General features: G+C 50.4%; 5 protein-coding genes across 7 annotated transcripts; 3 read left to right on the top strand and 2 right to left on the bottom strand.

Annotated features, from left to right (window-relative positions):
• The first annotated feature begins 14,095 nt into the window (after positions 1-14,095).
• On the top strand, positions 14,096-16,766 carry OXTR (oxytocin receptor). Its single transcript, XM_088534612.1, has 2 exons — positions 14,096-15,026; positions 16,531-16,766. The coding sequence occupies exons 1-2, from the start codon at positions 14,096-14,098 to the stop codon at positions 16,761-16,763; spliced, it is 1,164 nt and encodes a 387-aa protein (XP_088390738.1). The 3' UTR covers positions 16,764-16,766.
• A 941-nt stretch (positions 16,767-17,707) lies between these two features.
• Positions 17,708-18,991, bottom strand: CAV3 (caveolin 3). The gene is made up of 2 exons (XM_088534640.1): positions 18,878-18,991; positions 17,708-18,049 (listed from the first exon to the last, which is right to left on the bottom strand). The coding sequence occupies exons 1-2, from the start codon at positions 18,989-18,991 to the stop codon at positions 17,708-17,710; spliced, it is 456 nt and encodes a 151-aa protein (XP_088390766.1).
• Positions 18,992-24,705: 5,714 nt separating this feature from the next.
• SSUH2 (ssu-2 homolog) lies at positions 24,706-28,912 on the top strand. The gene is made up of 12 exons (XM_088534639.1): positions 24,706-24,728; positions 25,327-25,421; positions 25,767-25,830; positions 26,520-26,649; positions 26,775-26,835; positions 26,913-27,031; positions 27,116-27,178; positions 27,449-27,543; positions 27,733-27,825; positions 28,395-28,500; positions 28,571-28,672; positions 28,754-28,912. The coding sequence occupies exons 1-12, from the start codon at positions 24,706-24,708 to the stop codon at positions 28,910-28,912; spliced, it is 1,110 nt and encodes a 369-aa protein (XP_088390765.1).
• Positions 28,913-30,819: 1,907 nt separating this feature from the next.
• On the bottom strand, positions 30,820-43,731 carry LMCD1 (LIM and cysteine rich domains 1). Its single transcript, XM_088534637.1, has 5 exons — positions 43,643-43,731; positions 41,423-41,678; positions 35,368-35,673; positions 31,283-31,498; positions 30,820-30,978 (listed from the first exon to the last, which is right to left on the bottom strand). The coding sequence occupies exons 1-5, from the start codon at positions 43,729-43,731 to the stop codon at positions 30,820-30,822; spliced, it is 1,026 nt and encodes a 341-aa protein (XP_088390763.1).
• Positions 43,732-74,187: 30,456 nt separating this feature from the next.
• Positions 74,188-138,900, top strand: SLMAP (sarcolemma associated protein). Of its 3 annotated transcripts, XM_088534622.1 has the most exons (23): positions 74,188-74,853; positions 100,776-100,923; positions 106,148-106,220; positions 107,086-107,122; positions 107,994-108,056; positions 109,306-109,401; positions 109,734-109,805; positions 110,636-110,776; positions 111,759-111,896; positions 112,628-112,796; positions 112,880-112,930; positions 113,499-113,549; positions 118,080-118,136; positions 120,611-120,691; positions 120,915-120,974; positions 123,874-123,996; positions 124,771-124,845; positions 128,541-128,861; positions 129,917-130,034; positions 131,294-131,465; positions 133,797-133,931; positions 137,232-137,321; positions 138,367-138,900. In XM_088534622.1, the coding sequence occupies exons 1-22, from the start codon at positions 74,656-74,658 to the stop codon at positions 137,313-137,315; spliced, it is 2,463 nt and encodes an 820-aa protein (XP_088390748.1). In that variant the 5' UTR covers positions 74,188-74,655; the 3' UTR covers positions 137,316-137,321; positions 138,367-138,900. The 3 variants fall into 3 exon arrangements, with proteins under 3 accessions (XP_088390748.1, XP_088390749.1, XP_088390751.1); XM_088534623.1 differs by lacking the exons at positions 113,499-113,549; positions 137,232-137,321; XM_088534625.1 differs by lacking the exons at positions 112,880-112,930; positions 113,499-113,549; positions 137,232-137,321.
• Positions 138,901-139,434: the final 534 nt, after the last annotated feature.

The raw sequence follows: 139,434 nt of genomic DNA, 5'->3' as shown, positions 1-139,434 counted from the left end.
TCCCAGCAGAGCTGCTGCTGCTGCAGGAAGGCCGGAGATCGGGTCCTCCCCGTGGCTTTGGGGCTGTGACAGAGACGGGCGGCCGCGAGGAAGGAGGACACGCTGGAAGGGAGCTCGGCCCCCGCTGCAGCGGCTGCGTGGCGCTTCCCAGCAGGCTTCCTTCCCAGGAAAACGGGGCTTTCCCGTGTTCCTCTCCTTGCGCCGCGCTTAACTGGGCGCATATATCTACTTTATAGATTCCTCTTTTGCCTAGAGGACAACGAGGACCTTTTTCTCCTGTTGATAAAATAAACAGGTCTGAGCTTGTAAATAGGAAAATCCTTTGTGGATTTTTTTTCCATTGCTGCATAACTTTGTGCTGGGATGAGAGGAGACTCTTCCCACGTAGCCACATCAGCGCCTCGTTAAGCGTGCAGTGATTTCCAGCGCCCCAGGGAAATGCCGAGCGCGGCGCGGTGACCTTCACATCCCTCCATGAGCCTCGCGCTAATCCAGAGATGCGAACGTGGCCTTCGTCACTCGGCTGGGACGGGACCCCGTTCGGCCTCCCCAGGAGGGGGTTTAGTCTCTCTGGTGACCTCCAGCCTCGCACAGCACAAACTCAGTTAGTGCCAGGGCGTTTGGGCGCTCTGTGTGTTAAATAATATTCTTTCTTAATGGAAAATAGATCAGGTAGGTAAGACTGTGGGGAAAAGTCCCAGATAAGTGTCAAAGGAACTAGAAATTCTGATTTCTTTTGAGTTACTCAGTTTTCTTCTTGGTTATCTCCAAAGCAGGAGTTGTCCCTGGGCTGGAAAGGTTGTGGCAGTTTCAAACTGCACCCACTGGTGAAACAACAATTTGATCCCTTCTGCTGAGGTCCGCTCAGCTGCTAGTGGGTTTTATCACGCTTTTCATCTCCAGCAGGGAGGATGTTCTCTCCTCTCTAGGTGCAATCCAGATCAATGCAGCTACCATCTTCTCATCTCTGGAAGAAGGTTTTTCTGTTTTGTTTTCTGCTTGTTGTTCGTGGTGGTGGTTCTTTGTTGTTGCTGTTTTAAATACCTTGCTGGAATAGCCCCGCAGTCAACAATTTATTTGCAATTCACGTTGGATCTTGACTCGCAAATGCAGGTGATTTATCTGAAGCCCAGCTCTGAACTGCGCTAGTCGAAATGAAAACAGAAGTCTCATTGCAGCATGTCTGATGTAAGCACACAGTGAGCAGAAGTGAGAGGATCCGGCATTCTAGGAGCGTTTCCAGAAGAGCAAACCATTTGTCTGCAGGGTATTTGTGCTGGAGAGGTGACTCATGTAAGTTGGCTCCATTTTGAACAAAATGATGGGCTTATAGCCCAATGCATAAATTCCACAGTCTCTGGTTTAGAAACTGCTGCATCAAAGTGCTCGTGATTCAGAACTGTAATGTTCATGTCAGGTCAGGTTTTGCAGACGAGGGAAGCAACATTTAGGAGATGTCTCTGCGGATACCTGCCTCGAGCCTGTTCATCCCCAAGAGGGATGCTCCTCATAGCGCTACAGTTTCTTTCATGAAGTTAGAGCTTTGGAATGATTGGGATTCTGATTTTCATCCTCACTGTGGCATTAACAATCTTGATCACAGCTGCATCCTAAGCTACGTTTTGCCATTCTTTAAGCCCGGTTATTCTGTTTCTGCTCAAGATACTCTTTTGCCTGCAGAGGGGCCATTGCTAGTGACGGCTCGTGCCAAGGAGCCGGTTCTGTCCTCGGGCTGCTGAGCCGCCTTCCCCGTCCTGTCCCCTCCAGGTGTCCGTGTGGGCTGTGACGTGGTGCCCGCGGCCCCGTCGCACATGGGCACCGCGTGGGTGTTTCGCCTCGTGCCCAGGAGAGCGGGCAGAGAGCTGGGGACCCGGGTCACGCGCACGGGAGCGGGCGCCGGTGCTGCGGGTCCGGCCTGCGCGCTCGGAGCAGGTCTCGGATCTGCGGGCGCTGCCGCGGGAGGGATGCAGGAGGGTCCCCGGGGGAGTTACGGGGGGTGGCGGGCGATGGACTGCAGGGAGATGGAGAGGAGCAAAAAGCGGCAGCCCAGACGGTGAGCAGTCAGCTGCGGGCAGTCTGCGCATCTCCACGGTGCTTCGGTCTCCTTACAGGATGGAGAAGCTCTTTCCACCTGGATTCCTTGGCTGCCCTCTCCCGCACGGTTCTTCCACACGGAGCTAGCTCCAGTGTTTCCGTATGGGCCTCTCTAGGCAGCTGCCCGCCTCGCGCCAGCGCTCGGCCTTGCGGAGCCCCCGTGGCCCCGGTCTGTCCCGGGCAGCGGCTCCGCTCGGGGCACCTCTCTTGGCAGGGGTAGAGCCCCGAGCAGAGCCCTCCTTGCCAGGTCTGCGCCTTGGGTTTGGCCATCGGTGCGGGAGATGTTCCCACCTGGCAGCATCTGCTTTAACTCACATCCCTGTTTCTCTCCAGCTGACAGCAGCTCTCCGTAGCAAATTGTGCCCTGGAGAGTTGACAAATGTTCCTTGTGTCACTCCCAGCCATAGCAGCTCATCCCGGTTAACCGTTCGGGTCCTTCCACAAGCTGATCTGGTGCCTTTTCTCTTTCCCCTCGGCACCAGAGACCTCGAGCACGTTCCTGCCCCAGGTTGGGAATTGCTGCTCGGTGTGCTCGTTAAGCAGGGTGTTTGGGGCAAGTCTGTCACGGAGCTCCCACAGCGAGCGGAGCCCTGGGCTGCCTTTGCCGCCACTTCTGGCCTCGGGTGCAGGTCGCGGCTGCGGCGCTCCGTGCGTGCCAGGACTCACTCGGCGTCCCGACGGGACCGGAGTGCGCGGCGGGCGAGAGCGACGCTCCGTGTGCGGATGGGGCCCTGCCGGCTCCTCCGCGCACGTCCAGAGCAACCGAGGGCGGCAGCCGGCCGGGCTCCTCCAGCCGCTGCAGGTGCCGGGGTGGTTGTGCGTGGTTGTGCTCTTTCTCTCTATTCCTCTTGGTGTTTTTGCTCTCCCTGATGGATGATGATCCACCTGCATCTTTGCCAGATAAAAAAATTAGGAGTTCAAAGCAGATTTTTCAAGGAAATCCAGGCGTGAATGTGAATTCCAACCATCAGGGCTGGGCCTTGGCAAGTTCAGGGTAGCAGGAAAGCAGGCAGAGGTGCCAGGAGGGGAGTTTTGTTGTTGTAAAGAAGTGCTCCCTTCCCCCAGCGCTATTGAAGCATGTGCTGAAACTGCAGACATTATCAAAATGTTTGCTTTTCCACAGAATTTAACGTGATGTGTTTAATGGACTATACAGACCTCCTGAGGTCTCTGGAGACCTGATCGATCCTGGTGACTCCACTCCAGAAGTGTCTGTCCAAGGCTGAACCAGGTCTCGCACAGGATGTGAGAGCATCCTATAAAGGGTGATTCTCACTTGTATTGCTGCAAAGTCAGAGCCAAGAGCGCAGGGAGCAATGGACGTTACAGGGACATGAGTCAGTTTTCCTCTCCAATATCCAGTCAATTAAAGAGGCTGCTGAAGTGACATGTGCACGCGGGGGAAAAGGCAGCTTTTATAGCAGCATGAGCGATGCATTTCAGCAAGAGAAATGCTCTCTGTTGCCCTTTTCAAACCATGTTGCTATCGCTTGATAGGCTTCTTGCAACAGTGCCTCTAAGTCAGGACTCCTGCTTCCAAATGTTTTGCCTTTATTCTGCTGGGGTTATCTCAGGTTATACCCCTTATCTAGGGTCCTGCCCTTGAATCCTTTCGGCTGGAAGTGGACGTGCTCCTGCCAGGAGGTGCTGTGAGCACCGTGTTTCAGCCGGAGTGTTTCAGCTCGTGGCAGCAGGGACATGTGGCAGGAAGGGGCTCCGGGCAGGGCTGCAGCGCGGGCACAGCCGCGTCCTGGTCACGCAGGGGACGGGGCTGCAGGTCCCGGCCGCGCTCCGGACACAGCCGCGTCCTGGTCACGCAGGGGACGGGGCTGCAGGTCCCGGCCGCCGTCCTGGGGGCACAGGGAACGGGCTGCAGGTCCCGGCTGCTGTCCTGGTCACGCAGGGGACGGGGCTGCAGGTCCCGGCCGCGCTCCGGCCGCTCTCGCTGCGCTCGGTGGGACCTGCCGGCGGTTCGGCCGGGTCCGGGCGCGCTCAGCGCTGGCACCCGTCTCGTGCCCCGCTGGCAGCAGCGCTGCAGCCAGCTGCGCTTCCCTGGTGTGTTTTCTCCTGATAGCCTGGTCCCAAAACAATGATTTTTTTCAGTCAAAATGATTTCTCTCTTAAAGAGCCAGTCAGTCAGCCTGCAGAAATTCCCAGTTCGGAGGTCGAGGCTGGACCCCTGGGTGTCCAAATACTGCGGGGTTAAGGAGGGAGCACTGGAAATCAGCTCTAATAGGAGCTTCCAGCCTCCTTCGGAGCCAACTGACCCCAAGCTGCTTTGGGTTTTAGGATGGTACAGTAAAGATCAACAAGAATGATACAGTAAAGATTAACATAAATAAACCTTTTGCTTCCTGATGTAATTTTGACTCGGAGCAGAGATCCCGGAGAGTACATCTTGTTTCCGACTGCAATGAAGCGTTGGAGCCATTGGAAGCCGCATGGAGAATCGGAGCGGCTGCCGCGCGCCCCGTTCCCAAGCCGCAGCCTGGGGAGGCGGGGGCAGCGCGAGGCCGAGGCTGCTCCTGCTCCCGGGACGCGGCTGGCCCGGGGCTCCCAGCGCCCTGCGGCTCACGAGCTCGGGAGCCGCCGCTTCAACGTAATGAAGCAATTACTTGGTGTAATCGGAGAGGAATGGGGTGGTTATGACAATGGCTCGAGGGCAAAAACTGAAGTAAAATAATCACACAGACGATAAAATGCCCTGTGGCCACTTCATGCAATGCAACTTCTGGGCATCTCCCGCAGTGCCCGGGGGTTAGTGGTCTGTTAGTTTTCTGGTGATACAGGGAATTTCTCCCTGATGGCTTTTCTGACGGCAAGAAGGTCATTGGAAGCAAAAGGCATCGTCACAAACACGGCAGAGCAGCCGCTTTCTAGGAACAGACTCCTGCCGTGGTGGGAAACCCACGGTCCCGCGGCCCAGGAAAGTGGGTCAAAATGTTCCAGCGGAGACGGGGAACGCGCGCCGCGGCCGCCGCGCTCTGCGCGCCTGGGAGAGCGGCGGGATCTGCTATTGCTTTTGGCCTCCGGGAATGTTACTGTTTGGGAGGAAATAACAAGGAATCTGCTGCTGTTTTGCCCCAGCTTCCCGAGCGGAACATATGCTTGCAATTGCAGAGATGTGCTAAAGTTACAAGTGTTTTTCTAGAAGGTCTTATTTTGAATTGGGCTACACAGACTGTCAAAATTTTCCCGTCTTTGTTTTGATGTTCTGTGTCAGAAATAATGGAACAGCAGCTGTGCTGGGTAGATGCACTCGAGTCTGAACGAGAAGAAAAATCACTTCGTTTTCTGAAAAATCGGCATAGGGTTGGGTGATTTGGAAATTTTCCATCTCAACTTTTATTGCTAGCAAAATTGGGTTTCCAGTTAAGGAATCCAAAAAGGATTTGTTTTCCTCAAGTCTTTTTCATTTTTTTCATTGCCTTTTCAACTCTCATGCCTCCTGTTTTGGAGATTCACCTTTTTTAAGACAAAAAGACAGTATTTTCTGTGTGAAAAGTATATTTTGATGTTAAAAAGGGCTTTTCAACAAATGAAATGACAACCCGGATTTGCCGTGCGGCCGGATTGTGGTTTCCATCGGCGTGGGCAGGCTCTGCAGCGCGGGCCGCTTGGAGACGGCTCCGGTGGCCACGCGGCCCCGTCCCCGGCTCTGCACGAGCCGCCTCCAGCCACTCGGCCCCGGCTCCGGGTCCCGCTGCCTCCACGCGTGAGCACAGCGGGTGCCGCCGGGCCGGGCTGGACGCCGGCGCGGTCACCGTGGAGGTGGCCCCGCGCCCCGGGGCTGCTGCCCGCGCGTCCTGCGGGGCAGGAGCTGCTGGGAACGCTCCGCTCCGCCTGCCCCGTCCTGCTGGTGCCGCGGGGCCCCGGGAAGTGCCGCTGCCCTTGGGGAAAGGCCGGCAGCGCTCCCGATTCCCCGTGGGATGCGTCTCGCTCCCCATTCCCTGTGGGATGCGTCTCGCTCCCCATTCCCTGTGGGATGCGTCTCGCTCCCCATTCCCCGCGGGATGCGTCTCGCTCCCCATTCCCTGTGGGATGCATCTCGCTCCCGATTCCCCACGGGATGTGTCTTGCTCCTGATTCCCCACGGGATGCGTCTCGCTCCCCATTCCCCGCGGGATGCCTCTTGGAAGGCCTTGGCAGGGCGGCAGGGCCGCACGCGGTGGCGGTGGCGCAAGGCTCGTGCGCGTCGCGGCCCATGGGTGACCAACCGCGCGTCGTCCCCTCTGCTCTGGGAAGCCTCCCAGGGACCAGACTTGCACCTAGGGGCATTAGTTAATGAACGAGCTGATTAATTTCCCTTCTCCTTGATAGTAGGTGACAAATCACCTCTTGCTTCTCTGCTTTGCTCATTCCTTCCTGCTTTTGCCTGTTCAGGGCCGGTTCACGTCCATGAGGAGTTCGTTGCCAGCTCGGGTCGCTGGGGGCAGCCCCACACCAGTGCTGAGACCACGGGCGGGTGTCACACTGCGGTGTGTCCAGGTGCACAGCCAATAATCAGCGTTATAGCAGGTTTCGTTTGTTTGCAGTAATTCTGCATAAGTGGGAATCAAGCAGCTTATGCGAAGTCTCTGCGTGGGGGCTCTGCAGAAGCCCCGCGGTTGCCCTGCGCCCTCGTGCTGGCGCTCGGCGTGACGGACGTGATGGGGGCGCTTGGAGCGCGCCCGGGGGCTCGAGTCTCCCCCGGCCATCGGAGCCGCTGCTGAAATCCCGGACAAGGATCACGGCGGCCATGGGCGCGCGGCGCGTTGCACAACCCCTGCCCTGTGCCAACACATCGTTAAATAGAAATATTGGATCAGCAGAAATACTCAGTGAGAGAATAGGATTTTTTTGAGTCCCTCCCTCTCTTTGTAAAGCTGCTACTTAACCTTTGGTTTTAAAACAGTATGGGTAAAAAGCAACCCATGGTGCTGCCTCTGCCATGGGATCTTGCATTTTGCTGTTTTCAGTGCAATTAAATGAGTGAAATGCCCAAAGGTGCCTGCAGGTACTGATGTTTCATAGGAAGATTTCAATACACGCAGCCTTGTGAAACAGGGATAAGTTTGTAGCAGATTTGCTATCATCTGTTCTCAAATATATGACAACCAAATGATTAATTTTCTTACATGTGTAAAACACAAAATGATTAAGATGAGAAGAATCCACCCCACAGAGCGTGCTGCAGCAGTGGCAGCAACTCGGAGCTGTGGCGGTGCCGGCGGCAGAAGTTTCCCACAAACGTGGCTCAGGCCAGGGATATTTTGTGAAGAGGAAGGGTGAAAAGGCAAAGAGTTAGGAACAAAAATCCAAACTATCTTGTTTGATGCTTTATCCGCGCGGCTGGCAGGGAAACGGGCCGGGGTTTGGGCCGGTCTCATGTCTCCCTCCCTGTTCTCCCGCTTTCCTCCCTCAGGAGGAGGGTGCCCCGGGGTCCCTGCCTGGCTGAGCTGCGGCCCTGGCCCTGCACCGCTCGTCTCTTCGGTAGCTGCAGCGGCTCCAGCTCGGGACACGGCCCCTGCAAACCGGCCTGTTGGTGCTCGGACCTGCCCAGCCCGTGGGCTTTCGCTGCTGGTGATGCTGCTGCTAAGTGAAAACATTTTCATTTCAGGCTGGCCGAAAGCCATTTTTTTTAGTATATGCTTTTGGCAAATTACAAAAATCATTTGCTTTTCTTTTGGCCTTGGGTTAAATGGACATATTCTGTTCAAATTTCAATATCGTATTTAATTTTTATTGCAAGTGTTTTTCATATCCATAATGTTTTTAAGTACGGAGCGTGTCCAAGGTTTCCCCAGGGCAGGGCTGGGTGCTGGAAGGCCGAGCGCAGCGTTCGTGCCCCGTGCGCGCGGGGCCTCCTTCGCGCCGCGCTCCTTGGCTGGGCGCTGCGAGCGCTGCCGGCTCCGTGCGCATCCCGCCCTCCAAGGCGCTGCGTCCGCGCCGCCACCGGGACGGTGCTGGGGGACGGGGCCCAGGGCTGCGGAGGGGCCCAGCGCGGGAGAGGGAGCGCGGAGCGCGAGGAGCACGGTGAGCGCGATGGAAGAGCCGCGCGCTTCCCCGGCAGCACTTCCACAATGATCCTGAGGGTCTCTTCGGCTGCAGGGATGCTGTGATTCCGTAGCAGAGGGCTGTGCAGCCGGAGCACGCAGCCCACGAGCGCTTCCAGACGTCAAAGCAGAGGTTCCTCCTGCGGCCGCGCGTGGGGCCCGTGCGGTGCCGGGGATCTGGGGAGGGCGCCGCTGGCTGCACCGCTCCGGACCGGTGTCGAGCCCGGCCTGGCCGAGCCCTGCTCCGGTGCTCCGGGTAGCGCGGCCCCGTGCCCAGGGAGGTGCCTGGAGCTCCAGGCTCGCACAGGGCTGCAATGGGGACGTGCTGTGCGGTGCCACCGGCACGGGCAGGACGGGAGCTCTGCAACGTTGGCTCTCGGGGCAGCGGAGACGGCACCTGCAGCGGCAGCTCGGCCTGAGCATCCGAGTTCCTTCCAAGCCCGGCTCGTTGGAACGTAAGGAGAGGCTGAGAGGGCCGAGGAACAAGCGCCGTGGGGCGGCGGGGTGAGTCCTGCCGGGCGGCTGCACCTGGGAGCGGAGACAGATGTTCAACATCTGTCCAGGAATGCAGCAGTAAACTCTACTGATGAACCCGAGTTGCACAGCAGGGCCCTTTATGGGAAAATAACCGATATTTTGGAATCTCAGGCTCTCACCCCTGTGCAGGAATTAAGCTAAATCGTTGCTGTTGCCTGCTGCACAAATGCACGGGCCGCCCTTCTCCGAGCAGAGGGAGGTAAAGAGCGGTTTTCTCTGCAGCCTCACGCTCCTCCTGTGCTCACCTGGCAGAGCAGAGCGGTCGTCGCCAGCGCCCCAGGGACGGGACCAGACTGCAAAGTGATTCGGACAAATTGGTGACTTGGCGCAGCACCAGCCGCCCCCGATTCAATAAAGAGAAGGACAAATGGCTCACCCGAGGGAGGAGAAGGTAAACACATCACACAGGGGTGGAATAACCGGCGAGGCAGAAAGGCTCATGCCAGCTTCATTTTATGGGGAGAAGCTTGCTGCCTTTTTTAGTTGCCCCCCCGACATAAGCACACATATAAACACACCTGCATAGATAAACCCAGATATATGCATGCTTATATACAGATGCACACAAATATATAAGTACACACAAATAGATCCAATTATCCTGAGGACTGCAGTCCTCTTCATCCTAGTCAGCTAAGATTTTATTGAAGCAATTATGCCTAATTGATTTGGTTTCCTTTACATACAGTTCTATATAAATACTTACACACATGGATATTTAATCAACACACGCACATCCATATTTCGTTTTCGTCCTGGCTCCCCGGCCCTTCCTGAGCTGCGGTGCTCGAGCACAGGCCCCTTTCCGTGGGCAGACACCATTGGTATGCACGGCGGGGCGCCCGCCGCACGGGCCAGCGCCGCACACAGCGCCGGGAGTGATTCATGCCTGCATACACGGGGATAGTTAGTTAATAACTGAAGTGCCAGTAGATGATGCTGAAAAATATATCACACTACCTCGGTTTTGCAGGCCCCATAAAGCTTGTTATTACTGCAAATGCCTTTTTCTGATTGCCATTCATCAGGTCCTAACACCTTTTGTCCTTTCCCTCTGCTTCAAACCGATTCGGATTTTGCCTCGTGTTTTCAGATTTCGTTGTTTGGTCAGGGAGCAGTAGGTGGTTTGACTTGGTGCAGGAGTTATTGTTAAAAGGATGCTTATTTCACGTGTGTGAATGTACAGCTGCTACCGTGTCAGTAAATTCAAGTGACAAAGGGCAAATCGGGATGAAAGCAAAAGCAGTTTCAAGTGTTATTGTGGGGAGGCCGGACACGTGTGGCTGCACTTGGCCCGGACCTTGGCACGCTTCCCTCCCGGACGGCCTCGGACACAGCACGGATGAGCACGCGGCCCTGGCAGCCCTGGGCTTGTTGTGTCTCTCCTGCAGGAACCGGGTATTCGTGATAGCAGGGGATTAACCCGTGCAGACGTTTAGGGGACACAAAGATGCCCGTATTGGTTTCTCTGTCCTTAGCATGTTCCCGAGAGCGGTACCCCACGTGCTGGGCATCTCAGTGTCCCCAGCGACTGCGCCAGAGCTGGGGCTCCTGCAACTCCCTGCAGGAGCTGGGCAAGGGAGCAGCCCAGGATGGAGCAGCGGCCGGGACAGCCCGGCTCTCCCGCGCGGGATACAGGCAGAGCCGGGAGCTGGGAGGGACCAGCTGCTCCTTCCGCAGGGCACGGCCTGGGCTTGACGTCCTGCCAGGCCTCTCGTGTCATGGGGGCCGTAAAAACGGCATTAGACAGAGCAACTGGAAAAAAAGTTATTTCAGATGCATCAGTGAAATGAAATTAAATTAAATTTAGCTTCATGTAACTTTTGTGCTTTTGGTTATTCCAAAGTGTGTATTTTTAAAACAGGAATATTTCCAGCTCCTCAGCATCGCAGGGTTTTGAATCTGGAAGGACTTGGGGGTGACTCAGGAAACCTCTTGGCCCTGGGGCGGGTGATGGGCCCCGCTGGGGCCCTTGTGCCCTCCTTGCGTGGCCGGGTTTGCAGGGCTGCACAGGGTCCCGTGCCCTCCTTGCCGTGCACGGCTGCTCTGCAGGGTCTGCACAGGCCCTGTGCCCTCCTTGCCATGCAGGGCTGCTCTGCAGGGCTGCACAGGCCCTGTGCCCTCCTTGCCGTGCCTGGCCGCTCTGCAGGGTCTGCACAGGCCCCGTGCCCTCCTTGCCGTGCCCGGCCGCTCTGCAGGGTCTGCACAGGCCCCGTGCCCTCCTTGCCGTGCCCGGCCGCTCTGCAGGGTCTGCACGGGCTCCGTGCCCTCCTTGCCATGCCCGGCCGCTCTGCAGGGTCTGTGCAGGCCCCGTGCCCTCCTTGCCGTGCAGGGCTGCTCTGCAGGGTCTGCACAGGCCCCGTGCCCTCCTTGCCATGCACGGCTGCTCTGCAGGGTCTGTGCAGGCCCCGTGCCCTCCTTGCCATGCCCGGCCGCTCTGCAGGGTCTGCACGGGCCCTGTGCCCTCCTTGCCGCGCACGGCTGCTCTGCAGGGTCTGCATGGGCTCCGTGCCCTCCTTGCCATGCAGGGCTGCTCTGCAGGGTCTGCACAGGCCCCGTGCCCTCCTTGCCGTGCCCGGCTGCTCTGCAGGGTCTCCACGGGCTCCGTGCCCTCCTTGCCGTGCCTGGCCGCTCTGCAGGGCCGCCCGAGGCCGCCGTGGGTGCCGGGCTCTGCAGGCCGCGCGCCGCCGTGAGCTGGCGGGATCCGCTCTGCGGCTCCCGGGTTGGCTCTCAGCTCTGCATTTCCTCTTCAGGAGCCGTGTCTGCATCTTCTCTGTTTGCTAAAACAAACACGGCACCTGCCAAGGCGCGATGGCTGCTGCCCGGCTGCGGATGGGAAATGCAGGAAAGAGCTGCCCGGGGCGCAGAGAGGCAGGCGCCAAAACCCGTGTGATTTCAGGCTCGGAGCAGCTCAGGAGAGGAGGGGACCTGCTTCTGTGCATGGAGATGCCCTAGACCTGGATTCCTCGGTACAGTGTTGTGTCTAAGGAGATTGGAACACTTCTGCTCTCTCCTCCCTGGCAAAACCCTGGGAGCTCTCGGTGGTGCTTCCACAGAGTCAGTCCAGCTGCAAACCACGGAACACGCGTGTGCCCCCAAGCCCTAGGAAGGGGACGTGGCGGCGGTCAGCCCTCCTGCACACCAGCGCAGCAGCCGTGTCCTGCGCCGTCAGCCCCGCTGGCCCCTCAGGGCAGTGTGGGTGCTCAGACCTGCTCCCCATGCTCTCAGCATGAGCGCCTGCAGGAGGTCACCTCCGTGTCCCCTCTGTGCCTCTGCCACCCTTGCTGGTCCATAAGCACGTGGCAGGCAGCCTGGCAGGGCACTCGCTGCTGGCTCGTACGCACTGGGCAGGTAAGTCCGGATGCAGGAACGGGCAGGAATGGAGCTGTGTCCTGGACTGTTCTTGCCCCAGCACATCAGGGGAGGACGGCTCTGCAGAAACAGCCACACTGACTTGATCTCCCTTCCCATCCCGCTGTCTTCCATCAATGCCTCCTGACCCACATCTCGAACCTCCTCGCCATCCGGGTTCCTTTCCATCTCTTTCTGGTTTTGTGTTATCCATCCGGGACAGGGACAGAGCTGGCCCAGCGCTGGGGCAGGATCAGGCTCTCTCCATGCCCTGCACCCACCAGAGGAGCACACAGGAGCGATGGGGCTGTAGCCCATGAGCTCAATGTCGAATCTCTCTTTGGCTTCCCTGGAGCCAGCATTTCTCCCAAGGTCATTTCCTCCTCGAGAACGCTCCCGAAAAGGGCAGAGCCATGGAAAAAGAGCATTGCACGTGGTGAGCTGTTGTCCTCGGCGATTCCCACAGCCACTTTATTGCCTAAAGGAAGAGGAACATGAACCCTGTAGGGAAGAACTTGCCAAAGTATTTAACATTTCTACATATTGCATTGAGCTAAAGGTTCTCAAAAATCCTTATTTTTAAAAATAACCGCTGAAATGTTTATTCAAGGCCTAATGTGAGGCTAAGTGGAGTTGGCGACGTGCTTGTCAGGGAAAAAGCTGCAGAGGGGATTGAGTACCGGTGTGCTGAATTTGGCTCGGAGTTAAGCAAGCGCCGAAGTTGGAGGGGCTGGAGCTGGGTTAACGGGCCGGGCCGGGCGGCTGCCGGCGCCGCCAGCAGCAGCTCAGCGCCCGCACCAGGCTGCTCCGCAAGCCCGGAGCTGCAGCGGTCCCGAGCCGGGGAAGAGCAGCCCTTCAGACGCGCGTGCTGAGCAAGCAGCGCCCTGGCAAGCGCTGCACATCAACCACCTTCTTCTTTTTTTCCTTTTTTTTTTTTTTTTTTTCCTTGTCTTTCTCTCATAGAAAGGCTGTATTAACTCTCAGAGAAGAAATCCCTCCCCGAGGACCCCCCGCGCTGGCGGCGCTGCCGGAGCAGGAGGTGGAGGCGCCGCGAGCCCAGCCCGGGCTCGGCGGGGCCGGGGCCGCAGCCCCGCGGGGTGAGCGCGGGCCGGGGGCTGCGGGCGCCGCGTCCCGCGGGGGGCCGGGGGCTGCGGGAGCCGCCCGCGCAGCCCCGCGCAGCCCCGCGCAGCCCCCGCGCAGCCCCGCGCAGCCCCCGCGCAGCCGCCGCCTCCCCGCGCAGCCCCGCGCAGCCCCGCGCAGCCCCGCGCAGCCGCCGCCTCTCCGCGCAGCCCCCGCGCAGCCCCGCGCAGCCCCGCGCAGCCCCGCGCAGCCGCCGCCTCTCCGCGCAGCCCCGCGCAGCGGCCGCCGGCGCCGCCCGCGCTGCGGCTCCCCCGCGGCTGCGGAGCGGGACGCGGCTCCCGCGGCGGGGGCTGCGCGGGGCTGCGCGGGGCGCGGAGGCGGCGGCGGGACGGGGCGGCCGCTCGGCTCTTCCCCTGCGGCTCCTTCTTTTCACCTAAAACTCCTTTTTTTTTTTTTTTTTTTTTTTTTTCCGTAACGCTTCTTTCTTCCTTTTATTTTTTTCCCTAAAGCTCCTTTTCCCTCCCCCCAGAGCTCCTTTCCTACCCCTCCCAACGCACCTTTTTTTTCCCTACTGCTCCTTCGTTTCCCCACTGCTCATTCTTTATCAATTATTTGTTTCCCTACCGCTCCTTCTTTTCCCCAGTGCTCATTCTTTATAATTTATTTATTTATTTATATTCATTTCCCTAATGCTCCTTCTTTCCCCCTAAGGCTCCTTCCGCGTTCTGTGCCTGCTGGGGGCTGGAGCCCGAGGAGACGTCAAGTGCCCTGGGAGGGGACAGGGTGGAGTTGCTGGCCCAGAGCGTTTCTGCCCGGGGGAGGAGGAGGACAGAGCCCTGGGGCTCATCCAGCCGGAGCAGAGGAAGCTCCCGGAGGAGAGGACAGCCCGGAGCGGGACGCTCTAGGGGCCGCGGCTGCTTTGCGAGGGGACTCGGCCATAGAGGATCTTTTGCTTGCCCCTTCTCTGCTCCAAAGCTCTACATGGGAAGCAGCTGGCCATGGATAAGCTGTACCTCGTGGGGAGCAACTTATGGACGATCAACAGCTCGCTGGGGAACGGCAGCCTGGTGCTGGAGAACCAGACGTCCAAGAGGAACAGCACCACCGACCCGCTGAAGAGGAACGAGGACATGGCCAAGGTGGAGGTGACGGTGCTCTGCCTCATCCTGTTCCTGGCCCTGAGCGGCAATCTCTGCGTGCTGCTGGCCATCCACACCACGCGGCAGAAGCACTCCCGCATGTACTACTTCATGAAGCACTTGAGCATTGCTGACCTGGTGGTGGCTGTCTTCCAGGTGCTGCCCCAGCTCATCTGGGACATCACCTTCAGGTTTTACGGGCCGGACTTCCTCTGCCGCCTGATCAAGTACCTGCAGGTGGTGGGGATGTTCGCGTCCACCTATATGCTCCTGCTGATGTCCCTGGACCGCTGCTTGGCCATCTGTCAGCCGCTGAGGTCTCTGCACAGGAGAGCTGACCGCGTCTCCGTCCTCCTCACCTGGCTGCTCTGCCTGCTGGTCAGCATCCCTCAGATCCACATATTTTCCCTGCGGGATGTGGGTAATGGGGTCTATGACTGCTGGGCAGACTTTATCCAGCCCTGGGGCCCCAAAGCCTACGTGACCTGGATCACGCTCATGGTGTACATCATCCCGGTGCTGATGCTGAGCATCTGCTACGGCCTCATCAGTTTCAAAATCTGGCAGAACGTGAAGCTCAAAACGGCTCATGGGCCCAGCATGAGCCTGAGCTCCAGCTCCCGCGGCGGGACAGCCTTTGCCAGGGTGAGCAGCATCCGGCTCATCTCCAAAGCCAAGATCCGGACAGTCAAAATGACCTTCATCATAGTGCTAGCTTTCGTAGTGTGCTGGACTCCCTTCTTCTTCGTGCAGATGTGGTCCGTGTGGGACACGAACGCGCCGCACGAAGGTACGTCCTCTCCTTCCCTGCCTGCAGGTCCGCACGGATCGCCCCGGGGAGCGCTCCCGGGGGTGCTCCGGTCTGCCCGGCTGCTGGCGGCACGCGCGGAGGCTGCACCGGGCAGCCCGGCGCTCTGCTCCGAATCAGGAGGGGCCGGGAGGGAGGAACGAGCCGGTCTTGGAGCTGGAGAAGCCCCCGGGCCACAGCGAGTCCCGTGTGGCGCCGGCTGCCCCGGCCCCGGGCGCTGCCCGCCGGGCTGCTCTCAGCTGCGCCCCGCGCTCCCTGCTCTGCCCTGCCTCGCTGCCCGCCGGGCTCCCCGCTGCCCTGCGCTCTGCCCGCCTCTGCTTCAGCGCTGCCCGCAGCGCCGCTCGCCAGGAACCTGCGGATTCACGGAAAGGCTTTTCCTAGAGCATGGGGCAGGGGGTCTGCTTTGCTGTTCTCTGTGCTCGGTGCCGGCTGCCCCTGTCCTCAGGCTGCAGGCAGGAAGGGGTGCTGCCCTGCTCGGTTTCACATACCTGGGGTGGACAAGCCTGTGTTGTACTGGGGAAGTTTGAAAGGAAAACTGCGCAGTTTGGAGGTGGGAAAGGGGAGACCCAGCATGCGGTGGGGCCGGGCTCCCGAGCAGTCCTCCGCAGGAGCGGTGCGTCCGGGCTCCTGCCGGCTCCGTAGCGAGCGCAGCCAGTGCTGGAGCGCGCCAGCCGATCGCTGCTGCTGGCTGCCGCAGTGCTCGTGTGCCAGCCGTGTCCTGCCCCGTGTGCTGGGCTGTGTCCTGCCCTGTGTGCTGGGCTGCCCCCTGCCCCGTGTGCTGGGCTGCCCCTGAGATGCATCTTGGCACCTCATCCTGCTCCTGGATTGCTTTCCTGAGGCTGATGCTCAGTGCGAATGGGTCCTGCCGGGCATCTCCATCTCGGGAATGAGCACGGGGTCTTGGAGCGCGTGGCCTCTCCTGCTGCCCAGTGCAGCGTGTGGGCCCAGAGCACCCCAGGCTGGCCACATGCTGCGGGGGGGGTTTGTGTCAGGCTGCTTTGCAGGACACCCCGGGGCTGCGGTGGCCGCGGTGCAGCCGGTTCCAGGCGCCGCCGTGGGCTCCAGTGCTGCCGCCGTGGGCTCCGGCGCTGCCCTGCGCTCGCATCCCCGCCGGCCTCCCGCTTCCCTGGCTGGGGCCAAGGGCCGAGCCAGCGAGGCTGGGGGCTTGGGAGCGCATCGGAGCCAGACACTGCCCAAGCCCGAGCTGCGTGTGAGCTGTAGTTAGTGACTTGGGAAACCAGGGATCGTTATTTGGGCTGCTTTTCTAGATTAAAAGCTTTAAGTGGATTTTTGCATAGACATTTTGGATGGAAAAGAACTTTTCTCTATTTAAAAAAAGAAAAAAGAAAAAGAAAGAGATAAGAGTGAGGAAAAGGGACAAACTGGACCGCACATCCTTGCTCTGCCCCTTGCAGGGGGACGGCAGGGCCGCGGTGCGGTCGGCGGGTGCTGGGGCCATGCACTAACGCGTCGTGCTCTCCCGCAGCGTCGCCCTTCATCATCGCCATGCTGCTGGCCAGCCTCAACAGCTGCTGCAACCCCTGGATCTACATGCTCTACACCGGGCACCTCTTCCACGACCTGGCGCGCCGCTGCCTCTGCTGCTCCGCGCGCTACCTCAAGGGCCGGCCCGCGTGCGAGCTGCCGGGCAGCCGCCGCAGCAACTCCTCGTCGCTGCCGCTGGGCTGCCGCGGCGCCGCGCAGCCGCCCGCGCCCTGAGCGCGCCGCCCCGGCGCGGGGCATCCCGTGGGAACAGTGCGTCCCTCCGTCCCATGGGAACAGCGCATCCATCCAGCCCATGGGGACAGAGCATCCATCCATCTGCAGGAACATTGCATCCATCCACCCAGTGGGGACGGAGCATCCATCCGTCCTGCGGGAACATTGCATCCATCCACCCCGTGGGGACGGAGCGTCCATCCATGTGCAGGAACATTGCATCCATCCACCCCGTGGGGACAGAGCATCCATCCATCCTGCAGGAACATTGCATCCATCCACCCCGTGGAGACGGCGCATCCATCTGCCCTACGAGGATGGCATATCCATCCAGCCCACAGGAGTGGCGCATCCTGCCCATGGGAACAGGGCACCCATCCATGCCATGGGGATGGTGCATCCATCCATCCCGCAGGAATGGCACATCCACCCTGTGGGGATGACCCCAGCGGTGCCACTTGGCCCGCACAGGCCGGGCTGGGGCAGCCTTGGCGGGAGCCGCGAACCTGGGGCCGTGACACTGCCTCGGCCAGCGCAGGAGGCACCCAGTGCTGCCACCCCGGAGCAAGGCCACGAGGAGCCACGTCGCTGCGGCGTCTGGGCTCAGGCTGTGAAATACTCCAAAAACAAAACTCCAAAAGATAATAAAATCCTATTATTGTTTTAATTATGTTTATTCCCACAAAAAGCTTAAAACCTGCTCGTGGCTGAGCACTCCTGGAGATGTTTTCTTTCCCGTAAGTATTTGTTGCTGCTGGAGCATTGCTGCAGGCGCAGGGCGGTGCAGGCGTTTGTGCCGTGTCCCCGCGGCCCGGCCCGGCCCGGGCTCAGTGCAGGCGCCGGGCCCGGCACTCCGTGCAGCGCCCGCTCTGTGCATGCACCGGGTGGGCACGCGGCGCTGGCCAGGCTGCGCGGCCGTCGCACCGGGCGCAGGGACGGCAGCTCTAGGGCTCCTTGCGCAGCGCCACGTTGATGCGGCTGCAGACGCGGGAGAGCGCCTCGAAGAGCGGGTCGCAGAAGGTGTGGATGCAGAGCGAGTAGATCCTGCTCACGCACTGGATCTCAATCAGGTAGCTCTTGATGCAGGGCACCACGGCCCAGATGTGGCAGAAGGAGATGAGGGCGAAGAGGAAGCCCCAGAGCACGGCCAGGGGGATGCCCAGCACCGCCGACAGCAGCCGGTAGCACCAGTACTTGCTCACGGTGAAGCTGGTGTAGCTGCTCTTCCAGACGCCGTCGAAGCTGTAGGTGCCCACGGGCTCGGCGATGACGTCCTCGAAGTCGACCTGCAGGAGCAGTGTGGCCGTGGGCAGGGTGCAGGTCGGCACCGCAGCGCGCGGTGCTGCCGGCCCCGGCGAGTGCAGCCAGCGCCGCCAGTGCAGCTGTGCGGGAAGGCGGCGCGCGGAGACCCGGCTGTCTCCCATGGCCTTTCGGTTCCTATATGATCCATGCGTTGGAGGCGGGCTGCAAGGAGAGGGACGCAGCCCTGCCGCCTCCTTACGGGGTGTTGCTGCTGCCGGCACTGCAAGAGCCTTGCAGAGCAGTAGCACAGGAAGCTCATTGGGACAGGGCTTGTTTTTAGGAAACGCACCAGCCCAGAGAAGAGCGGTTTGGGGCAGAACACACGTGCCGGTGCATTTATGTCACACTCCTCAGAAGACCCGTTTTGCTTCGAATTTGCAGCTCTATTATACGCTCTGTCAGTGTTGCCTCCCATTTGCATCCGTACTGCAGCGCGCCGGCAGCACGGCCTGCAGCGCGGGGCGATCCTGCCCCGCAGGAGCCCGTTCCTGCCCCCTTGCAGCGGGCACAGGGCACGTTCGGGGGGCTCTGCACAGGGGGTGCCGATAGCCAGGGGTGACGCACCCCTCCCGAGCGTGGCCCCGCTCCCAAGTGCACTGCTGCAAACGCAGCGCTGGTGACGTCGGGGCCTGCGCTCTGCCCTGGCGCCGCCGGAGCAGGGGGCCCCTGCAGCGGTGCCCGCCCGCAGCGAGCCCTGCCTTTCTCTCCGGGTTCCCTTTAACTGCACGGCACGGCCAGGCCGGGTTATTCCTGGCTGGCGCGCAGCGGGGCAGGACCGCGAGTGCAGGCGGCCGCGGCGCGCGGGCACCCACCTTCACCACGTCCTCGTTGATGTGCCGGGGGTCGCGGTTCACCAGGTCGATCTCCTTGGTGTGCTGGTCCTTGGCGAGGATCCGCTCCTCCAGGTCGCTCCGCTCCTCGGCCATGGCTGCCACCGGCCTCCGGCTCTGCCGGGGCGCCCGGACGCCTGGGCCCCGCAGCAGCTGCGGCGCATAGCTGCGCCCCCGCCCGTGGCACCGCTCCAGGCTAAAATTACCACGGACAGAGGGGCCCCGGTGTCCGGGGAGCCTGACGGCGGCTCACGGCGTGATCTGGCGCTCGTTGCCGCCGCTCCCTCTGTTCGAGGGATTTAGCGCTAGCGGCTTTTCTAAAAACCTCCCGCTGGAGCAGGCCTGTGCTGGCGTTTTCCTCCCAGCCTGAGGGAAAACAGCTCCTGTTGCCCCATAATCCTGGAAAACGGGAGCCCAGCACTGCCCCTTGTGCCAGGAGCGTTGGACCGAGCTGCCCTCCCCGGCTGCCGTCCTGCCCCGAGCAGGGAGGGAAGCGCCGCCGCGCGGGGATTGGGACAGGCGCTGGCACGCGGTGCTGGAGCGGGTGGCCGGCACCATGCACCATGTCCCCACAGGAGCCCTGCAGAGGGGCAGGGGACAGCACAGCCACCAAGGAGCCACCTCCGCCTGGGGACCGGCTTCCGCGCGGCTCCTGCACCAGGCGCCGATTCCTCTTGCTCTGCTGCCAGCACGCGGAGCGGAGCGGGAAGGAGCCTGAGCTCGAGGCTCGTGGAAGGACTCCGGCCTCCTGCTTCCTCGGCCTGTTCCCACTTCCCAGCCCCTGCCCATGCTCATCGTCCTCGCGTGCCCGCAAGGGCAGCGGTCACGGCGTTGCCCATTTCGAGGCAGTGGCACGAGCACATGCCCGTGGCTCCTGTTAGTCCCAGGAAAACTGCGTTCCCGGGAGCAGGGAGAGCAGGAAAGCGGTGCCGGTCGCTGCTTCGCGTCACAGCTCGGCTCCCGGCGCCTGGTCAGGGAGAGCGGCCTGGGAGCTCCCACCTGCTGCCACTGGCTGCTCCGCATGTGGGAAACCTGCCGGGCAACCTCTCCCTTCCCTGTGATGCTGCTCCTGGCCACGGCAGGCAGGGTTTGGAGCAGCCCCCTTTCCGCTCGCATTTCTACAGTGTTTTCATCTTGGCTCTCTTTTCCCTCCTGCACCAGCACTTACTAAATCCCTCTTGCTTTTCATCTCACAGAGGCCTCACTTGGCTCCTCCTTATCAAGCGGAGACTTTTCCTGATTTACGGCTGGCAACGCGAGTGCCGGGCAGCCCCGCAGGCAGCGTTAACTAGTTGCGGTGCTGCCGAGCGCAGCCACGGGCCAGGGCTGCCTCCGGGGCCCTCTGCCCAGGGGCTGGTTGTGGCTGCGGCGCCCTGGCCACGCTGGGAAATGGATGGGTCTGTGCATGTCTGCCCAGCGGGGCCTGGGGGCTGCTCCAAAGGCGCCTGGCGGGTGGCTCCAGTGCTCCCCAGGGGATAGCGGCCTTGGAAGGGCTGCTGGGGAGCTCCAGGGACTGCTGGGGGGTCGCTGCAATGGTCCCTGGTGGGATGGTGGTTGCTCCAATGGTCCCGGGTGGGATGGTGGCTGTTCCAGTGGTCCTGGGCAGGTGGGTGTGTTGCTGCAATGGTCTCTGGTGGGTTGGCAGTTGCTGCAATGGACTCCGGTGGGATGGTGGTTGCTCCAATGGTCCCGGGTGGGATGGTGGCTGTTCCAATGGTCCCGGTCAGGTGGGTGCATTGCTGCAGTCCTCCCTGTTGAGTTGGTGGTTGCTGCAATGGACCCCGATGGGTTGGCAGTTGCTGCAATGGACTCTGGTGGGTTGGCGGTTGCTGCAATGGACCCCGGTGGGTTGGCGGGTGGCCCCGGTGGTGCCGTGCTCGGTTGCCGCGGGGTGCGGGCTGCCTATGGGGACAGCGCGGTGCCTCCCCGGGGTGTCCCCGCGCCAGGAGGGCTCGTGCCGCTCGGTGAGCGCAGTGCGGAGCCGCTGCCGGGCAGCGCCGGGGCTGCAGAGGCTGCGTGGGAGCCCCGGGTGCTGTGGTGAACTGGGTGCCAGCCTCGCTGCGCGGTTTGCCCCAGACAGCCCCAAAATGGTCCATAAGGACCGTGGTCGGTGGGCAGACAGAGCAGCCGGTGCGCGGGGCACCCTGGTGCTCCCCTTAGTGGGACATGGTGCCCCGGGACCGCGTGGCCTCCCACATCCAACCGGGCCGGAGGCTGCTCCAGAGCAGCGGGAAGCAGCAGAGCCGCGTGGGGAGCAGGTCCCATGCCGAGTTCCTTGGACTTGCCAGCTTGGAGAGAAACCCTCGCAAGGGGCAGCACGTTGCTTCTGAGTGCTGCCTTCATGGAAAAGGAGCAATAGAAGAAAGGCCACCTTTATTTCCCCATTTTTGAGGGGTTTGTTCAGTGCCATATGTTTAATGTCACAGCTGCTTCCTGCTGTCCTCAACCGTCAGCGGCTCCAAACCAAGACCCGTGTGGGATGTTGGCACAAATGTGGCACCGCAAATAAAAGCAGCCTCTGTCTCTGCAAGCTCTGCGGTGCCCCCACGCAGGGCAGTGCCAGCCCTGGTGCTGTCCGTGCGTCCTGCTGCCCGTGGGCACCTCCACGTCTGTCCTCCAGCTCTTCCCAAGGTTTAGCGGCTTGACCCCTGCACAGGGTGACGCGGGCACAGGACCTGCCCTTCCCAGAGGGGAATCAGCACCAGCAAACGGCCTAGACACATCCCTGCTCATGCGATGCAGCCTGCGGTCCTGCTATTATTGTAGATTTGGAGCCCTTTCTTGGAAAAAGCCAAAATTAAGCATCCTTGGGACCCAGTGCTTTGGTGCAGAAGGGTAATATTTTCCAAGACTCTTTTCCCAGGCAAGTATAAATATGAACGTGAGTGTCCTGTGTGCTGGGGCCTGCTGTGCTGGGTGCAATGAGGCCGTGAGCACAGCGAGGCCGTGGGATCAGCGAGGCCGTGGGATCAGTGAGGCCGTGGGGACAGCGAGGCCGTGGGGACAGCGAGGCCGTGGGGACAGCGAGGCCGTCTGTGGTGCAGCATGACACGGAGCCTTATGGAAGTGCCAGCAAGGGTGGCCCTGCGCAGGGCGCATGGCCAGGGTGGCCTCACCTCGGGGCAGGGTGGTGACATGGGTGACCACAGGGGTCTCAGCGCCATCTTTGCAGTGCCGGGAGCCTCCAGGTTGTCACGGGAAGGTGGGAACCCCTGGTGGGAAGGTGTTCAGCAAGGGCAATGTGACACAGGACGGTGACGAGCCTCCTTCCTCGGGCCCTACCAGTCCCTCTGCCAAACAGGGTGCTGCGAGCACCGCACTTGCTCTTCCAGGTGGATATGAACGTGTGGAAGGGTGAGGAGCGGATCCCTGGGCAGCTCCCGGCCCCGCGGGCACCCGGGATGCTGCCCTGACGCGTAACTGGACTCCTCTTGTTGCTCCCAAAATAGCCGGGCCGCAGGTCTGGGCAGGGAGCGGCCTGCGAAGCCCCAGGAGAAGCTAAAAAGGAATCTGAACCACCAAAGCAGAGCCTGCCTGGAGCGCCGGCCCCGCGCTCCCAGCTCCCGTGCGAGTGAATCAGCGGGCCCGCGCGCCATCCGCAGCACGGCTCGCCTTTTATAGTAAAAACAAATATTGAAGGCGCTCGGGGCCAAATGCTGCGTTTTTTTGCCAGCCCGCGCGCTGCACCGTCCGCAGCGCCGCAGTGTGAGCGGGTCCCCGCGCCGCGAGCCGCCCGCCCCGTGGCACCCTGGGCACGGTGCTCCGGGCGCCGCACGCACCTGCCCGCAGCGCCCGCTCTTTCCCAAGAATGCAAATTCCTCCTAGGAAATGGGACGTGTGTGGAAAAGCATGTGCTAAGGAGAAGGGGTGTGATGATGCCCAGCCCAGAGCTGCTGATGCTCCATCGTGGAGCCGCGCTCATCCCTGGGGTGCCACGGAAAAGGCGCTTCCTGCCCCCAAGGCTGGAAATAAGGAGTTTTGGTGCTGCTGAGCTGCCCATCAGCAAAGCTCCTTGACCCTCCCTGCGCATTGAGGAGGGACCAGCAAGCCCATTGCTAACCCTGAGGCCTGGGGCCGGAGCGGTGGACGTGAGTGTCCGTCTGTCTCTGGGGGATTTGCTGTACGAGTCTCTGTCCCAGCCCCGTGATCAGTGGAAAAAGCAAACCTAGGCCTGAAGAAATGCGTCACTTAATTCTTTTTCCCAATGGCTTTTGCCATTATAAAATACTGTTACCAGTGGGAGTAAATCTTAACTTGATATCTTGGATATTTAGGAGTGAAGGAACATGGGGATGCAGGTCCTTAAACTGTCTTCCCATGGCAATACTAGTGCAAAAAATATGCGCTCCTACGAGCCAAAACTGGCCTGGCCTCATCCCAGGACACTGCTGGCTCCAGGACGGTGGGATCAGCGCAGCTGAAAGGGCTTTGGGCTCGGATGATCCAAAGCGGTGCCGCTCGGCACCAGCCGCGCGCCGGTGAGGGTGACTGCGGCTTTCCCGGCCCCTCGCGCGGCCGGGGCTCCGAGTGGCCGCACAGGACTGTGCTCTGGGGCTTGCCTGGTCCTTCGGAGCAGCCCCGCGCTGGGCAGCGCTGCGGGGGCTCCTGGGAACGCGCACGGAGCCGGGATGCGGAGCCGGGATGTGGAGCCGGGATGTGGAGCCGGCACCCGCGCCGGGCGCTTGCAGAGCCCAGAGCCGTGCACGGTGAAAGCACAAAAACCCTGGCCATAAAACACCCCAAAAGAGCCTCTGTAAGACCCAGTTAGACATAAATTGATCCTGGGGCCTCAGGAAAATGTCGTGCTTTTATCCGACTTGTCAATTTGGAGGAAGAGATGTGACAGGCTGAGCAATCTTTAAAGATGGATCTAAGCATTTATCTTTGTAATAGTCTTTACAATGGCCTTTACTTTTTAAAAAGCTTTTAAAATAGGCTCTTAAAGGCAGGTGAAAGAGAGACTCTTATAGAGCACCTAAATGAGTGGAGAACAGATGTGTCTGCAGGAGCTTTGAACGAAAAATTGGATCTTGGATAGTACAGATGTGCCAGTCTAAAATATTCTATCAAACCAGACGGACTCAGCTGGAATCTTGTTTTGGACTAATAAGGTGTGCGGGAGAGGGTAGGGGCTGAGCATAAGGATTTTCATACCATCAAAATATTTTAGTCTTCAATTTGGAAATGATTTTCCACTTCAAAATAAAGCGTTTTGCACGAGGTGTCACAAATAGCACCAAAGTGCTCAATGTCCTGTCTGCAATCGAAAGGTCTTGTTTGGGTACAGAAAGAGGCTGAATTTCCCAATTTCCAAATCCTCAGCGCATTTTGCAGAGCAGCCCCAGAGAACCAAGTTCAGCAGCACTTAGTGACCTCCATCCTCGTGCCACTCGTTGTCCCCAAACCGCGGGCAGAGCTGCGTCCCCCGCTTCTGCAAGAGGGCAGCTTGGATGCACTGCCGGGCAAGCCCTGCAGATGCGCAGGCAGAAGCGTTTCTGCATTTCTGCTCGTGGAAGCGCAGGGCAGGTCTGTGTCCTCTGTCACTTTTTCCAAGCTGTCTCGCAGCCGGAGCTCGGCGCATTCGGAGCACCGTGGCTGTGCGCGGCCGGGCAGCACCATCTAGCGCCCTATTTGCACGGGAGATGCTCTATGTCCCTCTCCTCTCCGTGGCTTCCCGCAAGCGAGACCCGGGCGCATTGCAGGAACCCCAAACGGCTGTGATGAAACAGCAGCCCGAGCTGCAACATCCGTGCGGGCTGGAAGCACCGACTGATGCAACTTCCCCGGCTGCAGCGGGCGCCGGGGCAGCCATGGAGCCGGGGCAGCCGGGCAGGTGAGCGCGGGGCCCGCGACGGGACAGCGAGCGGCTCCGGGGGCCTGGGGACGCGGGCGCTGCTGGCCACGGCTCATTGATCCCCCTTGGTGCTGCCGCCTGAGAGCCTCGTGGGGACAGCCCGGCGCTGGCCTCCCGGGCCAGGCTGGCGGCCCAGGGTTACTTCCCCTGGTCTATTGAAATGAAACAGGGCTTCTCTCCCCTGCTGCTTCTTGGTCACGGGACAGTCTTGCTTTTCCTGCTGCGGCGGGACGTGCCGAGGAAAAGCCCTTGCCGTATTGCCAGCAGCGGGCAGGCGGGGACTGGCTCGGTGCTCCTGAGTTTAGTCCTGGCAATCCTGCATGGAGGTTGCAGCCCAACGTGCAGCACCCGCTGCGCTTCCAGCCCTGCACGGATGTTGCAGCCCTGGCTGATGCTTCATCATGTTGGTTTCGGGTTCCTGAAACGCGCTTGTGCCCTGCTTGTGGGCACATTGATCCCCTCCCGTACTGTCTGCAAAGGTCCTAGCAACTTTTCTGTTGCAAATCCCTGGTTTATTCTAACTCTGCACTTTTGGGAGCATTTCTAGAGTCCCCCAGGCGGGACCCCTCTCTGGCAGAGATGTGGCTGCAGGCGCTGGTGCCTGGCACGGCGCGGAGCCCTCCGCTCCCCCTCTGGAGCTGGCACACGCTGGAGCGGGAAGCAGCCGGGCAGGTGACAGCGGCAGGCGGGATCGTGGGCGTCAGCGCGTGGCCCAGTGGGGCTGGAAGGGACGTGAGGGCAAGGGAGGAGTGTTGGGAGCGAGCGGCCGTGTCCCAGCTTGCTCGGCGTAGTGTCATTGCATCGTGACACTGCACCGTGACACTGCACCGTAGTCCTGCACTGTCGCGCTGCACCGTGGCACTGCACGGTGGTGCTGCACCGTGGCACACTGTGGCACAGCTCAGCACTGCACTGGGACACTGCACCGCGTCGTGCCACGGCATTCCCTGCAGCACTGCATGGCTTTGCACCACAGCATTGCACAGATGAGCAGGACAACTTGTGTCTCTTCCCTAGGAGACGCAAACATCCCTGCTGTGTTGCCCCCTTCAAACTACGGGACATTTCAAGGCGAGGAGAGGTAACATCTCCGACCTCCTGCTTTTAACCCCAGCAATGTGCAGGTCGCCATGCCCCAAGACGGGAGTTTTCCAGAGTTGGGCTGCAGGCCCGGGGTGATCAGGCAGCAGCTGGGAGCGGTGGGTGGCGGGGGGGATTTCAGGGGGTGAAGTTCGGCACTGGTGGGACGAGGCTGCGGGACAGGACCCCGGGACACCCCACGGAGCCAGCGCAGGGGGTGCCCTTAGCAATTCCCAAGCTTCATCCAGGTTTGCCAGGCGGGAATTCCTGGATCGCTCCAGCTCCGGAGGGTCGCTGGGAGCAGCAGCTGCGGCACCTCAGCAGGGCACCCGCCACCCACTCAGCACCTTGAGCTGCTCCTTTCCATTTTTTTTTCTTTTTTTTTAACTTCTGGTTAAAGCAACCTGTGAGATTAGCCAGGGTGACATGAAGGGTGATGAGCAAGTGTGAGCTGCTTAGTGACAACCTTGCAGCACCGGAGTGTCTCCAAGATGGGAAAGATGCGGGAAAGATACAAGGATGGAGCCTAGGAGGGAACCCTCCGCTTGGGCAGGCCCAAGAGAAGCCTGCAACCTGCCAGGGAGTCCTCAGCGGTGCTTTATTATTTCCCTCCTCCTTGTGATTAAGAAACGCCAGGAGGGCACGCCAGCCACACGTTCTTAACCTACCTGTGTTGGGTGCTTTTTGCAGCGTCTTGCACATTTCTGCGGAGGAAGCCAAGGCCGCCCTCGTGCAGTTCGCAGCCAGCAAGTGCTGCTACTCGACGGCCCCGGCGAAGCACATGGTGGTGCGGAGCGTGGCCGCGCTCAACACCTACCGGGTGAGGTGGCAGCGGCGGGTGCCACAGGGTGTCCCTGACCCTCTGTCACGAGCAATCGTGACGTGCACCGTGCAGCGCAGCGTGTTTTCAGCGCAGCGCGGTCGCTAACTCGGCTCCTGCTGCAGTATCGGCTGCACAGCTTCACGGAGAGCCGGCGCGCGCTGCCGGCCCGCCAGCCCTACCGCGGTAAGGAGCGCCCGGGCTCGTCCCCGCGCTGTCCCCTCTAGCCAGACGTCCCCGCCGCCAGCCCTGCTCTGCCCTAGGGGAGCCGGTGCCCGCGGCGGGCGCCCCGCCGGAGCCCTGGGATGTGGCTGTGGAGCCGCCGCCGCCGTTCGTGGCCTGCAAGATGCAGCTGCCCCTGCCGCGCAGCGAGACGGTGCAGGTGAGTCCTGCACCTGGGTGAGCACCGCGGCCGCGCTCCTGCGCACGGCAGCGGCCCTGAACGCTGCGTCGTCCTGGCTCTCAGGCCTGTCCCGATTGCTCCGGCTCCGGCCTCACTCCGTGCAGCACCTGCCAAGGCTCTGGAAAGGTGGGTGCTCCGAGGGCATCGCTCCTGGGCATGGCGCAGTGGGAAACACTACCCAGGGCAGATGCCTCCCGCCAGGAGATGATGGAGCACAGGGACACAAACCAACAGGTGCAATGTGAAAACTAGGGAGTACAGGGCCGCCCCAAACCTGCAAATCTCTTGAGATCTTTCCCTTACCGAGAGTTAAACCAGGCCCCACTGTATTCGAGGAAAGCAAGGTGGGGGTGCAGAGGAGCGGCACTTTGTCCTCTCCGTTTCCTCTGTGTGCAGACAACGTGCTGGTTCTGCGGGGGAAGCGGCAGGTACGAGGCCGAGGACGACTTTCCCAGCCACTGCTTGCACTGCAGCGGCTCGGGACGGATGAGGTGAGGATGGAGGAGGCGCCAGCCCCAGGCACAGGCAGCTGCCTGCACAGGCGCTGTGGGCTGCAGGACCCCGTGGGCTGCACGGCCCCGCGGGCTGCAGCGCCCCGCGGTCAGGCTGCAGCCGGGCAGCGCTGGAGCCCGTCCAGCTGCACGAGCCGCTGGGCTGGAGCTGCCGCCGCTGCCCCGCAGGTGCCGCTCCTGCCAGGGCCGGGCCCGGCGGCCCTGCGCCCGCTGCGACGCGCGGGGGCTGCTGCTCTGCCGCACCGAGCTCTGCGTGGCCTGGTGAGTCGGCCCCGCGCCGCGGAGCCCCCGTCCTGCGGAGCCCCCGTCCCGCGCAGCGCGGCCCCGGGCCGGGCACGGCGAGCACGGAGCGAGCGGAAAATACCGGGGGCGACACCAGCCCTGTGCTCAGGACGCACACCGGGGTGTCCGTGTGTCCTTGTGTCCACGTATCTGTGTATCCAGGTGTCCTGGTATGTGTGTGTCCGGGTGTCCCGGTAATGCACGGCTCTGCTTGGCAGCCCCACTTATGCTGCTCTCCTTTGCTTGGTGGGTTTGAACGTGGATGCGCAGAAATCTCTGCTTTGAATAGTAGCATTTCATGAAATTATTAATAGCGTAACTTGAAGAGAACCGTTGAGTTTATCTACTGATTAAACGGTCAGAAACTGCGGGCAGTGGAAGTTACTGCTCCCGGGACCTGGGATTTTGCACAGTAAGTCAAGGCCTGATCCTGCTCCAAAGGCATCGGCTGCTTTAAGGTCATGGATGTAGCTAGTATTTACCGCAGAGTTAGTGCCAAGCTGGCATTCCCGCTGGGAGCGAGGCGCTCCAGCTGCCCCTGCGCGCAGGGACACCCACGTGGAGGAGTTCGTGGCCGAGCCGAGCGCAGGGTTTCCCACGGCGCGACTGCGGGACGTCAGCGGGACGCGGCTGCTCCGCCACGAGGGGTGCACGGTAAGAGCCGCAGCGCCGTGCGGGCCGCGCGGTGCCGGCAGCGCCGAGCCCGCGTCGCTGCCCCTCGCAGGTGAGCGCGGCCGGCCTGCCCGCGGCCGTGGCGCGCGGCGCCCGCTGCTGCCTCGCGCAGCACCGCATGCTGCTCTCGCCCGAGACGCGCATCTGCAGGCAGGTGGGTGCCCGGCGCGCAGGGGGCTCCCGGCGGGCACACGGCACCGTGTGGAATGCCCCCTTTTCCCTCTTTCCCCACCAGGAGCAGACTGTGGAGCTCATCCCGCTCACGCGGGTGCAGTACGAGTGGAGGGACAGGGCGCACGTCTTCTACGTCTGCGGCAACGAGAGGCGCGTGCTCGCCGAGGAGTACCCGGGCGCGCGCTGCCGCTGCGGCCGCTGCTGCTGCCGCCTCCTGTGAGGAGGTGCCACCTCCGGGAACCCGGGGCAAGGGCCTCTGCTTTAAGGCTCTTTTATATTCTCGTATCTGTTGGATGGAGGAGGGAAGGGGAACCAGGGAAATCCGTCATGTCTCCATGAAGAACCTGAGCCCTCCTGTCAAGCCACACTGCACATCAGTTAATTCTTTGCTCTCCTTGGATTATCCATATATTCTTTCCCTATTTTTTTATTGCTGGATGTTGCCTACACGTGAGGCACAAAGACTCTGCTTTTAGCAGGGCAGCGGAAACAGGAACATTTCTTCATGCCTTTATACTCTGCTTGCATTAACGCTGTGGAGAAGGGGCAGGCTCAGTACAAAGCAGCTTGGCATTGACAGTGGGAGATTGACAAAAATGTTAAACCTCCTACTTTCCCTTTAAGGCTTTGCATTAAAATAGTGTATTCAATTTTGCTATTATTATTTCTTTGAATCCCGCATATGAAATGCTCATGCTCCACTTCTGCGGTAAGCGCTGGGAGGGCGACCAGCCTGCTCGTGTGCGGCTGCCACCGCATCAGCTTTGCAATGGACTGTGGCAGTTTGGAGAGCCTGGCGCTAACGCAGGCACAAACCCTTGTCCATTTCTAGGGACCTTTGCCAGGAGGCACCAATCCCGGTGGGTGTCACTGAGAGGGACAGGGCAGCGGGTGTTCCCGGAGGCTCCATCACCGGGTATCTCCGCAGCCGGGGCAGGAGCAGCAAGTGGCCGCGTCGCTCTGCTTGGTTTCCTCGTCCTGCTCCCTCTGCAGGTGCTGCGGCCCCAGCAGCTGCAACAAGGATGGACCCTTGCAGTAGCATTTGAAGCCTTTAAATGCATCTAGGATGATAAAACCATTGATTTATGTCAAAAAGAGCTTTGTTTAAAGCTATGACTTTTGAGTGCAACTGCGAGGAGCAATTCCGAGGCTGGAGCACCGCTGCTCCGCGCACCTGGCTGCTCTGCAGCCCTTCCCTGCAGGGCCGGCCCCGGCACTCGCGTCCACGGGCGCTAGATGGCAGCGAGGGCCGTGGCTGGGGCGAGCGGGACGAGGGAGACGGCGCCCTGGGTGCAGGGCTGGAGACGTTGCCCTCAGTGCAGGGCTGGAGAACCAGCTTGGAACGGAGCATCGCTCTTGCTGGGGCAGCCCCCTTAACGGCGCACAGGGAAAATGCTGGCGTTGTAGGTCAGGCCCAAAACCCAGCACAGCCCGGGCTAAAAAGCTGTTTTTCATAAAATTCCTGGTCAAAACTAGCTGAAGCAGAGGTCTGTGCTGCTTTAACCATTGCAGGATGTGCAGCAGCAGCGGGAACATGGGAACTCGCTCTGGAAGCAGGGCAGGAAGAGGCAAAGAGCCACACGGAGCGGCGCAGCCCGGGAGCTGCCCGCAACAAGGGTGCCGGGCACAGATCTACGGCTTGCTAAGGGTAAATCAAGTGCTTTGCACGCCCATCTTTATTGTACAGTTACGAAAGAAGAGAAACCAACAAGATGTAGCTATTTTATATCATTTGCTTTCAGAAAGTAATCATTTTAATCAAATTCTTTAAAACCACTGATTCAGTACAGTTGTCAGCATTGTACATGCAAACTTCCAGTACAGACTCAAAAAACCACCTGATTATTGGCCATCACCATAGGTTTAGTATAACAAAATTAATTGAGATGTGTTATTTCTACAAGGATATTGCAAGACCTTAAACATGAGAAGCCGAGAGGTTTGTTTTTTAAAAAACACACAACCCCAAAGCTCAAGCTTTGCACCCCAAAGCTGGAGCCCGCGCTGGTGGATGCAGCGTGCCCAGGGCAGCCGCTTGCAGGTGAACAGGCCGGCTCTGCAGCCGGAGAGCACGTTGTGCTGGACGGTCACGGCTCCTCCGCGGCGTCCCCCGGCCGCGGCGGGCGCTCAGGGCCGCGCGGGGCCGGCGCAGGCGGCGCACAGCGGCCCGGCTCGCTCCACGCGGGCGGGCTCGGCGGGCAGCGGCGCCTCGCAGCGCGCGCAGCCCCGGTGCGCCCGGTGCCACGCCAGCCCCGCCGCGCGCTCGAAGTCCTCCGAGAAGATGAGCTGCGGAGCAAGCAGAGCGCGTCAAGGCCGAGCGCGCCGCGGGCCCCGCAAACCCACCAGCTGCCGGGAGCGTGCAAACACACGGGATCGCTCGCGAGCCGCTCGGCCAGGGCCAAGGGCTGCAGGCGAGCCATAAAAGCGTCAGGGTTTAGCGTGCCGAGCTAGGTCCCCGTGCCCAGATAAGCGCGCAGGACGAGGTCACTGCTGCACTTCCCCATCGCAGGGCCCCACGCTCTGCCCTTCCCGGGAGCCGTGCGCCCTGCTGCCCGCGCAGGGCACGACGCAGCGCGCGGCCGGACCCTACCTCGTCGCAGCCGGCGCAGCGCGGCCGCAGGCTCTCGCAGTAGTGGCGCCCGCACCAGAGCGCTCCGCTCTTCCAGAAGTAGATGAGGTCGACGAGAGGCTCGGAGCACTTGCAGCACACGAAGCAGCCCGGGTGCCACTGCCGCGAGTAGCCGGCTCGGTCGGCGTAGACCACGGGGCAGTCGGGCGGCACCGGCTGCTTGCAGAGCTCGCAGCGCTGCAATGGAGAGCGCCCGTCAGCGTCTTGCGGTGCCCGACGTGCACCCCAAAGCCCTGACACTCCAGGTGTGCGCTGGATTTCTACTTTCTGGGCATCCCAACCAGGGCATCTTTGCAATGCAGCACTCCAACTGCGTGGCAGTGAGCAAAGGCACCAAGCAGCGTAGGCAACTTCGCTAAATAGTCTGTAGGCTCCTACTGTGCTCCTGCACACAGCACTGAGGAGGGCAGAGGACACGGAGCGATTCCAGGCAGCGCTGCCACAGCCTGCAGCTCGGCTGTTTGCACTGCGCTCCTTCGGGGGAGATCAGCTGGAGACAGCAAGACACACGTGCTGCAGCTCTGCCCGCCTGCAAGGGCACCGCGGCAGCTCAGGGAAAGGGCTGGGAAGCAGCTGCCGGCACAGCCGGGCTCGGGACGCGCCGGAGCGTCGCCGCGCTCACGGGCGCTGCCTCCAGCCAACACCTGCAGCAGGGCCGCGTATGGCGGGGGGGCATTTAAAAGTCACTGGTAAATACATTTAAGTTGTTAAGAAAGGAGGAGATGCCTGCATCCGAGTGCAGAAAAACACAGCACATCGAAGGCAGATATTTTGCGTAGAGATTAGGAACTTGGCCTTTTCCCTGTACATATTTTTAAATACAGGACAGATGTCACTCTGCAGACTTCAGCAGTCCCCTCCAGCAAAGCCCTGGGCTGCAAGGCTACATGTCTGCTAGCAACCCCTGAAGCAACCTGGCTAAAGCTTTCATAAAAGCAAGATGTGGCGTGGAAGCAATTCGTGTGTCATACGTGTTACCGTCTACGTCACTCTGCCCAACTACACCTTTCCCTGCCAACCTGGCCAGTGCAGAGAGTGCTCTGCATGATCCCAAGCTGGGAATTTACCACCTCCCACTCAGTGATTCCACTTCTAAACTATTTGTATTTGAGCTGACAAGTTTCTAGCAGGCAGATAGGGAAGTGATACAACAACAAGTTTACCAGACGATGCAAATAACAGCTTGTGAGCAGCAGAAGATCCCAGGGATGGAGGTGTCGAGGCAGACCAGCTGCCCCGCTCTGCCCTTGGAGCTTCTGCTGAGACGGGGCCAGGACCTCCCCACGGACCCCAGAGGACACAGTGACTCCTCGCTTAGTGTTTCACATGAGCATGGAAGGGGCTGTGTCTGCTCACACTGCTCCTTCCATTCCAAAGGGTTTCAAAGCACTCGTAAGATACACCTGAGAACTACACACGTGAACTAAGAAACTTCTGTTCTTCACAAAAGAAAACAAAAACGTGCAGTTCCAGGGCTCGGTCTGGACTGCTGGCAGAGCATTAGCCCTTTTACACCCACCTCGCTTCCTGCGCTGGCAGACCTGCAGCCGGGAGCCTTACACTCGCCGTATGGAACCGAGGGCTCATTTGGACCAGTTTGAGGAAGCAGCTCAGCCCACTGTGGAGAATCCTACCCGGGCTCTCGTACACTAACCTGGCACTTCCAGCCTCAGAGAAACCTTCAAGACGCATCCATCCCACTGCTACTTATCTCCCAAGATCTAAGTCAGGACAAACACTCGCAGCTTTCCAAGTCCCCACTCAAATTTCCTGCCAACAAGAACAGCTAAAAAACAACTTATTCCTCTTTCTCTTTATGGCAGTTATTCACAGGACTTTCACTGAGCATCAAAAGCATGCTATAATTTCCATTCCCCTACCATTTACCACAAAAAATAAAAAGCAGGTCCTCGAATTTAAGACTGCTCATGTTACTGCCTTGTGCAGGGAGATGAGTAGGACTTTATAGCACTGCTACCAGCAACTCTGCCAGGACGGATCCCTCCCATCCCCAGCCCAGCCACCTCCAGGCTCCTCTCGCCCTTGCTGCTCTCCTACAGCCCCAGCTTCCCCAGAAGCAGCTCCTGGGACCCAGCCTGGCCGCCCCTCGGCACTTACTAGATCTCTGGCCTCGATCCTTTGGGGACAACAGCTCATTGCGATCAACTGCTTTACCATTTGACCTGATCCCAACACCCAAGCTTGTAACTCCCCCAGACCTTACAGCTCTGGCAGGGTTAAAAGCTGTTTTCTGCTCGATGGAAACCAGGCAGCTAACAGAAGGTCAGACCTGCTACAGCTATGGGGCCTCTTCCTGCAGCAGAGGAAGCTTCCTAAGGTTGGTTGAGCTCTGATGCCTTCCCATGAAATCAAATATACGTTTTAGAAAAACATCAGGAATACAAAATATCAAGTATTGAATGAGTAAAACACTCATGAATACGGTAACGGGGAAGAAAGGGAACTTAGGACGTTTCAGCAAGGACAGCAGGGCTCCAAGGCTTGCAGCACTGCCCAGCCAGGAAGCAGCCCGCTGCATGCATGGTGCAGAACCTCCCTGCCGAGCAGCATCCTCCTGGAAACAAGGCTAGGGACACTCCAGATGGGAACAGCCACATGGCCAGGCCAGCCTGGAGCCTGGCAGGGCTCCCTCACTCTGCAGGGAGGCCCCTTGCTACGGCTTCCCTCAGCGATACCCAGCACCAGGCATAGCAACTACGGAAAGAGGCAGCTCTGCTGTCATCTTCCCATGACAGCCTTTTTCTTCCAGGATAGTTGTATGAACACCAGAAGGCCCTCTGCAAGCTTAGCATGTTTCACCTCCTGGGCCACAACCCTCTCCTCTCACTTCGACAGCACCAGCTTCTGCACAACGGATCGCATCACTGCGGATGCTCTTTTGTTGGAGGGAAAGGGGAGGTTTGTCTCTGCGCCCGCAGCGTCTCCCGCTCGCGCCGACCTCGGCTGTGCCGTGCGTTAGTCCCAGCGGGGCTCCTGCAGCTCCTCCTGGCCCTGAAGCCCTTCCACGCCTCGGCTAGTGCCTCTAGAAAAACAATGCTTTAAACTCTACGCAGAATAACATCACAGCTGTGTATTTATTTGGAAGCACAAACTTGTAGTCTAAATAAACTCTTATTGCTAAGATGACTTTAATTAACGAGCTTAATGGAAACCTTCCTTTTTTGGCTTTTTTTTTTTAAGCTTATACTTTGTCCAATTCAGTGTTTGGTTGCAATACTGAAAAGTTTTTGCTGTAACACTGGACTTCGAAAGTCAGATACATGTTAATAGAAAAGAACATAGTGGACGGGAGACATTACCCAATATGGAATGAAAATGGACTGCACTCAACGTGTTACAATCACAGCGTAGTAATGGCCAGAAAAATGTTGCTCAAAAACCCTCAGATGCCTTTTTCTTCCCCAGCTTTAAATCCTCTGCTGCATGATGCTCTCACAAGAGGCAGGATGAAACACTCACTCAACATATTTTATACTAAGCATCTGTTTAACAGTCACTACGGCCACTCCAGGCCCTTCTTCAGACTTGTGCTCTCCACACAGAGCCTGAAGGACGTTGGAGAACCTCATTGTTTCCCTACGGGAATGTTTTTATGTCCAGAGACAGGCATGACCTAAGCTCTCCAGAGCTACTAAAGTTTTTGGAGCACATTCTCAGCTTTGCATTAGACTGAGATGCAGTGCAGTTACTTGTGCTTTCTACTTGAACTTGTCTAGAAAGCTCATCTGAAAGCGCTCGCTAATTTATGAAGTGCGGTGTCTCACCCTGACTCCCTCATTTTCTCCTAATTGCCCTAGGACATAAAGCCTCATTTTCCATCATCGCCCAGAATCCAAGGTTCCTTGGGAGTCACTGCCCAGAACCCAAGGTTGCTTGGGCAGGGGTGGCTCTGAGGAGGAGGACACGCGCTTAGCTTGGTGTCTCGGCCCAGGTTTGCTGTGGAGGGAGGAGGAGGAGGGCAGAGGGGGAGCGAGGCAGGGCCTGGATGCAGGGGGACGCGAGGCAGGCGACGCGGTGACACTCACCCGCTGCGTGGCCGCGCCGTCCACGGCCCCGTTGGACGCGGGGGGCTGGCTCCGCTCGCCGTCCTCCTTGGCGCCGCCGCCCTGGCCGGGCAGCGCCACCTCGCCCACGCCGAGCGCCTCCGCCTTGTATCTCCTCACGAAGTCCTCCATGAGCGCGGCCTCGCCGGGCGCCAGCCCGCGGCACTGCGACGGGTCCTGGTCGTGCAGCGGGAGCTGCCGCAGCAGCTGCCGCCGCCGCCACGACGCGCCCTGCGTGCCCGCCACCGGCTGCATCTCCTTGGGGATCAGCTCCATGTACTGGATGGCCTAGGGCAGAGCAGGGCACACGGTTACTCAGGGCTCTCGCTCCGGCGCGGCTGTGACCTGCTCACGCTACATGTGTGGCAGGGAACACGTGTCCTTCCTGCCAGGCTGTCACCCATGCACGGAGCGGGCGGCAGGACGTCCCCAGGCGCTGCTCTGGGCTCAGGAAGGGGCTGCCTCCTCGCAGAACGGCGCGAGGGAGCACGGGCCGTGCGCACCCCAGGGAGCCGGGCTGCACGGGGCATCGCGGGGAGCCGGGCTGCTGCCTCGTGGGGCGGCGCGAGAGAGCGCGGGCCGCGCGCGCCCCAGGGAGCCGGGCTGCACGGGGCATCGCGGGGAGCGCACGGCCAGGAGCCGCGGGTGCAGAGCCCTCCCCGGCAGGCCAGGCAACGCATCGGTGACACCGGGCAGCTCCCACCACCCCAGCTGATCCCCCTCACTTCCAAATCCCCAGCACGCTCCCTTGCTGACAGCAAGGCACCTCAATTCCAGCTGATTACAGAACAAACCTGATGAAAAGGCCAGAAACCCACAGACACAAAACAGCCCCACACATGCATGAACACAGCCAAGAGACGCCACTTCCACCCTCGCCTGGATAAAAGGCCATAAGAACAGCCGCTTGTTTCCAGGGGAAGCAGCTCCTGAGGAAGCCGCTAGCCAGGGGGCCATGAGCCCGATGGCCCTCACGGCCAGGCTGGAGAAGGGCACTCATGCACCCCAGCCTGCTGGGCACAGCACTCTGCTGAGACGTCCAGAGCTGCTCAGGAGAAAAGGCTCCAATCCCACCTGCATCCCAGCTCTGCCCTTCACAGCTCACCAAAATCTTAATCCATGAAAAAGCAGCAGCCGGGTGACTGCTGAGTCTCCACCTCGAGACAGAGAACCACCAGCTTCACTGCACTGCTGATTTTGGAGTAAAGGGAAGGAATTTGGTCCTAGCTGCCTCGTAAGGTGAAAGGCAATACAACGAAACGGCCTGCAAAGCCAAGTCCCCGGGCCAACTGGCCAGCAGGCTCTACTCCGAAGGAAAAGGGCGATGTTGGCCCGGGTTGGCGCAGGCCGTGGTGACGTTCACAGGAGCACGGCGCCGGGGCGGTTAACTCCTGCTGGCGTGGAGCTGAAAGGAAAGGGAGTTTCCCACTCGAGGCATTTTTCCTATTGTAGTGTGAAGAGCTAAGGGGCAGCCAGTTGGCCCTTTGCCACGAAGCTTTAAAGACCAGCATCCAGCTGCACTAGATTTGTTTCTTACTGGGTCAGCACTTGCAAATTTAATTTTAATGGAATGGAGAAGTGATTAACTGTTAACTGCACATAGCCTCACTTGATGCAGCCTTTTAAATCCAAGGATGCTTGCATGGCATTCAGCACTGAAGAACCCGCTGTGCTTACATGAAACAAGGTCAGCTTCCTCTTCCAGTTCATTCAAGCAAAGAGTAATACTTCAGTGTGATTTAACAGAGCCAGGGCCGCTTTCTTGCTTCAGGGAGCACGCACTAACAGTGCTGCAAATTCTGGTGCTAGACAGCAGGACGCAGCCTTTCCACCACCGGGCGGGCTCGCGATTGATGCACGTGCTGATCTGCGTCTCGGTGGCTCAGCAGGAGCTGCGGGAGGGATCTGCCACCACGATGGGCTTCACGGGAGCCCAGACACTTCAGAGGAGCTACAGAGGCAAAAGAACCACCTCAAAGTTCACCCCAGGCCTCACATATCACCCTGCAAAACATTTGAGCTGGAAAGACAGAAGTCTGGGTGCTACCCAGTCCCGAGTGCTGCCTCGGGGCCCCGGGTGCTGCAGCGGCCACGGGCAGCGGGTCTCAACACAAGGAATTCCTCACCGCAAGGAATTCCTCACCGCAGCACGCGGCAGGGCTGCTGCACACCCACAGCAGGCCACGAGAGCAGCACAGGGCTGGCAAAGCACCCAAGACATCTTGTCCCGCGCCAGGGACAGACCCTATATTGTTAATTCAAATGAAACATAAAAGCCAAGTCGAGCCTTTCTCTAAAATAGAGCTGCACTGGTCAGAGGCAAGACTGGCCCAGGCACGCTGGGTGATTTTGCTCCTGGTCAGGGAATGCTGCCGTTATAATTGGCGATGTCATAAAACGTGGCTAGGGAATAGATCAGAGCGAACAAAGTTTAACCTGACACCAAAAGCTGCAGCGAGGGATAATAAAAAGCTGTTTTGTTTGCTGTTATAGCACATTATTACTTTTAAAGGCTTATGATGTTGCCTTAGCCCAAGTAATTTGGAGGAAGAGCATTCCAAGATTTTACCAGTGTTAACTGCTGCATTTCTCAGACATTTTATCAGCTGCTCTTTTCACTTCCCCAGGGACTTTGCTATTTACTTCATAACTTACCCAGGCCCTGCTTAATGAAAACAAGCCCCAAACTTCCTCCTATTATGGGACCATCCACTTCAGGACAATAAACCCCGGGTTTCTCTCGCCTTGGGAAGGAAGCCCCTGTAGGCGCCTGTGCACAGGCAGCTTTCTGGCACAAGTCCCTTTGGAGCCACCACGAGAACCACCAGCACTCACAGGTTTTCCTGGAATTCTGTCAAGTTCATCTGCAAGCCAGGAGTTATCTAGGTTGTCTTCAAAGTCCCTGAGCTTTTTCTCTTTTTCCCCCTTTTTTTGAGCTAAGCCATGCTGCTCCCAGCTCTTTCAGACATGACACCAGTTTACAGAAGCTCTCACGAAACATCCCTGTGGAGCCTCCTGGCCCCGAGCACTGCAGGAATCCCATTCCCCTGCTCTTTAGGGTGGGTTTCAGAGGTAGGAGCACAGCCACAGCCACGTTTGGCCTCCCGATGCCGGCAGCGAGGCATGGGCCCTGCCCCGAAGGTGCTGGCTCCGCTCGGCAGCTGCCTCTGGCTGTGAAAATCAAGCTCTGATAAGTCTGGAGCTGGGCAGGATGCTCAGGAAATCACATTAGGTTGGAAAAATGCCATTATTGTTCTCTCGAACCCTCAGCAAGTTGCCTAATTCCCCCTGGGACAAAAAGAAGGCAAACATTGGTTATACAGTGATTCCAGCTGTGCCACTTCTTACCAAAGGGAGGAAAAAAAAAGGAGGAAAAAGAAAAAAAGAGAGGAAAAAAAAGGAGAAAATGCTACCAGCAGCAGCACTATGATTAAACAGCCAGACAGGCAAACAAGCAGCAGTCGTGGTGCCCTGTTCAAGCACAGCAGCCTGTTCTAATGAGCACCTCGAGCTGCTCTTGCAGCTGCACAACTATTTCCAACAGGCTCCACAGGCCCCTTCCAGCCAACCTCTCCAACAGGGTGAAGGCAACTGAGTTACAGACTCATACCCAGTCTGTCACCCTGGTTTATAATTGCATGCAATTCCATTTTTTCCCTCTCCTCAATAATTCTTAAAAAAAAAATCTGGCTGCAATTTCAAACAGCCTTAAACTATTTGTTTAATTTGAAGAGCAAAAGCTGTCTGTTAATGACAGTGTAATATGTAATGTTTTTAGTACTGCAATAGAGTTTAAAAACCAGTTAAATACTTTCCCTCAAGAAGTCCTCCGCTGGCTGACTTATTTCCACACGCCTAAAAACACTTCCCTTCGTTCCCATGATTGCACTCCACGCTCGCCAAGAGGAAGGAACGTGGGGCAGGACGCCTGCTTGCTTTCCAGCCATCCCGCGGCGTGGAACGACAGCTATCTGCCCTTTCAAGCCTGAGGTCATTCTTATTTGGTCAAGACTGTTTAAGTTGTAAGAAAAACAAATCCCATCTCCAGTGGTGAGTCTGGGGGGGTTGCTCTGCCCGCAGCCTCGCACAGCGGAGATGAGAGGAATTAGCATCCACGGGCTGGAAGGCGCTTCCATGCATCCATGGGCGCTTCTCCTATGCTAGTCCAGCCTGGCTACGCTTTAGTGTGTGTTGTCCTAACATCTTTCCATTCTTCCCTGGGGAAGGAAGCCCCATAAAATTCAACCCTTGGGCAAAGAACTCCAGCTACTAAAAATCCATCGGAATGCTGGAACGATGGCATGGCAGCAGGGAGCTGGAGAAGCGACACGGCCGTGCGGCACGGGCTGTCCGCGCGTGTCACCGCCTGGCTCTGCAGCCCTGGGCACGGCCTCTGGTCACCTGTCCTGCACCCCGGGGCACGGGGCAGCCCCCGTGCACCCCGCTCTGCGCTGCGAGGAGCGGCCGGGCTGGCAGCACCCCCGGGACAGGTGCTCCACAATCCCTCTCGTTCCTGCGCCGTGACAACGAGCTGCAAACAGGCGGCCTGAGGTCAGCGCAGCGGCAGGTGGCCGTGCCCAGCCCTGGGCACGGATGTTTGCCATTGAAGCGATGCCTTTCCATGAAAAGGAAAAGCTCGAGGGGGAGAGACACCAGATAAGGCGCTCCAGGAGCCCAGGAGCACCACGAGCCCCGGGGGCTGCCCCGCCAGCCGTGCTGCCCAAACGTGGAGTGCAGGGCTCCGTGTGGCTGGGCCGTCACTTCCCTACCTGGGTTTGGCAAGCGCCAGGTAAGGAAACACCATCAGCGCCTGGAGCTGGCTCCAGGTAGATGCTGCTACAGCAAGTTAACCCAAGGGCCTGGCTTACACTGCATTCAGCAGGAAATCATTCTGCATTTGAGAGGGTTTAGAGCCATTTGGTGACTCGCCGAGGTAGAATCGCAGCAGTTAGACTCCTGGTTAGCAACAGGCACAGCAACTCAAGTTAAGTCTAACATTATTGCGGTTAACAGAAAAGCTGCTACATGATTACTTCTCCCTCATCATTAAAGCACATTTTCATAGCATTCAAACAGAATAATTTACAAACACAGCGCTCGATTCACATACTACTCTCCGCAATTGATTTTTGCTGCTTTTGGGAAAGGGACTCAAGTTTAATTTGCGGAAGTTCAGCTAAAAAATCCAGGTTTTGCTGGCAGTGTCACGGGTGATGCCTCCACCTCCGCTGGCCACGGAGACAGCCCCGCATGGGGATCCGCAGGGCACCGGCCTTCCAGCGGCAACCCCAACGTCTCTCACTCGTGGGGATGTCAAAGCCCCAAAGGACGACGCCTGCCCAGCTACAGTACAGCCCTCCATATAAACATAAGGAGCTAAAACTTTGCTAAACCACCCGGAAAGCTCCTTTCTGCCCTTCCTGCCAGCGGCTCCTCGTTCCTACAAGAGATGGGAACAGGTCTCCAAAGGGACACGCAGTGGGATCGGGCTCTGTGCTCCCCCGTCCAGGCCTGGGGCTGCAGCCTCTCCCCCTCCTCGATGCCTCCTCCGGGTGCGTTTGAGGAGAGCGCTCACAGGCAGCCCCAGACTCCGCGTTGCAAGGCCAGACGCCCCGCAGAGGCCCGCAGGAACCGCTTCCACACACGGTTTGGGTTTTGAGCACAGAAACGCCTCTGTGGGCTCTGCAGGCATTATGCAATTGGCAGGACAGCAGAGGTGGGTTCTCTGCTCAGCAATGTTTTTCTGGGCATGAACCGTACTGATGTGGTAAACTTTCTAGTTGTAAAACACATTAAGACTCCTCCTAGAAATGCAAACAAGCCCACAAGAACCCACTAGAGGCAACCAACCCCTCTCTCCTACCTATTTTGGTTATTTATGCGGTTTTCCCAAAATACTAAACATTATGTGCATTTTTGCTCTGTGAGGCAAACCATGTGTTTTACTATTTTTCACAGTAACTCTACTCCAAAGCTGAGTTATGATCCCCATCAAGCGACATTCCCCATCCACCAAACGCGCCGCGAGCCTCCTCACCAGCTTCTGGGTGAGCCCCGGCGGGGCCCACTCGTAGGTGATGGTGTCGAAGGTCGGGTCTTTGCGGGACACGATGGGGTTGGTGATGATCATGCGGTTCCTTTTGTAGATGCGGACGCCGTCCCCTCCCTTCACCCGGGCGGTGAGCGTCGCGTACTTGGAGTCTGACAACAGGCGGCCGATTTTCCGGTCGTCATCCACGTCGGAGCTCAGGCTGTGATCCTCCTGGCTGCACTTGCACCACTTGCATATTTTCCTGCGGGCGACAAGTGAGATCATCCTTTCGATATAAGCCGGCCCGCGGGAGGCACGTGGCCCTTTGAGGTTAAGGTTAAACGCAAACCGGGGTCGGACACAAGACAAAAGGCTTTTGTGGCACGGGCTGCATTCAGGAATCCAGCACCGTGTGCTCCAGAGGGATTCGCAGCCGTGTGGAATATAAAACCATAAAACCCTAAGTGCTATCCCGGCACAACGACAGCAGCGATGCTGATAAACCGCTCCTGCTGCAGGAGGCCCTGGGGTCCCGTCAACTTCTAAGTGATGCTCAGAGGGATTTTTAATCTCCCAACTTCACCACATCGTCTCCAGCTATAAAGTCTTAGCCTTTGCTGTTACTGCACTTTATACTCCATTAAAATAGAGACTTCTATAAGTGGAATTGATACCTAAATGTCTATTCAATTTATAATGGCTATAAAATAGAAAGGCAAGTCTATGAAGCCATATTCTGATCCCTATTCTGATGCACATCCAACTACTACAGCATGACTCTTGAATAAGGAGCATTCAAACTAGCCTCTAATGGAATTAAAAACCAGTACAAACTGAACCAAATGAGCTTTAAGGTTTGCATTGCCATGCAGCTTGGGCATTGAAATCAAGACCTCAAGGCCATATAAAACAAAATTAAGTGCCACAAGCAGCACAGTGTGCAGAGACTGCAGCACTCCCATGCCCAGAGGCCACAGTGGCAAGTGGCACAACTTGGGCAAACAGGGCCACAGAGCTCAAAGAAACGAATATGGGGCTTGCAAGATGATCTCAGAGGACATTAATTGTTCAGCTAATTACAGCTGGATGCAGCCCTTCTGCTCTGGAAGCCCCATTTGCTTTTGCTCATCGTTTTTCAGTTTGCCAGCAAGCAGAGCAGACCAGAAGTTCACTGTTCGGTTGGCTTTCATTGGCTACTTACATTAGCCACTATTTGCCTAAATTTGTGATGTTTCTTAATAGGAAAAATTGAAAAAGTTTTTCTGGCACAGTGCACATTAGTGCAAGCAGCCCCGAGCAGCGCAGCTAGCGGCACTGAGCTCCTGAAACAAGGTGCCTCTGTGCTCTACTTTCACCGGCTCTTCCAGCCGCACGGGGCAGCGACACCCCGGTCCCTGAGCCCAGGGCTGCTCCCCGCTCCGAGCGGCCCGGGACCAGCGGGGCTCTCGCACGGTGCCTTCCGCGGGCACCCCCGGAGGAGGCTCCAGCGGCGGCGGCTGCCGCGGGAGATGCCGGTGTCCCCGGGAAGCAGGGCCGCACGTGCAGCGAGGCACGGGGCTCAGCGCGCTGCAGAGCAAAGCGCATCCTCACGCCTCGGCCGCTGCGTCTTTCAGCAGGCAGCACTGGCAGAGCCGCTGCTCTTTGAACAAAAAGAGCCTGTCCAGAGAAAAGGAAAAAAATCCTGTTTTACCGGTCTTGGGTGCTGTGCGGTCTTGCAGGTTTGGGATCGCAGCCCGTTGCGTTGCGTGCACAGCGGGCAGCCTCTCCACAGGCATTAGAGCTGCCGGCTCCGAGCGGCACGGCGCAGCCTTACCCACTGCGACATTACGGAAACGGCCTGAGCGCCTCTCCCCACGTTCACTAAACAGACTCCAAACAGTAAAGAGGGGGAAAAAAAGCCCTTGGTACAGCCACCCTCACAGGTCCAGTCTCCTCAGTCTGTGCTGGCATGACCAGGGCCCTTTGCAGGCTCCGGGTTGGATCCATCCAGATCTCCCCCCTCCAAAGCAGCCATGAGCTGCCTCTGGCACTGCTGGGCACAGCCCCCTTCCCATCCCGGCCTGCATTCCTCACGGATGCTCCTCGCAGGAGGCGTCCGCACCAGTCTCGTGGAAAAGGGACATTCTGACGTGACACTGGGACCCGGCCCGCAGGGCAGCGCGGCGTTCCACCCCCTTCCACCCGCCGCCCTCCCGCCCTGCCCGGCGCCCCTCGTGCGGACGTTACCTCCAGGAGTGCGGCTCGAAGCCCGGGCACGTCCCCCGGCAGCGGGAGCAGGGCGCCCCTCGGCCCAGCGGCGGCTGCAGCCCCGACATCTGCAAGAGAGCAGGACACGGCTGGCACCGGCGCTCGCCCGGGAACGGGCTCCGCGGCCTGACCCCAGCACCGCCAGGGCAGGCTGCTGGCCTGTCCCAGATCCCCGCAATGATGGTTTTTACCCCAAAACGAGCCAGGCTGCATTTTGGGGGCAGAACGTGTCTCGCACCACGAGCAGCACTGGTTAAGGAGACCAGACACAGCAAACGGGTACCCAGGCCCTTTGCTCTGGGTAAACCAGCCTCAGCTTTGCTAGACACTGGGTTTGGTGCCTACTGCACCAGGACCCGGCCAGGCAGCAACGCTGGAAGGACACCGTGCAAGGCCAGGAGCGACTGCCACCGGTACCGGCCTCCCAGCTGGCTCACCAAGTTGCACCACAACACAAACCTCTTCACCTGCCTCTTGTGGCTAATGGAGAGAAAAATTCCTTCTTTGGCAGGTGCACTGAGGTCTGGGAGGACAGGATGAGTCTTTCTACAAACTCAGTGCTATGGATGGCTGCAAGTGCCTCCTCACTTGTGTAGATGCAAAACATCACACAGGGATTTTAAGTTGCCCTCAGGTTCCAGCTCTCCTCGCCCTCGCCTCCATGCACGACCTATGGATACTCCCAGCTCCAGCACCAACCATCTCGGAGCAGGAAAGACAAAAGCAAAATCACTGGAAGAGCCAAAAGCCTGGAGAATGAGCCCAAGCCTCCACACCATGGACAGGCCGCGTGTCGCTCACCCACGGAGGTCTCTGATGACATTCAAGCCCGCGTTCCACCAATTCCCAACAGAAGAGTTTATTTGGTGACATTTGGGTATAAAAAACAATTTACTTAGAAAATGTAGCACTGCAAATAAAAATGAAGCAGTTATAAACACATGGCTCTAGAACTGCAGAACCCGAACTACTGGCTTAAAAGCCCATGGTATGTAGGCCTTAATTAGCCTTTTTTCCTCCCAAACTTTCAGTCCACACACAGGACTGCTCATCCCCGGGGAGCAGGGCCCCCAGGACACAGGACGGGGCATTTCAGCTCCCTTCTCCCAGGACAGGGAGACAGGCCGTTCCAAGGCAGAGCTCGAGCCTGTGCGGCAGCAGCCCCCTTGCAGTGGGAAGGGGCCCAGGTCTCCCACATCGCCATCCCGGTTACGGCCCAAGGGCTTCCTCTTCCAGTAAAGGCGACCACAGGGACGTTTGTGGCTAGGGATAGAGCCCTCTCTGCAGCACCTCAGACGCAGAGTTTGGTGTTTCCTCATCCCCAGGCGCCCCCGCAGGGGCCGGCCCTTCTCACGTCCCTGCCACTGCAGGGCAGCGGGACAAGCAAGACCAGGACGTCGCTGCCCCTCGTTCTGAAGCTCTGCCGCAGAGCAGAGATGCCGACGTGCCCGACCACAGAGCGCAGCTCCAGAACCAACAGCGTTTTATTGACCGACCTTTTTACCAGCTCTGGTCTTAATGAGTCACACAGAAGCTGAGCAGCAGCAAGGGACCACGAGTGTTTATTTAAAATACAAACATCTGGATTAAATAATCTCATTTATAAAAGTTACATTGCGCAGCCCAAACAGGAAAGCAGCAGACAGCAAAGCGTGGTCAGCAGCGGCCCTGGAGCCGCGGACCAGACAGCTGGATGCTTCGGAGCTGCAGTGGGAGCTCCACAGTAAAACCCGAAACACTGGACGGCCTCCAGCCCCCGCTCCATATCAGAGTTTAAACCCAGGATTCGGCTTTATTGCTTGAGCTTTTCTTTTATTCTGCCTGTCCAAATATGACTTCTACTTCATGTTTGGGGCCCGGGTTTGACATTACCTTCTCCTTACTCAAGCTAACCACCATGGAGGCACCTACTAGGCCAGTGCTCGCCAGAACTCCGGAGTGCCAGGCCCCGAGCACAGGCCTGCGCTGCTCTCCCCTAGGCCACCTGGATGGTGCCCGAGCTTTCGGGGTCCCATGGGGCAGGGGAGCCGCTAGAGGAGCCAGAAGAGGAGCTAGAGGAGCCAGGAGACACGCGGTGCTGCCAGGGCCGCCCGCCCGCACCACGAGGCCCTTCCTGCCCCCGGCCTCGCGCAGGGTCCCCGGTGCCGGGCGGCCGGCGCGTTCCTGCTCGCCGGCGGCGCGGGGAGCCGCTCCGCGCTCCATCGCTGCGCAGGGCCAAGCACAACACGCGTCGCTGCCCGCTCCGCTTCCTGCCCACATATGGAACGGCTCCGCGCGGCTCCCGATTCGCACTTCGAATATGCATAAAAGGAGATTTTTTAAAAAAGAGATGCATAAGACACGGCAAAAAAAACAAGCCCAGCAAGATAATGTGAAACAAATGCTTGCTGACTATCTTAGACTCCACCTATGCCCAAGCCCATTTCAAAACACGCTATTAAAAGAGGAGATATAACAGAAGTGAAATGAGTTCAAAGAAATTTATAATGCCTTTAAAAAAATGCCTGTGTCAACAAACTGCTTGGAAGAAAAGCAAATTCTGCTCACCATGGCTGGAGATACAATGCGTTTTAAGATTTCTATTTTGGCTTTTTCTATGTTACAGCATTCTTGCCATTGAAAAAGAAAGCTGGTCTGTGCACAGGAAATTCTTAGCTAGGAAAATGACAGAAAATTGAGCCCATTCTACCCACAAAAACATTGCAGAACAATCCCAGGAATATGCCAGCTCCAGTGTTACACCATGGCCCATTACAATGGCCAAAGACGGGGCCATCCTAGACACCGGCAAGTTTAGGAAACAGCTGGAAAAGAGTCTGTTGACTAATGAAAAGAAAGGAGGAAGCAAACCCAAAGCACGGCTTCCCCTTGCGCTAGGGTTTGAAGCCCCGCTGGAGAGGGCGCAGCGAGGTTGAGGACAGACCCCTGCTCGGGCGCAGCCCTGGCAGCTCCTCCGCGCGCAGGCTGCAGTGCCGGGACGTTGGACACGGTAGCGCTCGGGCCAGCGTGGGACCCTCCAGCACAGCTTGCATTGGCATCGGACAGAGCTTCTGCAAGAGGAGGGTCCTCAAAGGCGCATGGAGCAGCCCCCATCTCCCACCCACATCCCTTGCAAACACCCCTACGGAAGCCTCCCCCCGCTCTCCTCCAACAGCGGTTTCCAGTGCCAAAACTCGGTGCTCCAGAGATACCTTCCGTATCCGCCAGGGTGGATGCTCCGGGGCAGCGAGTGCAGCTCTCCTGTGCCAAGCGGCCGCGCGCGCACTGCAAGCATGGGCCCAGGGACACTACTGCGCCCTTCCCAGGGCTCCGTCTCCGGGAACGGGTGCTTTCCACAGTTATGTAAGTGGCACCAAGCGGCTGCAGACCCCATCGGAGCTGTGGCTTTGTGCCCTGCGCACATCCTGCGGGCCCCGCCAGACGCACCGAGGCGCCGCCGCACGCGGACCAACGGGCAGAACCGCAGTGCAGGGAGGTGACGTTGCTGCTGCGACGCATCCAACCCCCTGCTCTGCACGGCTGCGGTACCGGCGCTGCAGCGGGGACACCAGCTGGCCCCGGGAGCCACTCCGTTCCAGTGTGTTAAAGACTTCTCAGCAAAAACGAAGTCAGCTCTGCTCTACAGAGCGGAGGAAGAGGGAAAACTGGTTCAGGAAAGCCCAACCTTCCCTCCTGCACCAAGTGGCTTCGCGCAGCCGGGCACAGAGCCCCGCGTGGCCGGAGCCCACAGCATCGCTGGCGGTCTTGGGGGCTCCACAAACAAAGTTTTCCGTGCTACTAAAATGCTCAGACTTTTTGCCTGCTCCTGTATTACAAGGAAAATCAGCGCTGACCTTCTCTACAAAAGGTTGTTTCTTTTTTGCACTTTTTTTTTTTTTTTTTTTTTGCTCGGCAAGGCCAAACTGTCTGAGTTGTGGTGCCTCACTGCACATAGCAAATATCAAAATAAACAGGCCACATTCACAGGTGTTGAACACATTTGCAAAAAGCTTCACTCCAATGGCCTCTTGTCCCAAGACTCTCAAGTCTGTTCATTTGCCTGGACAGCATTGAAAAGGCAAGTTTTATTCCAAGCTCTGGAGCACTGACATAAGCAGCAGCCATTGAAACGTTCTGATCATCCTACAACAGCCACTGAACAGACGTGGCTTCAAGCGAGCTACAGGATATCAGACTTGAAACAAGACACGTGGAAGACGTGGAAAGCAACGTGGTCTAGTAGGAACATGCCAGACTACTCCATAAACAATTTCCCAGGTTATGAGTAGAAAAGATGCAATGCAAATATAACAATGTAAAGGCACTTAGCAGCTGCACAGGGAGGGAAAACAAATGCGCACAGCCCGCTCTCCTTGCTGCAGAGGTTGCTTTACTCGAGGTCATTCCCAAATCCAGAGGCTGCGCTGCCCTTCGCAGCACCTGGGTTAACCTCTGCGTGCTGTCAGGACTCAGCTGTGATACTCTGCTTTCCTTTAAGGCCCTCCCCAAGCTCCAGAGACCTGGAGTGCGGTGCCAGAGCCGACCCGTGCCCAGCCGGGTTCACCCTCCTTCGCTGAGGAACCTGCTCCTGAGGAGGGAAGTGGTCTCGAATCAGCCCTTGCATCCAGGGAGGCTCAGGGCCTTCTCCCCTCCCTCCTGCTGCCAGGACCAGGCTGCTCCTCGCACCACCTCTCTGGCCACGCACGGGGCAAAGCCAAGGTGGACTTGGTAAGTTGATCTGATCCCCAGCAGAAGCCTGCTGCACGTCGGGAACCAGCAGCACAGAGCGGGGACCTGACAAAGCCACTCAAAAACAAGGTGGAAACGGGAAAGTGGAGCCGGCTCCAGCTGTGAAGTCATTCACTGGAACATGCAGATCCAGTACCAGATCCTTATCTGTCAGGGATTCAGCTCGAACATGCCCACCTGGAAGACTTTCAGTCCTCACTTCTCCTGCATATCCACCACAAGGATCAAAATTTAACCATAAAGAAAGGTAATGATTCTGCGTATGGAAAACAAATACCCTGCAAGAAACGGGCAGCTCCGCACAAGAGGGCTGCCATTGAGGTACTGACACCAGGGAGAGCAGCCTGGCATCCCGCTCCCGGGGCAGCGGCGCCGTTCCCCTGCGCCCGCCGGGAGGAACTGCACCATGGCACCAGGTCACCGATTGCTCCCGGCTTGGGCACAGGAGCGGAGCACAGGCACAAAGAGGTTATTGCAGCAAGCCTCAGCCTCGAGGCTTTGCTCTACATCAAACTGAAGCATAGTTTTGGCTGTACTTGTCTATCACCAGTTTGCTTTAAAGAACATCCCAGGTAGTAACTGCACTACCTTCACAGGGTCTTTCATTCCTGCTCCAATTTAGACGCTCAGTTTCAAAGGGTCAGGAACACAGGGGGACTGACAGTCTGTCCTGCTTGACAGACACTCCAGGTCACCACTCCTGCTGCAGATGGGAGGCAGGGATACATATCCCAAAGCAGGGCAAGAACTAGTAGGAGCTCCCATTCCTGCAGTGGTCCCAAGCACAGGGAGCCCAGAGGAACTCAAGACTGGAGCAAGACTCAGTCTTGGCAAGTTTGGCTAGTGCAGTTACTAACGGAAGCCTCTGCAAGCTCCACAGAACCCACATCTTCCAGAAGGCCATTTTATCTGTTGGGCACAAAGCAGGAGCTGACCCAGCTGGCTCCGACGTGGAGTGCACAACGGCTACAGGAGCGGGCACCGCATGGAGCGCCAGGACGGGCGCCAGGCTGGCGCTCCTGCCCAGGCAAAGAGCTTCTGGACCCCGACAGCACTCACTGCGCAGCACCTTATTTGGAGGCTGCGGACGGCCATGGAGATACGCAACTACCTCAAGGATGGTTTTTTCCCTCCTTTTTAGGAAGGGGCAGAAAAAGCTGGTTTCCAAAACCTCACTACAAGTTCACAGCAGCATTTCAGAGCCAAGGTCCTTGTTTCACCTTCCTCGGTGGGCAGGCTGCTCTCCCCCAGCACCGAGTCTGGTGAACGTTAACCCCCGGGGTGGCATCGAGAGGACTGTCACCCTGCCCTGGGCTCCAACGCGACCCGCTGAGCCGCAGCCAGCGCAGGGAGAGCCAAGGGGAGGCTGCGGGATGTCCCAGCCCTCGGGTGAGGATCCTCCAGCTGCAGCAGGGTGCTCAGCAGCACTTGAACGCTGAAAGTCCTTCAACAAAGACAGGAAAAGGAGCATGGTATTAACGTGCATGGGACTAGCCTGTTTAGCACAGTTGCTGGGAATATTATTGATAGGAATTAGTCTTCATTTAGATAATGTTTAATATAATAAAGAGGTAGGCTTGCAAAAGAAGCAGACTCAAACTTCCTTTAAAGATTTGCACATGGACTGAGCATTATTTGGAGACCTACATAAGGTAACAGTGCTCCAAATAGCTACAGTCAGCCTAGTGCATTCTATGTAGAAGGAGTATTCACTCTGGACTAACCAACTCATGACGTACGTTCTTATTCACACCTGCATTTCCCTAGTTCAATCTGAAAGATAGATGCTTAGAGAAAGGAGCTTCTGAGACACCTGCTTCCAACTAGAGATTTTTCCTAATTTGTGAATGGCTGCATCAATCTCAAGGTGTGACTGCTTGTTTGAATGAGTCCCTTTGCAATATGTATCAACATATAAAATGTTTGTATGAAAGACTCACAAAATGCAGTAACAATTGGCAAGGTGAAACTCCTGAAGACACGAGGCTGAGCCACCCTGAGACTCACCAGTCACAAGATAAAACTGAAGAAAATTTCAAAAACCTTTTTTTAATGTAATAGTTTACACTATTTCAAAAAAAAAATCAGTTAACAGCATTAAAAGCTTGGTCTAAATGTTCTAATAGGAAATGCAAAGAAATTCACACAGCCCCTGACTAGATATCCAAGTCAGTCATTATTTTGGTGCCTACAACCATGACCAAAGGTCCTTCTACTGCGTGGAAGAGCCATCCTGCTTATTCCTCTCCTGGGTGGCAGGAAACCTCCTTTCAAGAGTCTGGCCTCAAGCTTCTCCATCCACAATTTGGAGCAGTAATCCATTGCACTCAGCAGCCTCCTAGATAGTTCTCCAGCTTTCCAAAACCTTTCAGAAGGTGTCACCTGCTTCCCATTAAACCCACCTCTGAGCCTGGAGGGGGAGATGCCCCAAGGGGCAGCACTGCAGAGCTAAGTGTGGCGGAGAGCTCTGCAGATGCCCTCTCCAGCACCAGGCACCAGGGCTGCCGGGTCCCCCGAGCCCTGCGGGAGGATGGAGACACGGGCACCACGAGCGCGTGGACACATGCAGGGAGCTCACACTGCGCCCCGCGGCGCTCCTGGGGTTGGGCACTGCACGTGCCCTCCTCGTGAGGGGGGAAAAGCCTCTCCCAAGGCCCGTTCCTGAGGGAAGAGACAAGCCTTGATCCTAGCAGCGATACTGCCGGGTGCACAGTGCTCAGGAAAGTCACGTGAAGCCGCCACGGGCACCCGACAAGCAGGAGGGGGCCATTTTCAGAGCAGAAAATTCAGTGCTGCACAGGACAAGGAGTATCCTTCACTTTAGGAGGGGCCCTCAACAGTGTTTGCAGTGGAACAAGTTTATAAAAGTGTGACCAACAATGCCTGGCAATGGGAATATTCAATACAGAAACTTGCTACTGTGATCTTTGATTGACAGCAAAGAGTTCCGATTTTGGTTTTCATCAATAAAACATGTCTGTAAACATGACCTAGAAGTAACTTATTTCCCTACCCGATTCAGTAAGCAAGCACAGCTTCCCAAATTATCAAGCTGCCTTCCGCAAGTGTTTTTTTCCCCCCCATCTTTAACTTTGAATTCTCTCTATGGGATAAGTTAAAGTTGTCTGTGACAGAGGCAGCCTCATCTGGAAGCTGGAAGCACTAATTGATATTGCATTTTTCAAAGGAAAAGGTTTACTGCCTCTTATTTTGGCAACACACAAAGCCCAGCAAAAGGCGCTGATATCCGAGGAAACTGCTTCAACAGAGCTGCCAGATTTCAGCCTACAGGATGACAGAGATATAATAGCCCCAGAGCCCCTGCAAATATCTTGCTCTCCAAGAGCACATAGTTGGCAGGGTTCCCTCCGCCCGTAACAATGTGTGAATTAACGATAAGAAAAGGGCAAGCTTAAATAAGGTGAACAGATTTTTTCCCCACTAGCAGGAAAGGAAGGCTTCAGACACTTGGTCTAAATTATAAAAACAGGCTGTAGGGGTACAGAATGAATCATATAGGATTATATAAGAAACCACCCACATTTAATTAAGCAGTAGCTGTGCTAAGCTCCGGAGCGCTCGGGGAAGCATCTTGCCTTAATTGTCCCCTTGGGTTAATGAGCTCCGGTTGTTGCCTCCAGCAGGAAGGGCTGAGCTGCGAGCGGGGCCGGGCGCTCCCCAGCGCACAGCAACATCTCCCACGGCAGTAGCTGCTCCCAGCAGGTTTCGGCACCTCCTAAATCTTTCTGCAGCTCTGCTGTCCTCATTCTGCAGCCAAGGCGCCCGAGACACGAGGAGTTGAGAGATGTGCCCTTCGGGAAGGGGCACGTGCACAGAGCCCAGGACACTGCTCTGTCTGCTCGCCACGTCCTGCCCTGCTGCATCACGGGCTCAACCCCCGGCCACTGCCTTGGCCATGGGCTCTGGCCACGCTTACAAAAAATCCCCCAAAGCCCCCTGCACTGTGGAAAAATGCAAGAAATGTCCCAGACAGAAGTTTCAAAGGGAAAGTCTGTTAAATCAGCCACCCTCCAACAGCTAAAGTGAGCTCACGGCTGCCACAGCCATCTCGGGGCAGCAGCCTGTGTCCTGTCAGGGCACTCAACACAGTACTTTAAATAAGAAATTACTGCTACTTAGTGGCTATATCCTGATGATCTGGATTAAGACACACGGTTGGCAGGAGCTGCTTCCCCTCTGCAGGCTCCCTGTTTTAGTTGGCACTGCCGGGTGCTCTTTCACAGCATAATTGCGGAGCAGGCTCCGGAACGCAGGAGGGAACAAGGGCTTTTTGTTGCCTGGACCTTTGCAGGCTTGATACAACCTACTCTTACATAGAGGAAAATAAAGTTTTTGCTTTTGAGTGAAATTGCTCCAGGCAGCACATGAAGACAGATCTCGTTTTGTGGCCAGCAATGCCCACGATATGAACACAGGAGCCGAAGGGCTGTGCACCACGGATAGGGCTGCAGCAGCAAGGCCAGACGCTCCTGCTTTTCGGTAGACTTTGCTCTCACGCTCCTGCCGATAAGATGGAAACTGGTTTCCCCCAGGGACAGGCTCTTTCACAGAAATGCTGTCAGGAACGCTTGGACACAGGTTTGGCTAAGCCAGCCCCGGGAGAATTCCACCCACTGCCTTAGTCGGTTGTTCCAGACACTTCCAGCATGAGAACATGGAGCCGCATTTAGCTTCCCTTCCATGTGTGCAGTGGGAGCTGTCAGAAGTGACGAGTCAAGCCCAGCGAGGCCTCACCAGGACCAGGACCGTTCTGAGCAGACCTGGAGCAGGGCACAACGGATGGGACGGACACGGCAGAGCCGCGCTCAGGCCGGTCCTCCTCTCCCTGCCACATCTCCCATCCACACTCAAGCACCTAGAGCAGCCAAGAGCCACGCACGACCGCACTAGCAATAAACACCACTCCAGGCACTTCCCAGCACAAGAGCCGCACGTTGCTTCACTGCGGCAGCATTTCTGTAAACCACAACAAGAGGTTTAACATGTAACAGGCAGAAGCAAAACTTATGCAAAAGTGCACACTTCTGAGAAGTGTCTGAAGGATGTAGGACAGAGCACCCAGAATTAAGCATTGGCAGAGAAAGCCTTTGCATTTTTGTTATTTCCAACTGCTCATCAACAGTCCTCACCCCATTCCTTAGTATTTTTATGCTTAGTTTTGACTTGCAAGTAGTCACCCAACCCAGGCACTCCCAATGTTCCTACAGCCCATCTGGAGTTCACCTATCCCTTCCCCAAAACCATAGAAGGGCTTTCATTTTCCATGCCCCTTTCATCAAGTCGAAGATTAATTGCAGTACCAGTTTCTGCAATATTGCACCTAGTTAGTTAAGCATGAACAAACTACCCTGCCCTATCAGTCAGCAATCCTAAACCAAAGCTGGTATTAATTTCAATTTTAGCAACGTTTTTAAATGCACTTTGACCTTCCCTCTTGAGACAGAGGCAGAGGAGCTCTTCCCCCTTCTTTCAGCCTTTATCTTTATATGAAGGAACAGCTTTGAGCTGGGACATCCAAACATCTCTTTTCCTGGAGGGCTGAAATAAAAATATTGTTTCCCACTTTAAAAGAGACAAGACAAAAAGCTCAGCCCAAACAAACCCTCCAGACACTCCCTCCCTGCAGGAGGGGAGGATTTTGTAACTTGTAAACTGTAATTTATGGGAGTCGCTTTAGGTCCAAGTCCCAGGAGCAGCTCTTTAACCCCACGCTGCTCTCCGGCTCCATCGCTGCCGAGCCGGGCTCTGCACTACGAGCGCCAGGCAGGTTCCCAGCGGGGGAAGCTCCTGGGAAGAGGAGCTCCCAGCCCTGCGCAGGCACCGGCCTCTGCCCCGGGCACCGTGGCCAGCAGCAGCACCAGCCCTGGCCACCTGCTGGGGTGGCCCCTGCCTGGGAGCAGCCCGAGGTCTGAGCGGGCGGCAGCAACGCTGCCCGCGCCGCCACCGACAGCGTTTACCCCGATCAGCACCGCACATCTGGATGACTGATGAGCGCTCCGCTGCGCTTGCAGTGTTTACTATCCTCATCGCCGCCCGGGAGCGTTTGGGACGGAGCGGGGCTGTTGCAGCAGCTCTGCTGGGGACGGCTCGGAGGCACAAGCACCACCTGAGCGGTGGCGGCTGCTCCAGCGACGGGGCAGCTGCTCCTGGGGCTCCCTGGAGAGCCCCACACTGCAGCGGGGCAGGAGCAGCCTCCACACTGAGCTGTCCCGCGCACCCCGAGCGACCCACACGGCTTGTAGGGACACGGAGCAGCCGCGTCCCCCCCTTCGCTCCTCCAGGTCTCATAAGGCTTAAAATTTTGGACTCAAGAGTTCAGCTCCGAGCTGAGCAGCATTCCCTGCACAGCCGAGATGCCCCGTCACCCCAAGCTGAGCTGGTTTGTCACAGCAGCCCAGCTCTCCTCTGCCTTGCAGCACTGCAAATCCCACCCTGGGGAACCAAAGGACAGAAATAAGAGAAGAGAGGGGAAAAGATTAAAAAACCACCACAGTATTTGTATTGACAGAGCAAAACTTGACATTGGCTCCGAACAGTGCTTTTAGATTAGCTGGGTTGTTTTCTGCTCCAAAATAGTTCCCGACTGCGTCGGGCAGGAGCGGCAGACGAGCCCCGGTGCCGCTTGCCGCCCTTGCCCAGCTGGAAGGGCCCCAGGCAGCCGAGGTGCCGGCCCCCGCGCTGCACCCGCCGCTCAGCGCTCAGCCCGGGCGGCCCCTGGCCAAACGGCGCCTTCCTGCTCACACTGCTTCCATTTCCTCAGCAACGCCCCAGAACACGCTCGGCAACGCATCAGCGCTAATTAAGCCCAACAGTGATTGAAAAGTCAAGTTTGGGGCCTCGCAACAAGCCCTAATGAGTTCCAGACGTCGGGCGACGTGCTCAGACGGGCCGCACGGCGCTGCCAAGGCAAACAAGAGCCTCCGGCCTCGCACACCGTGCCCGGAGCCGGTGCCCTCCGCGCGCCAGGAAACGGAGGCGCCGTCTGCCATGGCGCCCGCTCCCTGGGCACGCACTGCTCAGACACGCTCCGGGCCCTGCGTTTTGCCCCCTTGTTTTTATTATGTCGCTCTTTCACTTCGGGAGCACAAACTAGCTGGGACCTTTACCCTAGTGCTGCGCGTGGGGCCAGCAAAGCAACGGGCAGTTTGCCAGGCCCCATATGGGCATGCGGGATCATGTCCTCGGCTCCACATTGCCAGGGCGAGCTGGGGCACTGCAATGCCAGCTCTGCAGGCACAGGGTCCTGCTCCCTTCCCCGGATTGCAGCGGGTCAGCAGGCAGCCGGGCTGGCAGCCCACACTGTGCCCAGCCACGGCAGAGCCAGCGCCCAGCTGGGCGCCAGGATGGGGTGACAGCCAAGGGACCCAAAGGTGACAGACACTCAAGCCATCTCCCAGCCACACAAGGACGGGGTCTCACGTAAGGTCATGAGCCACCTCTGCCCAGGCAGTCACTGCACGGGGCTCCATGCAGCAGGAGCTGCCCTTGCGGGCACCGCACCACGAGGGCGGCCGGCCACACGTGTCCCACACTCCGGGGACAGCGCCGGGCCGAGCCGGACACGCGGGGTCAGGACAAGCCCCCGAGGCGCCTCAAGGAGGGCGCTTCCCCAGAGCCTTCCCAAAGCCCCTAACGCCAGCGGGAGCAGCCCCAGGTGCACCGGGACACGCGTGTGCGGCGGGGCGGGAGGGCAGCGCCGCGGGCTCCTCCGCGTGGGGCGAAGCGCGGAGAAAGCGGCTCGCTGGGGCGCGGACCCGGCTCCACCCGCCTCGTCTCGTCTCGTCTCATCTCCCCGTGGCATGGCACGGCACGGCACGGCTCGGCTCGGCACCCGCGCAGCATCCGCGCAGTCCCCCGCGCGCGCACCCACCTCGCTCGCTCCCTGCGCGCGGCTACGCGGCGACTCCTGCGCGCCGCCCGCGCGGCCCTTTTCATTGGCGGCCGCGGCTCCCTGGGAGCCGCCGCCAGCCAATCCGCGCCGCGCCGCCAACTCTGCGGGCCAATGGCGCGCGGCGGGGCGGGGCCGGCCGGCGGGCGCGCACGTGTGCGCGGAGCGGCCCCCGCCCCGGTCGCGGAGCCTGGGAACGGGGAGGGGAGGAAAGGAAAGAAAAAGAAAAGGATTAGGAGGAAAGAAGATGGGAAGGGAAAAAAAGAGGAAGGCGCGTGGGAAGGAGAGCCGAGGGGCTGCCGCCCTCTCGCAGCCCCGCGCGGCCACGGCACAGGCTGCGGAGCGGGAACGCAGCGGTCCAAGAAGTGGGACCGGGCTGTGGGGCCTGGCAACACGGGGGTTGCCGGGAGGCTGCCTGGGCTCAGCCACGGGGATGGCTGTGTTTTTTTTTTTTTTTTTTTAGCAGTAGACAGTGTCTAAAAAGATGTTTTTCTTGTAATTTTTATACCTGCTCAATGTTGAGGAATGACCTTCGTGCTGCCGGTGGCTCCAGGGCCACGACAGGTTTGTGGCACCTCCCGGCTGCGCCAGGCACAAAGGCCCTTTGTGCGGGAGCCGGGACGCGGGCGCCGGTTCGTGCTGGCGCTCCGCGCTCTGCAGCTCTCCCTCCTCGCCCTGTGCAAACAGCAGGGCCGGAGACCTCCGCCCGCCGCGGCCAGGGCCACCACGAGCCAGCAGTGCGGAACCGGTGTCTGAAAGCAGTTCGTTAGGTACCCCCATATGCACAATTTTTAGAAGAGATATTTAAATATATTTGGCTGGAGGGGAGATTTTCAAAATATTCTGGGTCAAGAAGCAAACAAACACCCACCCCAAATGCTAGTGAGGAATTCAGGAGCGAGAAAATCCCTTTGGGAGAGTGTTAAGCTGACCCTGTGGAGGCCATTTGAGGCCAAGCCCAGGGAATGGCACAGGGATATTGCTTTTCAAACTGCTGGCATGGAGGGGGGCATTTGGCAGAAGAAGCATCTGAAATGGCGATGCAATGACATTATCCCGTTTTCCTGGTACACACACGCATGTGGAAAGCAGGGAAGGGTTAGGAGGGCTCCTTCAGCCCGGCCGGTGCAGACGGACACAGCGAGGGCTCTGCGAGCGCTTCCCGAAGGAGCCTGGCCCGTTCCCCTCCTACGCTGCCTCGCAGAGACGTATTTCGTCTGGACATGCAGAAAAATCAGTTGTTATTGATGACAATTTATGCTGCAGGGATGCTCTGCGGCTGTTTCTTCATGCAGAAGTGCGGGCTTAATTGGGAGTTTGTTTTTGCTTTTAAATGGCAGTTGTGGAGATGCGCACGCCACGCCGGGCGATCAGCCCTCCCCGGCGTAACAGACTTCTTCGCACGCAAACACTAGTTTACACAAGATGCAATTAGGCTGCTTCATTTCTTGCTACTCCAAGATGACAAAAACAAGTTCAGAAATACTCTAGATGCCTGTACCCACAACAAAAATATCTGGGACTGTTGGCCTTGGTGATCACACGAGCAGTTCTGGCCCCGTCACTGTTTGCAGGCAGGGAAGAGAGGCATCAAGGGCAGAGCCTTTCCCCCTTTCTACAGGCATCTCCAAAGCCCTAGAGAGCCCCATGGGGCTGGACAGCAGCCCGTGCTGCTTTCCAGGGTTGTGTTGTCTAGGTCTCTGGCGGGTTGAGGGCGGCACCAGGAGCGAGCGGCGCAGGAGGCCGTGCAGGGAACACGTTGCAGGAGCAGCAGTTCCCGCAGGAGCGGCGCTTCCCGCCAGGACAGGGAAGAGCTGCAGCCCGTCCCGAGGAGGCACCGCGTGGGGCGCGGGAAGGAGTCCAGAGCGAGCTGTCACTGACGGCCTCTGAGTAATGGGTCTGGGCTATACTTAGGTCCTTGCGAGGAAGAGACAGAATCATCCCGTGACTAAACACAGCTAAATCCCTGCCACTGCCATCTCCCATAAACTGATGACAAAGTGGCCAAGGGGAAAGATGCTCAGTTATCAGAAACGGAGCAGCAGGAGATTAGAGGCTTCCTGTTGACTCACGGGCACTTTCGGCAGGACGGAGCTTTCGTCTCCCTGCGGACGTGTCTGGCCGTGGCTTCCCCGGCTGCACCCGGGGCTCAGCCGGACTGCAGAGGCAGGAGCTCCTACCCCAGACAAATAGTTGCTAGCTGATATAATGGCAGTAAGAAACTGAAATTAGTAGTTGTTTCTTAACCAAGCAGAATTCCTTTCTTTCCCTGACAAGATGCTGCAAATTAAGCTAGACTTCCTGACTCCTTTAGGTTCGTTTTTACTGGTGTGTCAGGGTCAGGAGTTTACTAGAATTGCTGAGGACAGAGGAGGATAAAACATTAGGTCATCTGTGGAGAGCCAGCATTTCCTAGTGCATCATTCCCTGTGATTTAAAACGTCTTTAGCAATACACGATTCTCAGGTCAGATCTGTGCTTTCTAAGATGGATTTTGCAGGGTCTAACCCAGTAGAGTTTGCAGCTTTATTCCTGATTTGTATTCCTGCCTCTGCGATAGTGAAGAAGACGGTGAGCAATGTGAGTGCAGCTGCTGCAGCTCTCCGGCCCTTCCGAATTTTGGACGTGGAGAATTCAGCCTGTCCTCCCCGCGGCCCCCGAACGTGTTGAGCAGGTCCCGTGGGCAGCGGGGCCGCGGCTCGCAGAGCCGTCCCGCGCGGCCGGCGCAGCGGGGCCGCTGCCTTCAGCTGGCAAACACAGCTAGGAATGCAAGCCTTGCTGCAGCAGAGCGCTCCGCAGGGTGGGAAGGCAGCAATGACCAGAGAGAAGAGGTCTTCAGGTGGTGAAAAACGGGCACTGCTGTGTGCAATGAGAGCGAACTCCTCTGTCGCTACGCCGGGCGCACGTCCTGCGCAGCAGCAGCCTGGTAGCCACGCTTGAAACACTGCCCAGGACACGCCAAGCCCCTTGGCACGAAGGGGATGGGAGGGTTACGAGACCAAACCTGCACGGAGGAGGGCGAGAGGCTGGAAGGAGGAGGAGGAGGAGGAAGGCAGCGCCCGGAGGAGCGGAAAGAGGGTTCTCGAGGTTCTCTGAACCGCTCTGTCAGCCCCACATGGAGGAAAGGGCCAGCTTCCTACCTGGAATTTATGTGGAATTGTTTTGTTGTGAAGAAGTAAAATGCATCCCTGAAGAAACAGAAATGAAATCCTGGAGCTGCTGAAAATGAGCTTTCATATGCTAACCAGGGGCCTGATCCTTTGGGCTGGAAGATCTAATAAAACCCTTGCGTTGCAATCAATACTGCTCCTGGGCGAGTTCACACTCGTAATTTAGAAGAGCTCCGTGGCTCTTGCTCCTTGCTGATACAAGGGAAAATTTGGCGCAGAGACAATGGAAATGGTCAACGACTATAAATATTCTTGAATAAGTTCAGGTTACAGACAACACGTTGCAATGCGCTGGGCTGCTGCAGGTTGAGTGACACGGGGCCCGCGCGCAGCCCGTGACGTCTGCTGTGTCTGTGAGCTGCAAATGAAGCTGCTCACACTGCACGTGCAGGGGTTTCTTCAAACTGTACCACCGTGTCGTCTAGGAAGGAAATTTGTTATTACATTCTTGGCTAGTTCTCAATTTTGCTCTTTTGTACAAACATAAAGGGCTAAGTGAAGTAGAAAATACTGCTGCACAGCTGCTTTGGGTTACCTTTTTGCCCCCATTCCATGAACATAGTGATAAAAAGATTTGGTTGAAATCTTTGAAGAAGTTTGAAGAAATTTTCACTTCCTGTACTCTTAATTAGAGTAAAGCAATCAAAGGTAAATAAGACTGAAAAATAAGTAGAGGAAAATAATCAAAAAGGCAGAAAAATGGTAATTAAACCAGACGGCTCCTTTTCTATTGATTAACAAATAAAACAAGCCAATTCCTGTATGTGCTGATTTTACCCATAGTTATTTGTGAACAGATGTATTATTGCAGTGGAAAAAAATGCTGCATTTTCTACTTTAAGAGATATTTTGCGGCAACATATTATGTTTTTCACTGGTTGCGATCAAATGACTCATCTAGTTTATAGCCAAAAATAGATCAAGTAATGTAGATTAAAAAAATAAACCAGCAATACGTGTGGTTTTGAACGTAACTGTTGTGATATGGCTTTCCTAATTTGGCTATATTCAGGCAAGACTTTTTTTCCAAAGCTTTCCTCAGTTAGTTTCATCATCAAAAGATTATTTGTAGTGAGTAAAGCTCTTAAAATCATGGATCAGTCTGAGTCTCTGAACTCTGTAATCCTATCTGTAAAGTAAAAAATATATGTATATGGGGTTTAAGAAGAAAATTAATCTCCCTTTTCACCTTTTATTTTGAATCTTAAAGGCCTTTTTGTTTTTGGTTTTGGTCCTGGCGATGCAGGTCACACTAAACCGTGGATGGAGGTGCAGGAACGGGACACCAGGTCACCCTTCAAGGTGGCGGCACCTGCGCGTCCCCTGCCAGCGCCGCCCCTCCGCGCAGGGACACGGGTGGGGACGGAGCAGGAAGGGAGGACGCGGATCTGCAGCAGCAAAACTGCTGGGAAAGTGGTGGGAAAGTTTGGCCTGATCACACAGAATGCCCAGGAAGGGCGCTGGGGAGCAAAGGTCTGCGGTAGCTGTGAATGGGGCCGTGCGTCAGTGCCCGGGTTTGCATCTCACTGCCGGAGTTGCTCTATCTGCACGCTGGAATGCTGCAGCATTTAGTCCTTCCCTACCAGAAAGAGCAATGGTAGAGCTGCAAGAACATGGAAGCAACTAACACAATTTTGCAGATCATTGCAGTTAAAAATAAGCAAACTAGAACCAACCTTACCTGCTGCTACACTTTAGAGGTTGGCACTTGGTTTTATGGATTAAGCATGTGTCATTTGCACTTTCCTAAACACATCTTAAAAAAAAAAAAATTAAAGATTTCTGCACTAGCTAGAGTCTTAATTGAAAAAGAAACCCAGAAGCCTCTCCCTTACTCTCCACCTTACGCCTTCTTTTAGAGAAGAATTTAAGACTAGCTTCACATACAACCTGCACCATCACCTCACCTCTACAGCGGGCACAGGATGGAATCCTTCTCTCAGCATCATTCATGAACAAACACCAATTTTAATGCTCAAGCTGTGGTTGGTTTCCCAGTTCTTGCTGCTGTTGCCACTCACAGCACATAAGGCACCTCACTTACTGATTACCCGTGTAATCCTGCATGCTCTAGGGAGATCTCTGCTTTGGTGCAATAAAGTGTTTCCATTTAAATTGATATTATGATGCTCCAATAATTCCTTTTAAAAGGCTGTCGTATCACTTCAATTATTCATTCTGGAAGGGCACATTGTGGTTTGACAGTAGTTGTCCTGTTTTCTTAAATTAACGATATACTGCTTAACTGCTAGCATATTTTTAAGCTGCCATTTACTATAGTAATAAATATTAATCAACCTCTGAAAGAAGAAATGTGCCATTGTTGGAAGAAAGTAAAAGCAAACTTTGTGTTACCCTTAGCTGTCTAGTTTCTGCAGGGACACAAGAAAAATGGTGTTTATCATTTGGTATTTCAGTAGAAAAACACTAGGGTCTTTCTAAATCCATCTAGCTTAACTGCTTGTTCACAAGTTCAAAAAACAAGAAGGAATTTAAAAGAAAGCATTTATTTCCTTGGAGTTTAGCTAGAGTTTATCAAATGTTCTTGTAAGTTAAACCATGCACTGCTTAAAAATGAAAGGCATCTCTGTCCTGCGTGGGTTTTTTTGAGCGGTGCAGACAAAGTCACAAAGGTGATAGTGTCCGTTGTGTGTTCAAGTGATTGCAGGAGCAGCGAGGAGCAGCGGAGGTTTCCGCTCGCGCTCGAGGGGACAGCGTGCAAGGGGAGGGGAGCTGCCTATAGCCACGCGTTTACGCAGGCACGTTCAACAGCTCCACTAGAGTAAGCAAATAATATTTTTCCTTTTCTTTGATAGACCAAAGATAGGAAGCAAGCAAGCTCTGTAGAGAGAAGTAATATCTTTCTTAGACCCACTGATACAATTGAAAAATGTTGAGTGATAGAGTAATGATCTGATGAAATCTCTGGGTCCAAAAGCTTGTCTCCTTTCCAAGCACGTCAGGTCACCTAATAAAAGAGATTTCCCCTCATCTTACCCACATTTTGTCCAAATGAATTTGAAGGACAAGGAACTCAGCGTGACCTGTTTATAACAGCAGAAATTCTGTGTCCAAACGGCAGAGGTTGGATGTCTGCAATTCCAGTGCTGCACTGGGGCCACAAAATCCTCTTTGCCTTTGGAGAGATTTTTGCACTTCTCTTAGTATAAATCCCACCTATTAATTGATAATCTCCTTTTTAAATTAATGTTTAGTTGAAAAAGAACTAAGAGTTCAGACTGTAGCTGGAGATCTGACACACTGGAAGCTTTTCTTAGCCTTAAGGCTTAGTATTTCAGAGAGATCTACTCTAAGCACAAGGAGCAGGCCATTTTTCTCTTCTTTTAGTTCTGGTATGTAGCTGGGAACCAGCTTGCCAGAATAAATTTTCTCTTTTTTCAAGAGCCAACTGTCTGAGCCATTTTTGTAGTTCTCTGCACCTATGGACTTCTTGGGAGGGCATCTCTATAAAATTGGGAGCCCAAACCTTAACCGTGTGCCTATGCACATTTTCAGGCAGCTGAAATGCCTTTCACAGTCTGGCTCAAAAAACAGGAGCAAGTTAGGTTAGCAGCCCTTTTTTATCACTAACAGTAAATTCCCTTTCTTTTTCCCTTTCATTTCAGAGCAGATCACTCTTGTTCCGGTAACGCAGGGTAGGATTTATGGCTGTGATTTAGTAGGTATGAGTTACCTACTCCTGTCTCAAATACTTTGCCAGATGTCTGGCATTCAACCCCCCTGACATTACATGGACGTTCTGGGTATTTGCCTCCAATCATCCATTAGTTTTGTGTTAATCTTGTTTATTACCTCCTTGTTACTCTTTAAAAAATGTCAGCCCATTCATCTCATGGAGGCTCCCACTCAGATGTTGTCTACTAACTTGATTTAAGGTGCTGTAACTCTTTAGACCTGTCACTAGAAAATATGCCCTCTTGGCTGGCTGCGGCTTTGAGAAGTTCACAGTCTGAATCAGCTTCCAGATAGATGGATTATTAGAACACATCTCTGTCCGGAGAGTCGGGATGGGAGACAGGCGTATCTGGAAATAACGCTTCCCAATGAAAGCCTTAATGTTCTAAACAAGTTTGGCCCGCTGCCGTGGAGCTGTCCAAGGAGCAGGGTCGGATACGCTTCCCCCGGCCTCCTAACAGCAATGACCGAGATGCAGAAGGGTCATGAGGGTGAAACGGAACCTGGAACGTCACTGCAGTCAGCAGTCGTCAGGCACGGAGCGGCGGTCCCGTAAAATCCCGTAAAACCGCCCGGATGGGGCCTTGTGCAGCTCTAGTGCCTCTCCTTGTAGGGGGTTGGACCAGCTGGTCTCCAGAGGTCCCTTCTGCGGAAAACAGGAGCTCGTGTGGCGCTCCCCAGCCCGCAGCTCCGGGGAGGACGGTGCCCGCGGGCGCGCGGGGCAGGACGGCCGCGCGGCTCCGACCCGCGCGCGGAGGGAGCGTCGGCGCCGGCACTGCCAGCGGGTCCCGCCGGGGCACTGGGGTTCTGGGCACGCGGGGGGAGATTATTGTGGGAAGCGGCACTGAAACCTGGAACTGGGAATAAACTCCAGAGGGAAAGGATGCTTCATAATTTTAAAAGATAAAGCTATTTCCGTTCTCTGATTCAGTCTTGGAAACATCTCTCTCCCAGGAAATGAATATAAATGAGAAATATACTCAAGTCAAAATCCAAATCATACTTGTATGTTAATATTTTAATTCTGTGAAGTAGGCTTAGTAACATAAACAATGCCACAATGTTGAGCTCATGATGTACGAAATAGAAAGTCTCCTGTTTGCTCTAAGCAGCAATAATCATGTTTAATTTAAGCTACATAGCTTCCTCTTAGAATGACTATGCAGAACATTTTTCTATGTATGCATCATGAATGGAGCTGAAATACTCTAGAATGATACCAGCTGGTCATAATAGTAGGAAAAAATGAGGGAGTGATGGTACAGCTTGTCGCACGCGTGCGTTACGTGGATCCTAAGCAACAGACTTTCTTTACTCCTCAAGCTGTGGCTGCACAATCATTAATGCCAAGTGTGTGCCCTGTCCTAGGACTCGGGTATAGATTCGATATAGAGCAGGAATGAACACACGGTTAAACTTCTGTTCTATTGCCAGCATGCGCAAGGTGATCTTGATGTTGGCTTGTGCTTTTCTACTGGATAGGAGGGAAAAGACAGGATCTGGTCTCTGCAGAGCTGGCGCAGCATGGACAGATGATGCACGATCTCGCATTAAGTGTGCCGGGACAAACTAACCTTTGCAACAAATGTGGATCTACAGGCCACCTTTTTTCTTTTTAATGGATGAGTGGATTGCATCGTGTGTCCAAGGCATTTTTATTAGGGACTAGGAATTCTAAAGCTGTTTTTACACATGTATCGAATGACAGTCTGAGCTGAAATTGGAGAAGAATCCATTTGGTACTGAACTTGCTTATGAAGTATTGGGAATATTTGGGAAGTGAAGAGAGAAGGAAAAATCATTGATTGTAAGGTTGACTGAAACCTGCCCTTCATGATGTGACATGTATATGTATTCAAAACATGATTTTGGAATATGACCATCAGTCAGAAATGAAGCCAGAGTTAGAGTATGTAGTTGCAGAGAACATGTGGAAATAAATCTGTAATTGGAGTTCATGTCTCTGTGCATGCAAAAGAAGCCATGCAAGAGAGAAACCTAACTGTATATTCCTTGTGTCTTAAAGGTTACCTTTAAGAAGAAAAGAAAGAAGAAGAAAAAGAGAAGAGAAGAGAAGAGAAGAGAAGAGAAGAGAAGAGAAGAGAAGAGAAGAGAAGAGAAGAGAAGAGAAGAGAAGAGAAAAAGCTAGAGTATAAGTTAGAGCTACCCAGAGATTTTTCTAACCCATTTTCTAGCCTCAGCTATGGTTTTATGTGTCTCCTTCCTTTAAGCAGTCAATAAAAACACTACTTGCTATGGCAACTACCTCCTTCATCATTCAGACAGACATAATGCACCATTCTAAGGATGCTCGTGCCCATTAGTACTGAAAACTTTTATAGATGAAGTATTTTAATGGAGCTGCTCTGTTACATTAGCATTTTCCATTAGCGTCTTTGGTCATTAGCGTTTTTGGCCATTGGAGGTGTGTGCTCGTGATGGGCCTGGAGCTCTTCCCGGGAGCCTCCTGGCTGCTGCGGCTCGTGCAGATGGGGTCCATAACTACGCACACTCAGAAGTCCCAACAGTCCTGAATCAAGAGGCAAAACTGCTTTTTTTATCTTCCAGCTGCAGTACGAAACAGACCATATTTGCAAAGCAGAGCTTGACGTGTCTGCATAACTCATTGCTGTGGAAGGAGTCATCAGGATGATGTATTGAAACGCAGCCATCTCTGTTATGGTATGCCATGTATGTTTTTAAAAGCTATTTTTAAAATTAATAGTGCTCTCTAATGCTGATAAAGTAGAAAGCATTTTTAATTTGGTGCACTCCCAACCTCCTTCTAAATCCGCATTAGTCTGCTTTCCACTTGACTGAAGTACATCTTTTGAAATATATGATGTTTTGAAATTTATTAATAGTGTACTACAGGAAGGAAATTTTTATTATTTAATGGCTACATCATTGTTAAATGCTATGTAAAGGCTGCTGCTCTTACTTTCCACCACCAATTTCCACCCCAGTATTTTGTGTAAATGCTTCTAATGCTCACTGCCACACGAACGATTAAGCTTATCTTGTAGACTTCTTTTTCTTGGCCAAGGGGTTGCATAAGGTATGTCTACACTACCCAGTGCTATGCAGGATGGAGTCAACTTAAAAAGCTTTAGTTAGCTCATGTACCAAAATGAGTCTACAGACATTCATGTGAAATTCAATGCAAGCTCTTTAATGTCACTGTGAAGGCTGTAACAAATAGCACTTTGTGATATATTGAACTTTATGCATGCACTTTTAATTTTCTGCAGTATCAGGTTTGAACAACTTGGATTTCCAAGAAACTCAGATTTGAATTGTATGAATTGTTTTCTCGGGTACTAATTATTACAGTGTGGAGGCCACCGAGGGAACATCTAAAGTCTAAATTTCCGTTTCCTACCATGTGTGCGTATTAACATTTTAGCACAGCAAATCATTTTCATAGTTTATAAAATGTACAATACATTACCCAGGGGGTTAGCTTAGGGATATGTTTGCACATTTACTGCCTTATAGACACGGATTAGCTGGGTCAGGGCGGGATCCGGCGGTCCCCTCTGCTCCCCCCCATCCCCAGCTCCCTGTGGAAGCCACCAGGATACGGACCCGGGCCATCCCCAGGTGCGTGACTTGGATACTGGGTATAGGTAGGTAAGGACAAACCCCCGGTGTTTCTGTAGGAACCTGGACGCAGCGGGCAGGGGGTGCGTAGGCCTGTCCTTGCGAAGGGGACACGTGCGGGTGCCCTGCTAGGGCCAGGGCGATGGTTCCTGTGGGGTAACCCCCCCTGCTGCCCGTGGTGTCCCCTGCGAGGAGGAGCTGTGCTTCAAACGGGACAGCTCCACCAGCCTGGCCTGCTGGGTCAACAAACGGGACAGCTCTACCAGCCTGGCCTGCTGGGTCAACAAACGGGACAGCTCTACCAGCCTGGCCTGCTGGGTCAACAAACGGGACAGCTCCACCAGCCTGGCCTGCTGGGTCAACAAACGGGACAGCTCTACCAGCCTGGCCTACTTGGTCAACAAACGGGACAGCTCTACCAGCCTGGCCTGCTGGGTCAACAAACGGGACAGCTCCACCAGCCTGGCCTGCTGGGTCAACAAACGGGACAGCTCTACCAGCCTGGCCTGCTGGGTCAGCCCCGCTGCGCAGGTAGCATCGTACTGGGTGATAACCCAGCGTCCTTGGCTGCGTAATATGCCATAAAAATACTCACCACAAGGCAAAAAACAAACCAACCAACCCCACTGTCACCATCTCTTGCGAGTTCCTCTGTAACTCTACCCTATGCCAAAAACTGGAACCCTGGCTGATGCCTCCTGCTGCTGGAATCACGTCATGTGGGGTGCTCCATGCAGCTCGACAGAGACTAAGGCACAAATATGCCTGTGAGAAACCACCAAAATTATTAATGGTGTTTTTGTAACCTTTTTATGAGGAGATACTCACTTCGAACAGCAGTGCCAGTGTTGGCATGCTGGACCTTTTTTCCAAAGAGGTTTAATTGAGCTAGGTATAAATAGCATATCACTAAACAAGACCTTTTGGCTCTGTGAATCACATCTAAAATATTTGTAAGCCCTCCACAGTCTCTGATGGTGAAGAATGTGCTCATTAGGCTAGCCCAGATGTATTCTGCAATCCAGTGAGAACCTAATTTCTCCAGTAGATAAATCACAGGAATAGTGATTGAATGTACTTGAGTGCAACAAGCCATGCCACGGGGCTAAGGTGCAGCTCGGAACACCATGCAGCAGGTGTCTGTGGGACTTCGCACACCGGAGAGGTCCACAGAAAGATTCTGGAACAAAGAACACCAAGAACCTGTGTTTATTGCATTCCATTTAATTTACTGCTTATCTCTGAGTACTCCAAAATAGCTCTAAAAGCCCCCCAAACAAACAAACCTGAAATAAAAACAAAATAGAAACTGCTTTTTATATGTCTGAACATGAACATGCAAACTCACCCAGGCTGTTCAGCAGTGCCCCACAAAACCTGCAGGCTCAAACACCATGCACGGACCTAGTTGTGCTCAGGATAGCACAGGCTCTGCCTCTGGACGTACCTTTTCTCTCAAGCAATCCTGTTGAAGCAAGAAGAAATGTTGGCTGGTGCTGTGACAAAACGTAGTCCTATGTCTTAGTCAACCTCTAAGTGCCAATCAGGATTGAGACTTGCATTCGCAAATATTAAGAAAAACTCCATTAAATAAGGTATCACGTGCCACCTAGAGAATCATGTAGGGAATGCAGGGAAACACATAGAAGTGATTAAATTTGTCGATAAAATTTTCCTCCTGAGGGTATACAACACGTTCTGGACTTCCCTGTGTCCATGCACCTTCTGCAGGACGTCCCGACACGGTGCTGGACGGCTTCAGCTACCAGCAGCCAGTGGGGTCTTTGCTCCAGTGAAAACCAAATCAGCTGAGAAAGTCTCTCCTTAATCCTCTCTTATTCTTTGCAACAGCCAGGGCTCAAAGGGATTTGCGGCACACTTCTGAGCATGAAATACTGGTGATTAACATCGGTTCCAGGACTACCTCGCATATATCTTTAATCAAAATGACACCAAACAGTGGACAGATTAAGGGAAATGTTAGAAATCATGGGGGGAAAGGTAACACTTCTGAAAGAGCTGGTCTGTCCTGTGGCTGCAGGGCAGGTTATGGGAAACTGTGACCAAACTGCTGAAACTGCCAAACCAAAACAGCAGCAGCAAGGGCACCAAGAGAGCTGCCAGTCTATTGGCATCGAGTGTCCTGCTCCTAATCGGGTTCCTCGCAAGCTTTTCATGGCTAACAAAAATATTGGAGAGAGTGAAATCGCTAGACTCCTGGAGGATTCCTCTGAGTTCCCCAAGGGAAGAAACAAGATGTCATTTCCAAAATATTGGGCATGAAGCCTCAGAGCACTCTGCAAGTGTGCTTTGGTTGACCAAAAAAGAGGATTTGGAAATAAAAGAGAAACCCAGGCAGGTGGAATCGAGGAATTACATCCACAGAACCAACAAACATGTCAGCCGCTGAATTCCAAAGTGCAAAATTCTCATCAATCATTAACCAGGGAAGAAAAGACCTATGTTCTGCATTGCCAAACTGCCCATATAAATATTGGGCTATATGTTAAAATAAACCACATAAAAATAATCACAGGTATAGATGAGAAGCAACAGCCTGTGGTGAGCTCCTTCAGGAAAACCTGGACAACGATATTCCACATAATAACCCATTCCTCAAAGAACCCTTACTTCATGAAATAGAATATCATGGCCTTAATCCTAATGTCAAAGCTAAGTCAGAACTTGTAATGACAAATCAATTGAAATAATTGGAATTTTGATTGAGAAAAGAGCGAAAGGTTTGGCTGAGAAGACGGAAAATCTGAGTATGCAACAACAGAATAGAGAGACCTCTCCTTAGATAGTAATGAAGAAATATCTCGAAGTGAGCCTGGATGGTTCTTTACATATTTCTTGTTCACTCCTTAGAGAACAATCTCTGGCCTTAAAAATAGAAGACAGAGGAGAAATGTTCTCAGTGCGATGTTCCAGCTGGAAAGACTTCCGCTTCTCCCTGATTTATGTTTGCACATCAAAATTAAAAATGGCCAGAAATTCTGATCTCTCACTACGGTCACTTGGAAGTAGTTGGAAGTTGGTACAGAACTCATGCACATACCCAGAGAAAGAGCTAGGGCAGAGAATCTGCTAGTGTGGAAATGTCAAGAAGGTTGAAGTTCCTGTTTTCTCATATTTTGAACTTTCCCATATTTTTCTACTTCATGATATTATGAATGTCCGCAGTATGTGTATTTTAACTAAATGAGATGTCCTTGAGAAGTAACTGCTATGAATGGATTCCATTTGTGTGCATTCTCTACAAAGTTATTGTGCAGTTCATGTTTTTAAAAAAGTTTCGATTAAGACACTTAGTTTATTGTTATTTATAACCTGTGCTGGCCCCTTGCCCTGCTGCTGAGAGAAGGATTCCATAAAATATGAGAGGACAAGCTAGTCACATTATATATATATATATATATACACATATATATATATATATATATTCATGCCAAAAGTAATGAGTAGAAAATTATGTTTAATTGTAATTGCTTCAATTTTACACCAGTCTGTGATAGTCGCTGCGTATCGGGGTCATCACATCTTCTACATTTAGGTTTTCACTTGGTCCAGAGAAGGCCGCAGTAATTCTTCTGTTGATTGCAGTGCAGGAAGTGTCCACTCATTTCAGCAGGAATTAGCCCAAACTGTAAGCTGACAATGCCAAAACATGACGACTATGTTATTAATTTTACAGATTTATGTAGTTATTTTGCAGCATTTTATAGCACCAGTCTTTGCTATAATTAGGTATAAATAGTGTTTGCATTCAAGAAAGCAACAAAAAAATAAGTGTCTTGATAAAAGTCAGCAGCTCATGCTTATCTGTGATTAATTATGTGTTACTTTTAAAATAAAAAAAGCTATGTGTTTACGGAAAATGGAAAGAGACTCTTTTTTTTTTTTTTTTTTTTTTTTTTTTTTTTTTTGCGTAGTGCAATGAATTAATGATTGTATATCCAGCAACGATCAGACACAGATGTTGCACAGAGGAAACCCTGGAGCTGGCAGCTGGAGCCCGACCTTCCTCTTTTTCAGAATCGGTAAGAAAACTCCCGGGGAAGGAGGTGTGAGGCGATCTCCACTGAACCCCTCCTCGCACCGCTGGCACTGGGCTGGGAACGGCCGGGAGGGGACACGAGGTGGCGCTGACCTAAAGCAGGAGAGGGGACACGCGGTGGCGCTGCGCTGAAGCGGGAGAGGGGACACGAGGTGGCACCGATCTAAAGCACGAGAAGGGACACGCGGTGGCCCTGATCGAAGCAGGAGAAGGGACACGCGGTGGCACTGATCGAAGCGGGACAGGGGACACACGGTGGCGCTGATCTGAAGCAGGACAGGGGACACGCGGTGGCGCTGCGCTAAGCCACGAGAGGGGACACGCGGTGGCGCTGATCGAAGCGGGACAGGGGACACGCGGTGGCCCTGATCTAAAGCACGAGAAGGGACACGCAGTGGCCCTGATCGAAGCAGGAGAAGGGACACGCGGTGGCCCTGATCGAAGCGGGACAGGGGACACGCGGTGGCCCTGCGCTAAGGCCCTTCCCGCCGCGCAGCCGCTCGGCCCCGTCGGGCCGGGCTGCCGGGGCCCTGGGCACGGACAGAGGCTGCGTTTCTGCAGGATCCCTAGCGGAGCACGGCCGCCCGCTACGGCGTCTTGGAGGGTTTGCCCGTTACTGCATGCCTGAAACGTGCGTTTAGTGCTGATGATGGCACGCATTTTTAAACTATCTCTAGCATTATAGCTAGGAAGAAGCCAAGCAACTAAGCAATTCACAGCTAAGCAACTGGTTCACAACAGCTCCCCACTGACGACCATGGGCTGGTATATATTAATATTTTGGTAGTCTTTTACAGTATTGGGAGGTTTGTCACTGGTTACCTATAGCAGTGCTCAACGTTTCTCCCTAGGCAGTTACAGTTCATTTGGAATTCACGATAGGCTCCCTGAAGCCAAAAATCCTTTTATTTTCAGCACATTATGAAGCCTGAGGCATCTCTCCTGCACCTTGGCACGCAAGCCAAAATCCAGATGTTTGGCAGGTGTGCCCATGAACACCGCTGCATTTCATCATCCTTAACCAGGCACCACTTCTTTAAGAGACAGATGTTCCAGCGCCCTCCCTTCCCTTTCCCTTATCCAAGATGGACACGCGGCAGGTACCGTCTGCCCTCAGCAATGATGGCGCTCGTAACCTTTTTAAGCGCTTCCTGCCCTGAAAAAGTATGGCTACCAGGCGGCACCTTCTTCCCTTAGCTAACATGGCTGCCCCCTGGTGAGGGGTAGTAGGGGGCAGTGGTGGCGGAAGTGACGCCGTGGTCACGTGGGCTGCTGGGCTCTGACCGGAGCTGTCCCCAGCCGCCCTCTCGTCCCTCGGAAAATGGGGACTTTCGGGGAAACGTCCCCGTAAAGCACCCGTATTCCTTTGTATCCTCACCTCACCATGGAAGCACCGTGCGCGTGTTTAACTTGGAGCCTGCCTTCAGTAACTCTGGAACTCATTTGTGAATTTGGACTAGCAAAAAGTCTGAAAGATAACAAAATGCATCCAAGTTCCATGAAAAAAAAGAGCACAAAACTGGGCTGTATGAATCAATAAAAAAGACTCTCATCACGGCCCAGTCAGAAAGAAGGAAAATCCCTGGGCGCTTAATCTCCATATGGAACTTCATTCCTGTGAGGGTGCCAGAGCCCTGGCACAGGCTGCCCAGAGAGGCTGTGGAGGCTCCTTCCCTGGAGATCTCCAACCCCCCTGGATGGACCCTGTGCCCCTGCTCTGAGTGTCCCTGCTGGAGCAGGGGGTGGACTGGGGGATCCCTAGAGGTCCCTGCCAACCTCAGCACTGCGGTGCTGTGATGTTTCAGCGTGCTGTGGCTAATGGAATCGCGCTCCCGCACGGCACCGCCTCGGCCTGCCCGTTGCTGTTTCCCTCCCTCGCTGGCGCTGAGGCGCCTGGCCCAGCTCCCCTCCGGCACGCGGCCGGCCCCGCTCTCGCCCGGCCCCGCGCCTCGTCCCCGGGCGGTTGCAGGCGCTGGCCGGGCTCCAGCTCCGCTCTGTCCCCGCTTGTCTGCTCCGCAGGGCCCGCCTGCCTGGCGGCGAATGTGCGCCGGAGAGACGGCTCCGCGGCGGGAAGGGCAGCGCTGGGCAGCCCCGCCACCCCTCTCCCTGCCCTGTCACCCTGCGGACACCCGCTCCCCGCGCTGCCCCAACCGCGCGGCGGGCCGAGAATCGGAGCGGGATCACGGAAAGAGGCGGAGGGCGCAGAAACGGCGGGGAGCCCCGGCCCGTCCCCGCTCCCCGCCCGGGCCGCCATCCCCCGCCTCACGGCCCCGGCGGCCCCGCCCCCGCGGGCAGGCCCCGCCCCCCGCCCCCGGGAGGCGGGCGGCGGGGGGCGGTACCAACGGCGGCTTCAAGACGCCTAGCGCGCGTGCGCGGCCCGCCCCTGCCCGCCGCCGCTGCGTCCGCGCGTGCGCAGCCCGCGCCGCGCCGCGCTGCTCGGGGGCGGCCGCCGCGCGCCTCCCCCTCGGCCAGGCCCCGCCGCGGCGGCCCCGCCTCCCGCCCGCCGCGGCTGCCGCACCGGCTACGTTCGCAGTCACGATGGCGGCCGCTGCGCGCAAGGTAAGCGGGGCGCCGAGCCCGCGCGGCGGGGCCGGGGCGGCGGGGCCGCGCCTCACGCCGTTTGTTTTCCGCCCTGCAGGTCGGAGCAAAGTTTTCGTGGCCGGCGGCCGCCTGAGAGCGAGAAGCGCCGAGCGGGCGGCGTCCGGGCCGGGCCTCGAGGCCTCCGCCGCCGCGCCGGGGCCGCCGCGCCGCGCAGCGCCGCGAGCGGGGCCTCCCCATGCGCAGCCACCTGCGGCGGCGCTGAGCGGAGCGGAGCGCTGCGGAGCGGAGCGGGGCGGGCGCCACCTCCCGCCGCCCCCGGCGGGGCTCCCGGCCGGCACTTCCTGGAGCGGCCCCGCGCCCGCCGCCCCGACAGGAGCCGCCGCCGGGAGAGGAGCCGCCGCCGCCGCCGCGCCCGGAGCCGCCTGTCACCCCCGCGCAGGCCGCCCCGAGACCCTTCCCGCGCTGGAGCCGCTGCCCCGAGCAGAGCTGGGAGCCCCCGGCTCGCGCCTTATCTCCTTCCTTATCTGAGCGGCGGGCTCTAGGCCAGGCCCGCTTCGCCTTTTTTTTTTTTTTTTTTTTTTTTCCCTTTTTTCCCCTCTTCATCTTCCTCCTCCTCCTCCCCCTCAACCCAGCAGAGCTCCCACAGCCCCATCCCAGATCGAGGACCACGTCTCCCGCTTCGCTTCAGGACACCAAGATGAAGAAGTGTGGACCGCGGTGCGAAGCCACTAGAGATTGTTGGGGCGCGCGGGCTGCCTACTCGCCTTCCAGCTCCTGATCTGCGCCAGCGAGGACGCTCGCCCTGTCCCCTGCCCCTGCCCTTGGTTCCATGTGCATAGGTCAGAAGTCTGGTCAGTGTTTTGTTTACGGAAGGGGGGGAAAAAAGAAGGCAGTCGAGATCCCAAACAAAAGTATTTGTATGACTCATCTAGTTGGATTTAAGACATCCTATCCTTCTTCCAAGGAGCCTCTGCTTCTCTTTGAAGGCATCAGATGCTTGTTCCTGTTCTTCCAGAGGAGGATGGATTGAGAGTTGTACAGTTTAGACTTTTTTTGGGCCACTGCTATTATTAAAAGACATAATGGGGCTTTTTCACTGGATTATTGCCAGAATTAGTTTACACACTGAAACAATGAGTTGTTAGGCCTCTCCTATACAATAATGTTTGTCCTGCTTTAATGTAAAGTTGCTGTGGAGGTTTGGGTTAATAATTGTGGAGGACAGTCTGCATCAGAAGAGGTTCTCTTCATCTCTGGTTGGTGCGGCCACCCCAATCTGTCCTCGATGCCTTCAGCGTTGGCCATCTTCACTTGCCGCCCGAACTCTCACCCGTTTCAGGAGCGTCATGTCTACCTGGACGAGCCCGTCAAGATCGGCCGCTCGGTGGCTCGCTGCCGCCCGGCCCAGAATAATGCGACTTTTGACTGTAAGGTGCTGTCCAGGAACCACGCGCTGGTCTGGTTTGACCACAAGACAGGCAAGGTACGATGTTTTCTCTTCTTGATTAAAAATAATGAACTGGGCCTTTCTAGCAAGTTTACAGATCACTAGTTTCTCCCTGGTAAATATAGTTGAGTGTGGAAGAAACAAGAGTTGTCATAGAGTTGGAATTATTAATTTTTGGCAGGTAAGTTGATAATTTTGTTCCAAGCTTTAAGTATTATTTGAGAAACATAAAATAACAGTCAGAGAAGGTGGTAAATGTTGAAAAATGTGCATTCTTGTTCTTTGCTGGAAGGATGTTATTTTTCAGGTGAGTAAACCAAATCTTAAAGCTTAGGCTTACATGAATGAAATAATGCAATAGTGTTTTTCAAATGCTGTAAAATTACTATTTTATTTGAATGCGTAAATAAATCTCATTGTGAGGTGCTGTCAAAAAGCCAGTTAAAAGATCACCTGATTTTTCATGGCACTCTTCCTAGTTGCCTTATGGAAACTGTAGAACAAGTATTCTGTTCTTTGGGTCTGGCAGGAAGTTGCTCCCTGGGAGCAGGAATGCAACAAATCATAATGTGCAAGATACTTTATCACTGACAGTGAAAATAGTATTAAAATACATTTCCTGCTATCTTAACTTAACATCCTCAGAAAAACAGTAGCTATCACATTAAGTGAAATTTAGGGGCTCTGTAGTTCATATTTTGTCCACTAGGGATTGAACTGGGACAAGTTAAAGTCATTTTACTTAATGTCTGTCAAGTTAATTTTAAATTTCCACTGAGAAACTAACAATGTGCACATTACAGTCACCTGGCCCTTTGTCTTTTAAATATATTGATGTTGTGCCCTAGAACTTTATTTACTGTAAATTAAATATGCCTTTTGCTTCCTTGGGTGCCCTTCTATGAAATGTGGTTAATGTAGTTCTTCATTTCTAATGGTAATACGGCCTGTAACTAGTGTGCTGTGCTGTTTTTTTTAGTAGGGTGACACAGCATAAAGAACAGTAGAATGCAGTCAAAGTTCTTAAACCTTCTGATGTTAACTATCCTGTGTTATGCAATGTCTGGGCATGATGGGACAAGACAAACATTTAACTTCTCAAGGCTGGGTTATGCCATGACTTTCAAGTTACCTGCATTTAATTGTACGAACCACTATTGTATAAGTGTTCATTAAGAACATTGTTTTGGGCCTCTGTAATGCATATGATGTGCATTCTTGATCTTAGACACTTGAGAACTGAGGTGTGTGAAATACGGCTATATGCACTTTAAGATTAGCATGTAACCCTTTGTTTCGCTTGACCGACATGTTCTGCTTTAGTATACTGTTTTAAATATAAACCGTGTTATGCGTATAGCTTTTTATCAACACATCTCGTGATTTATAAAGATTAAGACCCTCGTGTGCTCTGCTATGACTATAAATAGCCTGGCCATATTAAAGATGGTTTAATTTGACAAAGCCTTTGGTGTTGAGCAAGTCTGCTAGCTCACAGAAGAGTTCAAAAAGCAGTCAGCTGTTTGTTGTTGATACGTTCTTAAGTTAGCTTTGTTTTCTTTCTAATACAGGCCAAACAAGTGATATGCCTATTTATTTTGTCTGTCCTCTAAATTAGCAAGCAGGTAGTAGTAAATAAGACAGAGATGTGTAACAGCCTCTGAGATTGTCCTGTGAGAAGTTGGTGGAAGTCTTTGGAAATTGTCTAATCTGTGTGGAGGTCGGTGGCTGTCGCGCTCAAGTGAAGAGTGGGGTTTGGTTGATTCATGTTACAAGTCTTGTAGGCATTATTGTAAGTCTTAGGCGTTAGATGGTGCAGTAGAAGCTTTAAGATATTATTGTTGTGCTCTGGAGGAGCGTGGACTGTTTATCCCTGTTTCTTGGCAATCTAGTCAGGTTTTTGGGAATCTGAATGGGTATCTGAGTAGTAAGTTTGAAGAGGAAGTGACAATTGGAGAAGAAAGGAAAACATGTTCTTGGAGATGATAGAAAACACTTTGGGAAAATGCAAGTGAAGTTATAGTGGTGTATATAGAGCCTTAATCTTATTTTTGAATCGCAAAACATTTTTAAAAGTTTGTAGAGTTTTCAAGGTATAAGCAAAAAGCTGTACAGTTATGCCAAGAACATCTGCATGCAGGCAAGTGTATTATTATTGTTTGCAGAACATCAAATAGGCACGTCTGACTTGGGAATATATTGTTGTCCTATTGATGAACTATACTTAAACCCACATAAACTCTCTTTGCCCCAGTATTTGTAAGCATTTCTCAAACACATATATAAAACTTTATCAGTTTTGGTTTTTATGGAAGATAAAAGATCTTGAAAGGTTGATATAGTAGCAGAGAAATCTTCAGATAAGCGAGTGGAATTCATGGATGTTTTAAGGCTCAGGTTTCCCAGTCTGTGGGCTTCGCCGATGCTGTTTTCTGACGTTCCCAGTCGCTCTGTCTGGGTGCTGTGCAGCCTCCTGAGCTGCCTTTCAGTTATACTGTAAGGTGCTTTTTTATTTTTTTACTTTTTGGGCAGAAGTTTTTGCTTGTTTTGCTAGTTAATCACATGAGTGATCCTATTTGCTACCTGTCCATAAACAAATGTATCGGCAAAGTCTATGGAGAGGAGGTGGGAGAGGGAGCACTGGTGAATGTTGGCTAGGGAGCTCGTATGCAAATTCCGTGGGGGAGAGGTGGGCTGCACTGAAGAAAACCATAAAAATAGACTGTGCTGAAGATGATATACTTGTGAAAATGTGAATGTTTGCTGTGCAGAAGGACATTTTGACTGTGCTTGGCAAAAGCTCCCTGCCCGAAGGAGCTAATGCCTGTGTAACACCAACATTACCACCAACAAATGAGGATCAAGTCTTCAAGATCAGCAGTGAGAAGATGATATTTAAAGCTGTGTTTGTCTCTAAAATGGTTTCTTACATAATGAGTAAACCTGAAAATATGTATGTTGAAGGTGGAGGCTAGTACCTCTTCTCAGGCTTTTCTGTGTTTAATTTTTGTAGAAAAACAGTGCTGTGTCTTGTTTTGTTTGTGGATTTTTTTATACAGCAGTAACATTAATGTTTTATGCTTAGGATTGATTTTCTTGAGTAATTGCAAATTAATGAGTCTTTTTAAAGATGTCTGAAAAAATGACTCACCAGATATGTAGGAAGTTGATGTTGTGCTGAGCATGGGGTGCTCCAAAAGTGTGAATCAAAGCAAAAGAAAGCGTGCTACACTTAAAAAAAAAAAAAAAAAAAAAAAAAAAAAATCTAAATATGTGTTCAGCTTCTCTCACTGCATATCAGCAAAAACACTTTAAAACCCACTTAACAGAAATAGTCTTAAATTTGAGCCTTTAAAAAAAAAAAAAAGAAGAAGAAGAAATTGAAAACCTTTGAGAATTTACATGTGCCTTTTTCCAGGCTGAAATTCTTCTGGAAGTTTTTAGTAGAAGTCTTAAGTTCCCAGCAGATACCCAGAGTTTCAAAACATAAGTTTCTCTGAGCTCTTCAGGGCCTTAGGTAATTACCTTTATAAATCCCTCATATAAAGAGTCCATCATCACAGTTTACCAAATGCACTGAGTAATGGTGCAGGAGATAAAATACTGTCTTACCCCAGAAGGGCTGCAAATGACTGGTCATTTTTAGTGACTGAAAGAGAGTGTATTGGCACAAATTTCCATGTTAGGATGGCAGCTAACGGTACTGTTTTGTTAAGTACAGAATGGAAATGCTCTGAGGTGAGCCTTGTGTTTAGCAGCTATCTAGGGCACTGAAGTTCTGCAAAGAACCACCTGAAAATCTAGCAACTCTAATCAGTGTATGGAAGGCCAATTAATCAACGTGATGGCGGGTGAAATGTAACAGGGCTGTGCTTGAGGACTTCCAGCCTCAGAATGGGAGGGATGAAGTTGGGAAGGAATTCCCCTTTGCAGGGAGAGCATCCCTGCACGATTCCTGACGATTGCAGAAAGACTTTTACACCCCTTCTATTTTTAGGAAGGCTAAAAGGTCAATCTAGGGAACTACAGACTGGTCTGCGGCTTTTGTCCTTGGGAAAGTCATGGAATGTGTTGTCTTGGAATATGTTTCCAGACATGAATGAGAAGTGGTTGCAAACAATCAGCACCCGTTGGTGGGTGTGGGCTGCCCTGGCTGATGTGATTGCCCTCCGTGATTAAACGTGACCAGGTGTGTGGGCAACAGGAGAGGGCAGCAGATGTCACTTCCTTGCCTTGCCTTCCTCCTCCGAGTTAGGACTCCGTGGGCTGGGTGAGTAGAAGACAAGCAGGCAGTTAAAAGGACCCGTCGGGGCGATCAGGTAATAGTCTGTGCTCCAGAGATGCTGGTGACGAGCCCAGGGCACCGTTCCGCTCCTCATTGACATTGCTGGCGTGGAGGGGACCATGGAGAGCACAGCCCAGAGCCTCGCGTGGAGGCCAGGAATTCGGCAGGACTCCTTTTCTGGATGCCCTGTTTCTTCAGAGGTGTTAGAGTTAGTGCTGCTTCTCAAATTTAGTGTCATGGGGGCAAAAAATGATATTTGGAGCTACAGGACATTTCCACGGGAGACTATTCCTGGTGCCTCCTATAAAGACCCGTGTGGTTTCTGTTGTGTTATCTGTGGAGCTGAACAAACACTTAATTTTTCAGTCCTGTCAGTGTTGCCCCGTGCTTCCTGTCAGCACTGCCTGCGGAGCAGACACTTTATCTTCCAAACATTGAATGTTTATTCCTAGTGGCCTAGGAGACTGTGACCTGGGATCTGCTGTAATACACTGAGGTGAAATTTCAGTGCTTAGATGCTTTCAGTAAGAGGTTGAGATCAGCCAGCTCTTAAATATACCTATTAATAATTTTATGTAAGTCATTCTCACCCTAAACGAACTGCCCAATTTTAACTTAATGTGATTGTAAGTGTAGAATTCGGAGAAACTCTCTGTTTTACCCAAGTTCAACACAGTATTTGTTTTAGAACAGAATAGAAGGGCTGCTGCCATTTATAGTAGAGGGAAGATGTGTTGCCGAGAAGGATTTCCCTGCAGAGACAGCATCTCGAGCCATTGCTGCAGAGCTCAGACTAATTCCTGGAGCTGGTCCATCGCAGTCATGATGCAGCTATCCTGAGCCAGGAACACCAACACACTGATTAACTTCTGAAAACAAAAATCCCTTCTGCATTTGAAATGAATTTTTACAAACCTCAAATGAATCACGCTGCTTAGCAGTAAGGAGGGCCAGCGAGTGTGTTTACCTTGGGTCTCTAATGAGATGGTTTAGGTTGATTCCTGTTCCCAGGCTCGTAGAAGGGTGTTGGGCTCTCATACACTTCCATTATATAAGCTCTCCTTGGCCTTGTCTGAGAGGCTGTCGCACATTTGCAGCAATGCTTTGATGTTTAGCAGGTGGGTTTGCATTCGACTGGAGAAATGCTTTTCATTTGGCTTTCCCTACGTTTTATTTTTTTTTAACTGAATTTATGCAGTAACAGTTGCTTTCTTATCTAATATTAATTTAAATGATGCATCCTTTAGCAGGCCAGGTAGGTTAGAATATTTGACTGTGTCAATGTAAAAGGATTGTTCTGTTTCCGATTTGAATTTGATCTAGCTAAAATTCCATAATATGTAGAGAAGTACTTCAGCTCATTTATTTTGTGTGTTTTGTTTGCTTTATTTTTTTCTTATTGGTCAATTCTTCTAATGAATAAGTTGAAGTGAAAACACCAAATTTCATGGTTTATGGACTAAGCTGGCAAGTGAAAGGGAGTGAAGAGAGCTGTTTCCACACTGAAATCTAGCGATTTTGCAGGCTTTTGCTGCTGAATTGTAGGATTGCTTTGTCTTTGTTGTCTTTGTGTGGTGTTTTTTTTTTGAGTCATATCAATAATTGCCTCCTGTTGATGTTGTGCATGTGCTGGGCGTTTGGACCCAGGTTTAGTTGAGTCTTCCCCCTGGCTCTGTCTCCGTGGTCCCAGCTGCCCGGAGCCGTTTCTGCCCGGCCCGCTCGTCCCGGGGGGCGCGGGTCGGTTCTCCGGGAGCCCCGGACACGGAGCTGGAGCAGGCGGCACCGGCCGAGCTCCCGCGAGGAGACCTCCCTGGCCGGAGACCCCTCGTCTTGGCGGGATGGAAAAGGGCCGGCGCGCTGTAGGATCAAAGCTTTGCGGTGCCATAGCAGACAAACATGCACAGACTGAGCAATGACTTCGTTTCAGTCCTGAGAAAATACAACTAAATGATGAGCTTTAAGCAGGTATATAATTTGCTTTGAGTTTGGTTACAAAAGATCCATTGCGTAGAAAAACTGTTCTTCATGGTCTTCATGTCTTGCTGTTTTCTTGCTGCCGTTACAGGGGTTTCTCTTGCTATGATCTTAAGGATATGTAGTATAATGGCATTATTAATTGACAGAATACAAGTTTTGGTGTAGTTTCTTTTGTTTCTATGAAATCCAGATCTGTGAGTCATTACATAGGGTGTTGTCTACTGCTGTGGAAGTTACAGGACTATAAACAAGGACAGCCACAACTGGGATATATTGTGATGGAATACATTAGGCTGTAAACAGCATATAAAATATATATGCTATACGTATGTGTAAATACATATGCACACATATATACATACACACTTATGTTTATATACATTTTAAAAATTAGTGTTATGAAATACCTGGAGTATTTTTTATAGAGTATAACGTAAAATTCACACCAAAATGAGTCACCAAGAAATTCCCTTTAAAATTGCTTGGAGAGAACAAAGCACTAATACAAATACATGATAATTTAGTTCCAGTGGGGTGGAAATCATACAGCACTTTCACTTGCAGCCTTCAACCACTACTTCCTTTTTAACAACTCAAAGGGGAAATAGATTTAAAAAAAGCAAAATGATCATCCTGTTCATTAGAGAACTTTTCCTAGATTGCATATTCTGGAGTTTGTGAGAACAAGCCCAGAGTACCAATCTCGGGGCATGTTCTTGCATTCTGTTGAGCTGGTTGGCATTAAAGCCTCATTAAAGTTGTGCCATTTGAGCAAGGTATCTGGTGTGTGTATAAATATTGTCTGTGCCTATAAACTAATAATTTGTCTATGGACAGAGCTTTCTATATAATTAAAGGAAGATCTGATAGACTGTTATTATGCTAATAGTATGTGTTACTTAAACTCATGTGGCTATTTGCCGTGTATTTGGATGTACTTTTCCCTCAAGGTTCATCCAATTTTTTAGTTAAATCTTTGCATTTGACTCCTGGTTAGGAAGTTCGAAGTATCTGTGCTGTGCCTGGATGTATTTTAACTTTCAAGTCCATGGTAGGAGGGTGTCTGTGGTGCCTTTAGTACCTGCCCAAATCCAGGATATCGACACCCGTCGCCAACCTTCTGCCCAAGGTGGATTTCTGCGTGGGATCGTGGCCGCGGCAGCCGCGGGCAGGCGGGCCGGGTGCGCGTTAATTACTGATAGCATTCAAAATTGGTATTTTATATAATAATTAATGATCCAAAATTGAAGTCTATCAGCTGTATCTGAAAGGAAGCTGTTGTCTGGCGCTGCTTAACCAGATCATTGGTGTTAGTAATGAAGATGCCTTTTCTGATATTATCAGGGTTAAAGCTGTTTGCTGAGGCGTAAGGAAAATGCGATTTTTATGCTAGTCCTAAATTTACAGGTTATTTTTGCAATTACTGAAGGAAAACGCGGTGAACGTCTGAGTCTGTCCTGCCTTTCTAAAGCAGGAGCAAAATGTGCAAGGCTGTGCTGGGAGTATCTGCTAGACGTAAGTCACTGCAATAAAGGAAGGGGAGCGCGGGGCAGCGCGGCCGCGCGTGCCATGGAGCACCGCGATCCCGCCGGGGATCCCTGTGCTGCTCCCAGCGCTGGGGAGCGCGGCTGGAATCAGCTGCAGCTCCGGGTTACGGCTGGCAACGCGGCACACGGCCCTTATCAACAGGGGCCATAGGGCCACCTTGTCAGAAAGGGAACAGGAGATGCCATTCGGGTGGGAAATCACATCGCTAAACTGGTCTAAACTAACGGCATGATTGAAAACCTATGAGCAAAGCAGAAATATTTTGGAACACAGCAAGAGGTCTTGCTTACCTTTCTTTTAACCTTTTCTTTTAAGGTAACATTTGAAGTTTTATTTGTAGGATTCCTAAGAGGGAGAAAGTTCTGCCTTGAAAAGTAAGACTCAATTGTATGACCTTAATTTAAAGAACTATGATGAGAGGAATATGTCTCATGTTCATTTTATATAATCGAAAGTAGTCAGTTAAAGTGCAACTTGCTTTACAGTGAATTTCAGAACACCTTAGACACCTGCCTGCACTTGAGGCACAATAGGGGTGTATTATTTAAATAACTGATTTGTAGTAGTTAACATAGATGTGTAACAGGCTAAGGGTGCAGTAAGCCAAGCTTAAAGATTTTTAAAATGTTGTAATTCATATACTTGCTGCTTTTGCTGCAGTGTTATAACTGAGTTCTGGAAAATGAACATGAAGGATTGTTTATGATAAAATACTTCTTTCTTTTTTTTTTCTTTCTTTTTTTTCTGTATATTTGTTTTTAAACTTGGGTAAAACTGTTAAAATGCCCCAAACAGGAAGCTTGTCAATCTTGCATCTTCCTGTAATGCTAATGAGAAATTGGATTATGAAAACCGTGGTAGAATATGGAGTATCTGTTATTTTGCAAAATTGTTTGCTGCAATTCAGAGAGAAATCGTCCTCACTGGTGTCCAGCTATGCTGGCTACAGGGCTGTGGTTAAAACTCGGGAGCTTTTCCCATGGTTTTTACGCTCTTAGATCCTTTCTGCCTCCCTTTGCAACACAAACAGAACAAGTAGCATAAAGCAGAATCCTGTCAGCTTGTTGAGCAGTGTCTGGTGAAAATATGCTGTGGAAAATCCAAGGTCACCAAACCTGTATTTTTTATAAAGACACGGGTGATAGTTCTTGACAAGTGGACACTCCTGTCAAACCTTGAGGCAGTCGCCCGGTGGTTTAATCGAAGGAGTGACCTGGAGCAGCCAGCGGGAGCGAAGCTGGCGGCCCGGCGGGAGCGGCGATCCCTCTTCCAGTTACGAGTCCCTGTTTCCTCCGTCGTGCAGCCCTTCCCCGGCGCAGGATCCGTCCAGCTGCTTGGAAGAGCCCGTTATCCGCCCTGTGGCTTGGTGCCGGCGCTGCCCTGCTCTCCCGCAGCAGCGCTGCGGATGGATCCCGCGCGGAAGGCGCTCCGTGCCGCCGTGAGCGGGCACAGCCCGCGGCGCCAGGGCCCCTCGCGTTCAGCTGCAGCGCCGGGGGCTCGAGGTCAATGTCCTGGAGGGTACGAGGCAGCCGGAGAGAAACCTGGGAGAGAGAAAAATCAAGGAAAAGAGGAGATTGATGAAGGGCTGGGAGAAAACCACTTCTCGGGGCTGCGTTCTCTTGTGTGCGCCTCTGATCTACATCCAACCGTGCACGTGTTCAGGGGTGCAGGAAGCGTCTCCCCTGGTTAGGTTGGAGAAAGAGAGAGAGGAGGGTCATAGCGGGGAGGCCCATGGCCCAACTTGGTGTCAGGGATGAGCGGATAACTGCGGTGGGAGGAACGTGGAGCGTGGAGTCCTCGTTTGCACTGGAAATCCTGCGGACAGGGTGGGGGGCCTTGCAGCTGGGGAGGTGCTGCAGGCGGCAGCGCCCGAGTGCACAATAATCCGAGTTAGGATTGCACACGTTAGTGGGCAAACTCCTTTATTTTTTTTTTTTTTAAGCACAACAGGAAACATGTTTTGCCACTTCTCCTTTTTAAATTTACTTCGACCATTAAGTGTAAGTGCTTGAAGAGCAGAGTTCTATGCTGCTAAGAAAAAGTGAATCTAAGGTTACAGTTATCATTTAAGGTAAAATGGAAATTTTTCTGTGTTAAGGTTGCTTTCTGTTTCGTTTTTAAGAATATATATTTCTCTTGGCTTAGTTTCTCAAGTTCTATCAAAATATTGTTAATACGTTAAATAGAATCATCATTGTGAAAACATGTAACATTTGTAATATGCTTTTATAGCAAATTGGATATTTTTTGATCAGAAGTTTCATTGCTGTTTGTATATTTGGAAGAAAGGTCATCTTCCATGAAAGACTTTGGGAGAGCAGCTTCAAGTTTTACTGAGCATGTTTTTTAAGCACAGTGAAGAATGTCTTCTCTCTGCATGTTTGAACTTATTCTTAATGTTTGTCACCTAAATGCTTTTGAAATACCCGCTTCTCTATTTTTCTTTTTAAGTTTTATAGTGTGATTTATAGAGCATTGGAGAGTTTGCTTCAGTTTGCTTTTTATTTGTTTTACTTAGCAGGGCAGAACGACTTTTGTTCTTCCACCTTGCCCTGTTGTGCCTAAGAAGACTTGTTTAATGCTTCATGTGGTTTGGAAGGTGTCAGTTCATGAAGGAATCTAGTAATTCTCTCTGCACTGTAGTTGATATTAACAATAGGCAACATCTACATCCTCAAGCTATCCTAAAAACAAAAACGCTCTTCGTATCTGCAGGATGTGAATGTTTTACATTTTCCTCAAAAATGAGTAGTACTGGCTTTTCATCAGTGTGGATAACTAGACCTGCCACCAGTTTGAACATTTCTTTGATACAGTGTCTGAAATGAATGAAAGCAAAAACTTTAGGTGAAAATGTGAATAATAAAAATATGGTCGCTTAAGTAAAGGGATCCTTATATTTGCTATCATAGGTTTATCTTTTACGTAAGAGGTTTATCCTTAACATAGTGCAAGGAAGAAAAATTTCAGTGTTGTTTTAAAGGGATTGTGTGTCCTCTAAAATGAGGAGCTGAAGCAGCTCTTTATTGAAGTGGTTTGTGCATCTCTTGTGAACACACTTGAGCTTCGATTAGGGATCGGAAGACTTTGCCACTGATGCATTGTCTCTTTTTTCGGTGATTTTTTGCCTTTGTTGAACTAATTTGAAAGAAAGTACTTGCAGAGAGATTTGTATCAGCTCGATGCATCTCGGGAAAGGAGGTTTAAGCTAAAATGGTATAAAAAGTTATTTTTAAAGCATGTTTTCTTTTTGAGATGAGTAACTTCCCGAGATGCAAGATACTGATATTGCTGGAGCTCTGGAATCCCAGGCGTGCGGCCAGATCATCAGTAAGTTTTGGTGTCACTTACACCGGGTTCTGCACCGGGCATTCCTGTGCCCGTCCCCTCCGTGCATCCCATTCTGCAGCGCTCTGGGTTTGTGCTTAGAGCAGTTATTGGAGAGCCTGAACGCGGGCGCAAAGGCAGAGCCGCGCGGGGCTCCTCAGGCCTGGCCGCCTGCACTGGGCCGGCGCTCGCGGCGCTCCCGGTGCTCGCTCGTCCTTCCCGGCGCCGCTTTGTCCCCCAGGGCGCACGGATTGTGGCCCAGCAGCCCCGTGGTGACACGGGTGGCCTGTGGTCACTGCTGGGGGAGGCCCCGGCCGCTCCACATCAAGCGGATGGACATGGGTCCCTCAGGGCCGTGTTTTGCAGTCTCGTTGCCCGCTCGGGTCCTAGCAGGCTGCAGGGGCATCTTCTGCCAGCGCGCGAATCGCGCGGAGCACCGCGAAATCCTGCGTCGTGTCAAAATCCGCATGCGCAGTTACAGTACGGTGCTGAAATCTACTGCACTGGGTTTGAAGGAGACAGAACTTTAAAATGTACGAGCGTTTAAAAAATTGGGTGAATTTGGAAGGACTGAAGCAGTTTTCAAATTTTGGTTGCATAAGTCCTGTCTCTTTTTTGGAAAAAAGGCTGCAAGTGTGTTTCTTGTTGAGGCTCCAGATGATTCATTGACTCATGATGAGAGCTGCTTTTTCTGGCTGTACGGAGCCAGACATTTGTAAATCCCGCGCGGCTACCAAAGCTTGAGAGCGGGGAAGGGGAGCGCGGGCGGTGTCGCTCCTCACGCACCTCCCTGTTCCAACAGCCCTGCCGCGGTCAGCGCCCGGCGGGGACGAGGGCCACGCGGGTTGTGCCGTACGGCCCCGTGCAAAAACGCTTCTCCTGTGAACTAACGGAATTTGGCTGCAGAGCAGCGTGCTTTGCTTAATGGCCATCAGCACCGAGAGGCCTAAGTGTGAGCTGGAGACCGAGCTCCTTAGGATTCAGACATTGATTGTTTGGTATCTGGATGGCTCATAAAAATCCAGAGGGACTTTCTAAAATCATGAAGGTGCTTACTGTGTGTTTTAAAATTACTTTATACATAACATGGACAATGCTAGAGTATTTAGGAATACAGGTTTGAGTTCAAATGTGTTGGAATGTCTAGTATTTTTCTTCCAGGAAAAACTATATGGATTGTCTTGGGATTTTTCTCTTTTAGTTTGTTATTCAGAATTACGACATTTTTGTTTTGCTGGAGTTTACTGGTTTTAGTGCTTAAATTCTCAAGTTAAACCCTTCAAAGGGAAGTGAAGAAAACGTCAACGTTCCTGTTAGGCCTGTTAAGAAACACTGAGGTTATAAAGCTGTTGAGAAACGCAGGAGAGCAACGTGGCTGGCTGCAGGGTGGTGATAGATGTGTGTCATGCTTTGAATTAGTTCTCCCTGGCTCTGGCTGGATGGTGGATATGGAGACGATCAAACGCTGGAGGCTGAAGCCGGCTGCCCTTTCGGTGCATAGATCCCGTGGACAGCAAAGCTGGGCAACTCGGAGGGAAAAACCACGGCTTCTAACGGCTGTGTGCGAAAGGGCTGCTCTCCAGAGAGCCCGTTCTGTGACTTGTGCCCAACCTGAGGGAAAGGGATAAGAAAGCTACACAGAAAACTCATGTAGTGAAAATACAGCTCGTTTGTCATGTGAAAACATCTGAATAATTACATAAAAAACTGTGTTTATCTCTGACAGTGCAGGAGCTCCCTGTGTTTCTAAGGCCGGGCCTCGTAGGGGCCGTCCCGTGAAGCGCTCCCTTACGCCGCTGCTGGGGGCACCGCTGTCACCCGCTCCTCTCCGCTTCCCTCCGGAGAAGGCAGGTGTGGGGACGGGGACGGGCAGGAGGCCGGGGCTGCGCTGAGCACCGCGCGCTGCTTCGTTCCCGCGGCTGGGACGTGGCCAGGCTCCGCGGCCTGAGCCAGGGCTGCCACGTGGCCTGGGAATGTTACTGCTCGCCGGGATGAGAGGGGGTTCAATAGGGAAGGAGGACTGACTCCCGAAATCCCCTTGGAAACTTGGATGCCGGAGCCCGAGTCTGGTCGAGGGATGTGCTAGGTCCGTGAGGACTGGCAGTATGAGTTTGTTCCTGCCCAGGGACTGGATCTGGCTGACCATTTGAATGTCCTGCTGTGGTAGGATGAGTAGCCGGGTGGCTTTGCTGGTGTCTCTCAACACCCTGGCACGCAGACTCAGGAAGCGTGGCTTGCACGAGCCGCCCACGAGGCGGCCGGAGGACCGAGCGCGGGTCCGAGCTGGGATCCGTGCGCGAGGTCTGCCGGGGCTGCGGCTGGGCTGTCCCGCAGGGCTCGGGGCCGGCTCCAGGTCCGGGGCTGCGGCTGGGCTGTCCCGCAGGGCTCGGGGCCGGCTCCAGGCCCGGGGCTGCGGCTGGGCTGTCCCGCAGGGCTCGGGGCCGGCTCCAGGCCCGGGGCTGCGGCTGGGCTGTCCCGCAGGGCTCGGGGCCGGCTCCAGGTCCGGGGCTGCGGCTGGGCTGTCCCGCAGGGCTCGGGGCTGGCTCCAGGCCCGGGGCTGCGGCTGGGCTGTCCCGCAGGGCTCGGGGCCGGCTCCAGGCCCGGCCACCTCCTGGTCAGCGGTGCGGGTGGACGGCCCACGCGGGCAGCCCTGGGGGGACTGGCTGGTCCCTGCAGCGTGGGGGACCCTGCGGGGCACAGGGACCTGCAGGCTGGGGACGGGCACGGAGGAGCCTCCCCAAGATCAGGGAAGGGTGTCCCGAGAGCCGGCAGGGAGAGCGCTCGCTGCCTCCTGCAGCATCCACCATCGGTGGACTAATTCCTACCCACTGTGTGTGTTTAACAAATGGAGCAACACAAAGAGAAGGACGGGTGCTTTTATGGCCAGTGAATATGGCGTCAGTAACTTGATGGGTCTAACTAATAAATGCCATTAAGGTCACCTTTACTCTGAGGGTGGCTGAACACTGGAACAGGTCGCAGAGTCTCTGTGCTTGGAGATGCTGAAAATGTGGCCAGACGGGCACCAGAGGGGCAGCCCGACCCTTGTGGCTCTGTAATGGCTGCGACTTTCTCCTCCGAGCTCAAGTTATTTTCTCCTAAAAGAAACTATGCTCAACATCTATTCCTAATTCAAGTTCATTAAAACTCATACTAATCATAGACTAATTACAGGGAGCGTAAGATCCAGTATTTCTTCTTTAATCAAAGTATAGATAATCTTGTCTACAAGACAAGTTTATATAAACTAAATGGGCCAGTGTGAAACAAGGCTGATGTGATGCGTGGCTGTCAGTGTTAACTGAGTCTATTGAATATCATTATCAACAAGTCAGGTTGTTTTGGAAGAACGTCAGCTGTGCCGCTGGGATTTTCTGAAAATGTTCGACACCTTTTGAATGAAAATACATTCTTAACAAGCTCAATTCTGAGAGACACCTTATCCAGACTGTGTGTACGTGCCCTCGCTGCGCTCTTGTGCTGGCTGTTGTGGTGCTTTCCCGAGCGCTCCCCCAGCAGCCCCGGCCCGTTGGTGTTCCGTGGAGCCCGGAGCTGCGCGTGCCCTGGACCCTTGGAAGCGCCCTGAGCCGCGGGCGCGTGCGCTGCGCCGATCCTGCTCTCGTGAACGGATCTCCTTGCTCCGCTCTGTGCACTTGTGTTCTTCTGGAAGTCTAGGTAACAGCCTGTGACAACAATGAATACATCAAATGTCCAACACGCTTTGCAAAGGCTGCATCTTTGTGAAGAAGGAAAGCCCGGCTGATATCAGATCCAGCAATATTGGTGAACTGCTGATCAGACAAAGGAAAAACCCTTTGAGGCTAATTCCAGTGCTTTTAGAACACATAACCCGTTTCTGGCTAGGTGGGTGTTGTGTTTTGTGTTTTAAGCCACTGTGCAGGAAGTTCATTTCCTCCACCAAACCTGCGTAGGTGTTGAAGCCATCCAGGCTTTCACACGTGCTTACTAATTTTGGGTTGGATTTCAGCAAGTAAGAGAATTTCAGTAGGAAGGTGGAAGCTGACATGCCTAATGTTCAGTTCTGAGAAGCAGGAGAACTGTTAATGTGGATATTGTAGCTTAAAGTAACTTGTGTGTGAGGGCTCTAGACTGTATAGCTGGAATTAATAGTTCAGAAAACCCACAGTGCAAGTGGGAGTTGCAGTATGAAAAATATTTTCATAATATAAAGAGTCTAATTTGTGATTTGTAGCTCTTTGTGGAGCTGGTTCCCATCACTGGGTCTGCACAGCAGTGTGTATAATGGCATTGCCCTCTAGCGGCTGCAGTTCAGCTTTAGAAGAAGGCATTCCTCGGCAGGAAGGAGGTCAACGATTCTTGCAAAACGAAAACAAAAATTACATATATATGTATATATTTACAGCAGCAATACTTTTTTATTATCTCATTAAATTTTATTTCATTCTGTGGGGCTTCCCTGCCAACTGAATAGCGTCAGAGTTTCATCCAGCAGAAGAGGTGATTTGCTGTTGGGCAGTCTGCTAGCCGCGCTCCCGGCCGCGGTGGCTGCGGTGGCGGTAACCCTGGCTGTGTGTTACTGCACAGCCGCTCCGCAGCCTCGCGGGGCTGTCCCGGTGCGTCACTGGTGCCGGCCCTGGCGCGCGTGGGACGTGCCTGGGCGCTGGCACGGAGGACGGTGGCGCTTCCCCCCTCGGTGACGCTTTGGGCTGAACTTTCAGGTGAGTCCAGCCCCTGGGGCCTCCTCGTTTGCCCGGTCCTGCTCAGCCGCCTCTCCCAGCCGGCGCGGTGGCTGTTGCTGGCAGAGGTCCTGGTGACTCGGGACGGGCAGAGGGCAGCGCCGCCCGGCTGGGCCCTCCCGTGCGGAGAGTCCGGCTGCCAAACCTGGGAAAGCCGTAACCTTCCCGCTGCCCTTCAGGGTGGAATCCAGCTCCATTTCTTTCTATTCCAGATGCATTTACTAAAATATTAATAACCTTATCAGCCAACTTGCCTGGTTTAAAAAAGTAGAAATAAAAACAAGATGGAAATAACGCAGTTTTTTTCTTCTGATTATGTTACTGAAGTACAAAGAGCTGCCTGAACAAGTGAGGAGATGTGCACTGTATCAGGAATTTAATTCCCTTTTTAGGAGATGAACTGTGAAGAATTCATGCTCTTTCTAACCGTTGCAAATGGTGGTGGTGTTGGTAAGATCACGGCTGTGTTCTGCTTTGTTTTGCCCTTTGGGTAGTGTAACCTGGATCCTGTGTATAAAACTTCCCGGCTGTCTCTGGTCTCCCTGCTCGGAAAGCTCTGCAACTTGAAAAAGTGTTTATTGGCAGTTTAAAGAATTAAAAGATCCCTTTCACTTATTAAGGATATATGGAGATCCGCAATGGTGGTATTTCTCCTTAGACCAGCGATAGTCCTGAGGCACTGCTGCTAGGAAGCCCTTTTTGTACTTGGAAAGATCCTTCCCTTGTTGCAGAGGGACACACGGCGCCGGTGGTCCCGGCAGGTGCAGGGTCTGGTGTGTTTGCTGGGCGCAGACCCTCCTCGTGCCCGCGCGGCCGGGGGCAGCGGGAGCGCGAGCCAGGCAGCCCCCGCGCCCCGGCGCCGTTCCCGTGTGCTCCACGCGCTCCGTGCTGTGCCGAGAGCTCCCGAGCGGCGCGCGGTTCTGCTGCCTTGTGTGAGGAGCAAGAGCCCTGCAAGCAGCGCTACCAGCGTGACGTCCCGGAGCACTTTCCCTTTTGGAAATGAAGGTGGAAAATAACTAGCAGAAGATGCTGGAATTCTTTTGTCCACGTGAAGAGCTGTGCTGGAATAATCAGCTTGGTAAGCGTTGCCGTGCTGGCAAACCCTTCGGTGTGCTGCAGAGCCACGGCCTTGCGCGGTGCCGGCCCGACCCGCGCGTCCCGCTCTGCCGGGGAGCCGGGCGCCTTCCGCGCAGGCCCTTCAGCACGGAGGAGGCCTTTCCTTCTCCAAGCTTAAGAGTGCTTAACGTGTTTTTAACTACAAAACTGTCGCTCTCCAAGGAACACCAGAATAACATGCCTTTGTTCATGAATAGCAGCTTTTAATTATTGCCTGCTTTGAAAGTCCCAGGCCAAGAGTGGCTTCAAATAAACACAGCTTCCTCCCAGGCTGCGTTCACTCTCGCTTGGCCGGAGGTGGGGCTTGGCAGCGCCTTGAGTACAAATATTAAACTCCCAGTTGTCAAATTTCTCTGTCCTGGAAATGAATGTGCATCTTCGAATGGGGCCGCACCCTCCGCCCATAGTGTCGAGTTTCGAGTTAATCCCATTGCTGCCCGCGCGGAATGCTGGAGTCCAGGACACGGCATGGGAAGAGACCTGCCATGGGGTGGGGGCATTGCTTTTTCTTTTTGTGCTCCCCTTAATCATTTGTTTGGTCTTTACTTGCTCCAGAGAAGTCTTCAGGAAAACAGTACTTGTATGAGCAGCGATGGAGGAGCATAGGGCTCTATTTTCAGGGTAAGGATGTGTGAGTGTTAAGGGGACTCTCACTGCACTACATCATAGTAGAATTTGTTTTGGAATTGTTACAAAAATATCTAGTTTGGATTGATTAAAGTGAATGCAATGTTACTTGTGCCTGGGCAGTTCTTTTGAGCTAAGACTTTTGCTTCTCCCCCTGTAATAACTGTGTTGAATGTGTGTCACCAAAGCACTGAGGTTGTCCCCAGTATGGCAGCTCTGCCCCTAGTTTAGAAATGTGCCGAACTCCTCGTTTCTGACAGTGGTGTCTGTTAGCAAATGGTTCAGAAAGCAGGAAACTCCTGCTGTGTGATATTGCACAGGTCGATCTGTGCAGGCACTTGGGAGACGGCATCCTGGCGTTTGGGGAATAGAATCTGCACCTTGCTAAATGGAAAGGGGACGTCTTCATCATGTTTATATCATCATCATGCAGATTATGTATCAAACCACTCTTGCCTTTGAAGTTATTTGTGAAATTTGCAGTCTTTGATTCCAGAATGTGTGAATCTTGGGAGTTTCCTCTGTCATAAAACAGCAGTTGTGCGTGGAAGTAATGATGATTTGTGCATGAACACAGCAGTTCCTGGCGAGGAAAGGTTACAGCAGTTGCAGAAGCTTCTCCCTTCCTCCCTGTTGCTCAGAAGTGAACGCGCACGAGGAGGCCCGTGCTGGCCAGGAGCAGAGGGGCCGTAGGATGGAGCGAGCGGCAGAGGGGCTGCACGGCGGAGCGGGGTGCCCGGCTGCATCTGCAGGGCCTGGGACGAGGGCAGCGACCTTGAGCTTCTTTGCAAACCAAGTACTGCTTCATGTCTCCCTCCTTCACAGGAGCAGGCTGCCTTCCCTGCTCCTTGCGTGATGAGCTACCTGGGCATCTGGCTTCTGTTCTGCTGCTTCAGTTTGCTTGCAAAATAGAAATATATGAAATCCATGAAAAAGCTGATTAGAATGTTTCTGTTCGCTGATGGAAATTTGATAATCTAAATAGCTTAAGGAAAATTTTCATTACAGTTGGTGGTTTTTTTGAAAGTCACTAGTTAACTAGTCATATTTTGAGTTTAAGGAAGAAGAATGCATAATGTTCATTTTAGAGTAATATAAATTCTTCATTCTAAGTGCCAGCCCCTGGTAGTGCTTCAAGATTTCTTTTCATTAAATGCTTTGTGTTCTGCTTTTCCTCTCAATTCTGCTTATTCTCTGACGTTTTTTGACTAAACCAGTGTTGTGTTTTAGGGCTTCACTTAGTGTTTTGGAGTGCTATGGATCTTTAATCTGAGCTTTTTGTATAAGGTTTTAACACTGTCAGTCATCTCAGGTGTAAGGACAGAGGTTTATGCCTTAACTCAGTTTTAGACTGGTGTAGAGCTACATCAAAATATGACAAAACTCTTTGTTGTTCTCGGCACTGAAGTTGGAGACAAAACTATACGGCTCTTCTGTTCTTGCACTTCAGCGTGCTTGTTATAAAGGAGCCGTGAAGTTTAATCACTGCTTCTTGATCATTAATTTTGTTTTGTCCTCTGATTAATCTTAACATTTTTTCCCCATAGTACAGGATTTTAGTACAGATGTTTTTGCCTCTGTAGGGACGAGTATACTGCAAGGATAAGCTGGAGGCTCCTTTTTATAGCAACATACGTTTGGAAAGAATTTACTTATACACGGGAGCCTGCGCTTTGCAGAGCTAATAATTCTTTGCTTGTTCTGTTCCAGGATACGTGCGTCCTCCACGCGTAGCTTCAGCAGTGTGTACACTCCAAGATAATGTTGACTTTCATTACTGTAGTCTGAGCATGTCCTGTTGCCACATGCTCGTGAAATTTATTGCAGGAATCGATAGCTTTAAGCCTAGTTTTGCAGGACAGCATTCATGAAAGGACATCCGAATTGGTGGGTATTCCTGTAATGCTTCACGTGTTGTTGTATTATCTTAAATAACACAGCTGGATTTCCAGGGGAAAAAAAGCCCTATTGAGCTTCATGTTTGATTAACAGGGACTAAGGTAGGGTCAAAAGAAACCTCTTTTAGTCAAATTAGAAAGTTACCTTGTCTGTGTATTTTCTTTTGAGTACATTTTTGGTATAATAATAGAGGTTAATGTAAATTTGTTCAAAACAGTCACTGGTATCACAGTGCTATGGTAGTAAAGTGTTTTATACTAAGAGAATAAGCTTCCTTGATGAAGCAGGAGAGAACAAGTTGTTGCAACATCCTTTTTATTCCCTACTGTTTCTAGGAATTCATTGCTCTGGTCAGGTTTGTAATATGAAAGTGCAGAAATTTTTTTGCTAGGAAACACCTTTCTACCTTGTCCTTTTTCAGAATGGAGGTGTAGCTCCTTTTCTGAACTGTTAATGTTCATAGTCTATTTTGTGATCTACTTGCAAAAGGTGGTTTTAAAACATGGAATATGTGAAATGACAGAATTGGTGATTCAGCTGTGAGGAGAATGAATTGATTTAAAAAAAAATGCTACTTGCCCTAAATCCATGCTGTATTTATAGCAGGAAGATGATTTTTTTCCTTTTTTTGGAAATTCTTGTGAACTATGAGAACAAAAATTAAGCACAAGAGGTACTTGTAAGAGTAGCAGTTAGTAACTGTGGGGACAGGTGCTGTACTGTAGCAAGTCAGTCAGCTATATATAAATCAAATTACTTGGAAATTAGAACTTTTCCTCTGGATCTCATTGTCTTGTTAAAAATATGCCTTTGGCGTCAGAATTAGTGACACTGATGTAGAGGGAACTGGTGCTGAACACTGCTCACATTTTGTGGTAAAATTTGGGTTTTGGGAGAGGATCTTGCCAGCCCGTTCTGTGGCCGGTTCTGTGTTAGACCATATTTCTGGGCTATGTGGATGAAACACGGGTGGCTGTGGGGAGCAGGGTCGCCTGGGCCGCGTCCCGCAGCGGGTTCATCCGCGCGCTCCCTCGTCACGGGAGCGAGGCGTGAGGCGCTGCCGCAAACCCTCGTGCTCTGGTACCACGTGTAGCTCGCGACAGCCCCTTGGGTTACGAGTTGCTGATTCTGGAAAGCAAATGATGGTCTTGTGAGGTGAATCCTCTGCCTCCCGAGGAAGGGCGAACAGGGGGGCCCGTCCTTTCTGGTGGCTTCTCTGCTCGCCTTCGCGGTCCCCGTGAGGCGACGGGCAGGCCGCAGCCGGCAGCCCTTGTGCAGAGCTGCCCACGTGCGGGTCCTCCGCTAACTGCAAGCGGCCGCTGTACACGTTGTTCTCCTGGGTTGATCTCTTATGGATAATTTTCTTTCATGTGTTGCCGTCCATCTAATTCTATTGTATCTTTACCGTCAGCTGTGTTTTCTACGAGTTTTGGTTGTTCCTTTTGGTGCTAAAGCAAACAAATGCACAAGTGGTGGGTTAGAGTCTTACGGCCCTGCACTGACTAGTGGGACGCTAGCTCCAGGAACTGTAATGCAGTTTGCTTACCTTAATTTTATGAAGGCAACTATTATGGGGATTTCCCCTGTTCCCTAAAGTCACCCTCAACCTCAGGCATCTCAGTGCAGGTAGCTCCAAATCCGTATTGTGGGACGCGGGGTTGGAATCCTCATTGAGACAGTGAGCGCTCTCGCTCCCGGGGTGGGACAGGCTGGCGGAGGCGCTAAGGCTCCAAACCCTGTCGCGGTTCTCCCCTCCGTGAAGGGCCCTGTGTGCCCCCCGCTCCGTGCGGGTGCGGAGCGTGCCCGTGACGTGGGCATTGCCAAGCAGCGCACCAAGAGGGATGGCAGGCCTGGAAACCGTGTGCGTGGTGCGGGCTTTTGAGAGAGGTGCCGTGTCCACGCAGATGGAAACACCAGGGCGACTCCAGGCTGTCGGTGCCCGTGTTCTGTGCTCACTTAAGACATTAGTCTCCCTGGCTGTTTGGCATAGCTATTCTATGTCATTTTTCTTTCTCCTCTTCCTCCTCCTCCTCCCGTCTGCAAAAAAAACCCCATTTGCCCTTCATTGCTCTGTGTTTAAGCAGCCCATATGAGGTGAAGTCATTTGAGTTAGCTCAAACAGGAGGCAGGAGAATGACAGGGCCTGTAGTGAATTTCAGAGCACTTGGGCTACGGGGGATGGCAGCAGCAGAGGGAACGGGGCTTTAGAGCACTCCAGATACATCCCGAAAAGGTTGTCTTTACCCAGACACACTTACACTGGCATTAAACTGCTTTTACCACCAAGTGTTTATCCTGCTTAACAGCAGGTCTGGGCAGCCAGCAGGGTTGTCCTGGCAGTGGAGTCAACAAAGCTGCCAGGTGCGAAGGGCAGCGCGGCGAGCCGAGCGCGGCGCCGTGGGCAGGCCTGGCACGGCTGCGCTGAGGACGCTGCCTCGCTTCCATCCAGAGAGACGCTTAGACTTTTCATTTGCATCTTCAGATCTGAAAATGCAGGTGGAAACTTAATGGTGAATATTTTTGTCCAGTGCTGTATCAAAGAGAGTCAAGTCCTCCCCACACAGAAGGAGCAGTTAGTCATGGGGTTTTGTTTTTGTTTTCTGTCTCTCCAACGAAATGAGGAGAAGCTGCTGGAAAGCTCCGCTCCTCTCTGGGGACCTGCGGTACCTGTGTGGCCACGTAGGCGGCTGCAGCTTCTGCAGCCTGTCCAGTGAGTGCAGACCCCCCTCCTCGCCTGGCTGCTCTGAGTTCACATCATGCTCCTGCCCTCCGTAGCTAGAGTCATTTTTTAAAAAATAGATTTGCTAAGAACTCAGAAGCTAGTGCTCTAGCTTCCTTTCCAAGTTGTTCCAGGAGCTGAGTGTAAAGGTCAAAGAGCATTAGGTCCATGTGTTTAACAAATGAAAAACTAAACAGAAAAGCCGCTTTGCTTGGTGCGCTCCACCCTGTGAATTAGCTCGCTTGTGGAGACAAATCCTTCTGCTTCCTTGAGACGTGGGTGGAGTTAGGCCAGTGAGAGGAAAGGAATTTGGGCCGTGTCTAAGCGGACCAGAGTGAGGAACAGGGTGGTTTGAATCTGGAGGTAGCTCAGGGCTCTCTGGCCAGAGGAGCAGCCTGGCATCCGCTGGACGTGCTCCGAGAGCAGCAGCTCTCCTCTCCGCTTCCCAGTATATTCGGCGTGGGGTTTCGGTGGGTATAGGGAAGAGTCCCCGCGGCGGCGGCGCGCCGGTGTGTCCCAGCGCGGTCCATGCGCCGTGCGGGGCAGAGCTGCTGCCCTCGGCCTCGTGCGGAAGAAGCCCACGGAGCAGGGAACCCGACACGGTGGAAACAGAAAAATAGTTTTTGAAACTTTATTATCGCAGGTTCTGCAGTCGATGGACTGTAGCAGGGAAGTTCTGAGTGTGCAGATGAAGTCCAAGCTCTGCCTCGTTTCAAGCAGGTGCCTGTGAATGGTATTGGGGGTACGCAGCAGCAATGTTGGCAATAAATCACTGCTACGCTCAGGTACATGGGAGAGGATGCAAGTGTCCAGGAGAACGTGCATTCCTAAGGAAGAACTCTTGGAGAAGGTTATTTACTAGATATTGGGGAGTAGGCAGGATTTTTCTTATAGTTCTACAGTTGGCCTTTAGAGAACCATGGAAAAGTACCACTTGAACCGTACATAGAGAAGTCATCCGAATTAAGGGTGTGATAATTGTTGAGAACAGTCCCCAGCAATTAAGGTGTTTTGCATGTGCACGCAATACCCTTTCCACTCCACTCTCAATTTGCCTAATTGTTATTATGAGGCACCAGAGGGCTTGGACTGAGTTGATTTGAAAGGTGCGAATTATAAAGCAGAGTATAATTAGGGCAGTAAATGCTGCCTTTCTCCATGGCAGCACCCACTTAAGAGCCCCTTCAGGTCACTTGCATCAGCTCCCACAGCTGCTTCCCTGCCACTGCGCCCGCCCTCGACAGCACCGCGCGCAAGGGGCACGGGGGGGATGTTGCCGCTGGGCCCAGGGCGTGAGGACAGAGTGGCCCTTGCAGCACAGCACGGCAGGGCTCAATGGCCCTTTGGCGCTGGCAGGGTTCGGTGGCCCTTTGGCGCCGGCAGGGCAGGGTTCGGTGGCCCTTTGGCGCTGGCACGGCAGGGTTCGGTGGCCCTTTGGCGCTGGCACGGCAGGGTTCGGTGGCCCTTCGGCGCTGGCGCGGCTGCTCTTTGCTCCTGCCCTTCCCAAAGGCAGCGCTGGGCAGTGCCGCAGGGGCAGTGCAGGGGTTCAGCTCCGAGAGCTCCGTTTGAGCTGCCGAGAACCGGAGTGGAATGATGTTTGAATCTCCCCAATGAGAGGAGCCAGCACTGCACATTGTGAAGTCCTGCATTAAAGACAAGATTGCTGATTTTTTTTTTTCTAATTCTTGCAATCTGCATTTCTAGTTGGACATCAGCTTGTTAACATGTTGCAGTTATCGCTTGTTTCTTTACTATATGCACAAAGCAGACTATTTCAATCCTACTTGTAAGGACTCAGGAGATTGAAAGAGCATCACTGACCGAATTTTATCCTGTAAATTTTATGACTTAAATGAATATCAATTTAATAGAGTTATTTAATGTGTATTTTCTATATGTTCTTCAAAAACTTATGCTTATTCACAGCTGAAATTGTGCTAGTCTGCCGGTGTTTTGTATATTGTTTTGCTGCTGCTCCAATCCACTTCCGAATCCCACGGCCTCCTTTCCCGTGGTAACGCTCCTGTGTTTCGTGGGCAAGAGCAGCCTGTGTGCAGGCTCTGCGGGAGTTCGTTTGCACACACAGTAATAAATGGAAGTTTGGGGGGGAGAAGGCAGATATATGCATAGAAAAGGAGAGGGAAGAGAAAAACAGATGTGTGCAAACATGCTTGACTGCTGTACTGGAGGGATTTTAAAGTGGAGTAAAACACTAATTAAAAATAAACAGGAAATAAAAGCAATTGTCACTTAAGCCACCCAAAGGTAGAATACTTTTAGATTAGTGAATTAACATGGCAATTGAGGTTTTGAACTTGAGAGGAGCAAGCTTGGCTAGAGTGGGTGGATCTGGCTCTTGGTTGCCATGAACAGAGCTGTTCTTCCTCGCTCTTCCCGTAATTCGGGTCTGCCTCCACCTCTACCAACAAGGCACTAGTTGGTTTTTCATTTTCAGTTTGAGGTGAAGGGGAAAAACAACCCGAAACAGCGGCAGCTTCAGGGCGGTTTCCCCGTGTGGTCACCCAGCGCCAGGGTCCCCGTCACCGCACGGAGCCGTGTCCCGCGGGCCAGCGGTGCCAGTGCGGGCAGGGGCGCTGCCTCGTGCCGCCCTGGGCAAGGTGCACGGTTGGGGCTGTTTCCTGGGTCTGAAGAGCGCTCGTGTCCTTGCTCTCATAACTTACTGCGAGGGCTCTGATAAGAGGCAAGTAAAAGCACGGGAAATTCTGCACAGAATTCTGAAGAATAAAATCTTAGTTGGCTTTTGGAAAGAATAAGAGCACACACATTTTGATGAGAGCAGCCCCTCTCCCTCGTGCTCGTGCTCGCCGTGGGGATCAGTGGGATGTTCCTTCTGCGCTCAGGGGTTCCTTTTCCCTCCGTGTTGACCTGAGGGGCTGCGCGTGCCTCGGGCAGGAGCCCTGCGGCCTCCCGGCGTCCTGGTGCCTGCGTCGCAGCGCCCGCGCTCCTGCCCTCTGCAGCGGGTCCGGCCGGACGCCGGGCCCTGCCGGGTGACGCGCTCGCTACGTGACCTGGGCACGGCTGCCTCCCTGGGCACACGTCTCGTGTCACGAGCTCCTGCAGTTTCAATGGCTTGCTGTTTAACTTTAATTAACTCTTCAAATGGCTGTTTACAAAGGTATCTGATGATGCAACAATTGCGAGATGAATTTAATGGTGTGAACTAGAATTTGTGTGAGAGGTAAAGCCATCCCGCCTTTGTTTTCCATGGTCTTCTCCTGGTGTTGCATTCCTGCCTTCTGTCTTCCAAAGCTCTTCCTTTGTCCACAGTGCCCATCTTTCCTGCAAGGTACATTTGTATCATGGACCACTTGTCTTAAGCATGTGATGCGGTTAAAAATTTTGTGTTAACTGATAGAAATATATATAGAAATAGAAATACATACATATATATATGTAAATAGAAATACACATTCTTACATATGTGTGACAGAAGGCTTAGTTGCTGATAATACCTCATTTCTTCCACATAAGCAGAAGGTTAAGTTTATAGTGATTAATTCCATAATGTACGTGCTAGAAATCAGTAATATGTTAAGTAAGTATAAATCAAATATAAGTATTTGTTGAAAATGTAAAGGTGTTGCATTTTGAGGTGACAGATAAATTTGTCCACTTACATTTTGGGCCATATTTTATGGAAAAGGGAAATTTACATGAGCTTTGGTTTCATCATACTTTGTTTTTGCAGATAATTTACTACTTTGTTTGTTTGTTTTTACAGTTCTATCTTCAAGACACTAAAAGTAGTAATGGTACCTTTATTAATAGTCAGAGACTAAGTAGAGGATCTGAGGAAAGCCCACCATGTGAGATTATGTCAGGTGACATCATCCAGTTTGGCGTCGATGTGACGGAGAACACGCGGAAAGGTAAGGGTATGGATCTTTTTCCTGCTTTTTTCCCTCTCGACTTACATTTTCAAATGTATTTGTTTAGAGCGTCTTATTACAAAGCATCTTTAAGGGTCGCCGATACCCACGTTGCAAAGACATCCTTTTGTCATCTCTTCTCTCCCTTGTGCTGACCGCAAGAGCCTTATGGTAAAAGGAGTCCCTAAACCTTTCTGGGAAGATGCAGGTTCTTCCCCAGCCCTCGGAGCCTCCTCAGGGCCCGGCAGGTTCCCCCGCGTGGGCCGTGCGGGCGGCACCGCTGGAAACGCAGCGCCGGGAAGGGGGGCTCAGCTGGGACCCCCTCCAGACATTGCCCCGCTTGCACTCGTCCCAGCGCTGGGAAACCCGCAGCACCAGGGCATGTGTCCAACTACCTTTTCACTCTTTTAATTTTTTTCAAGCAGATGAACTGTAAAATTTTAGCAAATAATTTGACAGAAGAATGAGCAAGAATTCCCTGCTAAAGTAGTCAGCAGATGTTTGAAACAGATTAGTTTAATTCTTGTTACAATATCTAGATATCTACCTGTTCCTCCCATTGCTGCTGCTTTAAATTTCAGGAAGTATTTGAAAATCAGGATAGAAAAATGTTGCTAGGTGAAAAAAGAGCGGAGGGTTTTCGTTGTGTTCTGTTTCCCTGCTGTCCTCTTGTCTGTATGCATGGTCAGGAGGCCGTGGGTTCTGCTAAAACCTCTACGTGTCTGTTAATCGATAAAGCGCAGCCAAAGGCTTTGGTGTTTTGGATTTCTGCACAAGGTTTCCTGAGCCATTCCTTTCTCTTTCTAAAGGCTGATTTGTGTGTGATTTCATCCAGATTTTCTGCGGGTACCTGAGATGTCTGTTCCTTTTGCTGAACAGCAATATTCTGCTTGTTTTCCTGAATCCCAACTCAGCAACACATATTTGGCGAGAAAATGGCTAAATTGTCATCACCGCTCTTCCACTGTACTACTTTCCAACAACCTTCACAGAGCTTATCCCTCCCAAAAAAGCAGAGCATCTTAGGAAACACTGGAGTGAAAGAATATTTAATATAACTACTTACGGTAAAGTTCTGAAAAGAGTCTTGTCAGAACAGTAACATTTTTGAAGAGCATCACACAAGCAAAACAAAATGATGCGGCCTGTTGCCTTCAGCCCCTCTTTTAAACATAAATTCTTTTTTCAGCTTGGTTATGTTTCTTAACTTGCAAAGTATCAGATGAAGGGGAATGAAGAGAGCTTTAAAGAGAACCTTGCCAAGTGCTGGAGGTGATTAAGCATTTTGTCAGGGAGGTCTTCTGGAGTTGTACCATTTTCGAATGATTCATGATAGTAAAGGTCATTAAACAAATTGTTTCATTTCTTTCAGAAATGGTCTTGTGGAGATTAAAGTCCTAGCTGCTTATTTGGAATTGCTTGGGAATTATTTAAAATGTAATTTCATGTGATATGACTGTAGACGCTTACTAATACTAGGGATGTCATGGAGTAAATCAAAGGGATGTGTTGCATCTCTAAAGCTTGAATCTTTTTATTTGACAAGAGATTCTATCTTCATTAAAAGGGAAGGCACTTTTAGTGTAGCTAAACCAGAACAACTTTTATTTTAAGGTATAGTTGGAAGAACACTTTCTTTTAGGTTGAGGGGGGGAAAAGGTTTTCACTTTATCAGAAATATATTCAATTGTGTGGAAGTTTGCTCAAGATGAACTATCCACAAACTTTTTTTTTTTTTTTTCTGGGCATGACAGCAGCAGATACTTTGCTGTGGCAGTTTCAAAGTATTTCTGGTATTTCTATAAAACGGGATCCCTGCAATCCCGCGGGCCCTGGACGCAGGTGCTGGGCTCCCGTGTTACCCACGTGCTGAGCTCCGTGGAAGAGTTTGCAAGTTTGCGCTCTCCCTCCTCCCCAGCAGAGCATCATGCAGGGGCATGAAACTGAAATTACAGCTGAGCTAGATCACGGTTAAACTGTTGACACGTAAACGCAACTGGAATGCGTGTAAACAAATATTTTTACCCAATTCATTTTAATGCTGTCAGATGTTACTGTTAATCTAGTAATAAAAATGCAGACATGAAAGCAGTTTTAAATTAGTGGTTCCCTTTAAAACCACTTTGCATTCTGATATTTATATAACACCTTCCTTGCACAAGACTCCTCAGCATTTTGCCATATATAATTATCATGTGATGACTGCATAGGCAGAGTTTATTTGTCTATGTAAACTCTGAACTGTGTAAATATTGCTAGACTATATTTATTGTAATATTCAGATTGTTTTGCTAACTCATTTCTTTGCAAATATGATTTTGGTTTGCTTCATTAAAATAGTGGCGTGTGTTCAGTGTGTAGCTCTGAGGATGGATGATCCAAGCAGTGATTCTTGCGAGTCCTGGTGTTGAGCTCAAGCCACGGGAAGACCCAGGAGACAGCCCTGCTGCTTCGCGGTTTGTCCAGCCGTGGGGTTCCTGATACACCCCGATGCGCCTGCTCCTTTCCCCTCCTTGGGGCAGCACATGGCTGGTTTAATCCCACTCTGCTTTTCTCTTAACGTGCTCGGCTTCGTTTCCTTTTAGCAATTCTGAAACTTCCCAGCTATGACAGCGGATTCGAGGAGTTAACCATTGGTAACCAACTTCCTTAGCCATGTGGAAAGGAAGCAGCTTTCAGATATGATCAAGTAGTAGCAAATACTGAAATACACATTTCTCACCTTGGACCGTGCTCTAGTCAAATTTGGACTCATCAGTTTTTATAAAAGTACAACTTTTCTCTCCCTTGGTGTCTCAAAAGCCCTGTGCAGATGGGGAAACCCAGCACATGTCAGCAGAGAGGAAAAGAGACTGTTTTTTATCTCTATTTTAATTATTAACCACGGCTGCTGCTGTTGTACTAACAAATGAAAGCAAAAACGTAAGCACGGCTCGCGAATTGTCTTTCTCTGTGAACCGACAGTCCTGACACAGCCCGTCCTGCTTTATTTCCCCTGTGGTTCTCCTCGCTGTGAGCCCCTCGGGGGGACCCTTGTCCCCTGGGCGCTCTGTCCATCTGCAGCGTGGAGGCGGCCGCCCCGTGAGCCGGGGGGACCCTGCGCCCTCGGCTCGGGGCTCGGGGCTGCAGACCCCATGAAACGGGAGGGTTGGCCCGTTTCCGCGTGCGCGGGCGGCGCTGCCGTGTGCCCGGCGCCGTGAGGCGGCTCCGTGTGGAGAGCCGCAGGCCGCGGCCGCCCTCTGCCGCCAACGCCGGGCGCCCGGCCGGCCTGGGCCCGTGCGCCAGGAGCAGGAGCCGCCTTCGGCTTCGGGAGTTCCTGCCCGTCCTGCTTGGCGACCGGCTCTTTCTTTCCACAGGCGGTCATGCAGACTTGAACTGAAGCAATTATTTCCAGCCTGTCCAGTCATCGCTATAAACTTTCATTTGTTGCTTTGTGTTCCCCTCAGTCTTTCAAGTTTTTCTTCTACTTGCAACAAACTGATTGGATAGAGGGCAGTTTTTATCACGTGAAGATACTGTATATCTTTTCATCATCACTCTCCATTTCAGACCCTCTACTAAATCCCATTTATTGCATACTTCAATCACAAGAAAAAAAGCCTCGTTCAGTTTTCAGGAATTTTTTTTGTGTGACTATTTCTGACCAAAGAATTATGTAATCTCAGTGTAGACCTATGTGATATATCAGCCAACTGTAAGGCTGTAGGATGATCTTAAATATACCCCAAGATACCCTAATACTTTCTTCTAGAAATCAGTAGTTTTCTTCATGCTGCAATGGAAAGACTTCCTCACCGTGAAAGCTTTATTAGAGTATTAGACTCTACAGCTAATACTGAGACTGTTTTCTTCTTGTGGTAAGTGTTTTTCAAGAACAGATTTCGACTTCTTGTGACCATTTGTTCAGGAAGTCGAAAGCCAAAGAGGGACCAAAAAACACATGAAAAATCTGTTTCGAGAAGGAGATCCTGCCTGCTCTTCCCTGGCATGTAAATGTGACACTTTACAAGGTCAACTTGAAAAAAAACTAGGTATTATAACTGGAAGGGTACTTCTTCAAAGTATTAGCTTTAGCACTGAATACAGGTTAAAGAATTGCGTTTAGTTGGATCCTCTCTCCTGTATTTTTAGATTTTTATTGAGGTGGCTTTGTTAAAGACCTGTCCCTTTTCCCTGGAGTGCTACCATTGTCCTCAAACATCCATTTTACCTTTTTTTTTCCCCCTCAAAGCTAGATTAGCTTTTTTGCTGATATTAATAACCATGAAAGTAGAGCAGCTATTTGTCTTGTATGTTGGTGGCTGTTTTAGGTGACAGATGAGATGACAGTATGCTTATTTGTATCTGGTTTGCTGTAATAATTTGGGAGTAGTTCCTACCTTTCTTTTTATGCAGCTGATTCTGAAATTACAGAACTACATTAGAAAGAAAACAGAACTATAATTTGTTTATTTGCAGTGTCATAATTTTATCAGTAAAATGGAGGAAAACAGTGAAAATAGATTGATCTTGTAGTAAGAACCATATATTGCACTTTTTTCTCTTATCCTTTTGGATCTATTTTCAGTACCAAGCAATCTGAATTCACTCCAGGAGAAGCAATCTTTCTCTTCCTGAAATGAGAGGCTGCTTGTCTAGGGCTATGCATGTGATATATGCTACAAACATTCCAAATGCTGCCTCTGTTCCTAATGTGCAGGAGGATGTGCTAAGGAGCTCCTGTAGCTCTGTGCTTCATTTTTGATCCTCTCATTGGATGTGCTACCTTTCAAGTCCCCAGATACGCTCATTAGGAATCTTGTCAGAAAGGTAGCTCCCTTTTTCTGTTACACTTCTGTGTTCCTGGCATCTAACCCAGGTAAGATGCATTCTTTTTTTCTTTTTTTCTTTTTTTCCCTTCTTTTTATGATCAAAGCATGGTTAACTTCTTCAAGTAGATGTAGCTAAGAAATTTTTTAGGCAGTACTATGTTTGGAAGAATCAGAAATGGAAATGCTTCATCAGGCAGGGCTGAGCTCACAGCATGAGCCCCGGATTCCTGTTGGGCTTCTGGGCTCCAGGGGAGGTCTGAGAAGGTGGCCCCGGGCACAAGGGCCTGCCCGGTGGCACTGAGACCTGCCCTGCGCCACCCGTGCTGGACTCCTTGGGACACTTCGTTACGATAACATCGACTTCTTGCCTTTGAATAGCAACAAATCATGACTTCCTGCTTGTTTCTTTTCAGTCACCCATGGATGTATAGTCTCCACAATCAAATTATTTCTTCCAGATGGAATGGAAGCTCGATTACGATCAGAGTAAGAATGAGTATTTATTCGTGTGTGGCAAAATGAAACTGCAGTATAGTGAGGGTTTGTTAGGCGTCATGGTCAAAATCAAGGTAGGAGCCGTCACTTCTCCTGTATGGCAGGCAGAGAAAGTAACTGAAAGCACAACGCTTTTGCAGGCACTATCAGAAAAAGGAAATGTAATTAGATTTGTCTGCTTTTTAAAAATGAGGACAGTTGTAAAAATAATAATAAAAAAAAACTTACCAAATTGGGCTCTCCTGATTATACCGGCCTGTTCAGTAAAGAAACCTAGATAATCAGGGGGACGTGGAGGTCAAAATCAATCACTGTGGGAAATTTTCTGTGCAATTGCACAATCTATAGGCAAATACTAAAAATAAATGTTGCCAGGTTTTAATATCTGATGAAAATGAGCAAATATTAAACTTGCTGTAGTGAAATTATATAAAATTATCTAAGCTAGTATATGATCTCTTACACCAAACCAATTTTTAAACTCAAGTACTCTTCTAAATACTGAAAGTCACTCTTAACCAACCTCTACTTTGCCAGTTACATAAGATTTGAGATGTTTTTAAAAGCGATTTGGTAAGATTTAAACCAATTTGCATGCGCAAAACAATATGTGTGAACAGATCCTGCTTGCAAAGTCTTGTTCACAAATTCAACAAGCTAGCTAGAGTTTATAAATTGGTGCAGGAGGCATTTCTGTAATTTTGAAACAGCTCAGCGTTGTATTGACTGTAGTTGCATGTTTGTATTTTGACATTTTATCTGAAGAATGTTCTTGAAAATGGGAATCATCTTCATTAAACTCTTGCTACTGGTGCCCTTGCAGTTTTCTGAATTGCCGTTATCTCTTTTCTTCTAGTGTTATCCATGCTCCATTACCAAGTCCTGTTGACAAGGTAACTCAGTAATGGTTTGGTTTGTTTTCTTGCTGTTTTCTGCATTATTGAAAAGATGACAGGATGAAGCCCAGTTAGGTTTGGATGTGTTTTTCCCTGGCTGATTTCTCCTAGTTTAACATTGAGTGACATTGAAGTACAGAAAATAGCGCAATATCCCAGTTAATATTCTATTGTAGCCTGAATTTTTGCCTCGGAAGCTTGCCTTTTAAAAAAATAAGTTGCAGTTAACAATGGCTAAATTTGCACGTGTAGGTTGATGAGGAACCATTCATAGTGCTAAGTTACAGCTATTGCATAATTTGATACTGAGAGAAATCTAGTGTTTTCTGTGGGGCTTAAGAGCAAGTCGTGTTTCTTGATTTGGGTGCTGGGGTGAGGTCTGCTGTCTTGGGACGCTGCTTTGCAGGGAGAAGCTGCAGTGCCCGTGACGGGAAGCGCTCGGAAGCGCTCCGGGGAATGCGGGAGCCCCGGCCCCGCGCGCGGGTGCAGCGCTGTCCGCTGCGGATCACGGAGCTGGCCGCTTCTGCTGGTTTCAGACTTCGTTTTGATAGTGTGGGGCCCTTGTGGAAAAACTATTAACAGATCCACCCTTCAGGGCTTTGGGGCTTGGAAAATTTTTAAGGCATTAGCTCAGTTGATTCTCGATTCAGAGCTGAGAAGTTCTACAGCTCCTATAGTTCTATAACTATAGCAGTTAACTTCTGTAACTTCTTCTACATTCTATAACACAGAATAGTAAACATTTTAAAAACACAGGTGTTAAAAAAGTTTTTGCATTTGTGACTAGATTGAAATGTTGAATTTTGTATTACTTGAGTTCAGTGAAACATCCAAACCATTCTGATTCTTAAATTCTCTTGTTTTTCAGGTTGCTGCTAACACTCCCAGTATGTATTCTCAGGAATTGTTTCAGCTTTCACAGTATCTACAGGTATTTTTTTTCTCTTCACAATATGCTCTATTAACCTAGCTAGTATTTAATCTTTGTTCAAAACAAAAATCCAAGGGGGGGGGGTGTGTGTATGTGTATATATATATATATTTATTTGTTTGCCGTTTAACAGGAACATGACAGGCATTTAACATTTTACTATTTTTTTTCCAGTTGTGAAGTGCTGTAAAAAAGCTTTTTTTTTTTTTTTTTTTTTTTTTTTTACTGTTGTGGATGTACTGGGTACATATATAAAGAAAGGCTTGCAGTGAATTATGAGGCCATTTGGTATGTCAGAAACAAGTCTGTATATCTGAACATAACTTCTCAGGCTGGATATCTCCATCTCCAGATTTATTGGGAAGGATAGAGGAAGGGAGGGTGCTGGCAGCTGTGCTTCCTCATTGGCATCACCAGCCTTTTTGTGCCTGCTCGTTTCCAAATTTTAATGATTCCCTCCACCCCAGATCTAGGTGTGAGAGTAACAGGCACCAGAAGGGTTAGTTTATAAAACAGCAGCACACAACGACGTCTGTGTTTGGGTATAAATATGTCAATAAATTATATGTAGCTTCAATTTATGTGTTGTGCTATGGTTGGTTGGTTTGTTTGTTTGCTAGTGGCAACTTTTACGTGCTCACATCAACCACAAGCCTTTCGAGATGGGGGTGAACTTTTCTGTGTGTATTTGCTGACCCAACAGGGAGAAGTTTCAACTCAGGCGGGTCCTCTTGTTTGGGAGATGCTTCGTTCACCCATCTGTTACCGCTCGTGTTTCTTAGAGATCTGCTGTTCTACCTTATTGGGCCAAGACAACCCCCTCTCAATCGTAATTCTTACTGGCATTTTTCTTTTTCAAGCTCCTTTGAGGACTGGCAGTTCATTGCATGCAAACTTCCTAAGCAGTACTTTGTTGGTAATGACAATTTTATTGCTGAAACCATTGCCAGAAGTCCAAGTTAGTACACTCTTTGGAAGTCCTTGAAGGAATAACCTATTACTGTGTGTACCTTCAGCATACACAACATAAGCACAAAAAAAATGAAGGGTTTTAGGAGGCTTAGGTTATAGGATAACATTTTTCAAACCAAAATATCCAAAAAAGAACTGATGGATAAAACGAGGTGAACATATGACAACATTTGCTACGGGTGTTTCCTTTTCTCTTTGGATTTAGCAGTATTTCAGTATCTGTGCTGTTGATTCTGTTTTCCTGAACTGACCAGTTGGCTCTCTGCTCTCCTCCTAGGAAGCCTTACATCGGGAACAAATGTTGGAGCAGAAGCTGGCAACCCTTCAGCGGCTACTTGCTGTCACACAAGAGGCTTCCGATACTAGTTGGCAGGTATCTGCAGGCATCGTTTTCCTTTGTAGACTGAAATACACAGTTGCCTATAAATTTTAATTATTAGCTTATAATAAATCATGATAGTAAAAACAGGAGAATGATCAGATTTTTGTTCTTTCTCAAACTGTAAAAAAAAAAATTGATAAATGAAGTAGTCGCGTGTAAGTTTGAAGAAACTTTTACTAGTAAATGTTGCAGTTAAAATGAAAGTCTCTAAAGTAAATCTCTAGTCAAACTGCCTAAAGCACATAATGTCCTTTTTGAAATTGCTTGTTTGCTTTGCCACTTGTCTTATCTTAATATAAAGGTGGTACCTTTTTTTCTACTAGGCTTTAATAGATGAAGACAGGCTGCTATCAAGATTAGAGGTTATGGGAAATCAATTACAAGCATGTTCAAAAGTAAGTTGTAGTTCACATTCATTTTAGTAGAATGCTAGGAATGCTGAAATACTGCTCTTCTGAAATACTCTCAAATGAGATAGTTTGAGGAAAGCAACTGGAACAGATTTTCAAGTGGTGTTGACACTGGAAGGAACCTGTGCAATTTTGATAATGTGGATAGCACAAAAACTAGCCTTCCTGGAAATCATTTGAACAGCTACTAGATAAAAGGCTACTTTTCAGCATTTAACTAACCCAGACTGGTAATTTCTTTCACATATGCATGCAAACATATATGTAGTAGAAGGAATTTGTGTAATCAGCTAAAGTAGTTATTCTGTCACCCCTGTTCACTATGCAGGTTTCTTTTCAAGTAGGGAGTTGAAAAAAGATATTATCAAAGTTCTATCTGAGATTCAGAGACAGAATAACAAGCTGTGGATTGCTTGCTGTTTAGGTCGCCTATGCCTTTTCTTTTTACTTCTCCTCATAACTACTTAGCTTTTCAAAACTCTTTCTGCAGGCCCTGTTTGAGTATTTCAAATGGCATCTTTCATAGGTTTTTGGTATGTGAAATTGTAGATTTGTCTTATAGTGGAAACTCTTTTATAATCAAAGCTGATTATAGCAAGTATGCTACCATATGCACACTTTAACAAATATCTGATTTGGCATCCTATTGTATCAAGAATTTTGACCATTAATTTTGTCTCTAACATTTTATTATCTACCAGAAAGTGCTAGATATTTTGCAATAGAACAGGTCTTACTACACTTTAATATATTAAATCAACGAAGTAGTTAACTTGAATACAAAGATACAGATTATCTTACATTACTGTTTACAGAATCAAACTGAAGACAGTATACGAAAGGAATTAATAGCATTACAAGAAGACAAACACAACTATGAGACAACAGCCAAAGAGTCCCTGAGGCGGGTCCTACAGGAGAAAATTGAAGTGGTTCGAAAACTATCTGAAGTGGAGGTATTGAAACTTCCTGACTAGCCTTCTGGAAGCGTGGCATAGTCGTAATAGTTGCATAATGAGGAAGGTGGATCATCAGCATGCACACCGTAGGCTTTAAACCTTGCATAAAAGAAGAATCTCCTGACTTTCTGTACTTTATCCTGTTTAATCCAATTTTTGTGGGGCACAGGGGCTCTTAGTTCAGCTTAGTGTGATCTGTTCTCTTAGCCAATTTCTTTTCCTCAGACAGAAGAATCACTGGCTCTCAGTTGAAAGGTGTTCTTTATTAATTGCAAGTTCAATGATGTGGCTTTGAATGCATGTTTCTTTAAGTGTGTCTTTTGGTCTGTTTTGGTGGTGGTATGGCGCAAATGAAGAAAAAAATCTTGAGCTAGGAGGAGGGAACGTTCCATAGCACTTGGCTGTGCCGCTGGCACCGGCTGGCACAAACTGCTGCAGGAGCATTTGTAGCTTCCTGAAGAGCAGCTGCCTTGGGAGCAGTTCTCAGAGATCTCCCTTCGGTGCCTGGCCGTATTATGCAATGCAGACAACGGTGCAGAACTCTGCTGTAGAGCCATTTGGGCTATAAAAGGCATTAAATCTTTTTCTTTCACTAAATGAAAGATATGATGAAGTCTGAGTTATATTGAATGTCCTGATTAATTCTCCTCTTTATTTCCATCAATCCCAATTAATTGTATAACTTGTATAACCTCTTCCCCCCCCCCTTTTTTTTCTTGCACACACATGCAGCTAATGTCTCTCTGCATCGGGGGCTCTTTTAGTTGAGTGCAGTGGTACAAAGGTGGTGCGTGTAGACGAGGGTTTTTTCCAGAACTTCATGTGTTTCTTTAGCCTCCATGATTAGGAACGCTGCATTAGAATATCACTAGTTAAATGCACTAATGTAATGAGGGCAGGGGGAATAGGATATCTTCAAAGTTTTATAGTTTATTGATCTTCAATTTCTTGTTTATTGCATATTATTTCTTTCTTACAGCGGAGTTTGAGTAATACAGAAGATGAATGTACTCACCTGAAAGAGATGAATGAGCGGACTCAGGAAGAATTAAGAGAATTAGCTAATAAATACAATGGAGCTGTAAATGAAATTAAAGATCTTTCTGACAAGTTAAAGGTAATAACATAATTTTATATGATCTATAGGGAATTTTGTGTGGAACAAAAAAAAAATTATTTTGAATGCAGCAATTTGCACTTTTTTTTATGTATTGCTTAGTATTGCACTTAATGTGCTTGAAGATGTCATCAGTTATATAAATTGCTAAAAATGCTACTAGTCTCAATCTAAGTCATTTTAGAGTTATTGGGTGGGTGGGAACATAGTGGAATTGTTGGAAACTTCCCTCATGAACCCCTAAAGGGAAAATGTTTTGGTTTTCAGGCCACTTACCTTACTAGATATAAATCTAGTTTGGAAAAATTCCCTGTTTTTCACTGTGGATTTGAATCGCTGGCAGATTTACAGTGCTTCTTAGTTCTTGGGCCTGGTACTGTTCTCAAAATTTGTGCACTTGGCACTTCAGGTGAAAATTTAGTTTAAAAAATGTTTTTAGATTTTTTTCTCTATATTTTTGTGCTGAAAATGCAGTGTATCAGGTGATCAAGACTTGCAAGAGAGATACTAGTAGAAATAGTCTTGAGTTGGTAAGTGAAATAAACTACCATTCTGTAAGCTAAAGAAGTGAAGTTACTAGAGAAATAAATAACACAAAAGTTTTCTACTCTTAAACTTTCCTTATTTGACTAGCAAGGGGAAGTTCCTTTTGCACATTTAATCCTACAAAAATCAAGGTAATCATTGTTTTTTAAAGTCAATTGTGATTTATGTGGTGCTTTTTTGAGCAGCTAGCAGAAGGAAGACAAGAAGAAATCCAACAGAAAGGACTGGCTGAGAAAAAAGAATTGCAGCACAAAATAGATGAAATGGAAGAGAGAGAACAAGAGCTTCAAGCAAAAATAGAAGCTTTGCAAGCTGATAACGACTTCACCAATGAACGACTAACTGCTTTACAAGGTTAGTCACTAGTGAGGAGAGAACTTTTATTTTTTATTTCTTTTAATCTGTGAAATATCTTTTTCTTGGAATTCTGTTTACAGTACGGTTAGAACATCTTCAGGAGAAAACTCTTAAAGAACACAACAGCTTAGGTAGGTGTGCTCTCGGTTTCTTGTTTAAAGCTGCTTTTCCCTCTATCTCCCGTTGTGCAGGACGGGCTTGCAGGGCCCTGCGCCTCCCGTGCAGCTCCTGTGCAGCCGCAGGGTGCAGGGCTGCAGCAGAGGGCGCTGCTGCTGCAGCGGTGCAGCCCCGGGCCCCCGCAGCCGGGGCACATTCATTTATATATATATATATATGGATATGTGTATATATAAATGTATACATATATATCATATATATGGAGTGGGGTATAATATATATATGAATATGAATGTGAATGCATATATATAAATATCAAACTATATGCGTGTGTGCATGTGTATATAATGGGCAGTAATTTTATGAGCGATATTTAACTTCATGTCTGCTTGAACAAACCTAAACACAACTTATAGTTCAGGAAAATAATACTAAATTTCACCTATTTGATTTGATCTGCTGTCGGTTAGGAAAGAGGAGGCAATATGCAAAGCTGACTGTTTAAAATAAAAAAAAAAACCCTCCTTCCCCCTCAAATTATTTTTGCTTGGTTCCAGAAATAATACCCTTTCTTAATCCTAGGCATACAAGTTGACGACTTCATACCTAAAATTAATGGGAGCACAGAAAAAGGTAGTGTATCTTAAAGCTACCTTTTGTCTTACAGTTAATGTTTGAACAAATTCTTTTTGTTCTCTAAATGTTTTACTTTCAGTATTTGCTATTATTGTCCTTCAAAATTAAATCAAAATTGCTCAGAACAATGGACAGTTCTTTTTTGCTTAGGCCCCTAGTCTAGGTGTTTTTACATACTCTGTAAAACCTAAGGAGCCAAATTTGGAAGTCGTCTCTGCGCGTGGGTGTCTGTCTGTTGTTTTTGTGGACACCTGCAGGAATCGGCGTCAATCTGCTGCATGACGTCGCCTTGGAACATAAGTGGGAAAACTTTCTTTGACGTTTTTTTCCCTCTCAATTTTATATTCTCTTGCAACACAAATTGTACCGTTTTCTAGTAATCAGGTGTGGTAAGTAAAGTCAGCAAAAACTCTGCTTATGTGGTGTATGAAAGAAGTGAGTATATGAAATGTATAAATAGTAGAAAGTAACTCTTAGAAAGTGTGGGGCATCTCTTTGTACTGTAGGAATAAACACGGATAAAGCATTTTTAACATAAACAAGCTTAAGCTGTTTTTTTTTTTAACTGACATATATCCTGATATAAACTTGAGTTTTTTTATTAAAATTACCTAAAAAGAACAAGCATTGTTTTCTTCATTGTCAAGCTGTGTGTTTCCAGAATAATCTTTGTTTTTACTATGTATGCAGCTGATCTGTATGTGAGGTCAAACCTATAGCATATTTTTAAAAAGGCAATAGCCTGAATTTGGGGCCACAATGCCTTTAGAAGGCTTTGGAGGAATGATGCAAAGTCTGTAAGATAACATTTCCCCTGCAGTTTAAATAACTGTTGGATGACTAAACTTCTTTGGAGCCCTGTGCAGCGGTTCGGATCGGAATGCTTTACAAAGCTTGAGTGACACAGCCGGAGAAGTTAGTAGGACAATGTAGTCAGTTCGTGCCGTTTCAGGAAGCTTTTTGCTGTTCCTCACTGAGGATCTTTCATTTTCCTTGTAGTGCAGTCTTGTTTGCCTTTACTTATGGCATGGTGCTTTAGTTATGGTAGTAACGCTTTAAGTTTAAAATTTTCAAAGCATGAATATTCGAAATGCCATGTTTAACCCAGAACCTTCCAGATAAGGTTCTAAACTCAAAAAAGAAACCTTGATTGGCTAAAATAACTCAGTCCCCGTGTGTTCGTTCTGAATTATTGCACGGTGCAGCTGTTTTTGACCTGTGTTGTGTTGTTTTAGGTAGTGAAGCTGCTGAAGAATGATTGTACGTATTGGGTGGCAGGAGGCACATCCTACAGAGCGCTCCTAGTTCTGATCTCGACAGCGGTAGTAGTTACTGTCTGCTACTGAAGGACTGCTGTCCTTCTCTGCACCGCGTTTCTCCGGCTCCCTAGGCACTCCTGGCCGTGTTCTCTTGGTGACAGTCCGTGCGGCTGTGCCCGCCTGTCCTTTATCCAGCCCTCGTATGGTCGCAGATGGGCAGTCATTTTCTCTGCCAGAATTTACATTTTGTTCTCTTGTGAGCAGTAGGAGACGGTTGCTATTTTTTCTCGGTAGTTCCGCGTTGTGTCAGAAGAGCCAAGGATTGAGTGTGTAACGTAGCTCCAGCTGCGTGTGCAGTGGAGGAGGCTGCAGAGGCCGTGGGTCCGCAGCCTGCACCGGAGGGAGGCGTCAGTCCACGCTCTCTGTGCAGTTGCACTATTCCACAATTACATGACGTGTACACAGCCAGAAAGCTGGAGGCTAGATTTTTTTTTCCTCCATTTCTGTAAGATTGATGAGCTCTTGAGGCCGAAGGATTTGGGGACCATCAGAAAGGAAGCGTTAGTGCCACTTGCATGAGGAGATTTGGGGTTCTGATGGAGTTGGGAGCTGAACGAGTCACACTGAGCGGCCTGAGCACGGCTGGGAGTTGAGCCCTGGTCCAACCATGGAGTTGTCTGTTCAAAGATCAACTTTTGTTTCAGTGCAGTGCGAATTCCTGTCCTGAGGAAGGGGAAATATTTAGCAGTGCTTTAAAAATAAATATCCTGGCATTGCAAGAAGGCATTGAGTACAGAAACTAATGTAAAGAGTGCGGAAAAACTTAAGCGTCCTTTTAAAGCTAAGAATGAAATGCTGAAAAGTGAAGATTAAATATGTTTCCTATTTCCTTACCGCTTGGGTTCATTCCTTGCAGTTATTGATACCTGATTCTGAATTAACAAATGGAAACAACTAGTGACTTCAGCACTATGGAGTTGCATGTCAGTAGTGTATCATATTATGTATTCTAAATTTACTGGAACTTAAATATCACTCCTGTGCATTAACCTTCTTGACAAAATTCGAAGTGGTGAGAGGCTGCACACTGTGCACACTGTGTTTACTAGAGCACTTGCTTTCGGGGAGGCGGGGACTGCACTTTTATGTATCAGTTTCTAGAATGTCAGAGTGAGTTCATCACATTAGCTTGAAAAACAACAAATGGAAAAGGTGGATAAAAGTATCACTGCTGTGCAATATTTTAGCAGTAACAGAAATTTCTTGGGTATAGAATTGGTGGCATTGTGCCATTAAGCCGATGCCTGCAATGGTACGAGTATATCCTTGCCCTGTGGAGTGGTGATCTCATTCTGCCCTTAGCAGCTAATCCCGCTCCCCTTTCTTTGGAGCGGTGCGAGTGCAGCAGGGCCCTATTGGATGCTTCAAACCCAGTCTAACTTGTCATCAGTCTCAAATTAAAAAGTTGAAACCCTAACTCTGACAGTTTAAACAAACATTACGGGCTGCACTGGGACACAGATGAGGTAATGATGGCTTTCCTCCACTTCTCATTATTATTATTATTTTTTTCTGATAATTACTTACTCTTACATATTCTGTGTATTCTTTAATTTACTTTGTTACAAAGAGCAGTAAGGAAAACAAGACCTTTTTTGTGTGTCAATGAAAGTTATTTTTTGGGTTTTTTTCTTTAGAAAAATTTAATACAGAGCTGTAGTTTTATTTAAAATCTTAAAACTTGCAAAGATTTTTTAGAATCCTCTATATTCAGTACATAAAAATGAGTTGTAGTTAAATGTTAAAGTCTAAGAAATGTCTTTATTGGACTCAAAACAAAAGCACTTTGAGTGATGTTCAGCTGTAAATGAATTGCCTGCTGGATGTTCCCTTACTGTCTGAGCAAAAGCTGCGTTAGTGCCGGCTCTGCAGACCCATCTGAGCGGTCGTGTCACCCATGAGGAGGAAAAGCAACCACCAGCATCTAATAAAAACTCTAACACACGGCTCGTGGAGTTACAGGAGGCAGAAGTAAAGATGGATTTGTCTATACCTCCTTCATGCGAGATCAATTCCTGATGTCAAACTTTGTTCCATAAAGTGTTTCAGAAGCCTGTTTTAAGCTAACCAGCTAACCCGGGTGCAGGGTTTACACCCTGCACACCAAGCAGTTGGTAGCTGCCCTGGGTGCAAGTTTTCTGCGTTCAGCCTGTTTTTGGCACGTGGGCTGGATTCTGCAGCTAGATTCCTGCGTGCCCGGTGCATGGGGAGCAGCACCCTGCCCCGCGCTGCAGGCCGGGGCCGCGCAGCTCACTCCATGGCACATCCCGCGTGCCCGGTGCATGGGGAGCAGCTCGCTCCATGGCACGTCCCGTGTGCCCGGTGCATGGGGAGCAGCGCCCTGCTCCACGCTGCAGCCCGGGGCCGCAGCAGCCCTGCTGGCCCCGTGGGCTGCAGGGAGCGCGGCAGCCCCACGGCCCTGCCCCTGGTCCAACTGAGTGGTCGTTAAGGAGCCGGAGATGTTATTGTTTGTTGTTGCGGTTGGTAGGACATCCCGTTAATTACCCGGGCAGTGGGTGCCTCTCCGTTAACCCGTGCCTTGTCTCCCCTTGGTCCTGCTGCCCTCGTGTCGGAGCTGGAGCAGCCTCCAGTTAGCAATCTGCAGTCACGTTCCTTTTCCAACGCTGCTCCAGAGCACCCGCGGGACGGAGCCGGGCGCGGGACGGAGCAGCGCTCCGGCTGCTGCGGCTCCGGGAGGCCGGAGCCGCGACGGGCTCGAGCCGCTGTCCAGGCAGTCACGGCAGGGAGGCGGCCTCTCCCTTCCTGCCCTTGCACTGCCTCTTTCTAGGTATTTTGCTCTATGGGGTAGGTGTCTAATTTAGACCTCCAGCTCTTAGAGGTCCTTTATCACGTTATTATTGTTGTTATAACTCCGAAAATGTACTAATTATTTGTTGGTCCCAGTTACATAAACAAAAGTCCATAAGAATAATTTTCCATATCCTTTCATTAGTGAACTGAAGCATTTAATATGTCAGTTACTTAATAACTTGCCAGGGAAATAATTAGGCATTTTGTCCCAAACTTCCAGTGGACTCGTGTGCTCTGCTTCATTATTTCGTGCCAGAATAAAGTTTTTGTTCAAGCCTCCGAAGGAAGCAATGTTATCAGCTTTTAATTTGGGCATGGAATGTAGCCTGCGTCGATGCGTACAGGGAAAAGCTTGCTTAATTTGAGCTTGGAAAGTAACACTTATTTTGTTTGGCAGACAAGATCATAGACGAGGGACATCTAACCAAAGTGGAAGAAAGAAAGCTTTTGAAAGGTTAGACTTTTGGATTATTTGATTGTTTTTGAAGCATTTTCTGTATTATGCTTTAATGCATGCTTTGACTTAAACCAGCAGTTTGACTTTTGTTGAATATTCATGTAGAAAAGCAGAAAAAAAGTCTGTGAAAGGGAGGTATATGGTTTACTGCTCCAAATACTGTCTTAGGGTATGGAACTTTTAAGGGCAAATCATGATTTTTGCAAGTTGACTTAAATCTTTAACTCTGGAAAAAATTTCAGACAAGTGCTACAGGCTTGAGTGGTGAATAAATGTATGTTTTAATTTGACTTCTTTCTAACTTACAGCCTAACAATTTTGAAAATCACTATTAAACTCCTAAAACTGAATTTTACAAGTGAAAAAAATTAAAATGTGCCTCTAACTTTCTTTCCCCTATATGAAACATGTGGCATGAGAGGATCTGATATAAAAAGATTTATCTTGTCAAGAAAGACATCCCTATCCTGCAGTATCCAAGTTAGCAATGCCACAAAGTTTGTGGATCAGTATTTCCTGTGTGTGAAACCTGTCAGGTTGTTTGGGCTTGGAGGCGGACTCTGTTTCTGTAGCTTTTCATTAAGATTTTAACATGTTAACTTAGTTCTTGAACTTCTGTCCCACTGCGTAGTGTTATTGTATTGAATAAATGTTAGTGAGTATTTTATGGTATCTTAGAGAATTCCTTCTCATTTATCCCATAATTTATATGTGGAATTGCGCCTTTAAGGTGTCTGTGTGTGAATAAGCTATAGGCGACCCGGGCCATATTTGGCAGAAGAATGCATACGATAACGGGGACTTAACGCTTGCCTGCCGGGGCTCCCGCGAGCGCTGCGCTGCTCTTGGCGATGGCCAGCGTGCTCATTGGGGAACTTGATGTCAACACGTTTTCATAGACCTCATCGTTTTGGCTGTATTTATTCAGCTCGGTTTTATTAGGGGAAATAGGGACACTCGCTGTGCAATAATGCGCTCCAGCGAGGAGTTGTGCCTTGCAGGGAGCAGCTTTCGCAGCCCTTTGCTGAGCTGGTTCAGGCGTCCTCCTCCACGTCCCCCCGGGCTGTGCCTGTCCAGGCTGGGGTACCCGGAGCAGGGGGTTGACGGGGCCCTGGAGCTGCCCTGTCCCTCCATCCACGCGTCGCCCGTGCCCACACGCGGCCGGGGCAGCGGGCGCAGCGCGGCGCAGCCTGCACGGTGAGCAGAGGAGGGCTTTGCACCACGGAATGAGCAGTACAGTTTAATGGCAACCTTGCGGGCTGATTCTATTGCAGATGTGACTAGTGCTTTGTATCCTAACGCTTTTAGATATTAGTTAAGACTCCCCCGTATGAGGGATAATTTTTTTGTTTTGCTAAAGAATAGCAAAACATGAAGTTTTTAGCTACCAATCCAGCCATGACACTCGAGGTCAGTTGCTGACATTTGGTTGGGATTAGTGCTAGGTGCGTTAGGTGGGCGATGCGTGGGCTCCCCCCTCGCTCTGCAGGGCCCGTTGTGCTTGGGACACCAGCAGCGTCTGCCCTTCGCTCAGCTGCTTCGCTCTTGCTGCCTTCGTGTACAAGGGGATGTTGTTCTGCTGCACGAAATACAAAAGTTTTCCCTTTCACTCTAGATAGCAATGTGATTTTGGTATTTATTTTTCTGTTAACGTGTCTTGTTGTCTTACTGGGTTCCCAGGGTATGTGCATGTGCTGTTTTCAACTGCAACTTCTTTCATTGCAGGGGGACTTAACTCAGCTTGTTCTCTCATTATTTATAAAAATAACAAGCTTTCTCAATACTACTTGTTTGATCGCATAATTTCCTGTACTAACCCTGCTATATGTTATGTTTTTGCATAAAGAAGCAGTGTCTATATGTGGAAAGAGTGTTTGCACTGCTCTTGCTTTCTGCGCGTCCAGGCCGAGTGGAGCGCGTGCTCCGGACGGGCTGCGGCGCCGCCTTGCCCGGCCCTGGGCGCTGACCCGGGCTGCGCCGTGCGCACGAGCGGCTCCGGCGCCCCACGGCACCCCGGGAGCGCCCGCCTGCGTGAGCAGCGCGGTGCGGGAAGCGGCGCTCTTGGGTTATTTGTCTGAAATACTAACGTGTGTTTTCATGCTTACAGCAGCTTCTTGCTGACTCTTTACAATCCCTGCGTTGTTCTAGGTTTCTCCCATTTGTTGCCTGAATGAGTGAATAAAACAATAGGCTTTTGCACTGAGTTCCAGCTGGCGAGAGCACAGCTCTGAACAAAAGTCCAAGCTGGGCATTGGGCAGTCGCATCCCGTGTTGGTTGCACGGCCAGATTAGTGAGTTTAGTCCTACTGAATCCAGTTTGGTGCAGAACTGTAAAGCAAGAAGCAAACACCAGGTTTTTAAGCACCGCAGTTTTCTTTGTCTTTTTTTCCCTATTAACATTTAGCAGTAGATAGGTAGCAGAAATTATGAATAAGGAATTTATTTTATTTGATTCTCCTTATCTCTTGCAGAGAATCAGACAAAAGTGAAAGAGTCAGATTTATCAGACACTCTTAGTCCAAGCAAGGAAAAAAGCAGTGACGACACTACAGGTAAGTGCTTAATTGAGGCTTCTGTCATATTGAATTAGCTTGAATTAAAGAACTAAATCATGAGCTTTCCTGTGTGTGGAGCCAAATACAAGCTTTTGTTGTATATTTTGCAAGTTCATGGTAACTTTTTAAAGCGAGGACGCTGTCAAGAATTCTCTTTGCTTAAAGAATGTGTATGTGAAAGTGTGTGCAGTCTGCTCTCTGAAAGGTTTTCATCTTTCAGATGCCCAAATGGACGACCAAGAACTAAACGAACCAATTGCTAAAGTAGCTCTTCTGAAAGGTAAACATAAATTTTGTAACTTAAATGTATGATCTTTGTATCTAGCTTTCTGTCTACCTGTATTCCTGTCAAACCCATTCAAATGCTTTAAATCATAGTGATATGGAAGCTGCACTTAAATCCCGTTAGTGATTCATTTGGGTGATATAAAAGCATACTGCTGAGTGTTAGTATAGAAACAGTTCACCTGCTTCAAGCCGGTGTCCTGTGCTCACCAAGGCTGTCCTGGGGATCTGCGTGTCGCAGCTTCGAGCCCTGCTCACAGAGAGGGTCAATGCTCAGGCTGGTACTCGGGGATTCTTCCACCCTGGCAGCTGTCGTAAGCCTTGCCAGATGTTACCGGGGGGAATAGGACTCCTCAGCGCTAGAAGCGATGCCTCTAGTTTCCACCCAAGAGTTTAATAAAACCCGTAAATTCTTTCTTATTATTAAATACTCAAGTTTTGACATGTTATTAATTAGTTGTTTTGTTTAGAATAATGAAAATTAATTTTTGGTTTGTGTATAGCTGCACATTATTAAGGTATGTAAAATGGTGCTTACGTTGGGTCATAATTAAAAAAGACACTTCTCCAATTTTCAGAAAAATAGGAAAACTCAATGAAATTTAGGAGAGCCCCCCAAATTGTTTTCTTAGTTGTTTACACTTCAGTAGTTTTGTGATAGAAAGGACTTCAATATGTTAAGTATTAAAAAAGTGTGTTCATATTCTTGAAAACCACAGAACTAAAAAAATGTTTTGCATGGACATTTCAGCAGAATTCAGTTCAGCAAACCTTTTTAACAAGGAGTGTTGGAGAGATGGGGCATGTTCCAGCTGGGTCCGCAGCTGGGGGCACATGTATGCAGGGGCTTCCTGGCAGTGCTCTCAGTGCCTTGGTTTTAGTGGTAGATTTGGTTTTGGCAAGTTTTATTTGGAAACATTTTTGGTTGAAAATGTGCTGTGAGCTCACGTTAAGTGAGAACTTGAAGCCCAAAATGGGATCCGTGTTTAGGAGCTCGGTGTTTCCTGCGAGCTGTTTCGTGCACAGAACTCGCAGCCAGAAAGACACGTCCCATGCTAATACTAGAGTAGAGAAACCCTAGAGGGACCCATTTAAAATGCCGATGTTGTCGCGCAGGGAAACTTGTCTCCCACTGCAGATCTGACTTCTGCACATATAACTTCCTTCTTGCGAAATATTCCTATACAAATCTAAAATTCAAAGAGCTTTTTCCTTTGTTTTTCAGTAAGGATATACTTGGTAGCAGCAAGCACTAATGATAGAGCCATTAATTTAGAAATATTCAACCTTTCTGTTGTGTATTTGACCTTCCCCTACCACCTAGTTGCAATTAATGATCAAACTCCTCAGACTGAGAACAGTTAGTCCAATGCTGAGTCTGGAAACTGTGCAAAGACTTTAATTGCAGCTCTTTGTATTGGTTCTCAAGCCAGTTTTCCTGACTAATGACATGTGAATTTGCTTCTTGAGGGAACTAATTCTAAGCCCAATAATAATTAGTAGGCTTTTTTTCTATGAATAGAGCAATCCTATTTACTAAGGAATTTTTTTTACAATTTAGAGTTCGTGCAAGAACGGTGTTCACATTTCACTTTTAAGTGCACCTTTAGATGAATTTTCTGTTTGTGTAATTGTTAAAAGCTGATAGTTTACCGCTTTTAGCTTTACTTGTAAAGCTGCATAGTTTTATAAGCAAATCAAGCACATGGAAATTGCTCTACAGCCTTTGTGATCTACCTTGACACTGGAAGTGCCTTCCCTAGATCTGTTACACTGTCCCATAACTGGAGCTTTTCATCTCCTTCGAAGCAGCGTTGTCTTTTATGATGAGTGCTCTCATTGATGGGAAAACACTGTCCCCCCCAAAGGTCATTTGGGATTCTTCTAGCTTAGATACTGTATTCTGATTGTTGATTTGGGACACTGCTGCTTTATCTACATGATTTGAACATAATTTGTCAACTTCCTCATCCATTTCTTCTGAACAGTCTCATTAAGGATTGAAAGTTTAATTGCCTAAAGCAACTTTATCCATGAGGAGCTAAGAACAAAACATCTCGATAAAGAGAAGCCTGGATTTGGAACTCTTAATAAACCATGAAAGAAAGTATTTGGATGAAATACTTAGTCCTCTTTGTTCTCTCTTCTCTCAGTTTTTTCCAAAAAGCCCAAGCCATGTGCACATGAGCATGAGTCCGCTCCTTGATCCCCCCAGTCCATCACTGTGAGAATAGGAAAACCATAACCTCTCGGATGCTGTATGAGTACTTCAGCATCATCTGATAAATAACCAAGGAAAAGAAGTTCTTAAAACTTAACTTTACTGGTGACATAAAGTCCAATGTGAGTGTCAGAACCGCCAAGGCAGAAGGCAGCCGAGCAGGCCCCGCGCCGCAGGGCAGCACTCGCGTGGCGCCGTCCGCACAGCCCGGCAGCAACGGGGCTGCAGACGTCCCCACGGCCACGGGGTGCGTGCGGGTGCCCTGCGAGAGCAGCGCTGCGGGAGGCCCCGGGAGGAGGGCAGCGCGGGGCCCGGCCGTGCGAGGAGGGAGGCAGGAGCAGCCTCCACGGCACCCGCGCAGCTGCAAGGTCCTGCACCTCGCCCACGTGCACAGAATGAGCCTTGCCAGCCTCTACTTCGTTTTAAAATGCAGACTCTTTTGTTCTTTCTGTATTTTACTGCATGTTAAGTGCAATGAATGCTTAAATCCTGCATATGCTTTCCTCCTTTTAAAGCCGTATTAATGTTTTTGCTAATATTTACCTAACAAAACTTTGTGTTTAATTTAACTAACTACGGATAATTGGAATAGAAAGTGAGCAGTCTTCACATGGCAGTGCAAATTAAGCTGTTGTACAAATTCATGCTTTAAAAGTAAATATTCTTTTATCAGATGAACTGCAGGGTGCACAATCAGAAACTGAGGCTAAACAAGAAATTGAGCAACTGCACAAGGAGCTGGTTGAAGCCCAAGAACTAGCTAAAACAAGTAAACAAAAATGCTTTGAACTTCAAGGTGAGATCCAGATCAACTTGATTTTGTAGGGTATCCATTAAAACTGTCCTTACCAGGTAGTCGTAAGAGGGTCTAGTTTTGCTGACTGTGCTAGAAATAGATTTGCTTTCACAGTATTGGCCTCTCTTGCACAGAGTGTCAGAAACGTTTTTTTCTGCTTTTGTTTTGTATAAACTAGAGGTAGACTTAGACCAAGCTCTGAATTTGTGAGTCAATATCGACCAACCCACTTTTTGTAATATATCAGATTTATCTGCATATTTGTTATTTCATCATCAAGAATATATTCATTGGCAGTTATTAACTAATCACAGTGTGTTCAGTGCTAGTTTGGTTGGTTGGTTTTTTACATCTTACAGCTAGACCATCTAGCTGTTTGAATAACTGCAAAACTGTTTGCAGGTTGTCTTTAACAGGTAATGGTATAGCCTGGTTTAATCACATCTGGTTCAACATTCTTCCTGGAAAAGCTTTACAGCTTTTATTCTTTCCAAGCATACCCCAAGCTGCATGTAGCGCGCATTGAGGTTTTGCATCAGGCAACTGATTGTATTAATTTCAAATTAATTGTAATACTACCAGAATAATGGAATAATGTCTTGAATATTAACTTTTTCTTAAATTACTTACGTAATTACTAGCTTTGATAACTTACTGGAATGAACTGACTGTTTAAATCTTGTCAGTTATGGGGAATTTGTGACTGTGATTTAGCACAAAGCTGAAATACCCTTTGCTGACAGAATTTGGACACATCTTCACTTTCATTTTTAGCGTTATTGGAAGAAGAGAGGAAGGCATATCGAATGCAAGTTGAAGAGTCCAACAAGCAAATAAATGTTCTGCAAGGTATGAAACAATTTTATTTTTCGAGCTGCTTTTTAGGTCTTAGGAAAACAGCTTTTACCAGGGATGTTAATTACATATGTTTTAAATCTGTTTTTTTCAGATTTCAGAACATATTATGAAACATTTCCCATTTATTCCTGTGTCTCTAATCATAAATTAAAAATACAAAAGATACAATGTAATCCATATCATAGTCCTTTTCTCCTTTCTCTCCTCAATCTTTCATCAGCTTTAGCTGATCCAGAGAGTCCTGCTGTGGCTATTGTACCTCCTTCACAAGCATTCAAAATATTCTGTCTTTTTGTGCTATTTTAGCTTTTTGTTTTACTGATAAAATCCTCTTCAGTAATTTTAATCACTCCAGATGTACACTCAAGCTCAGAGTTTCCAAGAGAATCTCATGAAGAGCAGACATGTGAAGAACTGCTGTGATCACGACCATGCTCCTTTCAGCCCAAAATAGCTGTCAGGATGGAACCGTGACACTTACGCATCTTCTGTACCACCAGTTGGAAGTTAGCACTTCCCTAGCTTGGAAATGGCCCGTTGACAAGAACAGGGGTTTCTGGAGAGCAGTCGACCTGACAGCTTGGTTTCCTGTGCCTTTGTTGTGGGAGGCTCTGGACAGACAGCTGCATCTTCATTGTTGCTGCAGCTTCTCGTGATGCCCCAGTGCTCCCAGCTCTGCTGGCTGTTAGTTCTGCATCGCGTCCCGTGGCTGTGACGAGCGGTGACGTGTCCTGGCTGCAGGACCTGCCCCCTGTGCACGTAAGCCCTGCGCAGGGGCTGCCAGCTTTCTGGTCACCAGGGTTATAGCAGAACTGTGAGCAGACAGGCACATGGAATGAAAACACAAGCACATAAGCATCATTTTCTTAGGAAATCGAGCCAAAGTAGCTTGAACAAATTATTTTATGGATTCTAGTTTGTGGGCTGTGCGATTAGTCACATGCCAGTTACACTTGAGAAGCTTGTGTAATAACTATTTTATGAATGTCAGCAAAGGATATTTGCTATTTCCTGTAAGAAAAAGGTGCTAACGTAATCTTCCTGTTCAGAACCAGAGGAATCATTTGATTTTGTACTCCTAGTGTGCAGAAAACTCCAAATAAACAATTTCGAAGCAGAGGTTACACATCAGGATACTTGGTTGTTATATCTATATAGAGGGGAAAAATTGTCCATCTAAACAGAGCCCCGTATAAGGTGGCTCTTGTTGGTCCTGGGCTGTTTTGTCACCCAAGCCCTTCCCACGTGACGGGGAGGTTCCCCCCTTCCCCTCTCTCCTCTCCTTTCTGTGCAGTCTGAAGCAGTCTGGTATTGTGTGCTTGCTCCTTCCCAAACTTCCAGGGTGGGAAGGGACTGGGAAAAGCTCTCTCAATGTCGACATTTTCTCTTGGCAGCCCCTGGAGACTTAGTGAGGAGGGGAGAAAATAGGGCAAAAGCTTGCAGCTTCATGCAGGAACATTTCCAGGGCCGTTTTCACGGGATCGACACCTTCTGCCAGCCAGTGCTTATACGAGAATGCCACAAAGACAACGGAGATCTTGTCTCTACGTGTGAAGCTCCCTTTAGGTGGATGAGGAAATTCTTGTAGCTCAAGTAACTAGTCATTACTTTAAAAAAGCAAAACGTTCAGTTTAGATGAGGTAATGGCTTATTTAATAAGAGATGTAATGGAAGTTTTCGTTCTGATTGCTCTCTGAAATAATACCCAGTACTTCAGGAACCATTCCAATATTTCTGGTAGATTTTTTTCTATGCAAGTTATTCCTACAAATCCACCAAAATTGAGAAATGTTTGGTGGTTTTGTTTTGTTTTTTTGGATATTCAATCCTGTCATGCTTATTTGCATGCCTGCGGATTTAAAGGGAGCGTTGTTCATCATCAATGCAGACAGAAGAAAATGGAAATATCCTCTAAATAATGTCATTTCCAAGTAGCAGGAACTTCATGTGGCTTGATAGAGGAAAGAATCAAGAAGATATGCTATAAAAAAAGTTGCTGCTTGGTTTAATAGGCACTTGCAGAGTTAGGAAATTCTTGATGTTCTAGAAACATGTTATTTTCTGCCAAAACAGTGTGGTAGGTTCAAGACTTCTCATGTAATACTAGATGGAAAAAAGGTAATTGCTAATATTCTGCAGGTTATTCTCAGCTACTACCTTATTTGCTCTTGTGTTAGTATAATCCTGTAGAAAGCATTTCCAAGCCAATGCAATGGTGGTGAGCTTTGTGTTGCTCACGTGTATTTGTCTTCCTCGTGTTCTGGATGTCTTTACCACAAAACAAATGTGCCGTTCCATCTTACATGGACATCCTTAAAAAAGAAATCCATTGGGATCTATAGTAGCTTTTATTTAAACAAGGTATTTTGCAAGGACAGTATGTATAGTTATATTGCTATATATTCTATTGCTATTGCCTGTTTTCCATGCTATATTTTCCTTCCTGAGTTTAAAGCTGGGTTATTTCATAGGTTCCTTAGTTTATCTAATGAGCTGAGTGTGCTGTGGGAGCCTCTTTTAAGAAAAACTTACTTTTTTCTTTATTGTACTTCCACCAGCAACTTGCAGAGTTTGTGTTGTACCTAACACAATATATGGCACTACTGAAAAGCATCAAGTGTCCTGAATAGTTGTCATGAAAGTGGGTGTCTCTTGAGTTGTTCTGAGCTCCCATTTTCCTTTTTATCTTTAGGAATGGTTTGAGGGAACAAAAATAAATGCCAGGGATCTGTGATGGCTGCTGATGCTGTCCAGGGCCTTCGCTTCGACATGCAGCCTCAGATGTGTGGGGTAGCTTGCGAGGGATCCAGCTGATGTTAAGAGCAAACTTTTCAGTTTTGTTCTTGGAGCAAGTCTCTGTTAATTTAGTAATTGTGTTTTTCACATTGAAAGGCAATGGAGTACAAGTGCCCTGTGAATGACCTGCTGTCTTTAAAAAAGCAAATGCGAAGAAAAAGGCGAATTAAGTAGTTCCCTTCTCTCAGTAGGGATTTTAACTCTACCTTTAGTCTTACTTAATGCTTTCTGTCCCAGTCTGTATTTCTTTGCAGAGGCGAAGGTTGGCAAAAGTGTGTGTTGCTTATGAAAAATAATTTATCTCAGAGCAGACTTGTATTTAATAATCAAACAGATTTGAATGGGAATAACTTACAAAGTTTGTTTCATACATTTCCTTTTCTGCATGTTTGCAGAATGGAATAGAACCTGGATACTGTGCTTGGAATATTGGTGAACGTCCCAGGTTAACAGCGGAGCTGGCAGCTCCTCCAAGGCAGCGCGGCAGGTCCTGGGGCTCCTCACAGCCCCTTTCCTGCTTGCTCTTGTCTGCAACCTCCTGGTTCTCCAAAACGTGTTTTGCTGCAATAACTGGAGAGTTCTGTTAATAACAGCACATAACACAAGCCTCTCTTTTAAAAGAGGAAGAGGTGGGGTGAAAAAAGGGGCTTTGTTCAGTCCCAATTTTGTTTGTTTTTCACTCTGTAATATTATACTGTGCAATGCATTACCCTACACAGGTTTTTGCCTTCTTAAGGGGGGAGCACTTGACAAAATCAATATATTAGTTTTCTTTAGTGCCATGAAACATCAGGAAGTTGAGAAAAGGAGTCATTTTTAAAAAATTTCTGTAAGTACAGTCTATTTAAAAATAAATAAATAAATAAAAAAGCTTTCACATTTATTTTCAGCTCAGCTGCGAAGGTTACAAGAAGATATTGAGAATCTCCGTGAGGAAAAGGAGAATGAAATTTCCAGTACTCGAAATCAACTAATTGATGCTCAAAATGAGATTGTGCTTCTTCAACAAGTAGCAGAAAAGACAGCTTCAGAGCGAGACACTGACATTTCTGCCTTGCAAGAGGAGCTGCGGAAGGTTCGCGCGGAGCTGGAGCGCTGGCGGGAGGACGCGGCGGGCTACGAGAAGGAGCTCGTGAGCCTGCAGGGCACCTTCCAGCTGCGGTGCCAGCAGTGCGAGGACCAGCACAAGGAGGAGGCTGCGCGCCTAAAAGGTGAAAGGAATGTTGTGGACCAGAGCTGGTAGTGACATCCTTATCAGTCCGAATGTCCGATATTTGGATCAATATTTGTGGTGTTGGTTATAAAAAACCTTTTTGTGCATTTCTTTAAATAGAAATTTTCAACTGTGCTTTGACTACCCAGTTACCTTGTGAGTAATTAGGCCAAGTATAATGCCAATTTGAAAAAGATGGGAAACTTATAGGGATTGATGCTGCTCCAAGTTCCAAATGGACTTGGCAGAATCTCTGAATCATTTAATCTTGTTAAACAATAGCTTCTGGCCTTTTGGTTTTTACAGAAAAGCCACATTTGAGGCTTACTGTATTTGGCAACTGTCTCCCTTCTTTTCAGAATTGCTATTTAATTAATTTTAGGATTAAACCTTTATTCTGTAAACATTTTGTGCTGAGTAGATATAGTTTTTGGGCTCATTGATTTGGACTTCACCTTACCCACAAATGCTTGTTTCTGTTTTTACATTAATATCTTTTGGCTCTCAAGGTGGCATGCCTTTGGTAATAGAGTTCAAAAGCTCATACTGAAACTTGGTATGTGCCAGGAGAAGCTGGCATGTATAAAATGTGCCTAGAATTCTCAAACAGTTAACGCTCATGCAGACATATGTAACTTTGTAGAATCAATATTACTGCTGACTGATTTATTCCAAAGGTCTGATTTTAACACTCTGCTTTAGCTATTCTATCGGTTTTAGCAGACCTAGTGATTCTGATTGTTACTTTCAGGTCTGCTGGGACCAGAATTTCTTCAAATACGCTTTTCCACCACTGTTTTAAAAATGCTAGGGTAGCCCTGTAAATGGTCTGCTTTGTGTGGTGGCAGCAGCTCCTCCTAAGAAGCACTAGCTTGGTTAGCAGCTCGCAGGCTGTTCCTGAGGGTAAAACACAATCCGACACGTGCTGTATAGCTGCTTGTGGCAGAATGCATGTGACGTGCTTATATTTAAGTATACTTGTATTTGTTCCCTGGCAACATTTGAAGCATTCATGAAATTTTACTGCACTTAATTCAAATGTATTTATTGCAGGTGAGCTTGAAAAGCTGAAGGAGGAGTGGAGCGCTCTGGAAGCGGAGTGCGCTGCCCTCAAGAAGGAAAATACTTTGCTTGCATCTGAACTCCAGCGACAGGAGAAGGAGCTTTCCAGGTAGGTGCAGAACGGATTTGTGAAGATACTTTATCACAGCAGCTTCAGAGGTTCTTCCTGCCACCACCCCCTCACCCTTGTCTTCTCTGTTGAGGGCATTAGAAGTCTGGGGTATCTGGAGTGATCATGCTGAAATTTCGTGTACATCCTAGTTTTGGTCAAAACAAATTTGCATTTCATTTGGTCAAAAGCATTTCATTAGAAATGGTTTCACTAGAAATGAAATGGTTTTCTTCTAGACCTGAATTTTGCCAGCATGATCACATATGTGTATGTGTGTGTATATACGTATACATGTATAACTGTATGCATTTACACACATACATAACTTTTTCCTTCTGGCTTTCTCATCCCTGCAAGATTGGCATTGATAGAACAAATGGAAGCTTTCCCACAGTGAAACATGTCCAGGGTAATGAATTATTTTCCTGGAATCAGGCCTTTCTGTCTGTATCTTTTTGTGCCATCCAGAACAGTGCCCCTGTTCTGATTCTTCTGTGTGGTGCAATTTCATCCCTGGTATTCTGTTTCAAGTTTTCTTTTTGATAGTGAGCACCACCCAGAAGCTCACTGTCAGATTCTTCAGAAGTGAAAACAAGTCTCTGTGCATAAGTATTATCTATTTTCTTATATTTTTTTTGTATAGAAAGATGCATAAGTAAATACAGGGCTTATATAATGGAGATGCATAAGATACCTCCCTTATGTAGCCTTGTGCAGACCCAAATTAGAACTACTTTGTTGTTATACTGAAGTTTGTAGTTGCTTAATTTATAGTTTTCTGTGACTATTGTGCAATTAAATAATTACATTCACTGAGAATATCCTGGCCACTGGTTTATGTACCTCGAATAAGCAGGTAAATGTGTGTGTTAATAAATAAAATACTTGCTAATTAATAACAATCTGGGATAACCTTTTTCTAATTAAAAGTTTGTTTTAAAGTGCTTTGAGTAAACTAATCTTTAAGAAATTAGTGAATAATAAGAAATAAAAAGATTAATGATATATGACATAAAGTATGTTATCTGTTATAATGGTATTAAATATAAAACAATGTGTAAGCGAAATCTATAGCTAGGCGTTTGTGTCAGCACTTTCTATTGGGAAACAATGTTTGGTTGCTCGAAGCTGGTACTCCATGTTAAATAAAAGTAATATATGGAGATTTGAGGATGAAAACTGCTTTAAAATGTTTCTTGTTAAAAATGAGCATGAGGAAACAAAATGTTAAGATTCAAGTGGTTGTTGTTTTGCAGCTCTCAGGAACAGAGTTTAGCGCTAACTAGCAATATAAATGTCCTTGAAATGTCACGAAAAGAACTTGAAAATCAGATGGGATCTTTGAGAGAGAAACATCAGCGGGATGCAGCTAGTCTAAAAAGCCAGCTCAGTGAAGCTGAAAATCAAGCAAAGGATGTTCAGAAAGAGGTAATGTTTACTTGTGTTTTGAGGGGATACTCTGCCTAGTGACTCTGACCTTTAAGCACTTCACCTTGAAATAAGGAGGAAAACACTAAGTCTTTAAAGCCTTTTGATACTTCGATTGCAGAATGTTAGCTGCCAGTGTATGGAGTGGTTATATCTAAAAGGGAAGACTCCAATAAGCTGCCTGTGTGTGGAAGCTTTACCAAGTTTGCTTTCACACCTTAGAGCTGTTTGGACAACTTAAAGGTTGTTCACGTGGCGTGTAAACTGGTACTCATGATTAGGGGACTGTGCCATTATGAACCAGAGTTAATTGCTTGCAGTCAGTATGGTCTTCCTCATTAGATTTAAGCTGCTTTATTTCACAATGGAGTACACGTCCTTTGCAGAGGTGAGTCTGCTTTTGTCTGACAGGGTCACTAGGCTCTGAAGACGGTTAGCTGGTGCACAGGCAAAGGCAGCATTTGGAGCATACGCCTCGTGCGTAGCCTCAAAGACCACGCATGGGCCTTCATGGTCCCTAGAGAAGGTTTCTTAGTCACTGCTACTATTTCCTCTCTAGTTCTACAGTCCTCTTCCTTGCTTTGTCATAGATTCATCTTTGTCACATTCTCTACCATTTCCATAATTTGAAAATCCCACTCCTCTTAATGTATGTGTATATAACTGTGAAAATGCCTGCTCTCAAGTTTGCTGTTAGTACCAGAACTGAAGGTTTTTAGTTCTGCCCTTACTAATCCTCGTCATGAGGGCTACAGGAAAACTGTGATGTGCAGAAAATATTGAATGAGGAGGAGCTGTCCGTAATGCAGGAACATGAGAGCCATTGACCCAGTGTTGTTCGTGCTCAGCCCCCTCCAGGATGGCAGCATAGACATTGAGACATAGTATTTGTGAGCCCTTCTTACTCGTGCACATTTAGGGTTTCTTTGTAGGCAGAGGTTTGGTTTGCTTCACAGAATGTTATTTTTGCACCTGGTTGGTTGCTCTAGGTATTTAGGCTACTGCCTAGATGTAAGACCACCATCTAAATATAAGAGACACCTTGTTACTCTGTATCTTATCTTGTCTTTACAGTCCTTTCTATGGTTCTTTCCTACTTAGTCCTGGAGAATTGTTTGGTATGAGAGGTGGATTTAAGCTTTGCATTTCCTTGTTCTGGAAATCATTCCTAGAGTTGATTTGCCGTGCATTAGCCCTCTGTGTTCTGAGGTCAGCATAGATGATGCCCTAGTTGTGAACTCTTTGGATCACAGCTTGATGCCCTGTCACCCATCCTTATTGGTACGAGTTGTGTTGCTGTCTTGTGCCTGGTACAGCACAGAAATTGTTCACTCTGGGAAAGACTCGCAGTACAACGGGATATGAGAAAACTTTTGGGGAAACTGCACAGTACTCTATGCGGTGAATTTTTTTTCAAGGCATATATAAATGACAATCTGCTCAAAATGTTGTTTGTTTTTAAAATGTCCCAGGTAAAAAGAAATTTAATCTTTGCAATTTCATGATTTGCTGACTTTGAATGTGTTGCAAAGAAGCTCCTTGTCAAACAAAGTTTCTGTGGGGAATACACAAAAGATACCTTTCCAAGTATTGTAAAAAGCAGGTTTATTTAACAAGAGCAACCCTGGTGAGCTCGTTGTGAACCCCTGCCCTGCATGCTGCTGGTGGCATCGTGTGACAGCCCTGTGCTGCATGTCTGATGTGGCAGAGTTCGGAGGCTGCGGCCATACCGAATGTGTGAAGCCTAATGTAAAAATTAATATTGTTACTCTGTGTTTCTAGGTTACATTTTTTTGTAGAATTCTGTCTGGTTGTGATTTTTTGTTAATTATGGTGACCTCCAATGTTTCTGAAGCATGGTGCAATGTTGTTTTGTTGTGGACTGCTTCCTGATAGTCACAAGTCAGCTGTATTTCCCCCCCAGGGGAAGGGAAAATCATTCAGTCTCAAAAACTAAATGTGTTATAGTTCTTTGTCATGCAAGATAAATATAACTATAAATATGACTAGTCTTTCTTATCCAAAAGAGTACACAAGTAATCCTCACCCTTCAAAGGCACAGGACAAAATCTTTTTAAAAATAGTCTAAACGCGTCTAGAGTCAATCATCTCTTCTTGCTGTGTCTTTTCCTCTTTTCCTTTTCCTGGCGCTAAGCTATCTTAGTTGTGCTCCCCAAGACTTCTCTCCCCTGCTTCATTCATACAGAGGGAGTGTGCTGATCCAAGCCGAGCTGCTTTGGGCACATGGCAGGAGAGGAGGCTGTAGGCTCAGCAAGGGCGAGCGTGCCCTGGGCGTGCGGGGTCTGCAGACTGTTTTCTCTTTGCCTTTAGTATGAAAGGACACAGACTGTGCTCTCAGAGCTGAAGGCGAAGTTTGAGATGGCTGAACAAGAAAAGCAGGCAATCACAGATGAGCTCAAACAGTGTAAGGAGAACCTGAAGCTGCTACAAGAAAAAGGAAATAACGTAAGTCTGCACAGAGTGTGTGGGGAGGTCTGGTTATGACACTGGCAATTCTCCCTCAGATCTGAGAACATCTGCGTGTTGGATAGTGAAGGACAGACTTTCAGAAGGTCTGTGTACCATATAATAAGCAAAATTACATTCTGGTACTGCAACTAAAAGATTGCAAGTCATTACAGTGTTGTAATTGTATGTGCAAGTTACATTTACAGCTATATAACAGTTTTCAGTGTGGCCCTAGATATCTGTTTTCTTGAAAAATTCAGCTTAATTCCTAGTGCACCAGAACTAGGCAAAACATTTTAATTGAGTAATACATAAGTAAAAGCTGAGACCTGCTTCTATATGAATTTATTAACCTCCTTCAAGATGACTTTATTAGTGACTGCTGCAACACACACCACTCTCTGAATCTTGCTCCTGCCTCTTAATGGTGGTCCTCCTTCAGAGGCTTAGGAGTTACCTGGTGCAAGTGAACTATCCTCTCCATGCTCTAACGAGAGTGTTCTTCTGTGGCGAGTAGAGAGATGCATCGTTAGAATTGAGGATACAGCTGGGACCGAGCTTCTGCAATCCCGATGCGTTACAGGTTGTGGCAGGCACAGTCGGATACCCCCAGCCTCTTTGGACATCCCGTGTCCCAGGAGGGCTGGTTCGGTGTCCTCGGCAGCGCGGAGGACGAGGACGCTCTGCAGAGCGGGCTCCAGTGGAGCCTCCCGGTCCCACCCGCGCAGCTCGGCTGTCTGCAGGATGCCCGGAGCTCCCAGGAGTACCTTTGCCATAGCCATGCTAATGAGCACACATCTCCGACATAGCAGAGCCGAGTAAAGAGTTCAAAGCCCTTCCTGCTTTTCACAGTCACGGATTCAGGAATTGAGAGATAATACAGCCTTAGAACCTATTCTAGGATTCTTCTGGAAGAACATTAGCCCAGATAATATTGGCTTGATAAAGTAGAAAGAAGATGTAATTAAAAAAAAAAAAAGGTAAAACGAGCAAAAAAATACGGGAAACATGCACACTATGAGAGAATAGATCACACTGAAGTGATTGTGAGTATAAGATTCTCTGTTAAAATATTAATCTTGAGATTAGGGTGATCAGTGAACAGGAGGGATAGTAGCAGGAAGAAATGCTACGAAGGAAGTTGGAGCATGGTGAAGTGGAGCATGGTGAAAGTGAAGCTTGCAAGGATATCAGGGGATTCCTAGCAGGAATTTGAGGTGAGTATTCAAAGAAACTAAGGAAGCAGAGCAATTGCCAAAATCTGCTTCGAGAGAAAGGACCTACTGGTAACAACTGGGAAGCCTGGGGATCAGAACATGAAGGGTGTCCAACCATACCAGGAATCATGACAGGACAAGCTTGCTATTAAGGCAAGCATTAGTTGTAATCAGTAATGTAAAATATGATTATTTTGTGGATTATTTAAGAAATCATATCTGGGCTGAATTCCAAGGTCAGTATTATCACCCCCCTCCCCAACCATGCTGGAATCTGTTACATCATTTCTGAGCACGTTGTCCCATAGAAAGTCTATCCCCCCTTCATATCCTTATAGGATATCCTTACATCCTGTATCCTTGTAGGACACATGTTTTCAAAGACCTTAATTAAGTGCTTCTCAGCTGGGAGGAGATTTGTTATATATTGATAAATTCATGAGGCAGAAATTTTAATTGTTTGGAGGCAATTTCATTTAATGCAGTGGATATTTATAACTTGTTTTATTTGCCAAAATGCCACAGAGATGAATGTGAATAAACAAAAAATCTGCACAATTGTCCTGTGAATTTTTAAATGTTAGAAAAGAGGATTCTTTCCTCCATTTGAGCTATCATCTTAAATATTCACAAGTTTTTAGAGGTTTCCTTTTGCAAGGATGATGTTTTTCTTTCAGAAAGCTGTGTTGTGTCCTAAAGCTCTTAGCAGTGTGGTGTGCTCCGTGTGCTTGCATGCCTGTAGTCATGGTTGTTTGCTGGCGCTGTGCGTGGTGGATTTGGCTGTGAGTGGTTTGAGAACGGTAGCTGCTCCGATTGACTTAAACCTTTGGCACTTTGTGAGCACCGCTGTGATCGTTTCTGCCAACATGCTTTCTGTGGTAAGGTGGCACTCTAATTTGTAGCACCAATGACAAAAAATACTGCATGAAAATGACTTGGTTGCACATGATTTGTTCATTATATATATATGCCTTGATTAAAATAAATTTGGATGATTATAAGGTCGAGAATTGAACAGCAGAGATTGGGATATTTTAAGCTTTCTGTATTTTGAACCATACTTTGAGGTTCTATGATTAAGTGACTTCTACAAATTCATAACAGAATGAGATTTGGTTTGTGAATGGCAAAATAATGCCCAAGAAAGCTTTCAAACATAATCTTTTTTTTTTTTTAGTTGACTGAACAAAATCAAAGTGGCTTCAGCACAAAAAAGCCCCTCACTAGCATGGTTTGAAGTTAACCTGCGTGTGTCTGTGTGTGCACACTGTCAGCTCAGGGACAGAGCAAGCGGAGGCTTCCGAGGGCAGCTCAGGAATCGGGTCCCTTTTGCTTTTAGCTTCCTGTACTCAGAGGTGAAGTGATTCCTAGGGAGCTGCAGGTACCTCAGAACACGTGTCCGGTGCCATGGGCAGCTCTCCCCTCTGCGCCCGCTCCCTATCCCGCTGCCCGCGGGGATCCCCGCGCTGCTCCTGCCAAATTCCCTGCCTTGCAGCAGTCCGGGGATGGCTGCACAGTCACGGCATCTCACGGAAATGTCCGAGCTATGGGATTTGCTGCTACCATGGCTGTTAATTGATTCATTAATTGAGGAGTAAGATTTTTTTATTATTATTATTTTTTCCTGGAGGCTGGTGATAAAATGGTAAAAGACTAAATTGCATGGCAGGGAAAAGATGCAAAAATCACTACCTGGTGTGAGTTTTACTGCCTTCAGAGAAATCCGGGTGGGATTTCCTATCACTTGCATAGAAAACTAAAAGTAAATCATAAACAAGTTGCAGGCAAATCAATTTAAGCTTCATATTGCTCTGAAGTGCTAAATTCCAAGTTGTGGCAGAGGATTCTTTAGGTATTTTCTGCTTACATCCCATTATTTTTAAACATCCCTGGTCACTTGACTAGACCGGTGTACTAACTGTGTATACCAGAGTAGAGATCATGCTGTATTGTGTTAGATGTCTTTAATACATTTCGATTAAAACAAAACTCACTCTGACTTATTTTCCCCTCTCTAAATCATCTTTATGTGATTGATTTATAGCACAAAGTGATTTTTAATATCCCTTCCCTTCTTTAGCCTTCCATATTACAACCCGTCCCAGCCGTATTCATCGGCCTAATCCTGGCTTTCCTGTATTGGTGTTACGGCCCAATGTGGTAGCGAAAGGTACAAGCACTCCTGTTCAGTCACTGTATGTTTGTCCCTCTCACCTGTTTGTGCCATTTCTGTATAAAATAGTGCATGGTGAAATGCTCGCAGGTACTTATCTACCTGAAGCAAACCCTTCATTTAATTTGCCATTCTGTTGATACTGATGAGCTGCACAAGCAACTAATCATTTAACATCTGTGTGAGTTCTCTAACAACGAATTAATTGCATCCTAACTGGTTCTGAATGTGCCTCTTCTAACTTGGTCTCGGTTTGTCTTCAGCAAATGGGCTAAATTTTGCACGACGCTGTGATGCTAGGGCTGGAATGAAAAATTAATTGCTTAATTAACTATGGAAAATGAAGAGTTTGCCTCTAAATAATAATAATCAAAATCAACAAGCTTTGGTTCTTAATTACGGGCTAAGAATTTCTTCTCTGGCTTTAAAAACTTTATTTTTCTCACTGTTGCTGTGAAGAAGATGGAAAAAAAGTCAAGATGAGAAATAGGTGGTTGGTTTGTATTCTGCACTCTCAGCTTGCATTTCCTCTAACGTCTCCCAGTGTGTCCTTCTCTTCAATCGCTGCTGTTGTCATCAAATGTCGTGCCAGTGTGTTCAAGACTGTGTTGTTAGGCTCTGCCAAGAGCTGCCTTTGTAGACCTGGATTTAAACATTCCAAAGATAAGAGCATAAGGGTGACATTGCTGCACAAACCTACGTCTAGCAATTATTTGGCACAAGTGATGTCTTAAACATCTTAAGCCCTCACATTTTTAGCAGTAGAAGTGCCTGAGGTGTGTGCAGTAATGAAGCTGGAAATACGGGGCTGCTAAAGCCTCTGCTGCTGGTGTTCCATCATGAAGAGTTTTCCCTAGTTTTCCATTGGAATCTCTTCCCCTAAAGAAATGTGGTTCAGCTGTGTGGCCCCTGCGCAGGGCTCGGGGTGACGTTCTGGTGCTGCCCATCGACAGGTCCTCAGGGCGCTGAGGAGCCACGGGGGAAACTAATCGGTGTGAATTAGAGCAAATATGATATTGATTTCTTTTTTCTCTCCACACAGAAACAATGGCCTTGGATGCCTGTGATGGCAGCTTTGGTTGCTGTGACAGCCGTGGTGCTGTACCCAGGCCTAACCAGAGCTTCTCCATGAGAACTGTTGTTGAATCCATACACCGTCCTCCCTTTAGAAGCTGGCATCACTCATATACTGAGGGAAAACAGATTAATGCTCTTCCTTTTTACCTCTTAATACAGCACAGCTCTGCGTGAGAACAGCAGTAGGGTCATTTGCTTTAAACTGTGTAAAATGTATCTGTCTATAAAGAGGGAATAAAAATGTGATTCATCATACTGTGAGCAATATTTTTGCTTACAACTTCACGTAAGTTTTAAATCAGTCTGTTGGGATTCTAAATACTATAATGGTGGCCTAAAGTAGGCTTCTTGATACCAGATTATTTATAACGGCTAGGTTTGTGGACTTGTACTTTAGAATCTGATTGCCGCATGTAAAAGGAAAAACACCATTTTGCCAATTTGGACACCCAAGTCAAATAACTTTGCAGATACTTTGAAAACAGCTGCAGTGTGCTCAGTGCCTTTCAGTATGCTGTTTTTTTCTAAAAGTAGTATACCATTTTACTTGCTGTTAGTCACTGAGCTGTTGGGAACAAGACTTAAGGTAACTTCTCTTAGGCCTTTTGGAGGAGGCATATTTTTATTTGGTAAGGATTGTTTTATTAATGATTTCTGGAAATAAACTCAATTCCTGTCCAGCCTTAAAGAGATAGAGACACTGATGGTGAAGACCAGCCTAGAATATTTAGTGTGCGCGTGTGCGAGTGTTAGCATGTGTGTGTTCTTGAGTGAACTAAGGTGTTTCTGGGAGCAAATACTTGGTCATTTGATGGACATAGTGCAGTGATTCAACTTGCGTTAACTTTAGTTTGAATGTAATTTATTAAATTTCATATATTTAAAGAGATGCGTTCTTTAAAAGTATGAATACTTTCTCACATATCACATTGTATCAGTTTACTTTTTCAGGCATTTGATACTTTCTGACTTGGGCTGAAAGGCTCTTTAGATAAGCTTTTATTGGTGTAACTTCATTATAAAATCCGCTACA

Source organism: Tinamus guttatus, unplaced genomic scaffold, assembly GCF_059628265.1.
Source record: "Tinamus guttatus ecotype Peru unplaced genomic scaffold, ASM5962826v1 Tinamus_guttatus_pri_ptg000580l, whole genome shotgun sequence".
Classification (NCBI taxonomy): Eukaryota; Metazoa; Chordata; class Aves; order Tinamiformes; family Tinamidae; genus Tinamus; species Tinamus guttatus.
Note: the sequence above shows the minus strand (reverse complement) of the source record. Positions and strands in the feature narration are given on the sequence as shown.

What these genes read in the sequence shown, in the direction of transcription:
- OXTR (XM_088534612.1), top strand. Translation starts at nt 14,096, where the DNA reads ATGGATAAGCTGTACCTCGTGGGGAGCAACTTATGGACGATCAACAGC. An exon ending in CACGAACGCGCCGCACGAAG is followed by an intron (nt 15,027 to 16,530) that starts GTACGTCCTCTC and finishes GCTCTCCCGCAG; the next exon opens with CGTCGCCCTTCATCATCGCC.
- CAV3 (XM_088534640.1), bottom strand. Translation starts at nt 18,991, where the DNA reads ATGGCCGAGGAGCGGAGCGACCTGGAGGAGCGGATCCTCGCCAAGGAC. An exon ending in TCAACGAGGACGTGGTGAAG is followed by an intron (nt 18,050 to 18,877) that starts GTGGGTGCCCGC and finishes CTGCTCCTGCAG; the next exon opens with GTCGACTTCGAGGACGTCAT.
- SSUH2 (XM_088534639.1), top strand. Translation starts at nt 24,706, where the DNA reads ATGGAGCCGGGGCAGCCGGGCAG. An exon ending in CCGCGCTCAACACCTACCGG is followed by an intron (nt 26,650 to 26,774) that starts GTGAGGTGGCAG and finishes CTCCTGCTGCAG; the next exon opens with TATCGGCTGCACAGCTTCAC. An exon ending in CGCGCAGCGAGACGGTGCAG is followed by an intron (nt 27,032 to 27,115) that starts GTGAGTCCTGCA and finishes CCTGGCTCTCAG; the next exon opens with GCCTGTCCCGATTGCTCCGG.
- LMCD1 (XM_088534637.1), bottom strand. Translation starts at nt 43,731, where the DNA reads ATGTCGGGGCTGCAGCCGCCGCTGGGCCGAGGGGCGCCCTGCTCCCGC. An exon ending in CGGGGCTCACCCAGAAGCTG is followed by an intron (nt 35,674 to 41,422) that starts GTGAGGAGGCTC and finishes GCTCTGCCCTAG; the next exon opens with GCCATCCAGTACATGGAGCT. An exon ending in GCTGCGCCGGCTGCGACGAG is followed by an intron (nt 30,979 to 31,282) that starts GTAGGGTCCGGC and finishes CTTGCTCCGCAG; the next exon opens with CTCATCTTCTCGGAGGACTT.
- SLMAP (XM_088534622.1), top strand. Translation starts at nt 74,656, where the DNA reads ATGCCTTCAGCGTTGGCCATCTTCACTTGCCGCCCGAACTCTCACCCG. An exon ending in TTGACCACAAGACAGGCAAG is followed by an intron (nt 74,854 to 100,775) that starts GTACGATGTTTT and finishes TTGTTTTTACAG; the next exon opens with TTCTATCTTCAAGACACTAA. An exon ending in TAAAGTAGCTCTTCTGAAAG is followed by an intron (nt 120,975 to 123,873) that starts GTAAACATAAAT and finishes TTCTTTTATCAG; the next exon opens with ATGAACTGCAGGGTGCACAA.